This window comes from Rhamphochromis longiceps, linkage group LG7 (genome assembly GCF_057381845.1).
Source record: "Rhamphochromis longiceps isolate RC_006_pf linkage group LG7, R_longiceps_female_GT1.1, whole genome shotgun sequence".
Taxonomy (NCBI): Eukaryota; Metazoa; Chordata; class Actinopteri; order Cichliformes; family Cichlidae; genus Rhamphochromis; species Rhamphochromis longiceps.
The window spans coordinates 29,887,102-30,031,280 of record NC_140563.1 but is presented as its reverse complement, the minus strand read 5'-3'; the positions used below and the strand labels follow the sequence as shown (position 1 = coordinate 30,031,280).

The following is a 144,179-nucleotide window of genomic DNA, read 5'->3' as shown; positions in this document are numbered from 1 at the left end:
GATAGAAAATGTTGTAGAACCAAAACATTGCAATTGTGTTTATTATTGTTTTTTATACTGGAATAACTCTGCAATGCAAAAACTATTACATATGTTATTGCTACCTGTACTTTTTTTATTCCAGCTGGTGAGGGATCCACTGCCTTTAGCAGCCTCACACAGCTGCTAAACATGTCCTCTAAGGACAAGTCTGGACACATTGTCCTTACAGTACATATGTGGACAATGTTATATCATGAGTAATAATAAAAACAACAAATCTATATACATAAAACAAAAGTAATACATAAAAGTATTTATGATGATTCAATTTGTTTGACTATCCACTCTGTGCAGACAGAAAGCTTATTAAATGTTTAAATTGTAGCGATACAGTATTGTTGCTGCTGTAAAATAAGCATATTGTCCTATTTGAAATATAAATCTAATATAATCTATTTCTTAATGTATTTTCTTTAAAATACAGTGTTTAAATAATAAATAAATCCATAATTATGTGGATATGCATATTAAATATTTTTAATGAAATATAAGCCCTCCAGAAAAGCAAGGAAATGCCCTGTAAGTTACTTTAAAACTAAATATCTTCCCTAAAACAGTGGACAGCGCTACAGACCCATGACACCCTTACCCAGTTAGCTAGCAGCTATGACCAGCACTACTTGTGCAGTTACTTAAAGGACAGGTAATATTTGTCGCGCTGTTACACACACAGCACGCTCATTTGTTTCAGTTCATCATTTGCCACAAGCCAGCTTACCACTCTTGTGTGCTATAGACTACAGTGTATGCTGTACACCCTACTTACTGGTTTTTGTTGCATCAGTCTGCGTCTCCCAACTAACTGTTTCTCCGACAGCTCTGCACCGCCCAGACGGCAAAAAATGTGCGTACTCTTTGAGAGCTCTTTCCTGGTACGTAACCAGTGCGCTCTGGCGTCAAGGGCGATCATTAGTTAATGGCAGTCATGTGACTGATGGACGCCAGATCCTTTTATTTAGCAAAATGTGATTAATAGTTAAATATTATTGTTGAGGGGCACAGGCAGGACTCCACACGCACACACACTTTAAAAAAATAAAATAAAATAAATAAATAAACATTTACCTCAAGAAAAGGGCACTTGGGGCACCCATCAGGAAAGGGGCAGGTGATCAACCCCCTTCCACTCCCCCCTCTGCATGTGCCTGGATATACTGCATTATCATAAGCAGCCCATTAAATGTGTGAACAGCATCCATCTGTGACTGCCATCGAACACACTGCACCTACCAGTGGCCCCCAAATAGACAGAGGGGACAATATTCTCTCTCTAGGAGAGAGAAGACAAAATTCAAGGATGTTCAGTGGTGGCATGTAAACACATCAGGATGGAAAAGAAGGGAATGGAGGGGAAGTGGTGAATGCATCATGAGAAGCCTGAACCTATACAAGCATAACTACGTTTTGGTTCAGCTTTACATAATTCAGCTCTAAGTATACGTTTTATCAAAAAAGAAAGTTTTAAGCCTAATCTCAAAAGTAGAGATAGTGTGGTGGACCACTGGAGGGCTCCACTCACACCCAGTTCTCAGGAAGTGTTATTGCTGTGTTTTGGAGGGAAAGTGTTCAGTTCTGTGGTGATGAGTAATAAACGAGCAGTGTTTATCGAGAGCTCTCGTGTCGTCTGTGTTTACCTCCACATTGGTGACCCCTGACTCGAACATGCTGCAGTCCAATGGTGGCGCTGACTCCGCTCTGGATGCATCAGCAGCCGCCAGCTCTCTGCCTCCGGCTGCAGCTACGTTTGCTGTGGCGCTCAAGCTGCCGGACTTTTGGCTTCACGATCCCCTGTCGTGGTTCGTGCACGTGGAGGCTCAGTTCGCCCTTTGTAGCATCTCGGCTGACGACACGAAATATCACCATGTGGTGGCTTCTCTCGACCCGCTAGCCACCCGTCATGCGTTGACTCTCCTCCGGGACCCACCCACCCGAGGGAAGTACGCCGCCCTTAAGGAGCTGCTTCTTCGGCGCTATGCCCTCACCGACGCAGAGCGAGCCGAGAAGCTCCTCTCCCTCTCAGGCCTGGATGGCGGTACGGCTCTCGAACTGATGGAGCACATGCTATCCTTTCTCGGACCGGACGACGGGGGATTCCTCTTCGCCCACATCTTCCTCCGACAGCTGCCGGTGGCCGTGAGAGCCGGCCTCGCCAACTCTCCGCTTCTGGGCACGAAGGATTATCACTCCCTGGCTGAGGACGCGGATCGTATTCTCCTGGCTACCCGCACTTTCCACGATCACGACCTAGTTCCAGCCTCGCCGGCGGCGCCTTCCACTTCCCCAGTGACCTGCCACGACGTACCCGATCCTTCGCTGACGGCAAAGGTCGCGGCACAGCGACACCAAGGACGGGACCTCTGTTTCTACCATCAGCGTTTTGGCGCCGGAGAGCGCCGCTGCCTGCCGCCTTGCGCTTTTCCGACCCTGGGACATGGACCCCGCCAGCGCGCCGTAGCGGCCGCGACTGCTGGCGACTGCTGGTGACAAAGAAAAACTGCTCTTCATAGAAGACTCGCGCTCTGGGAGACGTTTCCTGGTCGACTCCGGCTCCCAGAAGAGCCTCCTTCCCCCGTCCGGAGCCGACAGTTTAGCAGCGGGCTGCGGACCGCAGCTTATTGCGGCTAATGGCTCTCCCATCGCAACGTTCGGGGAAAGGTTCGTGACTGTTTGTTTTCATGGCTGGGATTTCCAATGGACCTTTGTTGTTGCCGCTAGCTCTGTACCTATTTTGGGCGCTGATTTTCTTTGTGCCCACGGCCTGCTGGTCGATGTCGCTAACAGACGCTTAATCGATGCACTGTCTTTTTCTTCAATGCCCTGTTTCACTCGCGCCATCGAGCCCCTGAATCGGGCTAATTTAGTGACTTCAGGGAATGTTTTTCAGCGTTTGCTCTTGGAGTTCCCTTCACTGACTGTTCCTAATTTCTCGAACACGGCAACGAAGCACAGGGTTGAACATTATATTCCGACGGTCGGTCCCCCGGTGTTCGCACGCGCGCGCCGCCTCAACCCCGCGAAACTCTCCGTCGCTCGGGAAGAGTTTGCCGCAATGGAGCGCCTCGGCATAGTGCAGCGCTCGAATAGTGCCTGGGCTTCTCCGCTACACATGGTGCCCAAGTCAGACGGTCAGTGGCGGCCGTGTGGGGATTTTCGCCGTTTGAATAATGTCACGGAGAATGACCGTTACCCCATTCCCCACATCCAGGATTTTTCCGCCCACCTCGCCGGCACCTCGATTTTTTCTAAAATTGACTTGGTGCGGGGGTATCACCAGGTTGCCGTGCGCGCCGAAGACGTCCCCAAAACTGCCGTTATTACCCCTTTCGGCCTGTTTGAATTTTTGCGCATGCCGTTCGGCCTGAAAGGCGCCGCCCAGACTTTTCAGCGGTTGATGGACTCTGTTTTGCGCGGGCTGCCTTTCGTCTTCGTGTACCTTGACGATATATTGGTGGCCAGCTGCTCTGAGAGTCAGCACGCGTCCCATCTGCATCAGGTTTTCCAGCGCTTGGCGGCACACGGCCTGATCGTCAACCTGGAGGGGTGCCAGTTCGGCTTGCCGGTTCTGGATTTCTTGGGCCACCGCATTTCCGCTGACGGTGTGGTTCCGTTGCCAGACAAGGTCCAGGCCGTTTCGGCTTTTCCGCGTCCTGCGTCCATTAAAGCACTGCAGGAGTTCTTGGGGATGGTCAATTTCTACAACCGCTTTCTCCCAAGAGCTGCGCACCTGCTGCAGCCTCTCTATGCTGCCTTGAAGGGTAAAACAGCTAAGGACCCGATTGATTGGCTCCCTGAACGCATCCAGGCATTTTCTGGGGCCAAGACCGCGCTGGCAAACGCCGCCCTGCTGGCCCTGCTGGCCCACCCGTTTCCGTCGGCGGAGATTGCGTTGACCTCCGACGTGTCGGACGTGGCAGTGGGCGCAGTGTTAGAACAGCGGGTCTCCGGTGTCTGGCAACCGCTCGCTTTTTTTAGTCGCACGCTTAGAGACAGTGAGCGCAAATATAGCGTTTTTGACAGGGAGTTGCTGGCCCTACACCTCGCCACACGGCATTTTAGTTTTTTTCTCGAGGGTCGGAGCTTCACCGCGTACGTTGATCATAAACCTTTGACATTCGCGATGTCCAAGGTCTCTGATCCGTGGAGCGGGCGTCAGCAGCGCCAGTTGGCAGCCATTTCCGAGTTCACAACTGACATTCAGCACGTGGCTGGTAAGTCCTGACTGTCTATCCCGCGTGCTGGTTTCTCCTGTTTATGTTGGCATAGACTTTGAGGCTATGGCCGCTGACCAACAGGCCGACCCGGACGTCCTTGCCCTTCGGTCTGCGCAAACGGGCCTTGTACTGGAGGACAGACCCGTGTGGAACGGCGGGCCTAGCCTGCTTTGCGATGTTTCCACCAGCCGTCCACGCCCTGTAGTTCCCCTTTCGTGGCGTCGTCGCGTTTTCGACTCCGTACACGCCCTCTCTCATCCAGGCGTCCGGGCCTCGGTCAAGCTGGTCAGCTCTAGGTTCATTTGGCCGGGCCTTCGTAAATCGGTGAAAGACTGGGCAGCCGCGTGCACACACAGGCGCCCCTCGAATCCTTCCGCGTTCCAGGGAGGCGTTTTGATCATGTGCATGTGGATCTGGTTGGTCCTCTGCCGCAGTCACAAGGTTTCACGCACCTTTTGACTGTAGTGGACCGCACAACCCGCTGGCCTGAGGCAGTGCCTCTGGCGTCCACTACAGCAGCAGCAGTGGCCAGGGCATTTTTGTCAACGTGGGTTTCGCTTTTCGGTCCCCCCGCCGACATTACCTCAGACAGGGGCCCCCAGTTCGTTTCCGAGCTTTGGTCTGCCATGGCTGACGGCCTGGGGGTCAAGGTCCACCGCACCACTGCGTACCACCCGCAGGCCAACGGGATGTGCGAATGTTTCCACCGGTCGCTTAAGGCTGCGTTCCGTGCTTCTCTCACAGATGGCAACTGGGTTGACCGCCTTCCATGGGTTTTACTGGGGTTGCGCTGCGCGGTTAAAGAAGACCTTGGGGTTTCCCCGGCTGAACTTGTCCTTGGTCAGCCCCTCCAGGTCCCCGGGGAATTCTTGCCTGAGAGCCCACCCCCGTGCTTCGCTCCCTCTGTGCTGTCTCTCCGTCCCCCAAGAGACTCGTTTTCTCTTCCTGGCCCAGTGCACCATTGTGTGCCTGACACCTTTGTTCCGAGGTCGTTGGACTCTTCGCAGTTTGTTTTTGTCAGGCATGACGCTTATAGGCCTCCGCTGCGTCCACTGTATGACGGCCCCTTTCGGGTTATTCAACCGGGCCGGAAGCATTTCCTTTTGGATTTTGGGGGTCGGCTGTTTCTATTGACAGACTTAAACCAGCACATGTGCTTCTGGATGACCAGGCGGTGCCGGCTCAGGCCCCCCGCCGTGGCCGCTCGCCTTCCACTGGACTGGACAACCCTGCTTCTTCCTCTGGGAGCGCCCCCCACCTGGCGGGGCCCGAGCTATCTTCAGTTTTTCCTGACCGCCTGTGCCAGCCTGGCCCTCAGGCTCATTTCCCCTCCGCCAGCTCTCCACCTCCCCGGTTCAGCCGTTCTGGACGTTTAATTAAAGCAAGGGTTCTGGACTAGGGGATGACCCTACTGGGTGTTCGGGGGGGGCATGTGTGGTGGACCACTGGAGGGCTCCACTCACACCCAGTTCTCAGGAAGTGTTGTTGCTGTGTTTTGGAGGGAAAGTGTTCAGTTCTGTGGTGATGAGTAATAAATGAGCAATGTTTATCGAGAGCTCTCGTGCCATCTGTGTTTACCTCCACAATAGTGTCTTTCTCTTGAATCCAAACTGGGAGTTGGTTCCACAGAAGAGGGGCCTGAAAACTGAAGACTCTACCTCCCATTCTACATTTAAATACTCTAGAAACAACAAGTAAGCCTGCAGTCTGAGAGTGAAGTGTTCTGTTAGGATAATAAAGTACAGTAAAATCTTTAAGATAAGATGGGGCCTGAGTGTTTAAGACACACTGTGCAGGAAGAATTTTAAAAACGTCCTGGTCAGAAATGACTTCAAGATTCCTCAGTGTTACTGGAGGCCAAGTTAATGCCACCCAGAGAAAGCATCTAATTAGTCACCATATTCCTGAGAGTCCTAAGGCCAATTTAGTTTATTCAGGCCTTGATGTCTTTAAGACAGGGGTGTTGCTAGGATCTTGAAAATTTGTGTGCTTAGTCCAGTCATGAAATCTTTTGGAGTTTCATTCAAATAACATTTTTTTAAAGTTACTTAATATATCTAGCTTTGTTGGATTTAAACATGTAGCAAATAAACTCTCACATGATGTGAGAATATAATTAAACTGATTATCAAAGGGAAATTTTGAGTTTTAGGCTATTTGAGCTATATATGTTAGCTAGCATAATTATGGGTTATAAACAGCTGTTATTATTTAGCTGGCATGTTGTCAGCTGTCCAGAAACGAGAGGGTTGCATGTCTAATCTGCTGGCAATAAGTACCTACGACAGTATTGGGAATAAATCAGCATTTTTATGCCCAGTTCAGGAGATGAGGCTTAAGGTGAGGAGGATATCCAGATGCTAATCACATCTTTTTGAGATGGACATTGCTGTTCTGTACTCATGTTTTATGTTTGTGGCTAGAGACTGACAACATACACTATATTGCCAAAAGTATTCACTCGTCCATCTTCAGATGTATATAACTTGAAAGGTATCCCATTCTTAATCCATAAAATCCAATATGATGCCGTCTCACCCTTTGCAGCTATAACTCTTCTGGGAAGGTTTTCCAGAAGGTTTAGGTGTGTTTATGGGAATTTTTGAAGCACATTAATGAGGACAGACACTAATGTTGAATGAGAAGCCCTGGCTCACAGTCTCCTCTCTAATTCATCCCAAAGGTGTTCTGTTGGAATGAGGTCAGGACTCTGTGCAGACCAGTCAAGTTCTTCCACACCAAACTCAGTCCTGTCCAGTGGTGGTGAGCTTTACACCGATGCATTTGACAAGTTGCATATTAAACTTGGATGTGGCTGCTCGACCATGGAAAGCCTTGCCTCAAGCCTCCTGCACTGAAGTCAGGGCTCTAACACAAAAATTGCATAAAAATACTTATTTATTCCTGATATTGTCACAGTTAGTTATTGTGAGTAGCTGTCTGTGGTTATAGGCTGACATTATGTCACCTGTCACATCGTATGACAGTTTATTCACAAAGTGTCCGAGTCCAACAATAACATTTCATAGACAGTTTCACTAACACTAGCTAACTGGAGTGCTTACCGACAGAAAAGTTCAGCCAACTCTGAACAACTCAGCATCATTGTTATAGAAATACTTATGACAAAGGATCCAGCGGATCCAGTCTGAAACATTTACCACAAAATATTTAGTAGATTGTATCAATTTTGTCCTTATTTATTCCTAAATGTTTTTGTTTATTTATTTGTTTGTGTGTTTTTGCGACAAACAGTATTAGGACCATGCTTTAATTGGTAGGGGTAAAAAAGCAGAACTCAAATTTACTGTAATCTGCAATCGATAGACATCTAGTGGTAGAAATAGTGCTCACTGTAACTCACTCATTTTGTTTTTGTCACATTTATTTCTTGCACTTTCTGTTGTAAATTTCTTAATTGTTATTTTATTAGAATTTTTATAATATTTTTGTGTGTTAAAAGGTGACTGGCAACATTTCTGAATTTCACTGTACAGTGTAACCTGCTGTATATATTTTGACTTTAACTCTGTCCAAGGGGAGCGATATGCTTTTTATAGGCATGATAAAGGTTCTAATTTAATAGCTTATTTACAAACACATGGTTTCTTCCAGTTTTCAAGTATTTATTGTTTTTGGTTTTTTTTTTAATAAAACAGCAGTTTAGGATACATGCAGAAAACTGCAGGTTTAAAAGTGATCCTACATATGAGTGAAACTGGGTTGTTTTTTTTGTTTTTTTAAAATAATCTTTGTTCAGGAGGAAACAATGACCAGTAAAGAGCTGCTTTTGAGGACACTGGAAGAGTTGGGAGATGAAGAATTCAGTGACTTCAAGTGGTATTTGGAGCAGCCACACAACCTGGATGGCCTCCCATTTATCCCAAAGAGTCATCTGGAGAATGTAAAGAGGACAGAAACAGTAGATAAGATAGTACAGACCTACAATCAGCAGTCTTTGGAGGTGGTGAAGAAAACTTTAACAAAGATCAGCAGAAATGATCTGACAGAGCGATTATCAACCATCAGCACAACAGCACAAGGTAAACTGCTGGAGAACCACACATGTCGTCTGGTTATCACTCAGGATCAGACTGGTCTTTACGGCTGATTTTGCAGGTGACAGGCAGATAACTTCAATCTGAAAATGCAAAGAGTGGATTTATGTGTATATGTTAACTTTTTAATCGCCTTAAGAGACTGTAGACCCTCAGTTTTTTAAAATGTTTTTTTTATCTTTTGGTAGACACATTGATTTACACATAATGAAATATGCTATGTTACTGAAACTGGCAGTGACAGATTTATTTAAATAAAACACAACGATTTTTACTTATTAAGTCTGCGTGGAATGGAAGTTTAAAACTTTGTTCTTTACATGTTCATGTCATACAGATGTGAAGTCTCCACGGCCCATAACACGTTACAAAGAACAACTTCAGTCAAATCTTCAGGTCAGGTTTATGTGCAAACAAGAAGGATGGACATCAAAGAAAGATGAAAAGAACCTGGATGACATCTACACTGATCTGTACATCACAGCTGGAGGAGAAACACACACCACCAGTCACTTCAGGCAGATTGAAATGGCCTCTGGAAGGCCTGCAGGAACTGAAATTAGCAACATCTTCATACATCCTTCTGGCATTAAAAAGAATATAAGAACTGTGCTGACTGCTGGGGAAGCAGGAAGTGGTAAAACCTTCCTGGTGCACAAGTTTGTTTTGGATTGGGCTGAAAAAAGAACCAATCAGGATGTAGATCTGTTATTTCCCTTCATGTTTAATGAGTTGAATTTGCAAAAGGACAAAGAGTACAGCTTTGCCAAACTCATCCACATGTGTATCCCTGAAAGTGTGCACATCAAAGAGGAGGAGCTTAACAGCATCTTCACAACACTGCAGACATCAGGAAACTCAGACTTTGAAAAGAGTGAATACAAACTTCTGTTTGTGTTGGATGGACTGAATGAGAGTTGCCTTCAGCTGAACTTCACTGCCACAGAAAAACTACCTGTCGATGTGACCAAGTCCACCTCAGTGGATGTGCTGCTGACAAACCTCATCACAGGTTGCCTGCTTCCCTCCGCTCGTATCTGGATGACCACATGGCCTGGAGAAGCAATCTCTGTTGATTTTATTGATATGGTAACTGAGGTCCGAGGGTTTATGGAGCTACAGAGGGAGGAGTACTTCAGGAAGAGATTCAGAGATGAGGAGAAGGCCAGCAGAATCATCTCTCACATCAAGTCATCACCAAGCCTCCACTTCATGTGCCACATCCCGGTCTACTGCTGGAGCACTGCTACAGTTTTGCAGGAGGTATTGAAGAGCAAAGAGAGAGGAGATCTGCCGGAGACCCTGACTGAGGTTTACACAGAGTTCCTGAATGTTCAGATCAGAAATTTGAAGCAAAAATATGGCCCAGAAAAAAGCCTTGAGTGCATTAAAATGATTGGAAAACTGGCTTTTAACCAGCTGGAGAAAAGCTGCCTGATCTTCAGTGAAGAACTAACAGAGGATGAAAGCACTTTCACAGAACCCTTAAAGCTTTCAAATGCATTTTTCTGGTTCTTTAAAGAGGATCATCAGCTGAAGAAGGGCAGGAAAAAAGTGTTCAGCTTTGTCCATCAGAGTGTAGTGGAGTTTTTGGCTGCTCTGTTTGTGGTCTCAGATATTATCACTGAAGACAATTTGGCTCAATCACAGACTTGTTTGAAGAGACCTGGAAATGTTTTCAGCCAAACACATATACCAGAAATCTACAGTAAAACTGTTGACAAAGCCATAAAGAGTCTGGATGGACATCTGGACTTGTTCCTTCGCTTCCTCCTGGGCCTTTCACAGCAGACCAACAAACCTCTATTACAAGACCTGCTGCAAACAAGAAGTAGCTCACAGACCATTAAGCTAATAGTAGAACTTGTGAAAAAGAATGTCAGAGAAAATCCATCTCCTGAGAGAAGAATCAGCCTATTCCTCTGTCTGAATGAGCTGAAGGATGGTTCTCCAGTGGAGGAGATCCAGCAATTCCTGAGATCGGGTACAGTCTTAGATGACCTTTCTCCAGCTCAGTGGTCAGCTCTGGTCTTCATCATATTGTCATCCCAAAAAGATCTGACTGTGTTTGACCTGAAGGAATACTGTGGTTCAGAAAAGGCTTTTCTAGGTCTGCTGCCAGTGGTTGAAGCATCTAACAAAGCTCTGTAAGTGCAAGGAAATGTATTGAATTGTTGTGCCCCTTTATCCAAAGAAAACAATATCACTTTTACAGTTTTTCTTTTTTCACTTCAGGTTCAGTTGCTGTAACCTCTCAGAGAGGAGCTATGAAGCTTTGTGTTCACTTCTCAGCTCCCAGTTCTGCAGTGTGAGTGAGCTGGACCTTAGTAACAACAAACGGCACGATTCAGGAGTGAAGCTGATTTCTGCAGTACTCAATAATCCACACTGTAAACTGCAAACTGTCAGGTTTGTCAGACCAAGTTATATGGTACTAATGCTCTCTTAACTAAGAGAAGCAGCAAGCGTGAGATGAATAATTTTCTTAGCAGCACATTTACTCTTGGCACACTTCAATAGAACAACTTCCAAACCAATCAGGAATCAGAAAGTCCTGGCAAATGTCAGAAAAACAACAAGGCATATTCAACACATTATTACTTGTATGCAAATACATGCAAATTCCAAAACATATAGGCACTAAATGGGAATGGAAATATATAAAAATCATCAACACAGTAGCTCCTATACAGAGGGGTTTTGAACTAACTGGTTCATTTATCTTATTACTGCCTCTTGACATATGCGTTTGCCAGGTAAACCATAAGCAGAGTAAGCACAATTACTATAATGTTACATATATAGCTATGATATCATAATATCATAACATAGCTATGATATTAGCTATTTTTGACAACTAATGAAAGAAATGTAAACACATACTTGCATAAATCATCAACAGTCTATTGTAGTCTGTTCATTTCAGTCTACCTTGCATCAGCAAAATCAACATTAGCAGCTGACCAAAGTCACTCTTTAAATTATAGGGTACTACCACCACATGGTGATACTCATGCACTGAGAGTGGTATGTAGGTTGAAAGCATGATCCTGTGAGGCTGAGCTCAGGGTTAAATAATTTTTATTGCTCTACACATCTCCAGATCACAGCACTTTCAAATCTGACTATAGTTTTTTTTTTTTTTTTTTTAACATACTGACAAATCTGATTAATCATACATTCCAAATACACTTTGAAGGATTCAGGAGGAGGCCAACAGTTACTGACAGAAGGTTCAGCAAAGAAATTTTAAATGTTTAAGTACACATGCTTCATAACTGGAACACAATACCCGACTTCAAAAAATAATAACATGTCCTGGATCCAATATTTGATATGTTGTCTTATTATTTTTTAATTTAATTTAATCAGTAAATGATTTGGAAAATATTGCTTTCTGCTTTTACTCATATTACATTTACATTCCATCTGTATCAAGAGTATCATTAACATCTGTGTGAAATTTTTGTTTAGTTCCTCAGTTGGCTACATGAGTGAGTGTGTGTGCGATGAGTTTTTTTTTTTTTTTTTTTTACATTCCTTCTGTTTCTGTTTTAAAGGCTGAATTGCTGTAATCTGTCAGAGAGAAGCTGTGAACCTCTATGTTCCCTTCTCAGCTCCAAGTCCTGCAATCTAAGAGAGTTGGACCTGAGTAACAATAAGCTCCAGGATTCAGGCATGAAGCTTCTCTCAGCTGGATTGAAGAATCCACACTGTAAACTGGAAACTCTGAGGTCAGGATTCAGCTGTTTAATCAGAAGTTTAACACTGCTACATTAGATTATTAGCATTAGAACATATGGCACTATGGCAACATGTACGGCAAGTAAATGTTACTGATTGTTTACCACAAATATTTCATAAATGGATTGTAATGTGTTGTTATATCTGCTGCTCTGTTTAAGGCTGAGTAACTGTAACCTATCAGAGAGAAGCTGTAATGATCTGTTCTCAGTTCTCCGCTCCCAGTCATGTAGTCTGAAAGAGCTGGACCTGAGTAACAACAAGCTGTGGCTGTCAGGAAAAAACCTGCATGAAAGCTCTACAAAGACCATTGTCTGGTGAGATTACACATCTGTTGAATGTTTCTGCATTCTCAATTAACCCTATGGGTTCCAGGGTAGAATTGGCCGTTTTTGACTACTTTTGATTTTACATCTATATTTCACCTTTAAAAGATGTTTATCTTGCCTTGTTTGGTATCATTATTTTCAGCACAACCTCAAATATCTGAAATACGAGTTATTTTTTCATTTTGACATACTATATTAGCACAATTGATCTAAATTCAGACAAAAAATTAAAAATCAGAGTAGAAAAAAGGTATATTTTTTACTGTAAAACCCACAAACATGTTTAACGAATCATTTTCATAACTTGAAATGCAAATAGAAATTGTACATTTCTAAAAATTATGCACAAGTTTTGCAAACAACAAAGTTATATGGTACTATTTACCTAAAAATTCAGCCAAAGCTTCAGGCGTTTTTTTATATGACCATTTAAAACTATTTACAGAACAATCAGGTGTTCTGCATCAAATAAGAAGGCACACAAATTATTTGTGCCAGTCCAAAAAAAATAGTTTGTGTTCAGTAACAGCGCTTACACTGGAATCTGCCTTTTATGGTTTTTTTGGAGAAAATGTGAAATTCAGCAGTATAACTGACACACAATACAAAACAATAACTACACAACACACTAACTATAGCCTCCAAACACGCTAAACGTCACTAATGTGTCACATATGAAAACTCGCTCTCTCTCTTTCTTTCGCTCGCCCACTTTCAGTCGCGGGTGTCACTCCTAAAACTTCCCCTTCTCCCTAGACAACCAAGTGCCACATGTTGCCATTTCATTTTTTTGATTGGCTGACATGGTAAACTGTAACACTAATAGGGAAGGGGTGTTTTTTCTTTCTCCTTTTTCACTCGCAATCAGAGAGTGTTTGCTAGCGCTGTCCATAGAAAACGCCGTTCTTCCCACTGTAAACACCACTGTTTTGTTCAGGAAAAAACGGTGCGTGTATTTTTTATCATAACTCTGGTGTTACGTGGCCCATCGACACAATTCAAAAACTGGTATATAGCTTTCGACCCAAGTTCAAATGGAGACTCTGAGTCACTTCATCTTGTAGCTGTGTCGTCTTAAATTGGTCATGTGATTTTGATGCGCCGGCGCATCCGTCGACCCCAGAGGGTTGATACACCTAGGGAGTTTCAGTCACAGTGCCAGCAGAGACTTCTAAACACCCTCAGGCACTGTTTCTTGCTCTGATAAAAAAGACCTTCCACATTTCTGTGTGAAATTTGTCATGTGACCACCTTACATGAAGTAAGATTTAGTTTATCAAGTTTGCACTTATTTAGCTTTTAGAGTTTAATTTCCAGTGTTTTATAAAGTCAGTGTACACTTATCAAAAGTTAACATCGTGGCCACTGACAGGTGAAATTAATAACATTATCACTTTATCATCGCACCTGTTAGTTAGTGATGTGTCGGTCACGAACGAAACAGCTCTTAGAGCTGGCTCTTTGAAATGAACGACGTGAGCAATGGCGTGTCCAGCGGGGTGGCCTGGGGGGGCACAGGCCACCCCCCAAACCAGACTGGCCACCCCAGGTGCCACCCCAAAGGCAAAACAATAAAATTCAATCAAATATCAAATGTCCGATTATGTTTTCACGGTGACGCTCAGATATCCGAGTGTAAGTGAATGCAGCATCGCTTCTGCGCTATGCGCATCACGTTAGCAAAGGTAGGAGAGCCAAGCGCGAAAGATGGCACTGCAGGAAACAATTTTTCGGTGAAAGAAAATGAGGACAGAATAAATGTCCCGGTAAGTAATATCAAGTTTGTTGAGTTTAGTAAACTTCGGTGAAATTAGAATACCAAGGAAAAAAATAACACTTAAAGAATTATTGCAGCTGTGGAATATTTCAGACAGTATGCTACTGTCTGAAATATTCCACAGCTGCAGCTAACATAAGAGTTATGAGTTATAAGATATAATCTAAGTCGTAACATTGCTGTATGGAGCTGCAGATTTGGTTGCAGGTTAAATTAGCTGGACTGGCCATCGGGCATACCGGGCATATCCCCAGTGACTTATTTTTTATTTTTTTTGTAACGGCATGAACAATGAGAGGTGGTGGATTGGCCAGATGCAGGTCGATGTGTAGAAATAACTCCGTTGTTTGGTGGTGGCTATGGCGGGGCTTCCACAGAGGCAACAGGTGGACGAGGGAAGGGGAGGCAGGAGGAGAGACCCGAAGCAGCCGCCAGTCCGAGTGTCAGGTGAACTGAACTTCAGGTAAGAAGTTATGACCTGCAGTCTATCTGGGTCAGATATAAACCAAGTTTAGGTGGAGTTTATTTTCATGTTGCTGACTTTTTACTGTCAGTTGCAATAACTCAAACTGCGTTCTAGCCAGCTTGGAGTTTTTATACAGCTGGGTGGGTGCTATGATGTTACTGATAGTGAACTTTATTTTATTCATAAGGTTAGTTAGTAGAGTTGCCAACGGCTCCTTAAAAAAATGGAATGGTCCCTCATTCAGAGAAAATATTACGAGTTTCGTATTGAGCTGAGAAGAGACGCAGTTTGTCCCGGACTTTAGCTAGAATGGAAAAAAGACACAAAGCTGGATTTATTCTGTCTTTATGCTGCACAGCTGCCTCTTCTTCTCTCATTCTCTCCCCCTCCCTCTCCTGTTGCTACTTCAATCATGAAACTGATCAATGATCAGCTGATCGGCTTTTCTCTCTTGTTTGTTTATCGCCCACTTTGCGCCAGAAAGAGGAAACCAGCGGATATTGCGCTAAACAACAGCAGCACGTTTAAGCTTGATCAGCTGTTGTTAGAATGTATTTAATATTAATTTCTAGTATCAGCTGATGTTTGCTGGAGCCACAGCTGTAAAGCTGCTGGTCATGATGTCTGTTTAGATATGTGGTGAGAGGGAAACATGAAGATGAAACCAGGAGATGTCCTTACTGAATCATCAGAGCTGAACAGGTGATGGAGAAACAGGTTTACCTTTTAGGTGACATGAATGAGTTGAAGTTATCAACTGTTTCTGAGAGATAAATAGCACCAGGATCCTTTTTTATGTAGCTGACAGCTGGTAACTGTGCAGGGGCGGGTCTAGCAAAGTTTTGCCAGGGGGCCAGGTAGGGCATTAACCCTCCTGCCATCCTTTAAAAAACTCACACCCATCACCCTAGGGACCATTCTCAGCCACGCCATAAAAAGACCATATATCCATATCTTATTCCACTTTAAATTAGCCAACCTTGTAAAACTACTTCTCCCTGAAATATTCATGTAAAGTTTTAACTATATTTTCGTTTTTTTAACCCTTCAAATCCCAGTGTTATTACATGAGCGCCCTGTGTTATAAGCCCCAAAAACCAAAAAACGAAACTAAATATTTCCACAAAAAACCAGTTGAAGTAATATGTGATTGTCATTATAAGTAGGCCTTTAGATGGACCAAAGATTGGCACCAACATACATTTTGACCTGCCATTATTTTTTTGCATTTTTTTTGCAATTTAAAAATTAAAACTTCAAGGCCCTGAGTCTTCATTGACATCCAAGAAAAGAAGAAAAAATAAAATCATATGATGATAATTTGGGGTTGAAAAATAGCATTTATAATGGAAGTCAATGGGCAGAAAATGGTCCCCAGGGTGATGGGTGTGGGGATTTCTGCTGCTCAGCCATTTTAGGCTGATTTAAGGAATTCACACTGGAATATTAACATTGACAGGTAAAAACTATCCTGTGGCAAGTTTGGTTATATTCCACTGAACACAGTGGAAATGGCAGCCATTTAACACATAGCAGTGGCACAAAAAGGTCCCAAGAAGGCAGGAAGGTTAACAGGGAAAGGGGGGCACAAAGAAATACTTTTCTTTCTTATTCTCATTTAAAATACCTAGTTTTTATTAAATAATTATCTAAATCTTACAACCAAAGTTTTTATCTGACGTAAAATGTATAGAAATCATACATATACCAACAAGACTGTACATCACTGTCACAACAGCATTTGTTTTCATTCAAAGTCTTTATGGCTTTACTACCTGGTGGGCCGGTCTGTAGTCAAAATGCCCGATTTTCTGTCCCAGTCCAGCCCTGCAGGTTAATACTGGCAGTGTCACTATGCCAGCTGACTGTATTTCATCATCAGCCAGTGTTGTTCTTTATCAATATTACCAAAGTTTACCATAAGGCAGCATAGAAAGTATTTACTTGCTTTCAGGTTTTATTCAAATGTTAGTCTTTTCATTTGTTTCCCCACTTTTTTCCTGTTTCAAAATCAAACACCAGTTTGTGAGAAGATTATCTTCTTTTTTTAACAGGCAGATAAAGTTTTGCATTGGCATTGGCTAATTTGTCAATTGTTTGTTACAAATGTTCGTATTTTAATATTCAAAAATGTTTTTGCCCAAAACATATGTGCACTATATGTCAGTAAAAATACTATGCAAATATTGCTGTCCTTGAATGCTGAGTAAGCACTGACAAAGCACTGATTGTATCTCTTGTACTTTATCAACGCAGTATCTAAAAACTTTGCACCGTAGTGGTTAAAATCTCATTCTAATAAGAGTTAAAAGTGCATTTGGTTATTAGGTTTATAGGATTATTGAATTATGGTTAATGGTTGGTAGAATTTTTTTTTTAAACATTATCTGCCAATTAAATCTGCCACCCTTCTCCAAATCTGTGCCCCTACCTGGCCCCCCCAACAAAAATTTTCTAGACACGCCACTGGACGTGAGCTGGCTCCTTATTGGGAGCCGTGGGTTTTTTTTCCCCCTTCTTTCTCTCACCCTCTCTCTCGCACTTTTTTTCTGCTTCACTCGCACGTGAGCCTTGTGCTTTACGCTGGGAAGAGGGGGGGGGGGCAGTAGTTACACTGGCAGTAGCACAGAAACAGAGCGGGAGGGAAAGAGAGAGAAAGAAAGCCAGGGACAACAACGTCACATTAGAGAGGTATAGTAATCATCCACAACTATTTTCAGTTGTGGATGATAAAGGATTCAGAAAGTTTATTCATGCAGGCCCTTATGACAGAGAATATGCATCTTCTTTTCTTTTTCATATTTTAATTTATATTTAATTGTGTTGTGGTTTGCAGTGTTTTGTGTTGTTTCACTTTAAATTTGTTTAAAAGGAAAAAGATGAAAATGTAAATAGTTAAAAGTTGAAATGTGAATAGTTGGTTTTTGTATTATATGATTTATTTATTACATTTTATGTGGAGTGATTAAATAAAGTACATTTACAGTGGCCCCTACAGACAAAGGACGTACAAACTCCAAAACACGTACAAACCCCAAAGCACGTACAAACCCCAAAGCACGTACAAACCCCAAAGCACGTAAAAACCCCAAAGCACGTAAAAACCCCAAAGCACGTAAAAACTCCAAAACACGTAAAAACTCCGAAGCACATACAAGCCCCGAAGGACGTACAAACTCCAAAACACGTACAAAAGATAACAGAAGTGCTCCAGGATGCTAGGGGCAGTGTTGAGCTTTTGTTACCTATGGGCTACACAAGCCAGAAAGTACCAACGACCAGGTTTGGTGTGTGGTAGGAACAGGTAAATGAACGTCCATCCATCCATCTTCATCCGCTTTTTCCGGGGCCGGGTCGCGGGGGCAGCAGCCTAAGCAGAGAAGCCCAGACCTCCCTCTCCCCAGCCATCTCCTCCAGCTTATCCGGGGGAACACCAAGGCGTTCTCAGGCCAGCCGAGAGATATAATCTCTCCGGTGTGTCCTGGGTCTGCCCCGAGGCCTCCTCCCGGTGGAACATGCCCGGAACACCTCACCCAGGAGGCGCCCAGGAGGCATCCTTGTCAGATGCCCGAACCACCTGGCTCCTTTCGATGTGGAGGAGCAGCGGCTCTACTCTGAGCCCCTCCCGGATGGCTGAACTTCTCACCCTATCTCTAAGGGAGAGGCCAGTCACCCTTTGGAGGAAGCTCATTTCCGCCGCTTGTATCCGCGATCTTGTTCTTTCGGTCACTACCAACAGAACCACATCATCTGCGAAAAGCAGAGATGAGATTCTGAGGCAACTGAAGTGAAAGCCCTCCGCCACTTGGCTGCACCTAGAAATCCTGTCCATAAAAATTATGAACAGAATCGGTGACAAAGGGCAGCCCTGGCGGAGCCCATCACCCACTGGGAACGAGTCCGACTTATTGCTGGCAATGCGAACCAAGCTCTTGCAATGGTTGTATAGGGATTGAATGGCCCGTAGTGATGGGCCAGACACCCCATACTCCCGCAGCACCTCCCACAGGACACCCTGAGGGACATGGTCGAATGCCTTCTCCAAGTCCACAAAACACATGTAGACTGGTTGGGCAAACTCCCATGCACCCTCAAGTATCCTTGAGAGGATAAAGAGCTGGTCCAGTGTTCCGCGACCAGGACGAAAACCGCATTGTTCCTCCTGTATCCGAGGTTCGACTAGCAGACGAACTCTCCTTTCCAGCACCCTGGCATAGACTTTCCCAGGGAGGCTGAGGAGTGTGATCCCCCTGTAGTTGGAACACACCCTCCGGTCCCCCTTCTTGGGGACCACCACCCCAGTCTGCCAGTCCAGGGGTACTGCCCCTGATCTCCACGCAACATTGTAGAGGCATGTCAACCAGGACAGCCCTACAACGTCCAGAGCCTTCAGGAACTCGGGGCGGACCGCATCAACACCAGGGGCTCTGCCACCAAGGAGTTGTTTAACTGCCTCAGTGACCTCGCCTCCGGAAATTGGCAGGTCATTCCCCTCATCCCCAGACTCTGCTTCGTCCTCGGAAGACGTGTCAGTGGGATTAAGGAGGTCCTCGAAGTATTCCTTCCACCGCATGACAATTTTCTCAGTCAAAGTCAGCAGCGCTCCGCCAGCACTATACACAGTGAAGGTAGAGCACCGCTTTCCCCTCCTGAGACGCCTGACGGTTTGCCAGAATCTCTTCGAGGCAGTCCAAAAGTCTTTTTCCATGGCCTCCCACACCCGAGTATTTGCTTCAGCCACTGCCCGAGCCGCATTCCGCTTGGCCTGTCGATACCTTGTCAGCTGCCTCCGTAGTTCCACAGGCTAACCAAGCCCGATAGGACTCCTTCTAAATGAACATTTTTCTTTTAATTATTTGAATATATATGAGTGCTTGTGTATAAATACACAAACAATACACATATGCTTTCAATTGTGTAATTTAAGTGATCTAGGTAGCTCTGTTTTGGAAGTTCAGTTAACGCTAGAAATGTGTTTTGGAGTTTGAACGTGCTTTGTCTCTAGGGGGCACCGCCTATATTTATATATAAACATATATAAATAAAACCACTTTTTTATTTCCATTAGTAATTCCTTTTGTGCATAATTTTATATTATTGTTAATAATAAATTAATTAAAGCAACAAAACAACCTGAAGAGCCGGCTCTTTTTAGTGAGCTGAGCCGAAAGAGCCGGTTCTCTTAAAAGAGCCGGAAATCCCATCACTACTGTTAGTAGAGCAAGTGAAAATTTCCTTTTCAAATCTGATGTTAGAAGCAGGAAAAATGAGCAAGTGTTAGGGTTTGAGCGGGTTTAACAAAAAGGCAAGTTGTGATGGCTAGATGACTGCATTACCGCAGTCACTAAAGGAGTCTGAAAAATATAGCGACAAAGTCGCTAAGTTGGCAACACTGTTACCATACCTTTCTAATGTGACGATTTGTCCCTTGTTGTTGTCCCTGGCTCTTTTTCTCTCTCTTTCCCTGCCGCTCTGTTCCTGTGCTACTGCGAGTTTAACTACCGCCCCTCCCCCCTCTGCTCAGCGCAAGCACAAGGCTCGCGTGCGGAGTGAAGTGAAAAAGCGCGAGAGAGAGGGTGAGAGAAAGAAAGAAAAAAAAAAAAACACGGCTCCCAATAAGGAGCCGGCTCACGTCGTTCACTTCAAAGAGCTGACTCTAAGAGCTGTTTCGTTCGCGACCGACACATCACTAACAGCAGCTGTAATTTGACACAGTACTGAAATACAGGTGCCTTAAAATCCTGCAAGTAATACAGATAATAGAGGCACAGACATGACTACTCAAAAACAATGTACTTCGATTGTAACTTCTGATTGAAACTCTGCTTTTTATGCAGGACAAGTAACATCTCAAAGTACAAGGACATCATCTCCAACAGTGATCTGACCCGTTCAGGACCTCCTGCTGTTTACCAGCTGAGAACAAAAAAACAGAAGTTTGGAACTCTGACAAGAATAACTGTTGGTGAAAAAAATCCAAACAAGCCAAATAAAACCATCTTACTTGTAGGTGAAACAGAAGCAGGAAAATCTACTCTGATCAACTCTCTGTTTAACTACAGCATGGGAGTGAAGTGGGAGGATGAAGTCTGGTTTCAGATCGTAGAGGAGGAGAAGAAAAGTCAGGCAGAAAGTCAGACATTAGATGTGATCGTGTACGAGATCTTTGGTTTTGAAGATAAAACTCTTCCCTACTCTCTGACCATCATCGATACTCCTGGATATGGAGACACCAGAGGGATTAAACATGACATCATCAGTCAGCAATTATTGGACTTGTTTGGATCAGAGAATGGAGTTCATGAAGTTCATGCACTGGGATTGGTGATGAAAATGTCAGATTATCGACTGAGTGACCGAGCGATAAATGTCTTTGATTCAGTGATGTCTCTGTTTGGAGAAAACATGGAGAAAAATGTTGTAGCTCTGATCACACACTCAGATGGAAGACGTCCTAAAAATGCTTTTCGAGCTCTTGAAGCAGCAAACATTAAATGTGCCAAAAATGAGAAGAATCAGCCTGTTCACTTCCTGTTTAATAGCTGCCAGCATGAAGAGCGAACAGAGGAAAACGAAATTAGTTTGGAATTTGCATGGACAGTAACAGAGAGAGGAATGAGAGAGTTCACAGCCTTTCTGGAAAAAGGTACAGCTCAAAGACTGATGATATCTGTGGAAGTTCTGAATGAACGAATCAGACTGACGACCTGCATCCAAAATCTGAAAGATAGATGTGGCCTGACTGAACTGAAACAGTTTCCAGAAGGTCTGAAGAAAAATAAAAATTATAGGAAAAGAATAGAGAATCTTTTGGGAAACCCTGAAAAGGAAATTATCCAACAGACAGCAGATGAGTCACAGTTATTAAATGAGTCCTACAAACTTGTTGTCAAACTGGATGAGCAAGCTCTGAAAGCTGATTCAGCATCTTCCATTGTCCACTTGGACTTCCTGATTGAGAAGATGAAGGAGAAAGGAAACACAGAGAAGGTCCAGAAACTGGAGGAGATGAGAAGCAGAGTGGATGAAGGAACCAGAGCAGCTCTGCGGTTCAAACAGCAGCTGGGAAAATATTTAAAAATGGACCGAAGAAGGTTCACATTCATTTGTTTTTTAACAGTGTGATATTTTTTAATACCTTAACACAGAGGTTCCCAAAGTGTGAGGCCCGCCCCCTAGGGGTGAGTGCAGAGCCATTGCAGGGGCGGGTGGGGCGGTATGAAAAAAAAAAAAAAAAAAGAACGCTTGGACAATGATAGCGTAATTGACAGGTTTTTGACAGGGCTCACACACAAACGCAAAGCAAGAGATGAAGCATTGCCAAGTATGTTTCCAAACCAACTTTCTTCCAAGCCAAAGGCTAGAAAATACGGTGAAGCATCTTCCCTTTGGCTTCACCTGCACAAGTGCCAAGGTAGGTCTCCCCTGCAGAATTGGTTTCCCCTGCGTTGGGAGCACGATCTGAGCTGATCCTGCCGCAATTTGTTCCCCCTGTCCGAATCAAAACGTCAAAAAGTATCCCAAATTTAAATGATACAGCAGCTATAATTTTACACGAATATATGAAGCCCACAGTGTGTTTCTGTGACTGTGCTTTAACTGAAGTGAGGTCGCCACCTGCTGTTTAATGATCAGTACAACAGTGTGTGAGAACAGCTCCCTCCCTGATATCACAAATTAAACACAAAGTCACTCTGTGTTCTTCACAAATACATGTGTTTCTGTCACGTTGTTCTAATGTTGTTCTAAAGTTGTCAGTGTGAGCTTGTTTCTGCTGCTCCTCTCATGGTGACTCAGTGTTAGTAAAGTGGTTGTGGGAAAGTAACATGTCACTGACATGATCCAGAAACAGTCCAACATGTTGTTGTCTTTCTAATCAGTGAGTAAAGGGGATGTTAGAGACACTGAACTCAGACACAGTGTAGAAATGTTCAATCCAACTTTGACTCTTCAGTGTTTGTGAAGAGTCCAGTCCTGAAATCTGATCTTCTTTCATCTGATTTAAGCTTTTTATTTATTTGAAATATTGCTGTTTCTTAACATGTGTTACTGCATTATCTAAATGTAAAATTAAATAAAACAGCAAGCCATCAATATAAAAATGCTGCATAAACCAAAATAACACACGCTGCACCGCTTTAAAACAACCTGCCTCTGCAAAAACATCAGTCTGTCCACACTCTCTGTTGAGAGATAAGATGTACTTGTAGTATCAATGTCATCCTCTCACTTGGTGCAGATGTACCTGGAACAAATGGTCTTGTTCTGCTAGCGTAGCTTCAATCTTCTTATGCTTGAAGTTTTTCCACCATGCGAATGGATCTGTGTCCAGAGGAAGGACTCTGTTGGACAAAGGCTTAGATGGGGTGTCAAACTCATTTTACATGGCGGGCCACATACAGTTTGCAGAAGTTCCATATTTAACTGTTCTTCTAAATGATAAAGAAAAAGTTGCTGTGATAAAGGACAAAAAAAAAAATCTGTCAGCACGACTCTGTGGGCTTAAAGCAGGGGTGGGCAATCTCAGTCTACGAGGGCCGGTGTCCCTGCAGGTTTTAGATCTCACCTTGGGTCAACACACCTGAATCACATGATTAGTTCGTTACCAGGCCTCTGGAGAACTTCAGGACATGTTGAGGAGCTAATTTAGCCATTTAAATCAGCTGTGTTGGTTTGAGGACACATCTAAAGCCTGCAGGGACACCGGCCCGCATGGACTGAGATTGCCCACCCCTGGCTTAAAGTGTAAGAAATAAATGTGCTTCAGCACCCCCAAAATGAATCAAAGCACCCCCAAAGATTTCTTACTTTTTTGGACAATATTTGCTGTTTGTGTGACACACTACTAAAAACATAAAAAGCATACAGTACTTGGTTGAGACGTAACATTTTAAGAACAAAAGTATAGATCCCCCCCCCCAAAAAAAATGGTTTGTTCCAGCTCTCCCTTGCTCTGGCTCTAGCGCCGTTGCTGCCAGAGCGATGGTGGCTGAGACGCAGCGGAGCAGAGGTGTAAGTGCCTGGCTTAAAACAGGACATATTAGCTGCATTTAACCTTCAGTTACTCTTTATATAGTTGGTAGGAGTCAGACCATGTTTCTTTTTACTGAAAAACATTACACCAGGTAACCAGCAGTGTTGAAAACTTTTCGGTTTCTCCAAGCATGACATCCCAGTGTATTTCAGACCCAGCAACACGCTCAGACAGAAACTGGTTCACCCGAAAGACAAAACGCCAAAACACAAACTTAACAATGTGGTGTATGCTGTACAGTGCAGCGAGGAATGCTCAGACCTCTACATTGGAGAGACCAAACAGCCACTTCACAAGCGCATGGCACAACACAGAAGAGCCACCTCCACAGGACAAGACTCAGCAGTCCATCTGCATCTTAAGGATAAAGGACACTCTTTCGAGGATGCCAATGTTCACATTTTGGACAGAGAGGACAGATGGTTTGAAAGAGGAGTGAAAGAAGCCATCTATGTCCACTGTGAGCGACCATCTTTGAACAGAGGCGGGGGTTTACGACACCAACTCTCTGCCATCTATAATCCAGTTTTGAGATCCCTTCCCAGACGCCTTAACGCCCACTCACATCCTGGGCCATCTGATCTCAGGAATTCGCATGATAAGGTGGGGCCAGGTTTCACAATGAACACACCTGAAACTCTGGCTGATTGGGACCCACACCCAGTTTCACACCTTGGCTCAGGCGATTAGAGGATCATCAGGGGGTCCTTTTGTCCCTCTGTGGGGGGGTCACTCCCACTAGGTTTATATCTGGGACTCTCCACCATTTGACCTTAGAACTGAAGAAGCTTCTCGGATGAGAGGTGAAACGTCTTCAAGCAACTTAAAGAAGTCCAGACGCTTTTCTTTGCAAGCTCCTTTGACTTTTCGGTTGATGTTTGCTACTCTACAATCCGTCCTGCTCTGTAGTAAAATCAGCGACATTTGACCGTCCTGTTGCTCTCATTAAAAGTTATACAACCTATTTAAAATCTAAAACTTAAAATTGTCTGTAGCCTGCTGTTGTTACCACTGTCCTGTTTGAAATGGATACTAACTAGCTAACTGACTGAATGCCCATTAACCTTATAACTGCTGTTGTGTGTGTGTGTGTGCGCGTGTGTTTGTGTACAGAGAGACAGCCAGGTTCATAATGGATATAAGGAGGTTTTATTTTTTTTTAAAAAGAAGCCACATTCAGGTAAAAGTATAAAATCAAATGATCCGTCAATCAAGAATAATGTTGGATCAGTGTTTCAATGTTTATATCTTTTAATAGATGTTCATGTGGTTATTTGCCTTTTGGTTGAAAGTACACTGAGAGAGGACTTTTTGTTAGTGATCTTAATAGTATTCTTTTCATATTAATGTAATTTTTCATCTAATTGAATACAATTAGAGCGAGGAAAGAGGGGAACGTGAGGAGAAAGTACAAGGTCAGGAAGAACCAGGTAAGAAAACAGACAGGAAAAGTGACAGGCAAAAAGAGAAAAAACCTGATTTTACTCAAACAATCTGGAAGTTGTGTTCTCCCTATATTAAAGCTGCTGTACAGAATCTGCAAAACAAACTGGGTTGAAACATTTTTGACCCTCTTTAAAAACATTCCAACATAACATTATCATTGATTGGGGAGATTAAAATTAATGATATATTTTTATGTGGTTCAGCCACAACTCTAATAAAACCTCAGCCAGTAATAGGTAGGCCAACTTTTGGACCGTCCAGTTGTCTGTATGACTGCTGCAGTACGTACATCACATTTGCACACTATCAGAAAGTGCCAAACAGAGTCCTGGTGGAGTGAGGAGCTGTAAAGAGAAGCAGAGTGCTCTGTTTATATTCTAAAAATGTTTTAAGCTTGTTTCAAAGATTCTGTACAGCAGCTTTAAATGTTTTCCAAAAGCACACATACACTTATCAGTTTTTCTCAAACTTCTCACAGTGTCAAGCTCTCCTAAGTACCACTATGAAAGAATGAAACCCATAAATCTTACAACACAAAGTTAGTATTATTAAATTAGTAAAATTAGTGTCTGCAGTAAAGATTTATTTGTAATAATTTATTCTGTTTTGGGAGTGTTTTTTATGTATCTGTATTATATTATACATACACATTAAAAGTAAATCTCTGTCCAAACAATGCACTCAGTTTACTTTTTACTCACTATGAGCATCACTCATTATTTTCCCCCAGTAATTAAGGTTAGGATATGTTTTCTTTTTTATTCCAATCCATTCTTCAGTTGCAGCATTTAAATAACCTTGATCAGATTTGATGGTTTTGTTACAGACTTTTCAAAAAAGTGTTTTGCTTTTCTTTCACAAATATGGGGATTAAATTGTGTTAAAATGTATAAAACAGTGATGTCATGTTTTGAGACGAGGACCCAGGCACAGAGAGACTTGATGAATTTAAGAATCTTATGATTTATCTTGCCTGGCTGGGCAGCTCTCTGGGTGCTCAGCACCTCCAAAGCTCTAATCCTAGAATCGCCCCTGGTTTGTTGGATGACATTGTGCTTTCCCCTCTAGTTTTAAATGAAGCAATACATCAGTGAAGTGAGTACACAAGTTTATATTCAATAGAAAACTGTTGTGTTAACTATTATGATAGTCATTTTTCAGAAATTCAATTGGATTTGAGATGAGCTTCTTTGAAGTCCTCCTCTCCTCCCTGGCGACTTTCATCTTCAGCTGATCCTCCTTCTCCGTGATCACTGTAGTTGTAGTAAACCACGTCAGTGTCCTTTCTGCTCAGCGTCTGCTCCCTGCTGGCCTGCAGAGACATCACAGATCAGACTGACTGCATTGATCCTCTTGTCAGTTCATTCTCAGCAACAAAGATGTTTCAGTACCTTCCAGCAGAAATAAAGGGCAGTAATCACAATCAGGAGAATCAGCAGCAGGATGACTCCTGTGATGGTATGAACTGTTGGAGCTGCTGGAGCTGTTGGATGGAACAAAGTTTAATGAGTTCAGTAGTTTAAATTATTACACTGAACCTGAATAAAATATTTGATTGATCTCTGAGAAGAAACAGTCTTTTTACAGCTGTTCAGATATAAGAATAGTAATCTAAGAATATGTGAAATGAAATATGTTAATCAGACTAAAAATAGTGATACTGTCATGGTCCTGCGACCATGACTCAGTGACTTTATGTTTATGTTCTTTATTGTTATTACTTTCATTATTATTCATGGCTGTTTTGGGATGGTTTGTGTTTGGGATTTTAGACACTGGGTTCTGGGTTTGTGCTCCCTCTGTTGGTCCCTGGTGTTAGTGTTCCCCTGTCTCGTCAGGTTAATCAGGTCCAGCTGTTTCCCCCACCTGTGTGTGATTTCCCAGTGTCTCTTTGTGTACTTATAGTGTGTGATTTCCTCTGCTCCTCGTCGCGTCGTCTGTGTTCATACCTGGTGTAATCCCCTGCGTGCTCTCCCTGCTGTTCTCCCTTCATGCTCAGGTTTGCTATTTCTTTGTGTAGTTTCTCCCAGTTAGTTCATCCTTAGTTCTGTTTTACCATCCCCACTTTATATTTGATATTATCAATAAATCACCCTCACACCTGAATAAGTGCTGCGTTTTGAGTCCTCCTTCCACTCTCCACACGGCCGCTGCCCCGGACCGTGACAGATACATCTCTAATTATTTGTTGAAAGTGCAAATATATCTTCATTGAAATATTACAAATATAATTTGAGACACTGTACTGTAGTATAGAAAAAGTATTTGGACAGTTTTGTTTCAGTACACCATCACAGGGGATGTTTAAATGAAATCATCAAGTTTAGCTAAACAGTAAACTAAAGTATTAACCAAGTATTCAATTACAAACACTTTAATCCATATTTTCAGAATGCTCACGAATTGGTCAAATATACGGATTGTTTTTTTTATACTCATAATAATCCTTTGCAGTCACTGGCTGCCTGAAGTTGAGGACCTATGAACATCACTCACTAAATCCTGGATCCCCTCCCTGAGATGCTCTGCTTGTGGGTTATTCTGAAAAGTTCCTCTGTTGTGCTGACATTAGGTGGCTGTTTTGGTTGTTAAAGAATCACCCATCTTTTTTCCTTTAGAAACTCTTGGGCTACTTTTTCAGTTTGCTTCGGCTCATTATCCATTTTCACCGTGAAGCACTTTTTGGTTTGTAGGGATTAAGTAAACCTAAACATCAGTCCTGAGACCACTGCGGTTTTGACAAATGAAAACTGGAACGCAACATCAGGTGTGGGTCTTCATGCACGCCAGGATGGCCCTATGTATCATAGTAACAAAGTGAGCTATTAGCAGATTAACCCTGGTTCTGGGTCCTGAATAAAGTATTTGAGTCTTAGCTAGGTGTAGGAAGTACACCTGAAAATGGCTGAGGGGTGCATGATAGATGAGATGAAGCTTGTATCTTTCTCGGAGTTGACCGCACTCAGAACCAGACTTATCCAGGTGATGAAACATGATCTTTGCTCTAATTATAAGGCTCATACACAAAAATGAGATGCTATAATTTTTCCCGTATGTGAACTTTCCATATAACCTACACACATACTGAGCACGTTAAGTTTTTACAAAAAAAAAAAGTATCCTCAGAAAGCCCACTGTGTGGAAAAAATGGAGAGAACATCAAGCGACGATGAGCTAGTCCTGATCCTGGGTGCATGCCATTCTCAGGAGAAAGCGGCAGCAGGGAGAATTTTCTGGTCTGATCCAGCAGTTGAAGCTTTCATCCATATTTCAGGATTTCAGTGGGGTAGCAGATTTGGGACAACACATGAGAAGGAAGAGATGATTTCAAAGACCTGATTGTGAGCTATTCTGTGACACAACAAACAAGTGTTCCGCCATGTTGAACACTTTGACTGTTTCACTCTCTTCAGTGCCGTGATTGGTCAAATGTGTTTATATGCATCCAAAAAAATCAGAAAACTTCAGCTTACGTGAAACAGCAACAGACAGCTGGCGGCTCTCGGAGGAGAAGTTATGAGAGAAAACATAGATGTGATAAACACAGCTGTAGTTTCCTTGGTGGGCGGGCACTGCAGCAGGAAACAGGAAGTGGGCAGAGTGATTGACAGCTGGCTGGGTGTAGCTGTATGCCGTGTTGGAGGAGGTGAAGGTGAGCTGGAAGGAACCTCCTGGGTACTGTGGCTGGATAGAGCAGCTGATGGTGAAGTTGGAGCGGCTGGACACCTGAAGCCCCTGCTGCTGGGCCTCAAAGACCCCATCCATGGAGGATGCATGGATGTTTGGCTGAACCAGCAGGTCTGTAAACACACAGATTCTACAAGGTCACCTTACATCAACCTTTCATTCAAACAATGAGCACCAAACACAGAGCATAATGCTTCCTGCAAGTGTGTCCTGGAGGGTCTGAAGCTTTCTCAATCTTTACAATCAAGACCACTAAGCAAACATTATATTCATGACAGAAAGCATGTGACAGGTATAACTGTCATGGATGATGTCAGTGGTGAGCCTACCTGAGCAGGTGAAATTCATAATCATTAAAGAGTATTCTGATGTTACACACTCCCTCAGAGCACATCCAGATTGAACGCAGTCAGGTTTGACTCTCCAAACAGATCTGAGCAAGGACTCATTTCTAGCCTCCACATAATCAAGGGAACCACAGTGCAAATGTTCACAGATAACAGCTGCTTTGCCCAGGATCCACTCAGAAGCTTCCACTGGGCCCTGTTTCAGGAAGCCGGTTTGGAAAACTCAGAGTGAAAAACGACACTCACGGTTGAGTAACCCCGAACTGTCCAACTCGGAATATTCCGTTTCAGAAAGGCTGATAACAATTAGTTCAGTCAACGCGGAGTTGCTTTAACCCCAAGTGAAGCGCGCGGACGAGGATACATAAAGCCCTGATAAGCGGAGCACAGATTAAGCGAGTCACCATGGAGACGGAGGGAAAGAAGGCGCGGTCAATGTATTTCACAGCGCTTGAGGCCGAAATTCTGATGGCAGCATATGCCGATAACATGCAAATTCCGCGGAAAAAAGTAACACAGCCACAGCTGCAAAAGAAAGGGAGCATGCATGGCAAAACATAGCCGACAGAGTCAATGCATGAGTGTTAATATAAACATTGATCGAGGGATTTCCACCCATTTAACACGTTATTTTATCATATGTTATTTTATTTGTTATTTTATACATTTTATTTTGTGATGTGATGTGAGCGCAGGTGCAACCCAACAGGCCCCAAACGTGCCTGGCAGCAAGTAAAAATGAAATATAAAAATATAGTCCAAACAGGTAAGGTGTAATTGTATTATGAGCCATAGTGCTTGGTCTGTTTGTCCCATGTAAATCAATTGCAGTTAGAGGCTACATTAATTTTCTTTCTGTAAGCACTTATTGAAATTATCTGAGCACATTACAAGTACATATTTGCTTACTCTGTATGCTCAAATGTGGCCCGTTATAGCCAACAGAAAAAAAGCGGAGGCCCGAAAAACAGGTGGGGGTCCTCCACCACCACCACTCACAGAGGCTGAGCAGTTGGCCCTCAGCCAAAACAGTGGGCGCCCTGTGGCCGAAGGCATCTCTGCGGGGACATCCTCTGAGTCAATAACCCCGCAAGACACAAGTGCCTACATAAGGGGTAAATTCAAAATAATACATGATGTGCATACATCCTTTCTTCACAGTCACCTTTGCAGTGCTACTCATTCATTTGATAAACTCTTTACCATAATGGATTATTTTGTAGTGAAGTTATTTTCCGACTGATTTTGCCTTCCCTCAGTCTTGGTTGTCTTTGAGAGCATAATGACAATGAAGTGTAAGGTGCTTGGTATGTTTGTTAATTGCCATTTGGTCCCTTGTAAGTTATAAGTGACCTGTATAAACCTCATATTCTATCAGTTGATGGTGGTGGTGTACTGCATCTGGTGCAGCCTCCTGTTGAGCCAGACCAACATGCAGTTGTGAGTAATACTCCACAGATTATATGAGTTTACAGTAGAACAGCAATGTTGTCTATTTCTTTACTACAGGAAAATAATGAAGAAACATTGACAGCTGTTACAGAGGAGGAAGCAACAGAGACACTTTATGAGGTTTACATCTTTTAATACTTTGTGTACAGGAAATACAGGCGACCAATAAAGCCAGTTGAACAAAAAATCTGTTTATTCTTCTTTCAACATGTTGAGGTGATGGGTCAAAGGAAATGATTGTGACATATGGTGTCTCTGACTGCTCTTCCATCTTGTATGTCCGTGGGAGGGTCAGGATGTTCATGGTTTGGATCACTGCTGATGTTTGGTTCAGAAGGACAGTGTTCTCCTCTAATTGTGGCAATGTTGTGAAGAATCACACATGCCACAATAATGTCACATGCCCTTTCTGGGGTGACCCTGAGTCTTTGCAGGCACTGGAACCGGGCCTTAAGCATTCCGATAGTCATTTCAATTCTGGCTCTTGTCCTGCAATTAGCCAGATTATATCGCTGCTGTGGGCCCGGTTCAGGGTCAGGGTAAGGGGTAAGCAAATAGGGTAAACATGGATACCCCCTATCACCAAGCAAGTAGCCAGTGAACTCTCCTAAGACAGAAGGATACACTTCAGTTCAAATGTCCCTGAAGCAATTGGTCTTTATATATTTTAAAGTATTCTCAACTCACCATGTCCAAATTTTGTGCTCAGTGTACATTCACGGAATATTTGTGAGTCATGGACAGAGCCTGGCCACTTGGCTTCCACATTTGTGATAATGTTGGCAGCATCACATATGATCTTCACAGTGCAGAGAACACAAATTAGCATCCATTACTATAATGAAATAATTTGTTAGTTTGACATGCTACAGGGAACTATGTACCTGTACATTAATGCTGTGGAAAGACTTCCTGTTCACATAGTCTCCTTCATTTACTGAAGGAGCAATGATTGGAATGTGAGTGCCATCTGTACAGCCAATCACGCCTGGGAACCCTGAAAATAAATGTGCAATTTAAGTAGTAGTCCAAGTATCACCACATCATACATTAAGTTTTGGTCATCCTGATACCTGCAATTTTGTGGCATCCCTCTTTGATAAATCTTGTGGGTCTGTGACCGGGGAACACCACAGACGAGTACAGGAGACGTTTCAGTGCAACTGTAACATTCCTGACTGCCCGACAGACGGTAGCCTTGGAAACGTGCTCAGCGTCACCAATATTATACAGAAAGCTCCCGTTTGCAAGAAACCGAAGTGCAATACAAATAATATGCAATGAACTGAGAGAATGTCCGCGATGTGTCACATGCGTAATATATGGCCTGAGGATGTTATCCAAATAACTTATAGATTGTGCTGAGAAACGGTAACGTTCACACAGAAAATCATCAGGAAATGATAAAATGTCCAAACGCGCTCTGATCACTCTCTCCCGGCGGAGAGCTCTGCGGAGAATTTGGGCTTCACGATCTACTGGCTCTTCAAGGAAGTGGCACGCCATGTCCGACACTTCCTACTGTCAGGTTTCCGACAAAGGGGCGGAGACAGTCAGGGTTAGTTGTAGTAAACCTGCTAGGGGGCAGGTTAGCTTCACGGAGTGTGTCGTCATAGTGACTCACTCAGGCTGCAGCTGAACTCGCTTTGTGAAACCGAAAACCCAGAGTTTTCGTTAACTCAGGGTATACTTACTCAGTTTTTCCACTAAACCGGCTTCCTGAAACAGGGCCCTGGTCTCCAATCTCCCAGTTTTAGCTCCAGTGATCCTGCACAACGACTGGCTCCTCCCACCAACCTGAGATCATGAGGCTCTAACAGAAAGTAGAGAGTCATCAGTAAAAGAATAAACGAGTTTGACCACATCACAGCTGCAGCTCCTCTTCTACCTGAGCAGGTGAGTCCAACAGCTTTGCCAGGTGAGCAGCTGTTTCTAGCTGAGCCTGAGCTTCTACAGTCCAGGAGAGCAGACTCATGGCCTCCACACTGCAACTCTTTGCTCCACACTGGAGCCTCCACTTCTCCATAGAGCGCCCCCTGGAGGACCGAAGGAGGCCCACAGCCGAGCTCCCTACAGACCACCTCTGCATCCTGCTGGTCAAAGTCAGCTTCACACACTGAGGACCAGCTCTGGTTAGACTTCACCTCCAATCTGCCTGAACACAGACTGGAACCATTCAGCAGCCTGACAGAGTCTGGAGACATCAGAGAAGATCAAACAGAGAGATCAGAGACAGCAGACACACAAGAAAAATATTTTTTTCTGAGACTAACTTGGAGGTTTTGTGACTGTGGGAGGAAGGCAGAGTAGCCACAGAGATACAGAGAGAAGGAACAGACAACCTCTGCATGGAAGTAGATCAACCTGGATTTGACTGGTGGTACTTTCACAGTTATATGGTGTGAAAGCACCAATAGAAAAAGGAGAACACTTAAAAAGATACTTCTTATGGGGGAATAACCTCAGCTAAGATGTAGGGCTGGGCGATATGACCCAAAATTCATATCTCGATATTTTTTAGCTGGATGGCGATATAAGATATATATCTCGATATATTTTTTAAGCCATAAAGTAAGAACAAAAAGAGAGTTCTTAGTCAAAGCTGTGTCCCAGATGTCACACAGGCACTTTTATTAACATACAGCACAGATGTACATGAAAAATTACTCAAAATTAAATTATGAGCATTCATTAAATAAAAATGCTCCATAAATAAAAGAAAACAAGGTTGTTTTTGTGCTAAACAAAGAGCTCACAATTGTGCAGTCAAAATGTAAACTAAAAGATGCTGAGCGTAATAACAAAGACAGACAGATTTCACAGCTGCTCTGTTCCCAAGTTTTACTGTGTGACTGATAGCCTGGAGTTTGAAATCCGCTTCATAACCACGTCTCTTACAGGTGCCATTTATGGTCCTTATACACACACAATAGGTAATATTACGTTGAAGCACAGTACGGATCACTCCGCGAAGCTCCTCGGTAGCCGTAATGCGCCGACAATCCATCAAGTGCTGCAGCTTCGTAGTTTACCAAAGTCGTACTAAAACATTTTTTGACAGATTGCTGAGCGCCGTGTACCACATAAAATCGGTTCGCGGCCATCAAGCACAACCAGAATTCATACATAAGGCGCGCTATCAACTTTTGAGAGAATGAAAGGATTTTAGGGTTAGCGCGGTTAGCTCGTTAGCGCGGTTAGCTCGTTAACACGTTGACGCCGTCCAGCCCCACGCATGGGGCGATGCGCAGTAACTCGTTAACGGAGATTTGCCGTGTCCATCTTGTCGCTGCCTGCACGTGAAGCGATGGGGGAGGAGGGGGAGTTGTCTTCAGTGAAGGCGAGGCGGAGTAACGTTGCGTAGAGACAAAAGTGGACGAAAGAGAGGCAAACTTGCGGCTCCACAACTATAATTATAACGTAACATAGACTATATCGATATAAAGGATATTGTCACATCTTATATCTCGTATAAAAATATATCGATATGTTTTAAAAACTCGATATATCGCCCAGCTCTACTAAGATGAACACTTCTGCTACCATTAGCCAAGTCTGATATCAATGTCACTAATCAACTTTTTATGGTAAATAAAAAGTTAACTATTGACCACTCCTACTGCAGCGCTCAATATGTACAATGCTTGAATATTTGCAATGATCTATTTACAAACTATTTACAAAAAAAAATAGTGATATGAAGTTTAGGCACCCTTGATAATTTTCATGATTTTTCTTCATAAACCATTGGTTGTTTGGATCAGCAATTTCATTTAAGTATATCTTATAGCAGATGAACACAATGATATTTGAGAAGTGAAATGAATATAGGATTTACAGAAAGTGTGCCATAGTTACTTAAATGAAATTAGGCAGGTGTATTGGCACCCCAACAGAAAAATGAGATCAATATTTAGTAGATCCTCCTTTTGAAAAAATTACAGCCTCTAAATGTTTCCTACAGCTTCCAATGAGAGTTTGGATTCTGATTGAAGGTATTTTGGACCACTCTTCCTTACAAAACATAACCAGTTCAGTCAGGTTTGATGGTTTCCGAGCAAGGAAAACCAGGGGGTTGGGAAGCGCATCTGTAACCAGAAGGTCGCCGGTTTGATTCCCGGGCTCTCTGTCCTGGTTGTTGTGTCCTTGGGCAAGACACTTTACCCTACCGCCTGCTGGTGTTGGCCAGAGGGGCTGATGGTGCGATATGGCAGCCTCGCTTCTGTCAGTCTGCCCCAGGGCAGCTGTGGCTACAACCGTAGCTTGCCTCCACCAGTGTGTCAATGTGAATGAATAGTGGTATTGTAAAGCGCTTTGGGTGCCTTGAAAAGTGCTATATAAATCCAATCCATTATTATTATTATTACTTTAAGTCACGCCATAGATTTTCAATGCTATTCAGGTCTGGGGACTGAGATCCCAGAACGTTGTACTTGTTTCACTGCATGAATGCCTTAGTGGATTTTGAGCAGTATATGGGGGCCGTTGTCTTGTTGAAATATGCAGCCCTGGTGCATCTTCAACTTTGTGATTGATTCTTGAACATTGTTCTCAAGAATCTGCTGTTATTGACTGGAATCCATGCAACCCTCAACTTTAACAAGATTCCCAGTACCTGCACTGGCCACACAGCCCCACAGCATGATGGAAGCACCACCAAATTTTTTTCTTGGGATGCTGTGTTGTTTCCACCATGCATAGCACCTCTTGTTATGTCCTTTTTTTTTTTTTTTAATAGGACAGGGAGAAAGAATGAAAGAAAGAGGGGGAGAGGAAGAAAGAAAACCAAAGGGGAGAAGAGACGGTGAGAAGGGGGGGAAGAGAGAAAAAAAAAACAAAACAAAACAAAAAAAAAAAAAACTCCTGGGTCACCTGTATGGAGAGAAAGAAAAACAAAAAAAACAGGGGAGACAGCAAACAACAAAGAGCAACATAATAATAATAAAAAAAAAAAAGCACCATCACAATAAACTAGCTAGTCATAGATATCAATAGTTACTAAATAATAAACGATATTGTGCAGCACGCAAGATAGACAGCGCACAGTGTGCTTTGAGGCAGCAGCCAAGAAAGCTGTAGTCCGCATCTGTGAATACCCATGTGTACACCTGTGTGCATACCTGTGTGGATCAGCATGCTTGCATTCCAAAGGTTTCTCCATGTAATGATCTGCTAGAGAGTGTGGGGAGCCACAGCCCTGTCCTCTATGGTATCAAGCAGGTATGGAGGAGATCAAAACTCCAGACATCCAGAGGCCCCCAGAACACAAGAGACCAAGGAAGACCCACAGAGGGGCAGCCGCGCCACTGTCCCAGTAAGAGCTAAGGAGAGTCCCAGATGAGAGCTCATTCAGCAGCCGCGGAGCAGAAGCCAGGGGGAGTTGCAGTGACGCGCCCGTGAGCTCCGCCGGCAGCCAGCTGTGCCTGAGTGACCGAGCCCCAGGCCGAGAGGCCGGGGGCACCCCACCTCCAAAGTGGCCCGAGCGAGCCCCAATAAGCGGCCGCCAAGGAGTGAGCCGGTGTGTACCCGGACGCCCACCCCCAGATACAAAGAACCACCAACGCACCGATACCTGAGGGAGTCCGCCACCGGCAGGGGAAGTGGTGGTGGGTGGAGATAGGCCTCCAAACCTTGGAGGGCCCGAGATGTCCCCAGAGAGGTGGCGTCTGATACCCAACCTGACATATAGACACAGACATACAGGCACACACAGACACAAACATCCATTCCCACCCTCATGCTCTCATATGTACTTCACACTCAACCGACGTGGAGACAGACATAAAGGGACGCTGTATACACGATCACACTCCCCAAGCGTACTCTACTAACCGGGTCTAGGTACCTCTTGTTATGTCCAAATAACTAAATTTTAGTTTCATCAGTCCACAGCACCTTATTCCAAAATGAAGCTGGCTTGTCCAAATGTGCTTTAGCATACCTCAAGAGACACAGTTTGTGACATGTGCGCAGAAAGGGCTTCTTCTGCATCACTCTCCCATACAGCATCTCCTTGTGCAAAGTGCGCTAAATATTAGAACGATGCACAGTGACTCCATCTGCAGCAAGATGATGTTGTAGGTCTTTGGAGCTGGTCTGTAGGTTGACTGTGACTATTCTCACCATCCTCCACCTCTGCTTATCTAAGATTTTCCTTGACCTGCCTCTTTGGGCCTTAAACAGAACTGTACCTGTGGTCTTCCGTTTCCTCACTATGTTCCTTATAGTGGAAACTGACTGCTGAAATCTCTGAGATAGCTTTTTGTATCCTTCCCCTAAACCATGATGTTAAAGAATGTTGGTTTTTAGGTCATTTGAGAGTTGTTTTGAGGCTCCCATGTAGTCACTCTTCAGAGAAGATGTAGAGGAGAAAAACCTGCAATTGGCTACCTTAAATACCCTTTCTCATGATTGGATTCACCTGTGTATGTAGGTCAAGGGTTAGTGAGCTTACCAAACAAATTTTGTCTTCCAATAATTAGTGCTAAAGATATTTAAGTCAATAAAATGACAAGGGTACCCAAATTTATGCACCTGCCTAATTTAGTTTAAGTAACTATTGCACACTTTCTGTAAACCCTATAAACTTAATTTCACTTCTCAAATATCATTGTGTTCATCTGCTACATGATATATTTAAATGAAATTGCTGATCCAAACAACCAATGATTTATGAAGAAAAATCATGAAAATTATCAAGGGTGCCTAAACTTTTGCATACCACTGTATATCTTACATTGAGAAGGCTATTTGTTTTGGTTTTTTTTGGCAATTCAGATCAGCCAGATGACCAGACAGACAGTTGATGCAGAGTAACTTATAAATATTTGTATTTTTATTACGTTTATGGATATTCCCTTTGAGGTCTGGAATAATATCGTCTGTTGTGAAAATTCTCAGCCTTAAACATGCACAACGGGAACCATAGAGAGAACATTATGGGGATGGAATGTATGTGCAAATGTGTCTGCATAATGAGAACATATACCGTTTATTTTTCCTTGTAAAAAGTCTCATTAACATTAAAGGTCTCTTAAATGGAGACCTGGCTATGCAGGAAAAGTCATGGTCAACTTTATTTATATAGCACATTCCAAACGCCCCATGCTGCACAAAGTGCTTTTCAAACTGAAATGTAACTAAAATAAGTAAATTGAACAACAATGATGCAATAAAATATAAAACAGAAGGAATAATACAATAGGACAATAAAATAAACTAAAACAACAATAACTAGGACTGTTAAAAGAAAACATGTTTCAGTCAACCTGCGCTAAAAGCCAGACCATAAAAATGTGTCTTCAGTAAAGATGTAAAATGTTCCAGCATTTATACAAATCTAACAGTTAGAGGCAGACTATTCCAGAGTCTGGGACCTGCCACAGAGAAGGCTCCATCACCACAAGATCTAAGTTTAGACTGTGGAATGAATAGCATTGGATTTTAACCGTACCTCCTGGTTCTTTTTGGAGCAAAAATAAATAGACACTCAGAAAGGTAAATGGCCTGCATTTGTATAGCGCTTTTCTAGTCCCTAAGGACCCCAAAGCGCTTTACACTACATTCAGTCATCCACCCATTCACACACTGGCAATAGCAAGCTACATTGTAGCCACAGCTGCCCTGGGACGCACTGACAGAGGCGAGGCTGCCGGACACTGGCGCCACCGGGCCCTCTGACCACCACCAGTAGGCAAACACGGGGTTAGTATCTTGCCCAAGGATATTTGGTATGCAGCCAGGATGCAGCCTGGGATCGAACCACCGACCTTCTGATTAGTGGCTGACCTGCTCTGCCACCTGAGCTACAGCCACCCAAGGTAAGAGAGGGCTCAGCCATTTAGTGATTTAAAAACAAAGAGTAATATTTCAAATTGGATCCTGTAAGAAACAGGAAGCCAGTGTAGAGAAGCCAACACTGGGGTTATATGTGCCTTTCATTTTGTACCAGTCAGCAGAGGAGCAGCTGCACTTTGGATCAACTGCAGATGATAAATAGAAGCCTGGTCTAAACCAAAGTACAGAGGATTAAAGTTGTCTAGTCTGCAAGTAATTAACAGATGACTAACACGTTCAAAGACACAAGCTGGCAGGTATGGCTTTACTTGGCTAGCGGTCTCAGATGAAAAAAGCTAGATTCGACTACTGCGCTCACCTGTCTACACAGTCTAAAGGAACCCTCAAGGCACACACCGAGGTTTTTAACATTTGTCTAGAAACTAGCATTAGCATTCAAATACATTGACAAGTTCAAATGAGGAGTATTTGGAGGTGCTCTGGAAAACAAAGGCTGTGTCGGGGTGAAGGTAATAATGAACCCTGGCTAAGCTGAGCTGTTAACACTTGTGGCCAGTCCGTCACTCGGGGATGTGACAGTGGCAACCAAAGAAGCTGCTGCTGGTTGTTCCACTGGACTCCTGAAGCTCTGCTTTGCCAGGCTGCTCAAGATTGTCTGCCAGTCTAGGTGATTTATACGTCTACCTGACACATTACTATCAGTGTAATGTGATCATATTGATAGGCTTACCTGAGCACGTGAGATACAGAGAGAAGGAAGACAACCAAAGTTGTAAGCATTCTTTTATAGCTGATCCAGACTCAATGCAGCCGTCTTGGATCTTCCACACAGATTTCTCTGTGGAATCCTCTCGCCATTCTACTGAAATAGCAGAGCCACAATCCAGATGTTCACAGATAACAGATGCTGCCTTTATGGTCCAGTCAGAGCTATCCATTGGTCTCCACACACCCAAATGTTTCAATTCCAGCGTTCCTGCACAGCGACTGGGTCCTCCTACCAAGCTGACAAACTCTGAGCAGAAAGCAGAGTGTCATAAGGAAAGAAGTAAAAGATTTTTGAAAAGATTTTAATACTTGACTGCTGATGGCACTTCTGTAAATCATCACTCCTCTCTGAATACTTCTTGTAGCTGTAGTACTGAAGTATAGTTTAAGATTTTGAATAAAGCTCAGCTGAGGACTGAACTCTCTCTCTCTGCTTGGTTAGTAAGAAATTTTTATTTCAGCCTTGAAACATCTCAGTAACCTGACTCTGGCCTTTTTTTAATTTGTTTTTTAGTGGTCAGTGAGATGCATATGAGAAACACAAGTCCGCAGACTGCATATACAGAGTTAGTGGAACGGGAAGCAGGACAACCAGTAAACTTAAGGACAACCAAGTTAATTACTAATGCATGTGATACAACAATGTTTTCTATTGACATTTATACACTTTCTATAATCTTAGTCACATGGGATGTTTCCAGATCATTTTCAGTAAGTTTAGATTGATATTTTTTCCAGACTGATATTTCATCATCTCTCAGCTTACCTGAGACAGTGACAGGCAGCAGGTGGCTCTCAGCAGTGAAATTATGAGAGAAAACGTAGATGTGATAAACACAGCTGTAGTTTCCTTGGTGGGCGGGCACTGCAGCAGGAAACAGGAAGTGGGCAGAGTGATTGACAGCTGGCTGGGTGTAGCTGTACGCTGTGTTGGTGGAGTTGAAGGTGAGCTGGAAGGAGCCTCCTGGGTATTGTGGCTGGATGGAGCAGCTGATGGTGAAGTTGGAGTGCCTGGATACTGTAAGCCCCTGCTCCTGGGCCTCAGAAACCCCATCCATGGAGGATGCCTGGATGATGGGCTGAACCAGCAAGTCTGTAAAGACAGTTGATTATTTAAGGTGAAGTTACAGTCACACTCAGTTGGAGCAGGTGATTTCTGTCATTTCTTCGGAGAACTTAAAACTTAAAGAGGGAGGATTACCCTGAAATTCTGGCTGTCATATATGATGTCACACATGGTCTTACCTGAGCAAATGAGATCCAGGGTGTAGTTGGAGGCTTTTGGTGCTGCACACTCGCTTCGAGTAGTTCCAGACTGAAAACAGTCAGAGCTGATCCCCAGCACATCTGCAGGTGAGGACTTCGGTCTGATTACAGCAGAAACAGCAGATCCACAGTCCAGATGTTTACAGAGAACAGCTGCTTTCCTGAGGTCATAGTCAATTGCTGGTCTCCATTCTCCTTGATGTTTCAGCTCCACTGTTCCTACACAGCGACTGGCTCCCCCCAACCTGACAGACTCTGAAGAGAAACAGATCTGACACATTTGAACTGATATTTTCCTCTTTATATAACAAGGTTACTGTGAGAAAAAAAAGATTACCATCAGACTTAGAAGAGAGAACTAATTTGTAATAACCATCATTAACCCCAAAAAGTTCACTCTGTTCATCTGGACTTAGCATTTTCAGTGGGAGAAACATTTCAACACTCATCCAATTGGCTTCTTTAGTCTCAGCTGATTACAGGTTCCTCCAATCTTATAAACATTACATTTGCACAATGACAGAAACTAGCCAACTAAATGAACAATGGGCTGTTAGTTTACGATCATTATCCTCCTAAGACCCGAACTGTTTCATGGCATGCATTTTTCATTTTTCTTTGCTTTTTGGGTTGATTGGGACCTGATCAATGTAAAAATAAAGAATTACCAGATTTTTTTTTCCTAATTTTTGTTTCTGAGAAAAATAAGATCCACATATGAGGACATTTGTTTTAAATTTTGATTGAACAGTGGCAGTATAATGTCCTCATCAGGTGATATCAGGCCCTGGTAGAGAAAAATTAAGTATTTTGGTCTAGACATCCCAAAATGTGATGTCCAGAAATGTGGACGCCAGGTCCTAGGAGGTTAATATGCAAATTGTCCTGACCATTGATCAACAACCACTGATCAAAGACCATTGATCAATGACAATTGCTTAATGATAAGGAGTATCATTCACAGAGAGTTGGGGAATTGCTGCAAAGTGTTGAAAAGGCTGCCGACTGTGAGTGAGAGCGCCCTTGTGGTGAGAGAGCACAGTTGCGCTATTAGGCACATGGTAGAGCACGGAGGTTAAGCTAACATGTAGGAAGAGACAACTTGCAAACTGATTCGACAGTGGATTGCTATGCAGATTGTGGTTTGTTTGCGTGGCTAAAGAACTGTGAGTCGACACTGATTCCTGGCCTCTTTGACTCCCAGCTCATCATCATTGAGTGCTCATCATTGAAAGAGTGTCTACTGGTATGTAGGTAGGCGTAAATAGACTGTGCAGCAAGAATCAAGACAACAATTAAGGGCATACAACAATTAAGGGCATAAAATGTAAGAACATAGAACATAAAATCAGTCTCTATGCAGATGATGTGTTGCTTTTTCTGCAAAACACACAAACCAACCTCTCTGAGGTAATTACTCTAATAAACTGGTTTTCAAGAGTTTCAGATTATTCAATTAACTGGCCAAAATCTACAGTTCTCCCCATTAACTGCTCCTTCCATAATTCTTCCTCTGCCCCACTGCAATCCGGAAATATTAAATATTTAGGTATTAATGTTTCTCCTAAGCTTTCAGACTTAACTAAATTAAACCACATCCCACTTCTAAAGAAAGTAGAAGGCGATCTGACTAGATGGAAATCTTTACCCATATCACTCATGGGAAGGGTCGCCACTATAAAAATGATGATCTTGCCAAAAATAAATTACTTATTTTTGATGATCCCTAACAAACCATCACAAGATTGGTTCAGATCTCTGGATTCATATATTTCCAAATTCCTTTGGAAAGATAAACCCCCGCGTATCAGCTTAAAAACACTACAAAGAACCAAGGATAGAGGAGGATTAGATCTGCCTAATTTTCACCAATACTTCTTAGCCAACAGGCTTCAGTTCATCTCAGAATGGTCAAAACATACCTTCTTAGATGAGCCCTGGCTAGATGTTGAACAGGCACTATGCAAGGATCTAGAGATTTCAGACCTACCATTTATTAGCTCAAACATCAAAAGACATGAATGCTTTAAAAGTATCAACATCAGCTTCTCTCTGACAGCATGGTGGGAGTTTCTAAAAATAACGGAGTCTTCATTAATCCCATGCAAACATACACCTATCTGGAATAACCCTGACATATTACAAAACAATAATATGATTAATTTCCCAGAATGGAGTTGTAAAGGAATTAAATACTTAGAACATATATTAGAGGGAACAGAATTTATTTCATTTGACAGACTAGTTGCACAATATGGGATCAACAAGAAAAGATTTTTAGAATATCAACAAATTAAATCCATAGTAAAAAGAAATTTAACCTCAGTCAAGTTGAATTACAAACACCACCAAGTGCGGCACATTTCCTTACTCTTAAATCCCCCAAATTATTATCTAAAATATACAGAACACTTTCTAAATTAGATGAATCAATATCCCTTCCTATTGCAAAGTGGGAAGCAGATTTATCAGTCAGCTTAGACCAAAACTTCTGGTCTCAGGTATGCTTAAAAACCTTTAAATTGATTAAAAATCCCAGTCTGCAATTAATACAATACAAAATACTACATAGAGTGCACTATACAGGTCATCGGATGTTCAAGATGGGCTTTACATCTTCCAACAACTGCTCACACTGTCAAGGCAATACACCAGACAATTACATTCACGCTCTTTGGTTCTGTCCACCAGTGCAGAAGTTTTGGCGCGAGATATGTGAAGACTTATCAAAGTGTCTGAAATGTATCATTCCAACCTCCCCCTTAGTGTGTTTACTGGGCAGCTTAGATAATGTCACTTCAGAAAAGAATATAGCCCATATGGTTTTCACTGCCCTATGCATAGCCAAGAAAACTGTCCTCATGAACTGGAAAAATAAAAACAATCTTAATTCTAACCAATATAGAAATTATCTATTAGATTACATTAGTCTTGATACAGCCTCTGCCACCACATCAGATCAATTGCTCTGGGCTCCTTTGATCAGCTCCATCACCTAGTGGGGGTGGGGGGTCATAGTTTGGTCCCGCCTTCACTGTTGTGATTGGTGTGGGGGTAGGGACAGGCTTAGGGCGTCGGGGGGTTCCCCGGAGGCATCTTCCTTGGGGGGCTCAACCCGGGGTAGCGGTCATGTCCGGTTGGGGGCTCTTTTGGCTCTCGGGTGACTGTTTCCTCGTGGCTGCGTGCAGCGGGGCTAGGGGAGGGTCTGTGCTGACGGACGTGGGTTACTGACCTGGTAGCCTGTCTGCCCCTGGGTGGGTCCGGGATGGGCGTGAGGTTCTGGGGGCGCTCCGTCTCTGGGCTGGGGCCCTGTCCGGGCCTCGGGGCCTTGGGTCCTGGTTTGTGTGTTGCCGGGGTTGTGGGCGGGTGGGTGCATGGGGGCCCATCCCTGGCGCGGGGTGCCGCCGGTGTGTCGAGCCACCTGGGGGGCTCTTCAACTGGTGGGGGAGATTGTCACACCTTGCAGGAGCTTTCCTCTCCTCAGGAACTCTCTGCAGGAGGGGGAGATACAGGAGAGGTGGAGGAAGATCTCAGCCTGGGCGTCTATTGTCTCATGTAGTCTGGAAGATGAGTGGATGGTGTGGTGGGTGCAGTTTTCTCTGTGGTGGGGTTGGGTGGACTGTCCCGGGCTCTGTGGGGCCGGGGGGCGCTGCTGCGCTGGTCCCCGGTCTGGATGGGCCTGGGCCCCCTTTCCCTGGCGGGTCGCGGAGTATGGGAGTGCCTACTGGGGTCAGCGGGGGAGCTGGCCCCAGGGAGGGGTCACCTGCCCCTCCCTTCCTTCCCTCCCCATCTCCAGCTGCCTCCCTCTTCCCGCTCCACCACAACCACCCACACATGCAGGGCCTTGGAGTAGGGGTATGTCACCAGGGTGCAGAGGAGGCTACCCCCCCTCTGTCCCCTCTGTCCCCTTCTGGGCGGTCTGCCTCTCCCCACCGCAGGGAAAAGGGTAACACCACCTTGGTCTGGGTGCAGTTCCCCCCTCCAGGGGCAAGGGTACCTAGACCCGGTTCGTAGAGTACGCTTGGGGAGTGTGATCGTGTGTACAGCGTCTCTTTATGTCTGTCTCCACGTTGGTTGAGTGTGGAGTAAGTGCATATGAGAGCATGAGGGTGGGAATGGATGTTTGTATCTGTGTGTGCCTGTATGTCTGTGTCTATATGTCAGGCTGGGTATCAGACGCCACCTCTCTGGGGACATCTCAGGCCCTCCAAGGTTTGGAGGCCTATCTCCACCCACCACCACTTCCCCTGCCAGTGGCGGACTCCCCCAGGTGTCGGTGCGTTGGTGGTTCTTTGTGTCTGGGGGTGGGCGTCCGGGTACACACCGGCTCACTCCTTGGCGGCCGCTTATCGGGGCCTGGAGCCTGGGGCTCGCTCGGGCCACTTCGGAGGTGGGGTGCCCCCGGCCTCTCGGCCTGGGGCTCGGTCACTCAGGCACAGCTGGCTGCCGGCGGAGCTCACGGGCGCGTCACTGCAACTCCCCCTGGCTTCTGCTCCGCGGCTGCTGAGTGAACCCTCATCTGGGACTCTCCTCAGCTCTTACTGGGACAGTGGCGCGGCTGCCCCTCTGTTGGTCTTCCTTGGTCTCTTGTGTTCTGCGGGCCTCTGGATGTCTGGAGTTTTGATCTCCTCCATACCTGCTTCATACCCTGGAGGACGGGGTTGTGGCTCCCCACACTCCCTAGCAGATCGTTACATGGAGAAACCTTTGGAATGCAAGCATGCTGATCCACACAGGTATGCACACAGGTGTACACACGGGTATTCACAGACGCAGACTACAGCTTTCTTGGCTGCTGCCTCAAAGCACATTGTGCGCTGTCTATCTTGCGTGCTGCACAATATCGTTTATTATTTAGTATCTACTGATATCTACTGCTAGCTAGTTTATTGTGATGGTGCCGTTTTTTTTTTTATTATGTTGCTCTCTGTTGTTTGCTTTCTCTTCTGTTTTTTTTCTCCATACAGGTGATCCAGGTGTTTTTTTCTCCCCCCCCCTTCTCACCGTCTCTTCTCCCCTTTGGTTTTCTTTCTCTCCCTCTTTTTCTTTCATTCTTTCTCCCTGTCCTATCCCCCAGTCATGTCTGTCCCATTTTTAGCAACTGAAAATAAAATAAATTAATAATTACAATAAAGGTCAATCAAATGGACCAATATGGCAAGGCCATGATGATCCACTTGGTAAAATAAATCCGTTTGGCATCTTTCTTGGCCTTAAGACAACAATTCTGATGGCTAAAGATCCAAACGGGACACAAAAAAAAAAGAAAAAAAGAGTTTATATATTAACTCTCAAAGAGTATTTTAGTTTAATTACGTAAGAGTTATCTTCTAATTAATTCTTAAAAGCGGGAAATATCCTGTTCTGAACTTCTAGAAATTTCTTTTGGAAATAAACATTTACTAAAAAGACGCAATGGTTTTTGAAAAACATTTATTCTGAACTGTGCACCACAATTTCAAAACATTTTCTGAAAGATGTAACAGTATACATGTTCTCACTTTCATTAGAATTTTGTTTATCAAAAGGTCTGACAGAGGTGAGCTGGTAAATGCAAATAACAGCATTCTCATCACTTATTTCTTCAATACAATATGCATGTCCTTCATTCATCACTTTGTGGAACTTCAACGCACTTCTGCTCTCCCCCCTATTCCATCTTCACAAGCATATCCTGTGCGGAGATTGAATAAAAATTAGTTGACACTAATTAATGGCACAAATAAACCGGTAATCAATTGCTGCACAGTAAAAAAAAAAAAAGGAATCCTCTTTGAGCCTATTGGGATTCTCCTTTTTGGATGTGTAGTACTGTCCTTATTTCGCTTGTGGAATTCAGTAAAATGAGTGCAGCTGACTCCACTATGCAGTCAGCTCTGGTACCTGGCTGAGGGACAGGACATGGCCACAGAGAAAACAACTGACACATTACATTTAGTGCTTCTTTCTTTCTCAGTGGTGATAACATCAGCTTGGCTGTCTCTTTAAGTGTCTGTTATTTTCTTATTCCCAATTCTGCCTCCTGTCTTTTTTTTTTTCACTTGGACACTTTTATGTTTGTTTTTTACGTTTTAATTTTGTTGTACCTGTGACAATGACAAGAAAGATTCTGGTTCTGAGTCTGATTTTTATTTCCCCCGTCCTCAAGACCTTTGGATGATCTTCAACATATTTGGAAACTAAGAGCGAGGTCCACGGCATATTCAACTTTCTTGAGAGATCTGCACAGAGGCCACAGTGCAGGGAATCTAAATGCCAACTGTCATGAAGCAGTACAACTCAGACTAAGCACGGTGTGAGTTTGATGATGCTGAAAATCCAGGATCAACTGATCTGTTCAAATTTGTGGCCAGTAAATGGTAAATGGACTGGTTCTTATATAGCACTTTTCTGCTCTGTCTGAGCACTCAAAGACATTTACACAACCTGTTCATTCACCCAAGCACTTTCTTCTAAGAGCTTCCTATGTAACATTCACATATGCATTCATACTCCGATGGATGCATCGGAGAGCAACATGAGGTTAGTATCTTGCCCAACTACGATCGAACCATTAACCTTCCGTTTTCTAAGTGCTCTACTACCTGAGCTACAGCCACCACATAAGTCATTAGTTTCTGTCATGATGACAACCAAAGAATCTTCTATTGAATCGAGGAGCTCAGAAACTTGATTGAGCTGAAGAAGAATTTAGAGCAGGTTGGTGACTGGTCCCGAGGAATCCTGAAACTCTGCTCTGTCACAATTGTAGCTGGTGTGTTTCTGAATCTGCAGTTTTACAGTTTTGTGATATATAGTGAGAGGCTCACCTGAACAGGTGAGATCCATGATAGCAGAAGAGAAATCTGATGTTACGCATTTCATCAGATCAGATTCATCCACATAGATCTTAATGGGGACTCATATCTCCAATCTACAGAAACAGTAGGGCCACAGTCCAGATGTTAACAGATAACAGCTGCTTCTTTCAGGGTCCAGTGATGCCCTTTCACTGGTCTCCACTCTCCCAGATGTTTCATCTCCAGAGTTCCTGCACAGCGACTGGTTACTCCCACGAACCTGACATCATCAGACTCTAAACAGAAAGCAGAGTCATCAGTAAAGAAGTGAACATCTGAAAAAAATAACTTCAAAGTTTACTGCTGGTCTGTATTTACCTTTTTCCGCTTGATTTCTTTTTACCTGGAGAACTGTGTTTTCCTTCAGTTTGAAGTCCTGAGGAGAAACAAATCAGCAAAAATGTGATTTCTAGGAGGTGGAGCATCGACTGATCAGGTCAGGTTTTTTGACCCACAGCTCCTCCAGTCCATGTGTAACTGAGTAAAATACTGAACCCCAGATTATTCTGATGCATCCATCAGTGTGTGCGTGTGTAAGATAAATCAAGCTCTGTAATAATGTGTGTGTCCCTGGGCGATTCTGGCTTGCAGGGTAAAAGTGCTCATGAAAAATCTCGACATAAACACAAAACACAGTTTCTGTCCTGTGCACTTATAAATTTGTGAATGTCTTACATCATTTGCAGTGTGTATGGTTTCTGTGCACTGAACCTTGCAGGGCTTCATAGTGTTCAGTTTGTGTTAATTGACTAATGCAGTAACTTTAACAGGTTAGGGGGGTTAACTTTAACAGAAATAAATGGTAAAATGGCCTGCATTTGTATAGCGCTTTACTCAGTCCCTAAGGACCCCAAAGCGCTTTACACTACATTCAGTCATTCACCCATTCACACTGTAACAGGGCGGCCCTTAGCGGCTGGAAACACAGTGAGATGGACCAAGGCAAGTGTAGTGGAACAAAGTATTTATTTGCTATACAGCTCTCCTTAAAACAACTAATTTGTCGAGCTTCTTCACAGCACAAAAATCCATCTCTAATGACAACTGGCAGCCTTAAATATGTTCAGCTGTAACAGACTATACCATTATTCCACTCTCAGGTAAATTCTTAAATCCCAACCTTCCACCACAGTATACAATATATCAATAAGAATAAATACATAAATAAATACATTTTCACATTTACATATTAATAAATATTTCACACTTTAATGTTATCAATCAATCAATCAATCTTTATTTATAAAGCACTTTTCATACAAAAAATGTAGCACAAAGTGCTTTACATAGTTAAAAGCAGCCCACCCCACCCTCCAACTCACTCCCCACGCTCTCATTAACATAAATGATGTGAATACACACATCTTCCACCCCCCCAGCCCCCACCCACACACACACGCGCGCGCACACTTAAAGACTAAAAATTGGGCTGGGTTCACATGAGCCAAGTGAGGAAACACTATAACAGAGAGCCGTCTGCACCGGGAGCTGGTCTCAGACCGCAGCCTCCAGGCTGGGCACACAGCAGGAGGGAGGCAAAGGAGCCCCCCAGCCAGGCTGAGAGGACCCCCAGAGACCCAGCAGCCACGGTCGATCACAGCCCCGGTGCAGAGAGCCCCCTCCGAGGAAACACTGGAGATATGACACAATAGGTTATATACAGGGTAAAATGATAAAATAAATAAGAACGGGATACAATATAAATATAAATATAAATAGAGTAAGAAGATTAAAAAAATGGATAAGACTAAAATCAATAAATATTAGGTAAAGCCTAAATTAATAATAAAATAACAGGATAGAATAAATAAGCATAAAATAAATAAACGCTAAGTAAAAGCTAAATTAAAAAGGTGGGTCTTGAGCCTGTTCTTAAAAACATGTACGTTCTCTGCGGCCCTGAGCTCCTCCGGCAGGCTGTTCCACAGACGAGGACCATACCACTGAAAAGCTGCCTCTCCGTGAGTATGTGTCCTGACTTTAGGGACAATCAAAAGGCCAGTACCAGAGGACCTCAGGGTCCGCGAGGGTTCGTATGGTAAAAGCAGATCTGAGAGATAAGAAGGCCCAAGACCATTAAGACATTTAAAAACCAATAAAAGAACTTTAAAATCGATCCTGAAACACACGGGGAGCCAGTGCAGCGATTCTAAAACCGGTGTAATGTGGGCCCGCCCTCTGGTCTTCGTCAGCACACGAGCTGCCGAGTTTTGCAAAAGTTGTAAAGTTGAAATATTCTTCTTAGGAAGACCAGAGAGCAGGGCATTACAGTAATCAATGCGACTGGTAATAAAAGCATGCATCAGCATCTCCGTGTTGGCCCGAGAGAGAATTGGGCGGACTCTGACTATATTTTTTAGATGATAAAATCCAATTTTGGTTACATGTTTAACATGTGGGATAAAACCAAGCTCAGAGTCAAAAATAACACCCAGGTTTTTCACTTGTAGCGAAGGACATAGTGAAAATGCCTCTAATTTAGACAAGAGTTTCTCTCTCTGAGCCTCAGGACCGACGATTAAAACTTCAGTTTTGTCCTGGTTAAGCTGTAAAAAGTTTTCTGCCATCCAAGATTTTATATCTAAAATACAGTTAAAAAGGGCATCCATTGGTCTGGTGTCATCAGGAGACACAGAGATGTACAGCTGCGTGTCATCAGCGTAACTGTGGAAGTTCACTCCATGCCTCCTGATGACACCACCGAGAGGGAGCATATACAAATTAAAAAAGTACAGGGCCTAGAACCGACTCTTGAGGCACACCACAAGTTATTTTATGGATTTTAGAGGAGCATGTATCCATACTCACCATAAAAGTTCTGTCAGAGAGATGAGAAGTGAACCAGTTGTGTACAGCACCAGAGAGGCCCACCATGTGTTTTAGTCTGTTTAAAAGAATAGCGTGGTCTACTGTATCAAAGGCTGCGCTTAGATCCAGTAGCACCAGGACTGAGAGCTTTTGGGCGTCCCAGTTATATCTAAGATCATTTAAAACCTTTAGGAGAGCCGCCTCTGTGCTGTGGTTCACCCTAAATCCAGACTGGAATATCTCCGGGATCTGTCTATCATTTAGAAAATCATTAATCTGAGTAAAAACAAGTTTTTCTAAGACTTTACTTAAAAATGGAAAGTTGGATACAGGTCTGTAGTTATTAAAATCATTACAATCCAAATTGCTCTTCTTCAGAAGGGGCCTCACCACCGCCGTTTTAAAGGCAGCAGGGAAGACACCCAACTGAAGAGAGCAATTCATCATGTATAAAAGCTCAGCCTCAAAAAATCCATAAAGTGTTTTAAAGAGTGAAGAAGGGATTGGATCTAAAAGACATGTGGTGGGTCTCACTGTGGAGAAAACCTTCTGAAAGTTCTCAGCATTAACCAGGACAAAGCTGTCCAGTGTCTCCTCAGGTACAATCGAGGCCTCAGATGTGTTTACAAACATATCGCGATTAGATAAAATATCAGATCTGATGGCGCTGATTTTTCCCCTGAAGTGGTCTGCAAACTGCTCACAGAGTGAGTCTGTGGGGGTTCTTTGGGAGCTGTTAAAATCAGGGTTAAATAAATGATCTATGGTGGAAAAGAGGACCTTGGGAATATTTTTGTTAATACTGATTATTTTGGCGAAGTATGAATTTCTTGAGTTCCTTAATGTATTATTGTACATTTTAAGTTGCTCGCAAAATATTTGATGGTTGATAGTATTTTTATTTTCCTCCACCTCCTTTCTGCTGCCCTGCAATTTCTTTTGAGTTTTTTGACTTCTTCGTTTCTCCAGGGTGATACGTGTTTTACGTTAATCTTTTTGGTGGTGAGTGGAGCAACGGAGTCAAGGCTTTTCTTCAGTTTGCTGTTAAAATAACTAAAGATCAAATCGCAGGGTGCAGGTAAAATCACAGGGGGGCATTTGACTAAAACCCTGGTAAAATTTGCAGCCACTTCAGAGGTTAGATAGCGCCTCCTCATAGTTCGCACCGAGGTCTCCCGCTGAATAAAACCGGTGATGTTAAAAAACACACCTGCTTCACGCCCTGGAGGACGGGGCTGTGGCCCCCCCACACCCTCTAGCAGATTATTACATGAAGGAACCTTTTAAAAAAACAAAAAACAAGCGCGTCCATGCTCACAGGTGTACACACGGGTGATCACACCCACAAACTACACCCTTTTTGGCTCCTACCTCAAAGCACACTGTGTTCTGTTGATCTTATGTGCTGCACAATAATGTTTAACATTTAGTATTTACTGTCATATTCCCATATATCATTGTGATGTTGTTTATTCTATTACTCTTGTTCTCTTCTGCTTGCTTTCTTTTTTCTTTCTCAGCAGGTGATCCAGGTGATGCATTTTTTTTTCTCTGCCCGTTCTGTTGGTTTTTGTCTTTTGCCCTTCTCCCCCGTCCCTCTTCTCAGCTGTTTCTCTTTCCCTCTTTCTTTCTCCCCTTCTTTCCCCCAGTCAAGTCTGTCCCGTATTCAGTAAGTGAAAATAAAATAAACAATAAAAGGTGAATCAAATGGACCATTACGGCAAGGCTGGGATGGTCAGTTTGGTAAAGTAAATCCGTTGGGCATCTTTCTTTGCCTTTAGACAATAATTCTGATGGCAAAAGAGCCAAACGGGACAGGCCAAAAAAAAAAAAAAAAACCACACAGTAGTGGTCAGAGACAGCCAAGTCAACAACAGAGGACACGCTGGTGGACAGCCCATGGGTGATGACCAGGTCCAGAGTGTGTCCTCTGTTGTGAGTCGGCTGTGTGACGTGCTGGGTAAAATCCAAACAGTGAAGAATGTTTAAGAATTCTTTTGTTGCAGGGTCAGAAGGATTATCTATGTGCAGGTTAAAATCACCGGTTAAAATTATCATATTATATTTTGAATGTATGTTTGTTAAAAATTCTGAGAATTCCTTGATAAAAGCAACGCTGTCTTTGGGTGGTCTATAAATTGTGACAGATAAAACTGGAGGGCTGCTGAAAACAATAGCGTGGAATTCAAAAGTGGTAAAATTATCAAATAAAATTTGTTTGGTGGTGAGTGTGTTGTTGGCTAAAGATGCAGTCCCACCACCTCTCTTACCACTTCTAATAGAAAAAGAGAAATTAAAATTTGGTGGGGAGGCCTCAGTGAGAACAACTGGTGCATCCGAGCCCAGCCATGTTTCAGTTAAAAATAAACAGTCAAGTTTATTATCTAAAATTAAATCATTAATAATAAAAGACTTGTTCGACAGAGAGCGTACATTTAAAAGTGCCATACTGATTGAGACTGGTGGATTTTTGACAATAGAGTTGAATGGATGTTGATATTTTTGAAGAGGCCGGAGGTTATTAATGTTTTTGGAGTTACTGGATTTATGATAATTCTGTTGCTCTCTGTTTGTGATTATGACGGGTATTGTGTTGACTGTGGGAAAGAGAGGTCCGAGTCCAGAGTTTTGTGTATTACTGTTAAAAGTGGAACAAATATAGGAGCTGGGACCAGGGGAACATCAGTCAGTGGCAGACAGTGGCGATGTGCGGGAGTGCTGTACGCCAAATGCCAAATTGGCGGACAGCAAACGGCGTCCCCAGGCGTTGAGGTGGAGCCCGTCTGCCCCAAAAAGATGCCTCCTCTCCCAGAAGGCATCAAAGTTGTTAATAAAACCCACGCCGTGGGCGATACAGGCAGAGGAAAGCCAGGTGTTAAGGCTGAGCAGCCGGCTGAAACGGCCTATCCCTCTGCCACAGGTGGGGGTGGGCCCAGAGATAAAAGCACTCACCTGCAACTGACCAAGGAGGCTGAAGAGTTCGAGGAAGTCCAACTTCAGCAGCTCAGATTGCTGTTTGGGGATGTCATTGGTGCCGATGTGGATGATGAGCCGGTATACACCTGCGCAGCGCTAACAATTACATTTCTTTTCTACAACAGAGGGTTAATCATGTGTTTGATCATGTGATTTACAGTATGACACACAATTTAATGTTTTTCTACCACAGGATTACTGAGTTTTTGTGTGAAGAAATGGTATCACTCTTGGCTGGAAGCAGTGCTTAAACAATGGAAAAAACACAAACTTTGTCCAAAAACCTCTCATGTTCAGCTGTTTCCCACTTTTTCTTTGGTCATTTTAGCCTGGGCCCACCTACTATCCTTGGAAACATAAAATGATTGGCTAGAATCTCAAGTGTATCACATCTCAGGGGGGGAAAAAAAGCACCGAAATAAAGCTGAGAAATCATAAATCAGTCTGGTTACTACCGTTTATGCCATAATGGCACCGGATACCGGTACCCATCCCTACTCTCCGGATGCTCCTAATTTTATTCTTCGTGATTTTAACAATTGTAATCTTAAGAAATCACTGAACAATTTCTTTCAATATGTCACTTGTCCTACAAGGCATAACAAAACGCTGGATTTGTGTTATGGACCAATTAAGGGGGCATATAAGTCTGTGGCCAGACCTGCACCAGGTTCTTCGGATCACAATGTTATTCACCTCCTCCCTGCTTACAGATCTGTGATTAGGAGGGAGATGGCCTGTGTCAAGTGGACTAATGTCTGGACAAAAGACAGTTGTGTTGCCCTTCAGGGGTGTATTGATCGCATTGACTGGTCCTTGTTCCAAGACAGCATTTCTGATTTGGATGAACTCACTGATGTGGTTCCTGAGCACCTTGGAGGGCAGTCGGAAGTCTCTCAAGTGTCTGAGGTGGTAGAGACGCTGACGGGCCTTTTTCACCACGGTGTTGATGTGACCTGTCCAAGGCTTCAGCCATGAGGAAAACTGACTAACAACGCAGTGACGTGGGATCAATCCTGGTTTTAGGACCAACGCTAGGGAGGAAATACATGAACATACAACACAAGCACACACAGTTATTAAGTGTCAAACATGCAACACAAATGGTTTAAAAAAAACAAAACAAAACTGAATAAAATAAAAACCAATAAAAAGTGAATGTAAAATCCAAATCTCCAAAAGGGTAAAAAATACAAACTGGTGAACTTGAATCATCAAACTTGCAAAAAGTAACCAAAAAGCAGTTCATGAGGACACACAGAAACAGACGGTGATAAAGGCAAATCGACATTGTCTTTATTGACAGAAGGAAAATGAAAGTCTCCCTGGTACTTATTAGGCTGTCAGTGTGAAATGTTCCTTTCTTGAGCAGTGCTGTTGAAATCATGTTTTAGTTATGTAACACCTGCTTAGTATAGTAGGGTTAAACTTATAAACTAGATTTGAGAGGAGTAAAATAAATTTGAGAGAATTGAGTGTTGAACAGCCGGCAGCTTTATTACAATGTTACAATGGTGCAATAACCCAATGTATACAGCACAGAAAATTAACAGAAGATCAACAGAAAAGAGCACTCTTTCGAAAATAACAACAAAATAAAATAAAATGAGTAGTCTCTTTAGACCTGACTCCTGATGAGCAGGATATTGGGACTTCAACAGTTTCCCAGAGAAACAATCTGTATCAAGTAAGCAGTTTTTGCTCTTGCTTATTTGAAATCCTGCGATTCGAAGTAATTCAGACTGTAGCTCTACTCCTGCATCCAGAACAGCTGGCCACACTGCTTTTGGATTCGCCAAGAGTTTTCACAGGTTCTGGCTCGCCATCCATATCCAGAACCACTTCAGATCCAGGATCACAAAAAACCAGTCTGCACATACAGTACAGAGCAATAAACAAAACAGTTCTTAACAGTTTTTCTAAATAAAACGAGATCTCATAGAGTTTTCAAAATCAAGTACACTGTTGTTTTAACATTGTTCTGTCTCTATGAATTCCATTTGTATTGCTTTACAGCATTACAATCAATTGTATTTATATACCCCTTTTTAAGGCATATGTAATCACATCATGAAATGTTTGTAACGTAAGTAGTTTTACATAACGTATTTACATGAATCAACCCATAACTGAAATGACAAAGTGCAGAAAAAAACACTGGACAACATTTACGGCTAAAAGAGAAGTGCATCCTGCATTAGTTTTGCGCATTTGTGAAGATGCCCAATCAAATAGACAATAAAATAAAATACGACACTCCATTTCACACACAATTCAAGTACTCCGGCTGGCTTTAGCTTTGTTTGTTTTTTTAGACAATAGAGAATTTTCACTGTTGCAGTTGTTACCACATGTAAAATTAGCATAGATTTTCCTGCTAACTTATCATTTTTAGTAACTCACCGGAGTTCCCAAGAAACAAACACACGCTCTGCCTGGTTTTGGTCGAGAGTAAAACACATAAAGGCCTCTGAAAAGTACATAACTTTAAGTTAGAGACTGTAAAAAATACTTTATAACACTTATTTTATACCGAAAGACTCACTGTGTAGCTTGTTAATTGCTCTTGGGTGTCTTGCTCCATTTTGCCTAGCTTAATGCAGCAACGTGCTTTTGTTGCATTCACTGAACTACGGAAAATCAAAGTGTGTTCAAGGGGTGTCGGAAATAATAATACAAGGTAAAAAAACAAGAAAATACTAGTAACCATGTCTATAGGGATTACAGTTACATTAATCTTTTTTTCTTTACCATCTTTGGGAGAGACTCAGCTGATGTTACTCTGCACTCTGTTCTAGGATGCCCTCTGGACCCAGTGGAGGTGGTGAGTGACAGGAGAACGGCGGCTAAGCTGTCATCCCTGTTGGACAACATCTCCCATCCCATGCAGCAGACTGTGACAGCACTGAGCAGCTCCTTCAGTGGGAGACTGCGGCACCCACGGTGTGGGACGGAGAGATTTCGCAGGTCTTTCCTCCCCACTGCTGTCAGACTCCATAATAAAGACTTTAACTGATCAAGCACACACATCCATACATATGCAATAATACTAAGTGCAATAATCCTTTCTGTCATCGTTGTATTTTTACTCAGTTGTATATAGTATTTGTATTCTATTTTTATCTTATTGTATATTTATTTTATTTTATTCTACTGTATATAGTATTTTATTTTATTCTATTCTGTACAGTTGTGTACTGTATTTATTCTTATTGTATTCTAATTTTTGCCTCATAACTTTTGCACTGTCCACTCCTGCTGTGACAAAACAAATTTCCCACATGTGGGACTAATAAAGGTTATCTTATCTTATCTTATCTTATCTTTAAAAGTTTTTGCATTATCAGACAAAACAAGAGCTGCTTTGAAATAATCAGATCACTTTTACACACTTCCTGTCATTCACAAATTCTCTCTTCACTTTAAACTCTGAACTTTTCACCACTAATAACAGAGCACTTCTCCTTCTGCCCTTCTCATTAATCTGATGACCTTTGCCCGGCTTTATCATAGAGAATGCATGGCTGCAACGCTCTCACAAGAAAGAAAATGATCTTTTCTACATAATTTACTCAATACCAGTGGCTCATTGTTACAGGGCTGTTATTAACTGACTGATTCAAGCTAAAATAGGCACATTTGCTGGATTCAGTGTGTTGTGTTACAAGGTTCTATAATAAGGGAAGAAAATTAGTACATGCTGTTACCCTGTCAGACCAGGGGTGTCGCTAATGAGGCTGGGTAAGAGAAAGAGGAGAAGAAGAAAGTAGAGAGCGAGAACAAGATGGAGCTCCGCTGTAAAGCCTAAAATAAAGTGTTGAACCCAGACGTCGCCTCCGCTGCCTGATTACACACCCAACAAATTGGCGACGAAGATGAGCGCTTCAGTGCCGAGCCCACCGCCCTTTTTGCAACATGCGGGTGAGCCGCCAATACCGTTTATGACGTGGCGCAAATTCTTTGAGAACTACATGCTAGTGATAAATGCTACGGGAGATGCATGGCCGGAGGCGAGACGACGAGCCATCTTATTACATTGCTTGGGACCAGAGGGACAACGACTGTTCTACACACTGCCGAATCAAGGTACAACGTTTGCTGAAGCCATGACTGCGCTTGAAAACCACTTTGTCCCTAAAGTGAATGTAGTGGCATGCAGGCACACATTCAGACAGCGAGTTCAGCGGGCTGATGAAACGGTGACCCAGTATGTTGCCGCCCTCAGAGCGTTAGCTGTGCCATGTGGTTTTGGAATAATGGAGGGTGAAATGATTCGGGATCAACTTGTTGCTAATGCTAATCTCAGTGTTGTTAAAGAAAAATTGCTGCTGGAGGAGGACCTTACATTGGACAAGGCAGTTACTATTGCATGTCAGGTGGAGGCTGCGGTCAAGAATGCTACACTCCTCTCTGCTGCACCCACGGCCCAGACTGCGGCAGTACAAGCTGTGGAGGTGAAGGACGCACGTCTTCGGGGAAAAAGAGGAGCGCGACCGGCTCAAGCTCGGGGACCTACATCTAAAGAATGGCACAAAAAGGCAAGTGATAAAGAGCAACAGCGTCATTGTTTCAGATGTGGATCCGAGAAACACCTGGCTAATGATAAAAACTGTCCAGCAGCAACAGTAAAATGTGATAAATGCAACAAAAAAGGGCACTTCGCCAGAGTTTGTAAATCAGCTGTAGCAGTGGTCAGGGAAGTAGTTGTTCCTGAGTTCACAGTTTTATGTGTCGATGATCACAAACTGATGACTGCAGCATGTGATAAGATTACATGCAAAATGAACATTGAAACACCACAGGGAAACTCTCAGGTTCTGGAGTTAATTGTGGATACAGGAGCTTCAGTATCTATCCTCCCAGAAGCCATCTACAAAGAACATTTTGCACCCTGCGCTTTGACTGAACCGAAAGTTAAGCTTGTCACTTATGCAAAAGGTGACTTGCCTGTCATTGGCTGCCTACAGGCTTCAGTGAGGGTTGCAAACAATGACAGAAAAGTGCCAGGATCATTCTTCATAGTTAAAGATGGATCACCGTTGCTGGGGTTGGACTTAATTAAAGCACTTAACATTGATATCATTGCTGGAAAAGTCATCAACAAAGGAGAGGATCCTGCAAGAGGAGCACCAGCCAGTAAACAAACATGCATGGTGAATAACATTGATTCCTCTTCTTCCCATCATCTCGGAGCTGTTAAAGGGTTTATCCACAAAGTTCAAGTGAACAAGACAGTACAGCCAGTTCGTCAAAAACTGCGGCGTCTACCACTCAGCATACGTGAGGAGGTGTCAGCTGAATTGAAACGTCTACTCCAAGCAGGCATCATCGAACCAGTGGATGCAGCTGAATGGGTGAGTCCTCTGGTGGTTGGAAGAAAAAGTAAGGGAGACTTAAGACTTTGTGTGGATCTGCGTGAACCTAACAAGAGTGTGATCATGGACTGTTACCCTCTTCCTCACATGGAGGATTTGTTCGCACAGCTGGCTGGGGCTACACATTTTAGCCAGATTGATTTAAGTTCAGCTTATCACCAACTGCCTCTTCACCCTGATAGCCGAAGCCTCACAGCATTCATAACCCATGAAGGACTCTTCCGGTTTACCCGAGTTCCATTTGGACTTGCTTCAGCCCCTTCTGCCTTCCAAAAGATGACGCAAACAGTCCTAAAAGACCAGACAGGAGTACAGAACTACTTGGATGACATAATAGTGTATGGACATTCCAGAGAAGAGCATGATGAACGGTTACAGGCTGTCCTCCAACGCCTGAAGGATGTCGGTCTGCAGATCAACTTCAACAAAAGTTCATTTGGACAGACATCTATTCTGTTCTTGGGACACGTCATTTCCAAGGATGGCCTGAGCCCCAGCCCAGACCACCTGACTGCCATTGCCAAAGCCCCTGCACCACAGGACATGGCTGCTCTTCGTTCCTTCTTAGGCTTGACTTCGTGGTTCAGCAAATTCCTAGCAAACTATGCAACTGTGGTTGAACCACTCCGTGAGTTACTTCGGACAAGTCAGACAGCTGAACTTCAATGGACTGATACAGCAAATGAAAGCTTCAACAAACTGAAGGAAATGCTACTAAAAAGCCCAGCACTGGCAATCTTCAACCCAAATCTCCCAACGTTCATCACCACTGATGCGTCAGATTATGGTCTTGGAGCTGTTCTGACCCAGATCAACTCAAACAATGAGGAACGTGCTGTTGCTTTTGGCTCCCGCACCCTGTCCCCAGCCGAGAGGAAATATTCAACAATTGAAAAAGAAGCCCTCGCCTGCGTATGGGCCGTTGAAAGATGTAGGACGTACATATGGGGACGGAGATTTACTCTGAGAACTGATCACCAGGCCCTCACCACCCTGTTAAGTACTAAGGGGATGAACAGAGCTGGCATGAGGATAGCACGTTGGTCAGCCAGACTGATGTGTTTCCAGTATGACTTAGAGTACCGTCCAGGAAGCCAAAATGTTATAGCTGACTGTATGTCCCGTGTTCCCCTGCATACCACAAACACAAGTGAAGACTCTGAACAGGACTTAATCACAGAGATTGCTGAAATTTGAAATTCAAATTCAAATTCAAATTTTATTTGTCACGTACACAGTCATACACAGTACGATATGTAGTGAAATGCTTGGACAACTGCTCGTGACCTAAAGAAAACAAAAAAGGAATGGCTATGAATAAGATAGGAAATAAATATGAAAAATTAAAAAGGGTAAATTTAACTAGGAAGGAATAAAATATAAATTAAGGTTAAAAATGAAATAACTGTACAACACAAATTAGAATGAAGGGTAAATTTAACTGGGAAGAATAAGATAAAATATATAAATTAAAGTTGAAAATAAAATAACTGTACAACAAAATACACAATACACAATATAGAACTATATAAGAATGTATGAAGAAATATAAATATAAATAAATATATACACAATAACAGCAGCTGTACAAGTATTAACCGGAAATGAAGAATATAGTGACCGGTGTTGTGCAAAAACAAAGTCCAGAAAGTCCAGTGTGTGTGTAAGAACCATATGTGTGGGTCAGTACTGTGAGGTGGTGTGATTGAGAGACCGTATCGCCTGCGGGAAGAAGCTCCTCCTCAGTCTCTCTGTGTTGGTCTTCAGGGAGCGGAATCGCTTTCCTGACCTCAACAGAGAGAACAGTCTGTTGTTGGGATGGCTGAGGTCCTTCACGATCTTCCTGGCCTTGGTCCAGCACTGCCTGCTGTAGATTGAGTGCAGGTCAGGGAGCTCGGAGCGGATGGTGCGCTCAGCTGACCGCACAACCCTCTGTAGAGCTCGTCTGTCCTGCATGGTGCTGTTCCCAAACCAGGTTAAGATGTTTCCCGCCAGGATGCTCTCTATGGTGCACGAGTAAAAGTTCCTGAGCACCTTGGAGGGCAGTTGGAAGTCTCTCAAGCGTCTGAGGTGGTAGAGACGCTGTCGGGCCTTTTTCACCACGGTGTTGATGTGACAGGACCATGACAGGTCCTGCGTGATGTGAACTCCGAGGTATTTGAAGCTGTCCACTCTCTCCACTGGGCACTCGTTGATGACGGGGGTCTGGTAGTTCCTCTCCTGCTTAGTGCTGAAGTCCACTATCAGCTCCTTTGTCTTACTGACGTTTAGAAGGAGGTTGTTCCTCTGGCACCAGTTCTCCAGATTCCTAATCTCCTTCAGGTAGGCCGTCTCGTTGTTATCAGAGATCAGGCCCACCACGACGGTGTCGTCAGCAAACTTGATGATGGTGATGGAGCTGGTAGTGGCCACACAGTCATATGTGTACAAAGAGTACAGCAGGGGGCTCAGAACACACCCCTGGGGGGCTCCAGTGCTGAGAGTGGTGGAGGCTGAGACATGTCCGCCCATCCTTACTGCCTGTGGTCTGCCAGTTAGGAAGTTGGAGATCCACTGACACATAGATGAGCTGAGTCCCAGATGCTCCAGCTTGGTGGTGAGTGTGGAGGGAATTATGGTGTTAAATGCAGAGCTGTAGTCTATGAAGAGCATTTTAACATAATTCCCCCTTCTAGTGTCCAAGTGAGTGAGTGATGTGTGGAGGAGATGAGAGATGGCATCGTCTGTGGAACGATTTGGACGGTAAGCGAACTGTAGTGGGTCCAGTGTGTCTGGTAGTGAAGAAATGATGAAGTCTCTGACCAGGCGTTCAAAGCACTTCATCACTACTGAGGTGAGGGCTACAGGGCGATAGTCATTGAGAGAAGCAGGGTGGGGTTTCTTCGGGACAGGAACAATGATGGACTCTTTGAAGCATGTGGGGATCACCGACTGAGATAAAGAGATGTTGAATATCTCAGTGAACACAGGAGCTAGCTGGTATGCGCAGTCTCTTAGGATACGACCTGGGATGCCGTCTGGTCCTGCTGCTTTCCTGGTGTTCACTCTCTTGAAGGCTCTCCTTACTTCATGCTCGGAGATGACGAGCACGTTTCCGGTGCTGGCAGTATCTTCCTGTCTGCAGCCATTAGCGCCGCTAACACTAGCATTGTTGGAGACCTTAGCTGCAGCCTCGAAGCGAGCATAGAAAGTGTTCAGCTTGTCTGCCAGAGTCACGGCCGCGTTCGTTATTGTCCTTAGTCCCCGCCACAGGCTCCTAGAGTCACTCTGTTGGAGTTGTGACTCTAGTTTCCTCCCGTAGCGCTGCTTCGCCTCTTTCACCGCCCTCCGCACGTTATATGACGCGGCTTTGTACGGGTCCATGTCCCCCGTCATGAGTCCCGTGTTGTAGGCAGCGGTGCGGGATCTCAGAGCGTCGCGGATGGTTTTATCCACCCACGGCTTCTGGTTGGGAAACGTTGTGATAGTCTTTGTCTCCACGGTATCATCCGCTAGTTTCCCGATGAATCCCACAACCGCTTCCGTAAACACGTTGACGTCATCGTCGGAGCTGTTTCTGAACATGCCCCAGTCTGCGTCATCGAGTGCGTCCTGTAACGCGGCCACCGATTGATCCGTCCAGCGCGCGACCTTCCTCTGAACCGGAACTTCCTGTTTCAGCCTTTGTTTGTATTTTGGCATGAGGAAGATGGCGGCGTGATCAGATTTGCCAAACGGGGGGCGGGATTGTGCCTTGTAGCCGTCCTTGACCGTAGTGTAGCAGTGGTCCAGTGTCCTTTCACCCCTGGTGGGGCAGGTGATGTGTTGATAAAAGTTCGGCGCTGCGCGTTTGAGGTTGGCGCTATTAAAGTCCCCCGTCACAATAAGCGCAGCGTCCCGGTGTTGTGTCTGGTGCTGTGTGAGTGCCTCATGCAGCTCGCATAAGGCGGTGACCGTGTCCGCTTGTGGTGGAATATAAACGGCACTTACAATGACCGATGTAAATTCCCGAGGTAGATAAAAAGGACGACACATGATGGACAGTAGTTCCAGATTTGGTGTGCAGGAGCGTGTGAGAGGAACAACGTTCGCACTGTTGCACCAGTTGTTGTTCACCATTAAACACACGCCGCCTCCCCTTGACTTCCCCGAGTCCCGTGTCCTGTCCATGCGGTGAACCGAGAAGAACTCGGCCGGCTGGATGGCGTGGTCCGGCACCGCTGGGTTCAGCCATGTCTCGGTGAAGCAGAGGAGATTGCAGTCCCGAATGTCTCTCTGGAACTTTATCCTGGCCCTGAGGTTGTCAAGCTTGTTCTCCAGTGACTGGACGTTGGCGAGCAGGATGCTAGGCAGAGGTGTGCGGTGTGCACGAGCTCTCAGCCTGTTCCTGACGCCGGCTCGCTTCCCTCTAGGCCGCCGCCGCTTCCCTTTGTTCTCCCTCGAGATCTCACTCGGCCAGCTCGGATCCGGAGTTAAAAACTTCGAATTGTGAGTACATTGTATACCAATAGAAACAAGAGTGTCACTGTCATACCTAATGTACCCAATGGTGATGATTTTGCCGATTTAGAAACGCTGAAAACTAACTTAAAAAACAAAGACAAAGAAAAAGTGGTCGGAGCAGTCGTGACGGCAGCCGACCTCACCGGCGCCATCTTATTCATCCTCATCTTATTTCTCCTCAGCTAACAGCGCTTCCACTGGCTGACTTCAGAGCAGAATGTGAAGACTGTCCTGAATTAACAAAACTAAGACAGATCGTTCTTTCGGGCTGGCCGAAAGTAAGAAAATCCTTACCAGATGATGTCAAACCCTACTTCCTGGTCCGACATGAACTGGCAGCAGAGTCACCGCTGATATTTAGAGGAACACGGCTGATTGTTCCCAAATCTCTGCGAGGAAAAGTAGTGCACCTAGCCCATGAAGGACATCAAGGCATGGTCCGAACCAAACAACGCCTGAGAGATCTATATTGGTGGCCAAACATGGATGAACTGGTCCACGAAATATTGTCCACATGCACAACCTGCCAATCGTGTGACAAGACTGCAGCTGTTTCACCTGCACCGTTACAACCCATCAAATTCCCAGAGGGTCCGTTTCAACATGTTGCTGTCGACATTGTTGGTCCGTTTGAACAAGGAACCTATGACTGCAGGTTTGCCATCACACTAGTTGACTATTTCAGTAAGTGGCCTGAAGTCGCATTCACACCAAACGCCTCAACTGCGACAGTGATTGCATTCCTGACTTCCATTTTCGCCCGTGAAGGAAACCCTCATGAAATTACAACTGATAATGGTCCGCAGTTCACCTCAGCTGCCTTTGCTGAGTTTCTCGCTGAAAGGGGCATAAAACACATCAGGACAAGCGTTTATCATCCTCAAGCAAATGGATGTGTGGAGCGCTTTAATAGAGTACTGAAGGACTCCATACAGACAGCACAAGCTACTCAGCGACCATGGAAAACTGTGGTTACAGAACTGCTTCAAAGTTATCGAGCGACTCCCCACGCTACAACCGGTGAGTCCCCTTTCCAGCTCCTCAGAGGAAGAGCCATGCGGACTAAACTCAACATTCTGCCACCACCAAAGGATGCTGGACAATATGACCACATCAGATCCAAAGTGACATTGACACAGAAAAGAAGTGCACTTTATACAGACAGAAAGAGAGGTGCTAAACCTACTAAAGTGACTGTGGGTGCGTCAGTGAGAGTACGAAAGCCATTCCATGTGGGAAAAGGAGAGCCACAATACACCAAGCCGCTGGAGGTACAGCAGCAGACGGGTGAGAGTTCTTTCATCCTCAGCGATGGGAGAAGATGGAATGCAGCACGTCTCTCACTTGTCCCAGAGAACTCAAAACACACACAAAGAGCTGATACAGAGACAGAAAACATCAGCTCAGCACAGACTGCTACACGTCCCACACTGCAGAGGGACAGACAACCACCAAGATGGACAAAAGACTTTGTTATGAAATAGTTCAGAGGTAAAAAGAAAGGAGAAATATGCAGATGTGAGAAATGACTGTGAAGGGAAAGTGCATTTGAGTTTCATTAGTTATCTTTAATTCCAGCTGTGACTTCTGATAAGCTGAGAAGAGGGCACATGGTTGTTACTGTTGATTCAGGGTTGATCCGGGGCACGTTTACTTTGCCATTACAGTTCTTTTATCAGGATATATATAATACTGTTCTGAAGTTACTAATTCCCTCAAAAGTAAAGGCTGTCGAATGGTTCATGTTGTGCTACAAGGGAAAGAGTATTATTTGAGAAAAGGGGGAGATGTTGTGTTACAAGGTTCTATAATAAGGGAAGAAAATTAGTACATGCTGTTACCCTGTCAGACCAGGGGTGTCGCTAATGAGGCTGGGTAAGAGAAAGAGGAGAAGAAGAAAGTAGAGAGCGAGAACAAGATGGAGCTCCGCTGTAAAGCCTAAAATAAAGTGTTGAACCCAGACGTCGCCTCCGCTGCCTGATTACACACCCAACACAGTGCAAAGTATTTCTGAGTGATTACCTTTCATAAACATTTCTGCCCTGATGACTGAGATCTCTTCTTCCACAGGACACGAGTGTTTGATGAGGAAGAAAAAAGATCATACGCTCTACATTTCTTAGGGGGCCCGGAGGCCAGTACATAGATGTAGACCCAAATGCAGGTACAGGTACAGGGAGCAATGGTAAGGTTTTTTCAAGACTCTTTGTTTAGCTAACACAAGAGAAAGAAAACATAGGAAGGAGCTTGCTAGAACAACTCTCAGGTGCACTGTGAACAAAGGGAGAGGTTGATTAGTAATGGGCTGGGAAGGTGGAGAGTAAATGGAGAGACAGATGGTATAATGGCTTACATAGCAGGTGGAACACTAAGGTTTGAGGGGAGGTGCAGAGGACCGGGTGAGTGTCCAGTAACAGGTGTAAGCGGAGAGTGTCCAACCTGGTAAATCCAGTGATCCAGAACAGTGGTAGGCAGGAGGGTAGGAATTTGAGGAATTGTTAGCCTGTGGACTTGAAGAAGTTCCAGAGTGGTGACTAGCATCCAGGTAGGTATGCAACTTTAGTTAGTGCGTAGGGAGAATATGTGAGCACAAGAAAAACAAGGTAAGTCAAGCAATGACTTCTCGCAAAAAAAAAATCATGGTTTTAGTAACGCAGTAACGCAGTGTGCTTACGGGAAAGTAAAGTGATCTAATTACCTTTTTTGCAATAGTAATCCCTTACTTTACTCGTTACTCGAAAAAGATAATCGGATTACAGTAACGTGTTACTGCCCATCTCTGCACCCAGGAGAGGAAACAGGAACGTCATGGAAAAATAATGACTCACTCAGAACATTACCACCTTCATATTTTGTCATTAGTCTGTATATCCATATACAAAATACAATAAAGTTAAGTGTTGGATTCATTTTGTTTTTGTTTTTGGAACTAAAAAGACAAACTGGAGCTGTACCTTTAACCCCGACCTGCTGTCACAGTTTTATATTCTTTTCTTTCATTTTATTGAATTCTTATTTTCTTCTCTTTGACTTGTTCAATCAGTCAGTCACAGGGAGATTTTTGAGATTTCTGGTGTAAATATCTCATAAAAGCCATGCAGGGTCACTCTAATCAAAACCTCAGACTCAAACATCTCTACATCCTCTACAGTGAAACATCACGTTCACTCCACAAGACACGACATCCACAGCTGCAGGTTAGACCAAGTATAGTTGTAACACCTCAAATAACTCATGTGCAGATCCAGATCTCTCATTTTTGTTTTGCACATGTATACTAGCATCCTCTTTGACTGTGGAAAAGTCTATGGCACAGGTGTCAAACTCCAGGCCTTGAGGGCCGGTTTCCTGCAGGTTTTAGATGTGTCCTTGATCCAACACAGCTGATTTAAATGGCTAAATCACCTCCTCAACATATCTTGATGTTCTCCAGAGGCCTGGTAATAAACTAATCATTTGATTCAGGTGTGTTGACCCAGAGTGATATCTAAAACCTGCAGGACACTGGCCCTCGAGTTTGACACCCATGGTCTATGGGTTTGTCCGATCTGAACGAATAAAGTTACGTTGAAACCAAGCACACCATTGTTTTTCTTGTGACATTACCAATACGTTTGATGTGTCACATGGCCCTCTTCCTATTGAAAAACCAAAAGTTGTATCCAGGATGGCCGACTTCTAAATGGTCACCATGGTCACCACCAATCTTGAGGAGTTTGCCCCCTCACATATACTAATGTGCCACAAACAGGACTTTAATATCACCAACCATTCCCATGTTATTACGGTGTATCCATATAAATGGCCCACCCTGTAGAAGACCTCAAAATCTATTGAGGAGGGAAGGTCCGAGTAGTTGAGCATTCCTGTTGATATCTGTGCCCAATACATGAAAAAGAAAAGAGAGCTTATTGAGCAGTGTTCTGCTTTCTGCTGTTTTGGGTTAAGCGGAAACTGAAACTCTTCACATAAGCCATTTCTCTGCAGATGATCTGTTAGCTGTTTGACAACTACTCTTTGAAGAATTTTTTAGACAAAAGGAATTTAAAAATGTGTTTATGCATTATCAAAAAAAGTTTTTCATGCATTTGTGGAAAAAGTCAGAGGTCAGCATTCCTGGTTTAAAATTATTCATATTAATTAATTAAATTAATAAAACTGAAAATAACAATGTATAGAAATCTATCTGACTTGAGCCCTTTTTTATTTAATACTATAATTTTAAATGACAAAAAAATAACTGCATTTAATATTTAATATTTTGTTTGATTTTTTTGTACGTCACACCATAGAACACATTTGGGTTATAACCAGTGTTGGTCAAGTTACTTGAAAAAAGTAATCAGTAACTACTTACTGATTACTTCCCCCAAAAAGTAATCCCATTACTTTACTGATTACTTATTTTCAAAAGTAATTAATTACTTAGTTACTTAGTTACTTTTTAAAAACACAATTTACAACCTGAATAGGTGATAAAGCGATAGATCTTTCATCCCAATTCTACTTTTTCTGCATAATCCATCATAAAAAATGTAATCAAATGGAAAAGTCTCTTTTTTAAAACTTGTTTTATTAGTTTTAATCTTTTAACTTTATGGATCAAGCAAAAATTTAATTATATGCACCATTCTCTGACTGGAAGAAATTTGTTTAACATTTAAACCTATTTTCTGCACATTCCAGCACATAAATTATTTTTTTTGTGTGTGTGTGTGTTTACACTCAGTCTTTCAAATAGATGCAAGTAAAACACAGCAGAAAATAAATAAAGTCAAAGACTCAGCGGTCCTTTTGCTCAATTTTCACCTGTAAAGCAGGCTGCACGCTCATACTCTCTCCCGCACTCGATATATGATCCACTGTTGATCTGCACACAGCTCTTGTCACGAACGTCGCACTCGCTTATGTAACATATGTGTTAAACACTTGTGAATTTCACCCAAAATACTTTCCTTTTTGGAATAAATATGTCATTTTTTTGCATCTCACTCTCCTATCTGTGTGTTCGGTCTGTGTGCGTTCATGTGCGTGTGTGCGCTGCGTGGTGACGTAGGCGCGTGCATGTGTGCCCCGGTCACAGCTCCTTTCAGCATGGCCGGAGGTAAGTCACTGCCACGTTGCTCTCAGTTAATCAAAGTTTGTTCGGATCCCAAGCTTCAGTGTGAATACGACCGTACCGCCGCGTTTTTGTTTATCGTTAAGAGACTCATTTGGGATAAGTTTTGTGGAGGACGAGTTCATTAATACACAATTATAATGAGTTATAGCCGAGAACTCGGCTAATATGCTAGCATGCTAAGCTAGTCCGTATCGCTAGCGGCTTGAGAGTTTACTCGCGTCAGTCTCTCCTTTTGTGTAACAGCATGCACCTTTTCTTTCTTCGTCAGGAGAGGGTTACGGGCAGTCGCGTGACACGCACGGATCGAACATGTATCTCTGTGTTGCAGGTATGGAGATGTTTTTATGTTTTGGAGATGCAGTCTTTCATTTATTGTTCTTATAAGTTGTTTTGATGTTTTTTAGTGACATATTGTTTATTTTGTGCTTTTTGTTTTTTGAGAGTTTAAGTCAATGTTTTGAAATAATTTGTTGTATTTGGTTCGTTACATTAATGTACATTAAGGGCACAGCTCCTTTCAGCATGGCCGGAGGAGAGGGTTACGGGCAGTCGCGTGACACGCACGGATCGAACATGTATCTCTGTGTTGCAGATGTGCAGTAAAGAGCCAAAGATTCGACACTGTCTCCTGCCTCAACACCAAAACACAACGCAGAACAGCAGGCGTAACAATTACACGGGTTACATTGGTGCCGTGACCCTTTGGATTCATCAAGCATCGGCGTCGTCTCGATCACCGTGGGGAGCTCTTCGCGATTGCCCTCGTTCCAAGTTGGTTGCTTTTCCTAACTTGTGCGGGACTTTTTGAATGAGCTTGGACATTTAATCTGCTCAATTCTCATCCTGAATAACATTAAGTGCTAGTTAAGAATACTGTGTTTGCTTTTGTTCAGTTGCACTATTTGGAATTTTGTTTCTTGTGATTGTGCTTTATTCATCATTATGGAGCCAGCATCTGGTTCGGAGGCAACTGGTGTTCCTGATGAGGAGGTTTCCTCTAATGTTGGTTTGGGGCGAGGGTGGTTTCTTGGGGATGGGGCTCAGACACCTAAAGTTGGTGTGTCATTTGCTCCCAAGTTTTGTTCCACTCGTCTCCAGGTTCCCCCCTGTGACATTCAGATCCCGCAGACAGCTGGCAGCGCTGAGTTGAGTACACTCATCTCAGACTTGGCCAATCAGATTGGTCAGTCCATCGTAGCCCAGCTGCAAGGTGATAAGGGGAGCAGTATGCCTACTGAAAGCTCTAAGGCTGAGCAGGGACCCCCTGAGCTAAATTTGTCTGGGGTGAAACTGGTCTTGCAATCAGACGTCAAGGAGCCACCAGTTTTCAGGGGTGATGGCAGTGATAAATTTTCCATTCATGAATGGGTCGAGATGATGGAAATGTACTTTGTAAAACGCAACACACCAACAGACCAGCGATCACGTGACATATTGGCTAGGTTGATGGGGAAGGCTAAGGATGTAGTGAGGGTCACCCTACGTCACAACCCCTCACTTGACCATGTCCAGGTTCCTGAATTGATATTTGACATTCTGAAACAGCACTTTAGCGTATTGACTTACTCCTCTATGCCTATGGCTGACTTCTATAACACCAAACCATTACAACATGAGGGAGTGATGGAATATTGGATAAGGCTAAACAATGCTATTGACGCTGCTGACGAGTGCTTGCGTAGGCAGGGGCGTAATGTTGAGGACCCAGGGCGTGAGGTCTCGATGATGTTCATCAAGTATTGCCCCGACCCCATCCTCTCGAACAGGCTCAGCATCAAAGCAGCTGAGGAGTGGACAACCACTGAGGTTCAAGAACGCATTGATAGCTTCCAGCGTGAACTCAGGGCACGCAGTCAGGGCAGTTCCCACACCTCACAGAGGAGAGAGGTTAGCCACAACTGCTCTGTTGTGCCTCAAGAAGCGATGGCGCCACAGCCTGGTCAGGCCAGTGTCGCCTTGCAGTCTCAGCCTACAGCAGCAGCCTCAAACCTCGCTTGTCAGCTTTCGCCCACAGCAACTTGCTTCACTCCTGTTCTAGCTGATGTTTCGACGACCTATCCTTCTGGGACATCAGTGTCTTCTTGTCCGGTGCCTACGCCTACTCCTCAGTTCCAACAGTCACCAACATACACTGTGACCACTCAACCTAGTCAGCAGTCAGTTGGTTGCGAGCTTGGTTCGACTGACACCCAAGCTTTTGATGTGACTGGCATGCGCGCTCTGATCAGCCTCTTGGATCGCGTGATTGCATGTCAGAATGTGCAGACTGCAGCCCCTGCATCTACACCTTCGCAGCGTCTTACCCGCGGGCCCTTTCTTAAGAAGAATTGTCAGGTCTGTGGCAACACTGGTCATTCCACTCACATGCACTGCAGGAGAGAGAATCTCTGTCTTGCATGTTTTGCTCCTGGTCATTGGAAAAAGGACTGTCACAGTCGTCGTGAGGGACGGGAGGCCGGGGCTGTCGCGAGGCAGGGTTGGCCTTCGGAAAACTGAATCACCCACATTTGGAGAGGGGCAGTGTGGGGGAAGAACCTAATACCCTCAATCATGATGAATCGGATCTCGAAATTCTTTATGTCAACACCTGTTCAACAATGCCAGAGGGGTACCGTGTCGTGGTTCTGGGACCAGCAGTAGTGCCCACATTTAGTGAATTGTTCTACACCCAAGTTGCAGTGAATGACAAGGTTAACTTGAGGGGCATGATGGATTCCGGGTCTATGGCTTGCACTATGAGTGAAGAGGCCGAGAAGTCACTTAGAGAGGCTGGGGCTCTTGTGAGTGGACCGCAGTCGGCCGAACGGATTGTGCTGGTTGGCTGTGGTGGGAAGCAGACCCACCCAAAGTGCGTTTATGACTTGACACTTACTGTCCACGGTGTGAAATGCATTGTACCAGTTTTGGTAGTGTCGGGCCAGCGTGATGAGCTCATCATTGGCTCCAACGTTCTCAAGTACCTGATGCGAGTTATGAAACATTCTGATGACTATTGGAAGCTTGTGTCTGTGGGAAGCAAGCACTCGCTTCTTGACTATGAGCACTTCTTGGACATGATGTCGTGCACCACCAGATGGAGGGGTGAGGAGGTTCCCGACAAAATTGGCACTGTGAAACTGCCTCGTGCTGTGACACTACTCCCACGGTGTGAACATCTGGTATGGGGCAGGCTACCCAGCAATGTGCCAGTCTCTCCAGGCAGCACGATCATCGTGGAACCGTGCACCTCTGGGTCTGGGCCGAGAGACGTTCTTGTTGGCCGGGTGATCACATCCATGTGGGGTGATCGGTGGGTGCCATTGAAGATGACCAATCTCTCCTCAAAACCACTGACCTTGAAACGCAACTCGAGGGTTGCTGTTGTTTCATCTTGCCTTGCGGTGGAGGACCTTGATTTCCAGCAGGACTCCTGCAAGATGGCGAGTATGGCCCAGGTACCAGCCAGTGGGCCAGCTGCTACTGAGGCCGACTTGAATGACAGGTTGTGCTCCCTAGGTTTGGGTGATCTTGACATTGACTCATGCCATGCCAGCTTACAATCAAAGAGAGAGCTCGTTGAGCTAATTGAGCAGTATGAGGACATCTTCTCTAGACACCCGCTTGACTGTGGCGAAGCTAGACGCTTTGTACATCGGATCCACCTGACTGATGAACGCCCATTCCGTATGCCTTACAGAAGAGTACCCCCTGCTCATTACCAACAACTAAGGCAGGTACTCACTGACATGGAGGAGAAAGGGATTATTCGCAAATCCATCAGCGAGTATGCATCCCCCCTCGTCATGGTCTGGAAAAAGGATGGCGGATTGCGGATTTGTACGGACTTCAGGTGGTTGAATGCGCGGACTCTTAAGGATGCGCATCCACTCCCTCACCAAGCGGATTGCCTTGCCGCGCTTGGGGGCAATGCCTTCTTCAGCACGATGGACTTAACCTCTGGGTTTTACAACATCCCAATGTGTGAGGAGGATAAGAAGTACACCGCTTTCACGACGCCTGTTGGCCTCTACGAATACAACCGGATGCCACAAGGGCTTTGCAATAGCCCAGCTTCATTCATGCGCATGATGCTGAACATCTTTGGTGACCTCAACTTCACCAGTCTGCTCTGCTACTTGGATGACCTCCTGGTCTTTGCTCCCACTGAAGAGGAAGCCCTGTGCCGGCTCCGAGCTGTTTTTCAAAGGTTGAGAGACAACAATCTCAAGTTGGGTCCAAAGAAGTGTCATCTGCTGCGGAAGTCAGTCAGGTTTCTGGGCCATGTCATCGACCAGACCGGAGTGGCTGTGGACCCAGCTAAGGTGGAAGTGGTTTCCAAGATGCCAAGGGAGGCTCTAATGGAGAAGGATGGTTGCACTCCTTCTGTGAAGAGGATTAAGTCCTTTCTAGGAATGGTCTTTTTCTATCAGTGCTTCATCCCTGGTTGCTCAGCCATTGCCAAGCCTCTGTTTGCTCTGACGGCTGGTCAGAAGAGGAAGGGACGGACTAGTCACGCTGGGAGGGGTGCTGGCATGTTCAGAAAGTTGACTGCTGCAGATTGGAGCCCTGCATGTGACAAGGCCTTTCATAAACTGAAGGACGACCTCCTTAACTGTGCCGTGTTGGCTCATCCTGACTTTTCACGACCGTTCATTTTGTCTGTGGATGCTTCTCTGGATGGACTGGGAGCGGTTCTGTCACAATTGCCTATCGACGGGGATAAGGCACGCCCTATTGCTTTCGCGAGCAAGGCGCTAAGCAGGTCACAGCAGAGATACCCAGCCCATCGCCTTGAGTTCATGGCCCTAAAGTGGAGCATCTCTGAAAAGTTCAGCCACTGGTTGATGGGGCACAAGTTCACAGTGTGGACTGACAACAACCCGCTCGTTCATGTATTGACCAAACCCAAGCTGGACGCTTATGAACAAAGGTGGGTGGCCAAGCTGTCATCCTACAACTTTGATTTGAGGTACATCCCAGGTCGAAAGAATGTTGTAGCAGATGCACTTAGTCGTGACCCCTTCACCTATCAACCTATCGGTGGGCGCTTGCTTCAAGAGCCCTACGAGCACTTGGTGCGGAATGCAGAAGGTGCGGCGGCTCATGAGGTGCAGGACGCTTTCAGGTTTGGTGTCCAAAATATTCGGGTTGTCCAACAACCTGTTCCAGCTCTGGCCTCAGAAGATTTCTACAGTTCGTCGGAAGTCACGGCTACCTTGGCTCACCATGATTACTGGGAAACCGCTGCGGAGAATAGAGCTGCCTCCATTCTCCACCTTGTTCAGCAGTTGCAGCCAGTTGGCAATGATGTACTGCCATCACTTACCTTATATGAGCTGGAGGACCACCAACTTCAGGATCCCATCATCTCCGCTGTCCTGCCGCTTGTAGCCCGCAGGAGGCGCCCTTCCAGGCGTGAGAGACATGATATGGATTCCAGGGCACTGGCCCTATTGAAGCACTGGGAGAGGCTCAAGGTTCGAGATGGCATTCTCTACAGGGAGACGAGAGACCCTGTGAGCAAAACAAAGAGACTCCAGTTGGTGTTGCCAGTGAATTTACGGGTGCAGGCCTTGAAAGGTGTCCATGATTTGGCAGGGCACCAGGGTCAAGTTCGCACCCTCCACCTAGCAAGGCAGCGTTTTTTCTGGCCCAATATGGAGAGGGATGTGAAGGAGCATGTTCGGTGCTGTGGAAGGTGCATACTTGCCAAGACTCCAGAGCCTGCAGCACGAGCCCCATTAGAGAGCATTAAGACCTCTGTTCCCATGGAGCTCATCTGCATTGACTTTTGGTCAGCAGAGGACAAAAAGAAGCGCTCTGTGGATGTGCTTGTGGCAACTGACCACTTCACGAAAATGGCCTTTGCTTTCCCGTGCAGGAATCAGACTGCCAAGCAGGTTGCCAGAAAGTTGTGGGACTGTGTTTTTTGTGTATATGGTTTCCCTGAGCGTATTCACTCAGACCAAGGTCCCAGCTTTGAGAGTGAACTATTTTCTGAGCTTCTGCAGATTTCGGGCGTTGCCAAGTCTCACACTACAGCTTATCACCCTATGGGGAATGGGGGCACGGAGCGGTTCAACCGCACACTTGGCAACATGCTGCGAGCTCTCCCTCTCAGAGCCAAACAGGAATGGCCGCAGCAGATTCAGACATTGACCTTTGCTTATAATGCAACTGTTCACGAGACTACTGGATATGCCCCATTCTATTTGATGTTCGGCCGTGTCCCACGACTACCGGTCGACGTTATGTTCAAGTCTGTTTTGCATGATCCCATTGTGGTGGACTTTAACGGCTACTCCAAGCTTCTTCTGTCGTACTTGTCTGAGGCTGCCAGGATCGCCCAGGAGCACACCAGCAATGAGCAGGAGCATCAGGCTCGTCAATACAATAAGAAAATCAAAGGTGTGTCTCTGAACGTTGGGGATCGCGTCCTGCTTGCCAATAAAGGCGAGCGGGGCAGGAAGAAACTTGCAGACAAGTGGGAGCCTCAGGTTTACACTGTTGTGGAGAGGCACCCCAGGACCCACATTTACAGGATCAGTGACTCTTCAGGCCAGAGTAAGGTTGTACACAGAAACCTTCTGTTGGACGTGAGTTTCCTTCCTGTCCAGGATTCGTTGGGAAGTCAGTCCTTAGACGTTTTCTCCAGTGAGGGGGATCTCAGTGCTGATGGGGATCTGGAGGACCCTGGCAGTCTAGGGACAGAGTCTACCGCAGCGAGGACTTCTTTGTGGGTCCTTTCGGATTTGAGCCATGGAGTGGATGTGGATTCCGCGGCAGGAGAGCATGCCTCACAGTCCACGGATCGTCAGCATGGTTCATGTGATGGTGCGGATGTGGACAATGCCCCACCTGATTCTCAGACTTGCACAACGGACATTCCAGCAAGCCCTGCTGGTCAGGCCCAGCACTTTGCTCTTCCTACTCCGGTTGACTGTTCCGCTACCTCTGATTCGACACAGTCTGGCACAGATTCTGTTCCAGGTGCCTGTCATGGGGACGCTGTTGTTCCGCAGACTGTTCCTGTTTCTGGTTCAGACATCAATCAGACCTCTGGTCAGCCGTATACTGGGCAGCCATCCAACTTGCCAAGACATGACTCTGACCATGCCAATGTTCGAAGCAGAGTGGTTACCAGAGCAGGTCGGGTGGTAAAGTCAGTCAACAGGCTGATAGAAAACATGGTCCAGAAGCCTATTACATGGGGCCTGTTACCGCCACGGGAGGCTCGGCCTCTGACATAGACTGTTTTTTTTTGGGTCATCCCATTGTGTATTATGAATGTGTTGTACTTGCTTGAGGCATCATGACACCCACCCTGGGCGTTTTTATGGGACCACGTTTGATGAGGTGTAGGCTGCACCTTTGTGTTCTGAAAGGGTTGGAGGCCTGATCAACCTATCCAACTTCTTTTAATCCATTTATGGATAGTTTTTAACTGAACTATGGGATAAGATCCTTGGGTTACCTGTTCCGGAGGTGATGGTAGTTCAGCGTCGTTGTGCCTCTTGGTACTGCAGTACCATTCAGATGTGTGGTGATTTTGGTGAAATTCAGGGGGGGTGAATGTAACATATGTGTTAAACACTTGTGAATTTCACCCAAAATACTTTCCTTTTTGGAATAAATATGTCATTTTTTTGCATCTCACTCTCCTATCTGTGTGTTCGGTCTGTGTGCGTTCATGTGCGTGTGTGCGCTGCGTGGTGACGTAGGCGCGTGCATGTGTGCCCCGGTCACAGCTCCTTTCAGCATGGCCGGAGGTAAGTCACTGCCACGTTGCTCTCAGTTAATCAAAGTTTGTTCGGATCCCAAGCTTCAGTGTGAATACGACCGTACCGCCGCGTTTTTGTTTATCGTTAAGAGACTCATTTGGGATAAGTTTTGTGGAGGACGAGTTCATTAATACACAATTATAATGAGTTATAGCCGAGAACTCGGCTAATATGCTAGCATGCTAAGCTAGTCCGTATCGCTAGCGGCTTGAGAGTTTACTCGCGTCAGTCTCTCCTTTTGTGTAACAGCATGCACCTTTTCTTTCTTCGTCAGGAGAGGGTTACGGGCAGTCGCGTGACACGCACGGATCGAACATGTATCTCTGTGTTGCAGGTATGGAGATGTTTTTATGTTTTGGAGATGCAGTCTTTCATTTATTGTTCTTATAAGTTGTTTTGATGTTTTTTAGTGACATATTGTTTATTTTGTGCTTTTTGTTTTTTGAGAGTTTAAGTCAATGTTTTGAAATAATTTGTTGTATTTGGTTCGTTACATTAATGTACATTAAGGGCACAGCTCCTTTCAGCATGGCCGGAGGAGAGGGTTACGGGCAGTCGCGTGACACGCACGGATCGAACATGTATCTCTGTGTTGCAGATGTGCAGTAAAGAGCCAAAGATTCGACACTGTCTCCTGCCTCAACACCAAAACACAACGCAGAACAGCAGGCGTAACAATTACACGGGTTACACTTACGTCACTGTCATGAGACATTCTTGCAAAAAAAAATCATGGTTTTAGTAACGCAGTAACGCAGCGTTCCTACAGGAAAGTAACGGTAATCTAATTACCGTTTTTGCAATAGTAATCCCTTAGTTTACTCATTAGAAACTGTAAATAAATTGGCAATAAACAGTAATTTTCACAAATATTAGAAAATGTTTTTTATCAGTTCTAAAATTATCTTTTCTAAAAATGATGATTTTACATGTACCAATATAATTAATATAAAGGGCTACTCTGTTACAGCTCATTTGTCAACTACTATAATAACTGAGCAACATTTGAACTATTTCAGGGTTTTCTGTTGAATTGTGAAATTCACTACATCCGCAGAGATGTCAATTACTGCTGAAGGTAGATGAGTTTAAATATCTGGGGGCAACCATCCAAACATAAGAGGGGAAGAAGAGAGGTGGAGGCAGGGTGGAGTGTCAGGGGGGACTTATGACAGAAGGAGAGCAGCAAAAGAAAAAAGGAAGTTACAAAAAGTGAGTCTGAAAAAAGAAGCAAGAGAGCAAAGCTGGGTGCGTTTTCTTTTAAACTATTAAATACTTCAACTAATGCAGATGGTTAATCAAATAACATCATCAAAATAAAACTCTACCTAGAAGCTGGTCTAAACAAAAGAAGTCAGAACAGTTAAATGATCAGCAGCCTCCTCGACACAGAGCACAAGGAAGCAGCTGTACAGTGCCGTACGTGCAGTACAGAGACTGACTGTGTCCCAAAACCTCAGCCGCATCCTTCAGAGAACCCAGCCTTTGCGGTCGAAGTGGGCTGGGTCCTTTGCAGACCAAGAAGGCAAGAAGTGAGAGGCTGTGAAACTGGACGGTCTAGCCCTCAGATTTGCATCACCAGCTGACTCAGTTTAGTTTAACAAACTCAGCCGTCTGCTCCTTGCTATCTAAAATATAACAGGATACTGGAGTAAATTCTCGACCATCTCACACTTCTGTTTAATCAGTTTTCTGTTTGACATTTATTCAGCTGTGTGAATTAATAAAGTTTTATTTAATCTAAACTAACTTTAATCTCAGCCAAACAGATTTACTCAGGGACAAATAAAACACTGAGAAAAAGCCAAACGATAACCTTTTTAAGTTATCTAGATGACTTGTATATCATGTTTAACCTAATTAGCGAAAGACGGGGGGGGGGGGGGGGGGGGGGGGGGGGTTGACAACAAAGTGCCTGTTCTCACCGGCTCTAGTCATATTTGAAGTTTACACACCTACATCATCTCCTAAAAATTTTTTTAAAGTTTATTTTGTGAACCAGAAAGAGTAATAAGAGTAATATTAAAAGTAAGTTGCTGCCACCATTGTTGGAAACTGGAATTGGCTGGGCTGTGCTATGAATTCTGGGATAGGTTGGGCCATGAAGGATACACCCGACTCTTCCTTCAAATTCAGGGAAATGAAGGACGCATTTGTCGGCCACATTTGGAGCAGCCTTCACATTGGGACAACCTTTGTTGCATTACTGCAACGTAATTGGTCTACAAACGCAGGCTCCGAAGGATACAGCCTAATTCAGGGTCTGCATCCCTCAAAGTCACATCTGAAGCTTATCAAACTTTTGATTTCCATGTGTGACAACTGCAAGTGTCCAGAGTGAGGACAGACTGAGGGACCCACTGCTGCACATCATCTGTGAGGCTTTGTACCCCTGATGATCCACCAGGACAAACTCAGCAGTGTGTGAGGAAGAGGAGGAGGAAGAGCCAGCAGCAGCTGACAGATGGAGAGAATAGATAGACTGTTCCCTGTTTGTGAAGGACTGCTAGGAAAGTTTAAATAACTAACAGTCTGTCCTGAATCAGTCTTATTAGGTAATGTTCAAATAATTTTATCATTCCAGTGTTTTCAGTGTGGGAGAAAGTACTCAGGGCCTTCAAGTTACACACTATGAAAGGCAGCAACAAGTGTAATATTCAGAAACCTAAAGTATGTATCAGCAGCACAATGGAGCTAAAAATAAATGTTTGTTTCAGTTCTATGAAGCTTTGAGTATTTTGGATTAGTAGCACTGCTGTGTTTGTTGCATCATATTGCTGTAATTGTTTATATGCTTTATATATTCTGAGGTAAGTTGATCTATAGTGTTACATCATATTCTATAAGGATGTTATGTGTTTGTATACTTTCTGCCCAGTTTGACCCATTTAGCAGAAGTCAGCCTGTTTAAGGCTCTGATATCTATTCTGTATGACTTAAAGCAGTTATGACATGGTCTGATTTTCTCACCCAATAAAGGAATGTTTAATATATCAGTCTACTCTTCATTCTATCAGGAATAGTTTTCACAGCTCGTACATTTTCATATATGTAAGCACTGAGCCAAATTTAGTAATGCAAAGATATTAAAAGAACAATATTTGTGTCCTGTTTATTATACATCTATATATACACTGTAAAAGATACTTGTCTTTGAGTGAAGATTTAAATAACTGCAACTTAAATCTTTACTTAAGCTCATTATTTGAAACCGAGTTCAAATTCAAATTGATATTTCACCCCAAATATAAAATTTTACATGCATATTATATAGAGATTGAAAATGTGACGTCATTCAGGGGTAAAACCGCAAAGGATTCTGGAAACTCGTGGCAAGAGGTACTAGCGCACGCAGGCTTTCAATTGAAATCAGTCACACAGCGATAAAAAGAAACACAAAAATGGCAAGAAGCTGTTGTATTATTAACTGCAATAGCCGGTCGCATGACAGCCACGGGAAGCCGACGGGTAAAGAGATCGGTTGTTATCGGATTACGACGTTTAAGAGAAATTGTTCGAGCCATGTTTCCGAAGTAACAAAGAGGCGACGGATGGCCTGGATTGCTGCCATTCAAAGACCAAATATAACGTCCCAGAACACTCCAGCTCACAGGTTAGTCTGCTCCAAGCATTTCCACAAAGGTCAGTCTTCTGTTGTAGTTAATGCGTAATTTTCATAACATAATTGGTGATATAGGTTACAAGCAAGTCTGGCGCTGAACAGAAATTGTCGCGCTATGCTCCTTTATTTATTGTGCATAAATAGTGAATTGTCCTGACAGAATATTGTGTTTCGCTTCTGTTATTACCATGGTACATTGACAAAAACATATACTTTTATTCACAGGATAAAACAGGTTTTTGTATCACTAATTGCCCAGTGCGATTACAGCATACAGTATTATTGTCACTGCTACATTTCTGTGATGGGTACCAGAAATTATTTCCACTACTGATTAATTACCGTTGAGCTCAAAGGTCCTATTAATAAACGGTTAACGAATGTGTATTTATGACGACGATTTGTGAGACTGGTAAACTTATGATACGTACGATGGTCTTTCGTTCTACACGGTGCGTTTCAAGGTCCTGCACCCATCCGTCGGTAAACTGTACCTGGGCTTGTTGCAGTGACCTGAAGTTACTAAACTTCATGAGTGTATGCACTCACTCCAAGAACCGTATGATTATAAATATGCATATAAATATGCTAAGATGAGATAGCTGACTTCATCTAACTAGCAAATGTTGTCCAGGCTACGTTGGTGATACAGTTTTTTTTAATGTGTATGATATTTTTGTCATGCGATTTTAAAGCCGGTCCTACAACCGCATCCAAGAATAACATGCAGCTTATCTCAGAACTGTCGGTGAAAATTATTCTTGGAGCTAGGTTTAATTGAGCTGCATTTTAAAGAGGTGCAATTTCACAATTTGTGTATATTTTCTAAGTTCACTATTTTGTCATGTGTTGAGAAAAACACAGATTTTAAAATTACATGGTCTAATATTTACATTTAGCATAACTGCAACATGCTTTTTTTCGGGTTTTTTTAAAGACTCGAAAGGACTTGAAATTCAAAGTTTAAGACTTGTGACTTGACTCGGACTTTTACACCAGTGACTTGAGACTCGACTCGGACTTGCCTGACATTACTTGAGACTTACTTGAGACTTGCAAAACAATGACTTGGTCCCACCTCTGCTAATATTTACATTTAGCATAACTGCAACATGCTTTTTTCCAGTGTGTGAATGTGTGTGTGAATGGGTGGATGACTGGATATGTAAAGCGCTTTGGGGTCCTTAGGGACTAGTAAAGCGCTATACAAATACAGACCATTTACCTTTTTTTTTTTTTTTTTTTAAAGACTCGAAAGGACTTGAAATTCAAAATTTCAGACTTGTGACTTGACTCGGACTTTTACACCAGTGACTTGAGACTCGACTCTGACTTGCCTGACATTACTTGAGACTTGACTTGAGACTTGAGGATAAAGACTTGAGACTTACTTGAGACTTGCAAAACAATGACTTGGTCCCACCTCTGGTTCCTGTGCTACTGCGAGTGTAAATACTGCTCCTCCCCCCTCTGCTCAGCACAAGCACAAGGCTCACGTGCAGAGTGAAGCGACAAAAAGTGCAAGAGAGAGTGTGAGAGGGAAAAGAAACAAAAACAAAAAAACACAGCTCCCAATAAGGAGATTTCACTTCAATGCGTCGGCTCTAAGACGCATTGGTTCGCTACCGACACATAACTAATACAAACTCTGAAGCACGTAAAACTCCAAAACACGTGAAACCTCCAAAACAGATACAAATTCCAAAACACAATGGAGGTGTTCCAGGATGCTAGGGGTAGTGTTGAGCTTTGGTTACCTAGTGGCTACACAAGCCAGGACGTATAGGAATATATATGAGTGTTTGTGTATAAATACACACACAATAGACATATGCTTCCAATTGTGTAATTTAAGTGATCTAGGTAGCTCTGTTTTGGAAGTTCAGTTAACGCTAGCAACGTGTTTTGGAGTTTATACGTGCTTTGTCTCTAGGGGCCACCATATATATTTATATAAACATATATAAATAAAACCACATTTGTTTACATTAGTAATTCCTTTGGTGCACAATTTTATATTGTTGTCGATAATAAATTAATTAAAACAACAAAACAACCCAAAGAGCCAGTTGGGAGCTGAAAGAGCCGGCTCTTTTTAGTGAGCCGACCCGAAAGAGCCGGTTCTCTAGAAAGAGCCGGAATTCCCATCACTATCTGACACTGGAGCTCTTCTCTCTCTGGCATGTTTGCTAAGTAGAAACAGCTGCTCAGAGAGGTGGTACCAAAGGCTGGACAGAGGGCAGGACCCACCCACACAGCCAAACACCACAGCAGGCTCTGCTAGAGCCATAACAGACAGTAGTGAGAGCTGCTGTGATGTGTGGCTTGGAGACAGTTGCACTGACAAAAAGACGGAAGGGCGAGCTGAAGATTTAGATATGAGTTCATCAGAGGGACAGCTCAGAGTCAGAGAGGCTGAAAGGGTCTGGACATGTGCAGAGCAGGGAGGGAGGAAATACTGGAAAAAGGATGATGAAGATGGACGTGCCAGGCAGCAGGAAGAAAGACAGCTGAGAGTCTGAAACAAGAGAAAGTTGCTACTGGCTGAGGCTGAATGTGTTCTTTCTTCTCAGCTTGGATGCTCTGTTTCATTCCTGCTGATGAAACCTTCATAGGATCAGCCTTTGTTTTCTCTCAGAGCTCCAACCAGCACCATCAGCAGCTGTTTGACATCAGAGGCAAAAATAAAACCATGAAGCTATTCCTTCAGAGAACCTCAATACCTTAAGAAAGGGGTGCAAAATGCACAGCCATCCATTCAAACGTTCTGCTGAGGCTCAGATGACACACTATATACGTCTCACATAGTTTCAGTGGGTGGTGCTTTTATATTTCTGCTGCAGTGTGAACAGACAGGTCCACAGCACAGCGGTCTGAGGAAGGACGTGAGCAGTGCAGACAGAGACAGAACAGACAAAATACAAGACTGATCTGTGAAGCAGCTCTGTCCTCTACAAAGCTCTGCTCTGAATATCTGAGTCTGTTTGCTGACCTCTTTTCCTTGAATCCTTCCACGGGTGAGTCCTTAAACTGTTTGGTTGTTTTTCAGGTTTAATTGTGTTTCTGTGTTCCCATATGGTTCCCACAGTTAATCCATCACTCCTCTGGGACTGAAGCAACAGATTACAGTTACTGAAACAGTGTTGATGTTTTTGTAGACTATTTTTTACAAACTGGCATTTAATTACTTTACTTTGTAATATTTAAACTGATGCTTATTAAACTTCTGTGCGGCTTAAATTGCAGCAGTCAGAGAAAAAAAAGGCAAAGGAACACCAAAGCAAACATTAAGTAAGAGGAAATTCATGGCAGTAGGTCAGATTCTTATAAATGTTAAACTATAAAAGGTCTAAATCCATCACTTATAACCATCAATTCTCTAAGTTTGTACTTGATTAAACTTTAGTACATTTTTTACTGTTAACTCCACCAAAATCAAACATGTGGATCTGCTTGTCGACCGTGCAGCTGAAAGAAGCTGAATTCCAAAACAAAATCTTTGCACAGAACAAACCTTCTCAAGAGACCTCAGAGTATTTTCATGTGTAGGTCATTAATTTCCTTTCATGTCAGTAACAGCTGCACAGCTGTGAGGCCAGAACACACAAGCGTGGGCTCAGGGACACTCAGGAAATCTTTAAAACACAATAAATACCTTTATCCTGAAAAATTCCGGTAAGTATTCTCACGTTCATTAAAAACAGTCAGTTAATAACAATCTTAATAAGAGTGATGCTACTAAGTAATGAAAAAAATATTTCTGTTTTTTGCTTTTGGATTCTTGTATTTCTGGTGTTTGGAGTTCTGAGTTTTGTATGACAGCAGTTGTTTCCTGTTGTTTAGTCTCTGTCTCTGCATCATGTTGCTTATCCTGACATTTGCTGTTCTTCCCTGTTTTCTGGACTTTGGATCTTCATTAACGACAATGAAAGTGGATTTTTTTATCAATTCAGTCTGTCACAGACTCTGAATTTGTGACCTCATGAAAGTTTTTGATAAAAAATGTGTGAGTAGAGGCAGAAAGTAAAGTGATGTCATATGTTTTTAAAGTCTATTTTAAATTCCATAATACACTGGAGGGTTTTTTTAGAGCAATTTATCACACCCTGCCATTGTGAAACATTGCAGTAAAACATGGTTGTGAAAGTAAAGTACAATTGTTGTCCTTTAAAGCTTCTCTGGTTTTTAAAACAGTTTGCACATGCATAGCCATATTTTCTTCATCCATTTCATATTTTTGCATTATGCGGCCTTTGTTAAACCCCTCTGTAGCCACTAACTTCCTAAATGTGTTCGGCTGGTGCCAATTGACCATACCTAGTCAGGTTTGGATAAAAGCATACTTGTTTAACACACAGAAGAAACCCCAGTGACAAGCTTGGAGCTTCCTGTTCAGGCTGTAATCACAAGAACATTACGTTACAGCTGTTGACCAATTGCTTTGACAAACCTGTGAGGCAGTAAAAAAATAGGGAAGCAGGCATGAAGCAGGTGTGGAGGAGATCAAAACTCCAGACATCCAGAGGCCCCCAGAACACAAGAGACCAAGGAAGACCAACAGAGGGGCAGCTGCGCCACTGTCCCGGAAAGAGCTGAGGAGAGTCCCAGATGAGGGCTCACTCAGCAGCCGCGGAGCAGAAGCCAGGGGGAGTTGCAGTGACGCGCCCGTGAGCTCCGCCGGCAGCCAGCTGCACCTGAGTGACCGAGCCCCAGGCCGAGAGGCCGGGGGCACCCCACCTCCGAAGTGGCCCGAGCGAGCCCCAGGCTCCAGGCCCCGATAAGCGGCCGCCAAGGAGTGAGCCGGTGTGTACCTGGACGCCCATCCCCGGACACAAAGAACCACCAACGCACCGATGTCTGAGGGGGTCCACCACTGGCAGGGGAAGTGGTGGTAGGGGGAGATAGGCCTCCAAACCTTGGAGGGCCTGAGATGTCCCCAGAGAGGTGGCGCCTGACACCCAACCTGACATATAGACACAGACATACAGGCATACACAGATACAAACATCCATTCCCACCCTCATGCTCTCATATGCACTTACTCCACACTCAACCAACGTGGAGACAGACATAAAGAGACGTTGTACACACGATCACAATCCCCAAGCGTACTCTACAAACCGGGTCTAGGTGCCCCCGCCCCTGGAGGGGGGAACTGCACCCAGACCCAGGTGGTGTTTCCCTTTTCCCTGCGGTGGGGGGAGGCAGACCGCCCCGACTCCGCAGCAGCAGGAAGGCTCCACACTCCAGACCGCAGTCGGACGGCCAACTCCTCCTCCTAGCCCCCCCGCTCCAGCAGGTCGCAGAGAATGGGGGTGAGAGAAGACTCCAAACCTCCCTCCACCCGCTCATTGTAGTGTTGATGCATGTGTGTTCTAAGGTGCATTTAAAACCCAGGAGGGCATGGAGCTACCTGCCAGAGAGCAGCAGGTAAGCGCATGGTCCCTCCTGCTAGCCCTCAATGTCTATGTGTATTTAAAATTGAGAGGTGGGCAACGATGCCAGGGGTGGGGTGTACACCCTGATGGTACTTTGGACTCCGTGTATCGTGCCCACCCCCAAGATCCTATATGTATGTGTAATGAGAGTGTGAGTAATGTGAATGTCTAAGTTGTGGGATAAAATTGAGGCAGAGGCAGCCAGAAGGGGACAGAGGGGGGGGGGGGGGGTAGCCTCCTCTGCACCCTGGTGACATACCCCTACTCCAAGGCCCTGCATGTGTGGGTGGTTGTGGTGGAGCGGGAAGAGGGAGGCAGCTGGAGATGGGGAGGGAAGGAAGGGAGGGGCAAGTGACCCCTCCCTGGGGCCAGCTCCCCCGCTGACCCCAGTAGGCACCCCCACACTCCGCGACCCGCCAGGGAAAGGGGGCCCAGGCCCATCCAGACCAGGGCCCAGTGCAGCAGCGCCGCCCGGCCCCACAGAGCCCGGGACAGTCCACCCAACCCCACCACAGAGAAAACTGCACCCACCCCACCATCCACTCATCTTCCAGACTACATAAGACAATAAACACCCAGGCTGAGATCTTCCTCCACCTCTCCTGTATCTCCCTCTCCTGCAGAGGGAGCTCCTGAGGAGAGGAAAGCTCCTGCAAGGTGTGACAATCTCCCCCACCAGTTGAAGAGCCCCCCAGGTGGCTCGATGCACCGGCGGCACCCTGCTCCAGGGCTGGGCCCCCATGCACCCACCCGCCCACAACTCCGGCAACACACCAAAAAAAAAAAAAAAAAAAAAAAAAAAAAAAAATAGGGAAGGAGAGCTGCCTGACTGTTGAATGTGGTGTAGCTTGTTGCTCACAAGGGGCTAACTGATTACTGGGCTTCTCTCTCTAATGCTATAGGGTCTTTATCTTACGATATAAAACACCTTGAGCTCACTGTTGTTGTGATCTCATGCTGAAGGCACTCCAATCATGTAGTCAGGAAAACAATATCATCAACAAAGGTATAGAGTATAGATCCACAGTTTTGGTAAACCAGACAGACTATCATGAAAACATTTTGTCACTGCTTAGCGACAAAATACTTATAAGCACCTGAAACAACATCCAAGTTGTAGATACAGGAAGAGGGCGATAGATTGAAGCAGTTAGAACAGGACAACACTATTGACTAGAGATGGACCGATCCGATATTACGTATCGGTATCGGTCCGATACTGACGTAAATTACTGGATCGGATATCGGAGAGAAATAAAAAATGTAATCCGATCCATTAAATATCAAAAAAGCACCTCACAAAATAAACAGGGAAAAGGGGGCACAAAGACATACTTTTCTTTCTTATTCTCATTTAAAATATCTAGCTTTTAATAAATAATTATCTGAATCTTACACCCAGAGTTTTAATCTGATGTAAAATGTATAGAAGTCCATTACTGTATATAGTAACTATTAAGTCTAATATACCCCAGTAAGCTATAGTACTTTTTCCTTTGGGAAGATACTATCTGTGCAGTCTGCAATTCTCTTGAAGAAAGATGTTAAATCTATTTAATTATTCTTGAAAAATAATTTATTTCTGGGCATTTTTTTCCACACTGCATCAAATTAAAGTTGATTACGTCGATTAAGCATCATGAGGTGGAGGGTGGTTCCCTATTTTTTATTTTTTTATTTTTTGCTGGGAGTTTGCAACTCTATTAGTTAGGTTGCTTACTCTTTAAAATACCAGAATAGGGAGGATGGAGTGAGCTCTCTCCACTGAGAGATCACATCACAGCTCTCCTTCATCCTGGGGCAGAACTAGTTTCCTATACCTGAGAGACTCTCCTGGTGTGAATGCTTTCCCCACTTCCTGAGTTACAATCTGTTTAACTGCTTGAATAGGGTGGTGTGAAGCAGTCACCCATGTGGGCTTTATATGGTAAAATAATGTGACCAGTATCAGATTAAGAAACAAGTTCACACTGTGCATCCTCACTTGGCTATTCCCTCACCCTCTTTTGTTCGTGTCCAATCATCTTTGCTTACTGAGAAGAATGAGGATCTAATGCACAGTAAAGAAATTGCCTAAATGTTATAAAAAATGTGCACAAGTAATTTGTCAGTCAGTTTTAATCAGGGTCCGGGCTCCTTGTGTCTGTGGTGTTTAAAGAGTCATAATTCCATCGCCGATCTCTCCTCCGTTCCAACACTGCTGTAGGTTGAAAGGGGCAGACCACGTCATACACCCCTGTTGTCTTCATCGCAGAATCTCTTCCACCTTTTTTGGATTTTACTGTTTTTCAAAAATCTCCTCATGAGTGAGATTTACCAAAGATCTACCAAAGAGATTCTCTGTTCTGCATAGGCCTGAACCCCCTCAGTGAGATCATTAACAAGACTGGCTACAGATACCAACTACGGAATGGAGCAGTTCTCAGCCACCTCCTGTACATGTATGACATCAAGCTGTATGCCAAGAGTGAACGAGACATTGATTCACTGATCCACACCATGCACCAGGATATACAGCAATAACATTTGAATGCCGTTCAGACTGCAGAAATTAAGTCGGATGATAACAAAAAGAGGGAAGGTAGTCAGAACTGAGGGGATCGAACTACCAGAAGGCAACAATACAGACATAGAGGACAGCTACAAGTACCTCTGGATCCCACAGGCAAATGGGAACCATGAAGAGGTTGCTAGAAAAGCTGCAACCACCAAGTACCTGCAGAGGGTCAGGCAAGTCCTGAGAAGTTAGCTGAACGGTAACACCTACCCGTGATCAGATACCCTGCCGAGATAATACGCTGGCCAAAGGAGGAGATAGAAGCCACGGACATCAAGACAAGGAAACTCCTGACCATGCTTGGGGGGTTTCACCCCAAGTCCAGCACCCTGAGGCTGTACGCTAAGCAGAAGGAAGAAGGCTGGGGACTGGTGAGTGTCAGCACCACGGTCCAGGAGAGACAACAAACATCCACAAATACATCAGTAAGATGGCCCCAACTGACCCCGTGCTCAGTGAACACCTCAGGCAGCAGAAACCCAAGAAAGAGGAGAAAGATGAGGAACCATTGTGGAAGGACAGGCCCCTACATGGTATGTACCACCGGCAGACAGCAGAAGTGACTGATATCCAAAAGTCCTACCAGTGGCTGGACAAAGCTGGACTGAAAGACAGCACAGAGGCACTAATCATGGCAGCACAGGAACAAGCTTTGTGCACAAGATCCATAGAGGCTGGGGTCTATCACACAGAGTAAGACCCCAGGTGCAGGTTGTGGAAAGGGTGCAGGGCGTAAGATGCTAGCAGGCAGGGCATACATGGAACGCCGTAATCAAGTGGCCAGCATAGTGTACAGAAACATCCGTGCCGAATACGGCCTGGAAGTCCCAAGGTCAAAATGGGAGACGCCCCTTAGGGTGGTGGAGAATGACCGAGCTAAGATCCTGTGGGACTTCCAGATACAGACGGACAAAATGGTGGTGGCTAATCAACCAGACATAGTGGTGGTAGGCGAAAAGAACCAGACGGCCATAGTGATCCATGTAGCGGTCCTGAATGACAGCAACATCAGGAAGAAGGAACACGAGAAGCTTGAGAAATACCAAGGGCTCAGAGAAGATCTCGAGAAAATACTACTAAAACGGTTTGAGTCCGAGGGAGTAGATTGGTTAAATATTCCTCTCTAAATTCTACTTTGTTGTGAGTTTGTGTTTTAAGAAAAATTAATTGGAGTATTGGCTGCAGTGACTCCCAAACTAGGCGGGTGGCTCCAGCAGATCCCAGAAACAACTTTGGAGCTCTCTGTCTTTGGAGCAGAGTTAGGATTTTACATGAACATTGATCTTCAGATGTGAACTTACAAAGCAACATTTCTCTTTTTTGATGCATAGTACTGTTTTCAATAGTTAGGCAGGCTCATTTAACAATAATCAACACATCATTGTATTCCCTCGTGACCATGTCATGGATCAACAGTAACACCTCTTTTTTCCTGTGGTTTTCCTCACAGATTGATGATGTGTCTCAGAGTTCAGCAGCTCAGCTTTACTGAAATGTTATGAAACTTAAAGAGAAAGTAAATCGAGGCAGAAGCTGATCATCGATCAGAGCTAACTGTCTGTGATTCTGCACTCAGTTCAAGTGGAGACAACAAGCTGAGTAAAAGTGCAACAGGTAAACACTGAGGATGGCACAGGTGACGATCAGAACAAAGAGCAGACAGGGAGACTTCTACCTGGACATGGATCACCTGCTGATGCTGATGCTGCAGCTGCTGCTGCTGCTGCGGAGCTCAGGTAGGACTCTGACACACACATGAAAAGTAAAAAGGTTCAGATCCTTCAGAAAATTTAGGACAGATTTTATTCTTTTCACAGTTATGTATCCTGATATTCCTGCAGTGTCACATGGGTTCAAATTCAGTGATGATAATTCAGACTCACTTTGCTTTTACTCATGACAAATGTAGGAGTGACGCAGGCTGTAATCCAGTTTTAAAGGAAACTGTTAAATACCCCCAATTATTTCATCTTTGGGCTGAAGGAAGAACAACACTCTGTGTTTAACGCTCAATCAACAATCACTTTAATCAATAAAATTCTCTTTATTCCATACAACACTTTGAGCATTACAAACGTCCGGACGGGAGATGTGCACAGGAAAATCTCAAAATGTCTGAGTTACCCACACTCTTATAGCTTCTCCCCCCTTCATACTAAGCATTCACATTTTTTCTCTCTCAGTGAGCCTAAGTTATGATCTTGGCTTCCTGTGCAGTATGTTTCAGACAAATAAGACCATGATTCTCTGAAAACAAAATTTCTTATAAATCAGCAGTATAATGCATCATAAAACAGTGTAATATCCCATTCCTGTTTTTTGTCAGAATAAACAATCAATTACAATCAAACAATCAATCAATTTGCTGGTCCCTCTCTAGTCTAAACAACGTTTCAGTAACTTTCCACCAGAAGATGGTCCCCTGTTATCTACTTTCTCCCAGGCAAGCATGAGCAAGAGTCTACAGCTCTCTACCCACCAAGGACACATAGTCTAACGCCTTTATTTTCAGGGCCGTGTCCACTTAATACTACATTACATGGTTATATGGCATTTTAGTTAATATAAAGCATAGAATTGAGGCACTTCAAATAATTCCATTCTGACAAAACTAATCTCATCTCTCTCTAAAGCCCACACTGAACAACCAGCTGAACACACCTAAAGGCTGTTTCCACCAGCTGGAATGAACTTTAGCCCACTGCAAAAAAAACTTATAGACTGCTCTGTAATGACTGCATCAGCTGCTTGTGAACAGAACAAAATCAAACAGAACAAACATTTGCTGTTATACTATTAGGAACATGTTCCTGAAAATGCTTGTCTTCTGAACTCTTTCATTTCACAGACTTTTAGTTTTTCTGACCAATCAAATTATTTTTAGACAATCTTGTCCTGGTTTGGTATCAAATATGTTCCTTCACACAAATGAAGAGAATAAAAGTTGGTTTTGAAACAGGTTTTAGAAATGTTTAATTTTGGGGAGGTCATGACAGTTTAGGAGCAGCAACAGCAAAGGCCTGATTTCCTTTGTGGATCCTGGGACAGCTAGGAGCATTTGGTCCACAGACCTCGATGATCTTGAAAGAGTGTACAAAATCAACTGGTCAGAAAGGTACAACACACAAACTTCAAAGGAGGAGCAGTTTACAATGTTTTGTCTTGAAGCCACAAAAGAGACTGGTTTAACCCTCCTGCATACTGTGATTGTGACATGGATGGAACATTTCTAGTCTAACTTTATTCCTCACCATCTGCCTTACTCCCAGAAGTGACAGAAACCACTGATCTGTCCATATGTGTGGATGGTTATATAAAATCTCAGGATATGAAAATCAAAGAACAGAAACATCTTTGACCTCATGTACTGAGACTGTCTGCATTACAGTTCATATATTAGTTGTAGCAAATCATCATTAAAACGAACCATGAATTCTAAGTTGTCATTTCAAATTTTGAGTTAGATTTATATATAGACATATATATAGATTTGTATCAGTTAGATATAACTGAATGAATTTTAGTATATCTATTAACTTTTTTCAACATCTGTAGTCCCAGAAATTTACTAAAATGTAACTCTCTACTGTCCTCATCTCACCTCCAATCAAATTCCATCTTCACACTTACAGTTTTTACTCTTTTTTTCTCTTCAGGAGTCCAGGTTGGGGCAAAACACAGTTCTACAGGTAAAAGGAGAAATCAGAGAGAAATTAAGGATCACACAACCAGAATCAGCACTAACATTAAATATTTCCAGAAGTAAATTCATTTTTTACTGACGACTCTCTCCTTTCTGTTAGAGCCTGGTGATGTCAGGCTGGTGGGAGGAGCCAGTCACTGTGCAGGAACACTGGAGGCAAAACATCTGGGAGAGTGGAGACCATTGTGTGCCTCTCATGATTCCTGGACACTGAAAGAAGCAGCTGTTTTCTGTGAATACCTGGACTGTGGCTCTGCTGTTCATGTAGAAGAAAGACATTCCTCATATAAATCTGCGTGGTCTATCAGTTCTGATTGTGTTCTGTCCAGATCTCCTCTGAGGGAATGTACAACATCAGATTACACTGACCAAATCCTGAAACTGACCTGTGCAGGTACAGTGGAGGCAAAGAGCCCCCCACTGTTGGGTGGTTGTGGCCGGCCAGGGCCTCTGGGGTCTTTTCCTGTCAGCCTCTGGCTCTTGGGTTCATTGTTGCAATGTCTCACCCTAATTTTGTAGTATGCTTCATGACAGAAACTCATATACAGCCACATTTCTCTTTCTCACTTTCTCTCTCTGTCACTCACTTGTACAGACAAACAAATAGCAACATTTTATCTTTATTTAGGTACTTTCCTTTGTCTTGTCTTTCAGCTGTTGTATATGGTTTTCCAGTGTTTTGTTACAGATGAAGACCCAACATGTTTTTTTTCCTGACTACTTAATGGAGTCAGCAGCACTCAGTTTACAGATTCCACAAGACAGGGGCAATACTACATATCAACAAAAGAGAATCCCAGTAGGCTACGGCTTTAATAACCGCTGAGGAGATGAAATATAAACATGATGCTAACATATCTCCTGTTATAAAGATGTGTTCTGTTGTTAATGATGAAGTCATGTTGAGTTGTGCTGAGGTTGAATCAGTGAATAGTTGTTTGCTGCCATCTTTTTCTTGTGTGTCTGCTGTCTCTGATCTCTCTGTTTGATCTTCTCTGATGTCTCCAGACTCTGTCAGGCTGCTGAATGGTTCCAGTCTGTGTTCAGGCAGACTGGAGGTGAAGTCTAACCAGAGCTGGTCCTCAGTGTGTGAAGCTGACTTTGACCAGCAGGATGCAGAGGTGGTCTGTAGGGAGCTCGGCTGTGGGCCTCCTTCAGTCCTCCAGGGGGCGCTGTATGGAGAAGTGGAGGCTCCAGTGTGGAGCAAAGTGCTCCACTGTGGAGGCCATGAGTCTGCTCTCCTGGACTGTAGAAGCTCAGGCTCAGCTAGAAACAGCTGCTCACCTGGCAAAGCTGTTGGACTCACCTGCTCAGGTAGAAGAGGAGCTGCAGCTTTTTGTGGTTCAAACTCACTTTATTATTTTACTGATGACTCTCTGCTTTCTGTTCAGAGAGTGATTTCAGGTTGGTGGGAGGAGCCAGTCGCTGTACAGGTATACTGGAAGCGCCAAATCTGAGAGAGTGGAGACCTGTGTATAGCTCTGACTGGAGCTTGAAAGAAACAGCTGTTGTGTGCATACATCTGGACTGTGGCTCAGCTTTTTCTGTTAAAAAGAGCCACAATTTCTCATGGAGATCTAGATGGAAGATTAGTTCTGATTGTCTTCAGCCAGGATCTCCTCTGAGGGATTGTGCAACATCGGCATACACTGATCAAATCCTGAATCTCACCTGCTCAGGTAATCATACTGATTAAGTTATCCATGACTTCATATATGACAGAGATGTACCAAACTGTGACAGATGGCAGCAACAATAGCAGCAGACCGTCTCCATCAATCACAACATGGCTGAGATGCGGAAACCCTCTAAACCAACCTCCAACCAGCCTGAAAGGACTCCTTCAGCCTAACAGCTTTCCAAGTTGCTGCTTTCAGCAGGTGTTTATAGAGAAGTACAAACACAAAGGCTGGAGGAAGTGAAATTAGTTAACAGGGCGCCAGGGGGAGTGTTTGCCCAGGGTGCCAAACAGGCTAGGACCGCCACTGCTTGCATATGCTCATTTGTGTCGTGTCTCGTTTCTGAGGCTATGTCACTAGAGTGGCATGTTTACATTTGCTAGCATATATCCAAATCCCACACTAATTTCATTACCAGATCATCTGTCGGTCTGAATATCTTCATCATCCCACTACATGTCTCTGTCCTCTCTTTTCCATCCTTTACCTTCAGAAAGGTTTACAGCAGTCTTCTGAACAAACCACCAACCTTTCTAAAAGGGCTCGTTATTCAGTATCCTTCTGCTGTGTTCCAAAAGCAGCTTCTTTACTTGGCATCATGATAGAAACTAACAAACTTGTTACACACAAAAAGATTCTAGGTCTGACCAACCATCTCAGCCGTGGGCAAAAAGATGACAATCAATGAAATTCTAAAATAAATTTTTAACACAATGATCAAAAAGAAGATACAGCCCAGTGTACCATTTGCATATAAAGTAAAAACACAGTCCAAGGCAAGAGCCAGCTATGCCACAAAGCTCTCCACACCTTGTTAACTTCAACAGGGTTAGCATTTGTCTTCTGAGACCCACCACCCTGTAAGTAGATAGCCAGTGATCACTCCGGCCTCTGCAACACAGCTGCCTTAAGGCTGTGGCATATAGTAGGACCTGGCCTGCACAGAGAGAGAAAATAACACGGTTCACTATATAATTCACAGCACACAACCCATCCATCCCAAACATATCGTGTCATCAGAGGTGTTTGTAGTTTGGGCTATAAGTAGACTACCATATCAGTGCAATCAATTATACCTGCCTCCAATTAGTCCAACCCCATTACAGCCATTGGCTCACCGCAAATGTGACGCACACAACCACTCCCAACCCAGTGCAACTTAACGCAATAATATGGAGATGAATTAAAACAGGAACATTAGTCTACCCAGTTATAAACTACTGTCCACATATTTGAATAGATCACTTAAACCAGGGCTTATCAGTATGATCAAAGTCACAAAGTAAAATCTCAATCTTTGGTTGTTAGATTCCCTGCCCTGTGGCCTTTCTGCAGCTCTCCCAGGAAAGCAAATACACCTAAACTCGGTCCTCTCTTTGGCCACTGAAAAAACACTGAAGACCATTAAAAGGTCCTGTGGATGTGGGATATAACAATAAAACTGTCTAAGAGAACAAGAAAACAGGAGAGACATTTGGAAATAAAAACCATCAAAAGAACACACTGATAGACTACACACTATTTCACACTACATAAACACTATATCATCACCAAGAGCAAATTAAAAAGAATAAAAAGTAATATGTTGACTAATTTTTCTTCCTGGCCATGTCCAGTCCCTGTGCCAGGTACCAAAGCTGACTTTTGAGTTGAATCAGCTGCACTCATTTTACTGGTTTCACTAAAGAAAGGGACAATAATACACACCCACAAAGAAGTTATTGCAGCTAGGGCTGCAATAACAGCTGTCAGATTATGAAATGTAAATGTGATGGTAACAAGTCTCCAGTGTGTACCAATGTAAAGATGTGTTCTGTTGTTAATGATGAAGTCATGTTGGAGTTGTGCTGAGTTTGAATCAGTGAATAGTTGTTTGCTGCCATCTTTTTCTTGTGTGTCTGCTGTCTCTGATCTCTCTGTTTGATCTTCTCTGATGTCTCCAGACTCTGTCAGGCTGCTGAATGGTTCCAGTCTGTGTTCAGGCAGACTGGAGGTGAAGTCTAACCAGAGCTGGTCCTCAGTGTGTGAAGCTGACTTTGACCAGCAGGATGCAGAGGTGGTCTGTAGGGAGCTCGGCTGTGGGCCTCCTTCGGTCCTCCAGGGGGCGCTCTATGGAGAAGTGGAGGCTCCAGTGTGGAGCAAAGAGTTCCAGTGTGGAGGCCATGAGTCTGCTCTCCTGGACTGTAGAAGCTCAGGCTCAGCTAGAAACAGCTGCTCACCTGGCAAAGCTGTTGGACTCACCTGCTCAGGTAGAAGAGGAGCTGCTGCTTTGATGTGGCTCAAACTCACTTTATTTGTTTATTGATGACTCTCTGCTTTCTGTTCAGAGTCTGATGATGTCAGGCTGGTAGGAGGACCCAGTCGCTGTGCAGGAACTCTTGAGGCAAAAAATCTGGGAGAGTGGAGACCAGGCTTTCTCTCGACCCTGAAAGAAGCAGCTCTTGTTTGCCAATATCTGGACTGTGGCTCAGCTGTTTCTATACAAACAGCACACTCCTCATTTAAATTTGTGTGGTCGATTCTTTCTGACTGTTTTCCGCTGAGGGATTGTACAACATCAGATTACATGAATAAAATCCTGAATCTCACCTGCTCAGGTAATCATATTGATGAAGTTATCAATGACTTCATATATGACAGAGATGTACCAAGCTGTGACAGATAGCAGCAAGAATAGCAGCAGACTCTCCATCAGTCACAACATGGGTTTCAGGAATCCTCTAAACCATCCTCCAACCAGCTTGAAAGGACTCCTTCAGCCTAACAGCCTTCCAAGGTGTTTATAAAGAAGTACAAAAATAAAGGCTGGAGGAATAAAAATAATCCTAGGTTTCTCTTCAACACTGTAGCCACACTAACAAAAAGTCAGAGCTCTGTTGAACCAACCATTTTTTAAACCTTAACTAGTAATGAATTCGCTCTCGCATTTGTTTGTTATCCTGCACTGTAAATAAACGCTCACTGATATCATCAGCCTTTGCTCGCATGGGGCAATCGTGGCTCAAGAGTTGGCAGTCTCGGTCGTTGTGTCCTTGGGCAAGACACTTCACAAGTTGCCTACTGGTGGTGGTCAGAGGGCCCGGTGGTGCCAGTGTCCGGCAGCCTCGCCTCTGTCAGTGCACCCCAGGGCAGCTGTGGCTACAATGTAGCTTGCCATCACCTGTGTGTGAATGTGTGTGTGAATGACTGTATGTAGTGTAAAGTGCTTTGGGGTGCATAGGAACTAAGTAAAGCGCTATACAAATACAGGCCATTTACCATTTTGGCTCCTCCTTCACTAACACCTCACGACCTGCTCCGTAAACCATGACAAATCATTTATGTACCACAGGCCTTCAAGCTGGCAGTTGTTAAACCGTTACTTTAAAAGTATGGCATTATTTTTGTGCCACTATTCTGAGCGCACATAAAATAAATTTGCAGGTGCACGTGTTACATTTTGAGGAGAAATTTATTTTGAGTGAAGAAAAGCTAAATTTGAGTGAAAAAAAAATCATTGCTACATGCAAAACATGTATTTTAGTGTTTGCTATTATCCATACACACTAGAGTTGGATGTCTTGAGACCAGTCTTGGTCTCGAGAACACTTTTACGTGGTCTTGGTCTCGTCTTGGTCTCGATGGACGTTGGTCTCGGTCTTGTCTTGGTCTCGCTCTCTCGGTCTTGCGTTCTCAAATCGACGTAGTGTTCGGGAGATTTGGAGTCAACAACCATGGTTGTTTCTTATGTTTCTTGCATTTGCACATTTTGCTTGTACCAAGGATAAAATAGAATGAGTCAGCTTTCTGTGGTTGATAAAAGTTGGAAGTTAGATTTCCTGCCCCGAGGCCTTTCTGCAGCTCCCCCGGGAACGCAAATACACCTCCACTCGGTCCTCTCTTTGGCCACTGAAAACACACTGAAGACCATTAAAAGATCCTGTGGATGTGGAATATAACAATAAAAAGGTCAAAGTGAACAAGAAGACAGAAGGGACATTTGAAAATAAAACCATCAAAAGAACACATAAAAGTCAATACACTATGATCACCAAGGACAAATGAAAAAGCTTAAATATAAAAAGCTTAAAATATAAAATATTTTCTCTCTGGCCATGTCCTGGTACCAGAGCTGACTGTTTAGTGAAGTCAGTTGCACTCATTTTACTGGTTCCACAAGAAAAGGGAAAAATAATCATCAATAATCACCCACAAAGGAAAATCCCAGTAGGCTAGGGCTGCAATAACAGATGTTGGATTACAAAGTGTAAATGTGATGCTAAAAGTCATATTGGAGTTGAGCTGAGGTTGAATCAGTGAATAGTTGTTTGCTGCCATCTTTTTCTTGTGTGTCTGCTGTCTCTGATCTCTCTGTTTGATCTTCTCTGATGTCTCCAGACTCTGTCAGGCTGCTGAATGGTTCCAGTCTGTGTTCAGGCAGACTGGAGGTGAAGTCTAACCAGAGCTGGTCCTCAGTGTGTGAAGCGGACTTTGACCAGCAGGATGCAGAGGTGGTCTGTAGGGAGCTTCGCTGTGGGCCTCCTTCAGTCCTCCAGGGGGCGCTGTATGGAGAAGTGGAGGCTCCAGTGTGGAGCAAAGAGTTCCAGTGTGGAGGCCATGAGTCTGCTCTCCTGGACTGTAGAAGCTCAGGCTCAGCTAGAAACAGCTGCTCACCTGGCAAAGCTGTTGGACTCACCTGCTCAGGTAGAAGAGGAGCTGCAGCTTTGATCTGGTTCAAACTCACTTTATTTTTTTAATGATGACTCTCTGCTTTCTGTTCAGAGCCTGATTTCAGGTTGGTGGGAGGAGCCAGTCGCTGTACAGGTACACTGGAGTTTAAACATCTGGGGGAGTGGAGACCAGTGTATGGCTTTTTCTGGACCCTGAAAGAAGCAGCTGTTTCCTGTGAACAACTGGACTGTGGCTCAGCTGTTTATATAGAAATGGTAGACTCCTCACGCACAACTGGGTGGTTGATCAGTTCTGATTGTGTTCTGTCCAGATCTCCTCTGAGGGACTGTGCAACATCGCATTACACTGACCAAATCCTGAAACTCACCTGCTCAGGTAATCATACTGAGTCATCCGTGACTTCATATTTGACAAAGATGTACCAAGCTGTGACAGATGGCAGCAAGAATAGCAGCCAACCAACCAGCCAGAAAGGACTCCTTCAGCCTAACAGCTTAATAATAATAATAATAATCATAAATTTTATTTATGAGCGCCTTTCAAGTCACCCAAGGACACTTTACAATAGGATAAAACACTTAGTAAAACAATGGCAGAATAAGAACAATAAAACAAAAGCAGTGGATTCATAGTGAATATGCAGATTTGAACAGATGAGTTTTGAGTTGGGATTTAAACTTTCCAAGTTGCTGCTTTCAGCAGGTGTTTATGGAGAAGTACAAACAAAAAGGCTGGAGGAAGTGAAACTGGTTATTGTTATTGTTATTGTAAAACAGAGAGCAAGACGGGAAGTGGGAAATGTTCCAGGAGAGGAGCTGGGCTGAGAGCAGGAACTAGAACAGAAGTCAGCACGGATCTATATGTTAATGAAGCACAATGAGCACACCTGTGCAGGTACATATCAGATATACATGCTCATTTAAGTTGTGTATAGTTTCTTAGGGTATATTCACTATAGTGGCATGTTTACATATGATAGCACCATCACGTTCTCATCCCAAAATGTAACATATGTGACAAATTGCTGGTATGTTACGCTTTTGGCCACCCAACCCATCTGTATGTGAGTTGTGTTTAGTTTCTGAGGTTATATCACTATAGTGGCATGTTTATGATTGCACATAATCAAATCTATACTAGTTTCATTAACAGATCATCTGTCTTTGCATTATAAATAGCATTTTGCTTCAAAAGTGTTGCATATGCGTATGATATGATCACACAAATGTAAACAAAGATTTACAAATGTGTACAATCATTTGTGTTGAACTTTTGAGGACTCACAAGTGCATGCTTTAATCCACACACAAATACAAAGCAAGCAGAGGTAGATTGGTCTTAAATAGAAGCCCCCGGTGCACCGTGTGACTAACTAACTAACTTTTCCCCACTCTGCGACACACCCACTGCGTCAAACCATGGGAACTGGTGATTCTTTCTGAGACATGTGAAGCTAAAGACACCAGAAACCACAGTCAATTGTCTCCCAGGGGCCAGAGCAGGCAACATTGAGCGAAATTAAAACTGCTGGCTATGGGTAAATGTAAATTCAGTAAAGTTCTTATTCACGTCGGCAGTAATGACACCCAGTTACGTCAATCAAACATCACTAAAATTGCCTTAAATTGCTGGCTGGCTGAGTGTCCAAAAACCAATGTGGGCTTTGTAAATAATTGGAAAACTTGCTGGAGAAAACCTGGTCTTCTTAGGAGAGCTGTCATCCATCCCACCTTGGGTGGAGCGGCTCTCATTTCTAGAAATCTGGCCAAATTTATTAAACCCCAAAAAACGTGACTATCCAGAGTTGGGACCAGGAAGCAGAGTTGCAGTCTTATACGCCTCTCTGCAGCTTCTCTCCTCCTGTTATCTCCAATCCCCTTAGAGACTGTGTCAGCTCCTAAACAAACAAAAAAAAAACCAAGCTAAAAATCAGCAAAAAAAAAACAAACCCAAAAAAACAACTTAAACAGAAAAAAATCCCAAAGACAGAAAAAAATAAAAGTCTCTGTTAGTACATGAAGTAACAATTGATCAACAAAATAGGTTTACTCTTCCTTACAGAAACCTGGTTGCAGCAGGATGCAAATGTTAGTTTAAATGAATTAACACCCCCAAGTCATACTAACTATCAGAATACTCGAAGCACAGGCCGAGGGGGCGGTGTGGCAGCAATCTTCCACACCAGCTTATTAATCAACCAAAGACCAAGACAGAGGTTTAATTCATTTGAAAGCCTGATGCTTACGTAAACCGGGGACATGTGTCCCTCTATCTTATATAAAGAGATCTATACTGCTGACCCCAAGTATAACATCTACAATATCTGAATCTAGGGCTTGTATCACAAATCTTAGACCTAGGCTCTTCCAGTTTAGAATTATCTCAGGCTTTCTCAGATTCATGCTCACTGATCTGCTAGGTTTGGGAAGGAGACTGGCAGTAGCAGTCTCTGTAAGAGTAAATAAGACCTCCAACCCACACAACACACAAGACCACAGATTTATGAAACAGAAAATTAGCTTTATGTAAATATTTTGTTAAGTTCCATTTGCCTTTTTATTAAAGCATGAATACCTTCAAGTGTAATAAATAACTCAAATATACCACAAAAATCATTTAAACCAGCGGTCCCCAACCTTCTTTGCGCCAAAGACCGGTTTAATGTCCGACAATATTTTCACGGAAAGGCCATTAAGGTGTCGCAGATAAATACAACAAAATTAAATAATACGACCAAGACAAAAACTATATTTTGTAAATATAATAATAAGTGTGAATTCACTGCGTAATTGTGTAACTTTATTAGCAGCGTCCTCCTGAAATGCGCCAACATCATTGAGAGTAACATCCACCTCTCTGCCCCTTAATGCTCTCTGGTAGCTATGGCAACGCATAAATATTTATTTCAAAACAAAACACAACTACAACACGGGAAAAGACAGAATTAACGATAAAACCCCTGAAAACCATAAATTTCACGTCCAATCCTCAGCTCTCGCGGCCCGGTACCAAACGACTCACGGACCACTATCAGTCCGTGGCCCGGAGGTTGGGGGCCGCTGATTTATACAACCACAATGCATGTAAAATAAGAAAAAAATGAAATATTTCAAAACCCCCAACAAAAACCTTTCTTTGGATACAAATGTCTAAAACTACACATAATGTCTCTTTCACTTACAACATCTTACCTTTGTGTCGACAAAACGTGCAATACACACAGATCAGGTTGTATTCCCAAGTGGGGTTTTGAGACTAATTTAACCATCGCACAGATCCACAAATGTGAGGTGAATTCAAGTTGCAGTATAAACATCTAACCTTCTACATTAAACATGAGAATGTTTATTTTTTCAAGTAAACTGGAAATTAAACTAGGAAACATGATTTACTGTCATGGTCCTATCTTTGTGTGTAGCTTAATTAATATTATTTGATTTATTGTTATATGTGGTTCAGTTTCCTTGTTTTTCCTAGTGTTGTCATTTGTATTTCTAGTTCTCTTAGTTATTTTGTGGTTTATTTATAATTTCTAGTCTTTAGCTTTTGCTACTGTGCCTCCCCTGTGTTCCACCTGTCATGTCTAGTCATCCAGTAAGTTGTGTTCTCATGTCTGTTCTTTCCCAGTCTGTGTCTGTGGCCCTTTCTCGTACTCGCGTTCTTGGTGAGTCCAGACTTGCCGAGAACGCGAGCACGGACTCGCGATTTGTACAGTTGGAGCACCAGCGTACCCGAGGATGTCACAGGTCTGGAGTTTTTACTACTGTCCCCTCTTAAATTAACTTTAATTAATATGTTATGAAGCTTAACTTTAATCTCAGCCAAACTGATTTACTTAGGAACAAATAAAGCACTGAAATAAACCAAATTTGGAAATATATGATATCTTGATAAATCGAGCAGATATTTGAAGTTTACACAGCTACATTCTCGCTTGAAAATAACTTAAAAGTTTATTTTGTGACCCAGAAAGAGTAATATTTAAAAGTTTTTAGCTGCGCTCCTCCATCATTGCTGCATTCTGGGATATTTAGCTGTACCAAGTACACACAAGTCACCACCAATGCATGCTCGATAAAACAGGCGGAAGGGGGAACACATCCGGGAATTTTTCACATTCTCGGCTTGATGCGTACTTTGAATTGGAACAGTACTTGGTCTCCAACTGATGACGTATCACGAGTGCATGAGAACACAAGTACGCATATTGAGTACCTGTGTCTTGGCTACAACTATAGCTTGCCTTCACCAGTGTATGAATGTGAGAGTGAATGAATAGTGGTATTGTAAAGCGCTTTGAGGGGTCCCGAAAAGCGCTATATAAATGCAATCCATTAGATCAGTTCCCGACCTCCCAGCCCATTGTTCCTTCAGTGGGCTGGTTTCAGTCATTATGCAAATGTACTGTTTATAAGATTGGGGAAACCTGCTGTCAGCTGAGACTGAAGAAGTCACTTGGATGAGTGAGAAAACGTTTCTCACTGAAAACGCTACGTCCAGATGAATTGAATCAACTTTTGGAGATTCCTAGTCTGTTCCTAGTTCTAGTTTCCAGGTTTCAGTTTCCAGTTTCGGGTTATGTTTTCTTGCATCTAATGTTTTAATTTTTTTTTGGTCACAACAAGTAAAAGCTGCCTCTTTGAGTTAAACTTTTCCTGAACTGAACCACAAAGCGATACATGAGAGAACAAAACAACCCTAACTAAGAGAACTAGAAATGCAAATGACTACAGTATGAAAAACAGGGAAACTGAACCATGAATAACACTAAACGAAAGAACATTAATTAACCAGTAGCACAAACACTGGGTCAGATGCTGTAGCTGTACAATGATTCTATTATATTCTAAATAGTAGTCTACATACATGACTTTGTATTAATGTGTTGAATAAACACAGAAGAACACAGGAGTGTGTGGAATGAACTGATCTTCTCTGATGTCTCCAGACTCTGTCAGGCTGCTGAATGGTTCCAGTCTGTGTTCAGGCAGACTGGAGGTGAAGTCTAACCAGAGCTGGTCCTCAGTGTGTGAAGCTGACTTTGACCAGCAGGATGCAGAGGTGGTCTGTAGGCAGCTCGGCTGTGGGCCTCCTTCGGTCCTCCAGGGGGCGCTCTATGAAGAAGTGGAGGCTTCAGTGTGGAGCAAAGAGTTCCAGTGTGGAGGCCATGAGTCTGCTCTCCTGGACTGTAGAAGCTCAGGCTCAGCTAGAAACAGCTGCTCACCTGGCAAAGCTGTTGGACTCACCTGCTCAGGTAGAAGAGGAGCTGCAGCTTTGATGTAGTTCAAACTTACTTTATTCTTTGACTGATGGCTCTTTGCTTTCCATTAGAGCCTGTCAGGTTGGTGGGAGGAGCCAGTCACTGTGCAGGAACACTGGAGCTGAAATATCTGGGAGAGTGGAGACCAGTATATGACCTTCTCTGGTCCCTTAAGAAGGCAGTTTTACTCTGTTACCATCTAGACTGTGGCTCAGCTGTTTCTGTCACACAGAAGAAGGAGTCTACATGGAGATCTAAATGGAGTATCAGTCCTTACTGTGTTCAGCCAGGATGTCTTCTGAGAGAATGTGCAATATCGGATTACAATCACTTCATCCTGAATATCACTTGCTCAGGTAATCGTATTGATGAAATCATCCACAACTTCATATTTGATAGAAATGTACCAAGCTGCAAAAGATAGCAGCAGACTGTTTCCATCAGTCACACTCTGGCAGAGCTTCAGAAATCCTCTGCTTTTTTATGTCTGTCCATCTTCATCAGCCACTACATCTCTCTCACAAATCTTTCAGGATCCTTCTACTACATTTCAACAGCAGCTTCTTTAATTGTCATTATGAGGGGAACTAACAAACTAATGTCTACATATTTGAACAGATCACCTGGGCTTGTTTTTTTTAGTATCATCAAAGTCACACAGCAGAGTCTAAGGCTACGTTCACACTGCGGGTCTTGATGCTCAATTCCGATTTTTTGATCAAATCCGATTTTTGTCTGCTTGTTCACACTACAAATAAAATGCGACAGCAAATGCGCTCTAGTGTGAACGCTCAAAGCGGCCCGCATGCACAAAAGAAGAGGTCACAAACAACGCGCTCTGTTTAGACCCAGACCCAACAGTACTGTTTGACTGATGGCCCTTAATATTGTGGCGTGTTGGGGGAACAGCTAGTTCTCTCCCATCATGCCTTGGGACATGTGCTGCTGTTTAGATGTTCTTGTTTTATTGTTTATGGTTACACTACTTTTAACTGTTATCTTGAATGTTGTGTTTGTACTGCGGTTCAAAGTCACTTACACAGCAAATCCAGCATGTCCAAATTAACACTGTCGGATTTGATTTCAACACTATTAAAGTGTCTATATGGGTCCACACCAGAGAGTGTTAATTTAACTATTTTTGGAGAGTTGGTACGTTAACTCTGATTTAGTGTTAAACACCAAATCTGTCTGGAGTTGATAATTTAACACTTGGTGTTAAGAGTTTATATATTAACTCTCAAAGAGTATTTTAGTTTAACTACGTAAGAGTTATCTTCTAATTCATTCTAAAAAGCGGGAATTTTACTGTTCTGAACTTCTAGAAATTTCTTTTGGAAATAAACATTTACTAAAAAGATGCAATGGTTTTTGAAAAACATTTATTCTGAACTGTGCACCACAATTTCAAAACATTTTCTGAAAGATGTAACAGTATACATGTTCTCACTTTCATTAGAATTTTGTTTATCAAAAGATCTGACATGGTAAATGCAAATAACAGCATTCTCATCACTTATTTCTTCAATACAATATGCATGTCCTTCATTCATCCCTTTGTGGAACTTCAACGCACTTCTGCTCTCCCCCATATTCCATCTTCACAAGCATATCCTGTGCGGAGATTGAATAAAAATTAGTTGACACTAATTAACGGCACAAATAATCCAGTAAACAATTGCAGCACAGTAAAAAAAAAAAAAAAAGGAATCCTCTTTGAGCCATTACTTGTGTAAAGTATTTTCCCAAAAGTCAAAGACACAGGCAACAGGTAATACTGAACTAAATGTAAAACCTCAACCTTTTTAATTTTTACCTAAACCGTGTGCACAAAACTCTGGAGGGATCTAAATGCTAACGTAGAACCCAGTCAGGACGTCTGCTACTGCTGTTTGCTCGTTGTTGTTTTTTTATGGGCGATCGTTTTCAGGCTTCAAGTAGCACCATTATACCAACATTTCACATTCTAGACATTGTTTTAGGTGTATTTGACCAAAAGTTTGACTGAAAATTCACATGCAAGCTTTTTTTCAAGGCTGTGGTATTTGCCCGCAAACAATACCTTTCAGCTAGCTAAAACAGAATATTATGCTATCAGCGAGCAACATGGCTAATGCCTTTCACACAGCTTTGTCTCAACTTCAAAGAGCCACAGAAGTAAAAGCTAATAACAATTGAAACAATCTTTGAAAAAATGACTTACCAAGCATGGCAAACAACTCAAATATGTAGAGCAAAATGTTCTGAAACGGCTTCACTTCAGCTTCGATTGGAGCCTATGGTGCTGGGGGCGGAGTCTGTGAATTTACTCTGTTGGTGTCATAGCCCCTCTAGGAGTTCAGAGTTAAGAGGTCAAGAGTTAATGTTTCCATTTTAACACCTCCAGATTTGACAGAGAAACACTCATTTTTAACACTCGATTTTAACTACTATCATTTTACACCTCAGAGTTACATTAAAAGAATGTGACTCTGCTTAGAGTAAAATTAACTCTACTTTTGCAAGGAGACTATTAACACCAAAAAATTTAACACTTTTGAATTTGCTGTGTACAGTTATTGTTTTATAGAATGACTGCAACCATAAGTGAGTTCTGTTATGCTGTTAATGACCCACGAAGCACAGTGTAGCATCAGCAAGTGTTGTAATAAAGAGCTCACCCTACCAGCTTGGGGTTGAATAACAAGCTCAATCTCTCTCTGTGAGCTTCCTTGTAAAGATTCCTCTGCATGCCACAATATAAAGACTTTGGACTTTACGTTTCCCAATTTTTGCTTTAAGTTATTTTGTTATTTACATAATGTACATAACCTAATAATTATCTTTATTGCTGTTTTAGAGGAGCGGTGCTTCAGAGGATAGTTGCAGATTTCTGTCAGAATCTGCAGTTGTCTTCTCAACAGTTTCACTAACATCTACACTTATTGACCAGGAAGTGTTCGCGATGTCTTCTCCGGAGCTGATAATTGGAGTCTGTTTTGTGTCAGTGACGTAAAAGACGATTTAATGCGACATGACTGTTCAAACAGCAGTCGTTTTCTAAAACATCAGATATGTATCAGATTCAGTACCACATTCGAAAGTGACCCAGATCGGATTTGAAAATATCGGATTTGTGCCGTTCACGCTGTCATAACATGATCAGATAGGGTCCAAAAACAAAAAACAAACCTGATTTGATGCACTCTCGCCTGCAGTGTGAATGTAGCCTTAGTGTAAGTTCTGTGGCTTCATAACATTTGGCAGTTGGAATCCCTGTCGCTTTCACTGTGGCTTTTGTGCAGATCTCCCATTTACGTTACTATGCTGCCACTATGTAACGGAGCGAAGGTGATTTTATTTCCACAGTGTTTTTTAAAGGAGGGAAATCTTCCTCCAAACGGACAGAGCAGTGGAGCAGCCAAGGGAAAGCACACAAATAAAAACTGTATAGTTAAAATATAATTTATTATATTTAAATAGTTAAAAATATAAAATGAATTAAAACAACCCTGGCCAGGGGACAACATGGTAAAAATCAATAAAACACAACATTAAAAGTCCAGTGGTGTCCGCCAACTGAGCATTTCAGTTTTGTCTGACACAGGAGTGGAGTCAATAATTAAATAAGGAGGTAGATCGGAGGAATAAGAGCTAGCAGAGAGAGACTGGTTTGCCAAAACCTCCTAGGGCCTTTTAGACTGTCAGTGGTCAAAGTCAGAAAGTAGTCACATTTAGCCTTCCTGATGGAGAAAGTAAACAGATTACACAGCTGACAAAAACATAGCCAATCAGCATCAGATCCAGACTTTCTAGCAGCTGCCCAGGCCTGGTTTCCTTTATATAGGAGACCGGCCAATTCAGAATTGAACCAGGGGCTGTCCCAACCTTTCACACTGACCTAACAAAAATTTGTCTGCAAAGGAGATAAAACTCTCCTGAAAATATTTCCAAGCTAAACTGATATTGTCAATATGACATGAAAAACTGAAAAAACCCTGAAATTTCTCATTGAAAAGCTTTAAATTTCTTTTTGTGATAATGTGATGCTTGAGGAGTGAGATTTTAGCGTTTCTCACAGCACCAACTACGCAGTAATCACTCAGGTCATTGACAAAAACTGCTGATATGGAAAAGTAAAAAGAAAAAAAAACGGTCAATAAGAGAAGATTTATCTGGGGATTTGAGATCAAGTCATGTGGGAATAATTTGCGTTAGATTTAAAAGCAAGCAGTGTGCCTTCATCAGACACAGAAGAAAGCCAGTTCCAATTAAAATCACCTACCAGAATGATTTCTGGTAGGTGACAGACTGAACGGTAAATGTTAAATCCATCAATTGCCATGTCTTAATGCAGTATAGATTTGGATAGCCAGAAACAACAATTATATCAGGACCAGTTAAACAGGCCCAGATTCTAATCATATCCATCTTAGAAACCACACTACGAGCGTTTATATGAAGGATGTGTAACCCAGGCATCATTATTAGACACTTATGTATAGTTTTCTGGTTAACAAACAACTGTAGAGCTAGTATTATAGCTGACACCACACGTAGAATTTAAGTTATCACAGAAAGGATGACATTTTTCTAAAACCAGTAAACAATAAAATCTGAAGAAAAAAAAATCAGATTCAGTCACGCTAATGTTCCAAGGCCTACGAAGAGATCCAATCTCCAGTGCTGATGTCACATAGCCTATAACTACTACCCATGAGTATAAACCAGGGGTCAGCAACCCTGGGCACACGAAGGGTTAACTGATGGCACGACCATAGCTGGACTGGCCATCAGGGATACCAGGCATTTGCTCGGTGGGCCGATGGTGATTTTTCATTTTTATAGGCGGATGGGGTTTTTTTTCTTTTTTTTTGTAACTGTATAAACAATGAAAGGTGGTGGATTGGCCAGATGCTGGCAGATGTGTAAAAATAACTCAGTTGTTTGGTGGTGACTATGGTGGAGCTTCCACAGAGGCCAGCAGGTGGATGAGGAAAAGGGGAGGCAGGAAGAGGAGAGACCCGAGGCGGTCGCCGGTCCGAGTGTCAGGTGAACTGAACTTCAGGTAAGAAGTTATGACCTGCAGTCTATCTGGGTCAGATATAAACCAAGTTTAGGTGGAGTTTATTTTCGTTGTGCTAACTTTTTACAATCAATTACAATAACTTGTACTGCGTACAAGCATGATGGAGTTTCTATACAATAATAATAATGGATTGGATTTATATAGCGCTTTTCAAGGCACCCAAAGTGCTTTACAATGCCACTATTCATTCACTCTCGCATTCACACACTGGTGGAGGCAGCTACGGTTGTAGCCACAGCTGCCCTGGGGCAGACTGACAGAAGCGAGGCTGCCATATCGCGCCATCGGCCCCTCTGGCCAACACCAGTAGGCGATAGGGTAAAGTGTCTTGCCCAAGGACACAACGACCAGGACAGAGAGCCCGGGGATCAAACCGGCGACCTTCCGGTTACAGATACGCTTCCCAACCCCCTGAGCCACGGTCGCCCAGCTAGGTGAGTGCTATGATGTTACTGATAGCGAACTTTATTTTATTCATAAGATTAGTAGAGTTGCCAACCGTCCTGTAAAAACTGAATCGTCCCGCATTCAGAGAAAATATTACGCGTTTTGGATTGAGCTGAGAAGGAACACAGCATGTCCCGTACTTTAGCTAGAATGGAAAAAGACACAAAGCTGGATTTATTCTGCGTCCTTACGCTGTCAGCTGCCTCTTCTTCTCTCATTCAATCATGAAACTGATCAATAATCAGCTGATTGGCTTTTCTCTCTTGTTTGTTTATTGCCCACTTTGCTCCAGAAAGAGGAAACCAGCAGATGTTGCATTAAACAACAGCAACGTGTTTAAGCTTGATCAGCTGTTGTTAGAATTTATTTAATATTAATTTCTAATATCAGCTGATGTTTGCTGGAGCCACAGCTGTAAAAGCTGCTGGTCATGATATCGGTTTGTATATCTGGTGAGAGGGAAACATGAAGATGGAACCAGGAGATGTCCTTACTGAATCATCAGAGCTGAACAGGTGATGGAGAAACAGGTTTACCTTTTAGGTGACATGAATTAGTTGAAGGGAAGTTATGAACTGTTTCTGAGGGACAAATAACACCAGGATCCTTTTTTATGTAGCTGACAGCTGGTAACTGTGCAGGGGCGGGTCTAGCAAAGTTTTGCCAGGGGGCCAGGTAGGGCATTTATAAATGGTAAAATGATAAATGGCCTGTATTTGTATAGCGCTTTAACTCAGTCCCTAAGGACCCCCAAAGCGCTTTACACTACATTCTATGCGCTTACCTGCTGCTCTCTGGCAGGTAGCTCCATGCCCTCCTGGGTTTTAATTGCACCTTAGAACACACATGCATCAACACTACAATGAGCGGGTGGAGGGTGGTTTGGAGTCTTCTCTCACCCCCATTCTCTGCGGCCTGCTGGAGCGGGGGGGCCGGGAGGAGGAGTTGGCTGTCCGACTGCGGTCTGGAGTGTGGGGCCTCCCTGCTGCTGCGGAGTTGGGGCGGTCTGCCTCCCCCCACCGCAGAGAAAAAGGGTAACACCACCTGGGTCTGGGTGGTGTACCTAGACCCGGTTCGTAGAGTACGCTTGGGGAGTGTGATTGTGTGTACAGCGTCTCTTTATGTCTGTCTCCACGTTGGTTGAGTGTGGAGTAAGTGCATATGAGAGCATGAGGGTGGGAATGGATGTTTGTATCTGTGTGTGCCTGTATGTCTGTGTCTATATGTCAGGTTGGGTTTCAGACGCCACCTCTCTGGGGACATCTCAGGCCCTCCAAGGTTTGGAGGCCTATCTCCACCCACCACCACTTCCCCTGCCAGTGGCGGACTCCCTCAGACATCGGTGCGTTGGTGGTTCTTTGTGTCTGGGGATGGGCGCCCAGGTACACACCGGCTCACTCCTTGGCGGCCGCTTATCGGGGCCTGGAGCCTGGGGCTCGCTCGGGCCACTTCGGAGGTGGGGTGCCCCCGGCCTCTCGGCCTGGGGCTCGGTCACTCAGGCACAGCTGGCTGCCGGCGGAGCTCACGGGCACGTCACTGCAACCCCCCCTGGCTTCTGCACGGTGGCTGCTGAGTGAGCCCTCGTCTGGGACTCTCCTCAGCTCTTACTGGGACAGTGGCGCGGCTGCCCCTCTGTTGGTCTTCCTTGGTCTCTTGTGTTCTGGGGGCCTCTGGATGTCTGGAGTTTTGATCTCCTCCATACCTGCTTCATACCCTGGAGGTTGGGGCTGTGGCCCCCCCACACTCTCTAGCAGATCGTTACATGGAGAAACCTTTGGAATACAAGCATGCTGATCCACACAGGTATGCACACAGGTGTACACAGACGCGGACTACAGCTTTCTTGGCTGCTGCCTCAAAGCACATTGTGCGCTGTCTATCTTGCGTGCTTTAATTTAAAATATATCACATGTGAAAGTGTCGAGAAATTCCTTTGTTATGTTATTAAAATACCCTCTGTCCAAGGGTCCTGCTCTACCTGCATTGCTCCGCCCACCCCTGAGGTTCATCCCTTCAGTTATGACCAGTATCCAGCATGGGATACTGCCTGACGGACCATTTCGTGGGCTGCATCGCCCACTCTGCTTATGTGGACCTCAAGCGTCATCCTAAGAAAGAAAGAAAGCACTGGTGAACTCAGCAACGCAAAAAACCTGGATGTCCATGGAAGAGAAACCTGGATGTCCGGGGTTTCTCTTCCATGAGGAAGCGAAACCCCGGACATGCAATCTAATTTCTCAATGGTGCGACAAAAAAAATTCCTAGGTTGCACCGGTGCAACCAGCCATTGAAGTAAAAACATAAACAAAAAGACTTTGCAACTCTGACAGTCTCCGTGTGGTCAACAACAGACACACATTACGCCCATTCTATTTGGGTGGTCAAACCCAATTAGAGATAGTGAGGGCGGGACCTGTAGTCCTACTCGTGTGTACGTTTGAAAGTGGAGGCGGATAGAGAGAGGCGAGTAGCTTGAATAAGGTGATATCGATTTATTAAATCCTGAATCAACTATTAAATATAAAGGTATTTTGCCAGAAATGCTATAATCTCAGGTTAAACCTGACAAATCTATTTCAACAACCACCAAACAGCTAAAACAGCAAATGAGAGCAGGTAAACGTCAACATCAGTGAGATGGCAGCTTTCTCACCCGACGGCATGAACACGGACACGCCGTCGGTGCTGAAAGCTGACAGCTCACAGATTCTGATGTGTCGGGTCCATGCTTCGTGTTTACGTCTTTTTTTTGCTCTAGATTCTGAAACTGCAGCTTTTCTCTCTCTCCAACCAAAATTCACTGAACCAGCAGCAAAAGAAGATCAAAACTACGCTTCACATTTGCTAAACATCGTCATAAGTTCCCTCTTACTTTTCCCGTTTTGCTTTCACCACGATAAAATCCCACTTCATGCACAGCTCTCCCTCTCTCTCTCTCTCTCTCTCTCTCTCTCTCTCAGTGTACTTCAAGACCAGTTTCCCATCTCAAATCTCTGTTTTCTGCATTATTCGTTTGTTTATTACACACATTGACTGTAGAAAAGATGGACAGAGCCAGAGTCTGCGCAGTAGTGACTTGAGGTGGAGCGACTGTGTAACGCTTTCGCCCACACACCCGCTGGACGTGACCAGTGTTGCCAACTTAGCGACTTTGTCGCTATATTTAGCGAGTTTTCAGACCCCTTAAATGCTTAAAAAGACGTGAAAGCGCGTATCGCTTTTACTCTCAACAAGCAGCGGGTGCTGTAACGCAGTCAGTTCTTCTTTTACTTTTATGCTGTTTTGTGGATGGTTTAAAACTACTTATAAACACACACACACAAAGTAACTCCACCAGAGTGCCTATTTCGGGTCACTTTTGCCGGACCAAGCCCGGGTAAAGGAGCAGGGTTGGAATTGTGACATTAAAAAAACAATTGCTAAAAGAAATTTAATTTGTAGTTCTAAATAAACTCTAAATGCATTTAGGACGTTTTTTACTCACTTTATGTCTCTTCCACGATGTTATTTCTCTCTCCAACAACATAGGTTACAATTAGATTAGCATGACCAATTATGCAAATTTGGCGATGATGTCATTTAGCGACTTCTAGCGACTTTTAGGACAGCCAATAGCGATTTTCCTTACTGAGGAGACGGCAACACTGGACGTGACCGCAAACACGCCCCCCTACACTTTTTTTGTAGCCCGGCTGCTCGAGTTTTTTTGCTGGTTTACCGCGACTGACGACTCGTTTAATTAAGGTCAATACAACCATGTCACTGTTATAAAAAAAGACATACAGCTTATCATCTTATAGTTCTAAAATCACTCTGTTGTTAATTTAATGAAACTTTAAAAAAATCAGCAGAACGTTTCAGTAGTGTAGTCTAATTTGTTCTTTTCATTTAATAATAGTCCATATTATATCAACAGCTACATTCACCCTGGAGAGAAACTAGTGAGGGAGACCATTAGGATCAAGCTGGGTTTCCTGGGTCCAGAGGTTTGGAGAAACTTCTTCCCTTTCTTTCATCACAGCTGTCCTGTGCCTGTGCTACAGTACTTTAATCCATAGTTCCTGATTAATGAGGAGTTACTGAAGTACAAGCTTTTAAAAAAGATGTTACTGTCTTTACAGATGTGGCAAGAGACTGAAAACATGCTGTTGTTTGCACATATTTAATATTCAGCTCTGCACAGGAGCTGGAGCAGGGTGCCGCCTGTTGTTTTTAAAGTATAATACTTGTAATAAAAGTAAATCAAATCAAATCACTTTTTTTGTCACATCACATGTGCAGGTACACTGGTACAGTACATGCGAGTGAAATTCTTGTGTGCGAGCTTCACAAGCAACAGACGTGTGCAAAAAAATACAATAACATAAAACAAGCAAAATATAAGAATGGCTAAATCTGAGAGTAATAGATATATGTACAATATAAGAGTGTATGCATTACTGGATGTGTCATGGTTCTGCGTCGGTGACCCAGTGTTTTAGATTTTTGTACTCTTATTTTTGATATTATGAATGACAGTTTGTGTTTTGGTTTCCCAGTCTTTATTCTGTGCTCCCTCTGTTTTCCGTCATCCCTGCCTGTGTATCCCCTGTAGTGTAGTCAGGTCTCTGTGTTAAGCACGCGTCTCTGAGTCTGTATTTGTGTTTCCTGTTTTATTTTGAAAGTCCGTGTCTGATCTCAGTGTGTTCACTTTACACTTCCTTGTCTTGTCAGTTCAGAATCAGAATCAGAATCAGAATGGGGTTTATTGCCAAATGTTGAGCAGGTTTACAACATTAGGAAATTGCTGCGGTGCTTCAGTGCAAACATGCTGTCATAAATAGCACTTAAATAGACATGGAAAAAAATAAAAGTAGGGATAAGAATTAAAAGTGCTACGTGGAAAGATATGTGCATGAGATATACATGAGATATACATGAGATATACATGAGATATATACATGAGAATAAGAATTAAGAGTGCTACGTTGAAAGATATATACATGAGTGATTCTGATTTCCCCCAGTTGTGCTCTCCTTCTGTGTCTCATTCCCCTCGTTACTTCCCAGTGTATTTAAACCCTGTGTTTCTCTGAGTCAGTGTCGCATCGTCCCTCATGCTGTGTGGAGCTCCCTGTGTCTCACTGTGAGCTTAGTTTGCGTTTGTATAACTTTCCCCTGCTAGCAAATAAAACTGAGTTCTTTGTGTATAAACCTCGTACCTGAGTGCCTGCATTTTGGGTCCAACTCCTGCCTGCCGCACAGCGATTCATAACAGAATGACGCGACCACAACATGGACCCAGCAGACTTACCTGGGGAGAGCGATCTGATACGAGTCCAACGCCTAGTCGAGTGGATAACCCACACTTCTAATACAAGGGCAAAGATTGTGGGGATAAATGCTATTGAAGCAATCCTCGAAGGAAATTCCTATCTCCGACAGGTCAGAGGATGTTTGGCCAGTTTGAAAGAAGCCCGGGAGGCGGCACGAGCTCTGGAAATATCGGACTTGGCCCAGCAGCAACAAACAACAGCCACCCTGGAGCAGCTGCGCCAGCCTCACCGGCTGGATGTGGTTTTGCCCGGCTCGTCGGAGCCGTCTGCGGGGAAGAAACGACAATCGCGCCGCCGGCGCGCCACCCCACAGCCGGACATTCAGACTTCTAAATCAGCTCCTGCTGGAAGCTTGGATGAGCCCATCCAGCACTCCGCAGTTCCCACGCCGCCACCTGCCTTGTCCCCTGGGGGTTCTGGAGAGCCCGGCCAGCCCTCCCTCGTGTCTGCTGGGGGTTCTGGAGAGCCCGGCCAGCACTTTTTCATCTCCGCTGGGGGGTCCGAGGGGCCCGTTCAGCCACCCGTCTCCGCTGGAGGGTCCAAGGGGCCCGTTCAGCCATCACCGTCATCCACGCCTGCAGCGGCCTCGTCAGCTGGAGGGCCCGAGGGGCCTGTTCAGCCATCACCGTCATCCACGCCTGCAGCGGCCTCGTCAGCTGGAGGGCCCGAGGGGCCGGTTCAGCCATCACCATCATCAGCTGGGGGTCCAGGAGGACCCAGCCAGCACGTCTTTATGTCTGCTGACAGTTCTGGCGAGACCGTTCAGCCACCACCGGCTCCACCACCGCCTGCAGCAGCTTCATCCACGCCTCCTGCAGCAGCTTCATCCACGCCTTCCGCCTCGCCTGGTCCAGCCTCCTCGCCTTCCTCTGGTTCCGCGGCTGCTATGTTGCCCTCTGGTCCAGCCTCGTCTGGTCCTGCAGTTGACTTGCCACTTCCTCGTCCACACTTTGCACGGCCGGCTCGTCCCCAAGATCTCCTTCGCCTGAGTCGCCGCCGTTGCCATGCGCACGGTCGGCCCCCTGAGCTGTTTCCACGTCGCCGCCATTGTTCTGGTTGGGACGACATCTTCCACGCATTTCCTGATGAATCTACAGACTGAGTCTGTGTACTCATCAATGTCATTAGCAGCCACGTGAAACATTCCCCAGTCCGCGTGATCAAAACAGTCCCGCAGCGTAGACTCCGACCAACTGTGCACCGCCCTCAGGGTTGGAGCTTCCTGTTTCAGCTTCTGCCTGTAGGCGGGCAGGAGCAGGATGGAGCGGTGATCTGATTGCCCGAATGGAGCACGGGGAAGGGCTTTGTACGCATCCCGGAAAGAGGTGTAGCAGTGGTCAAGTAGCCTGTCTCCACGAGTGTTGAAATGGATGTGTTGGTGGAGTTTTGGTGAAACTTTCTTCAGGTTTCCCTTATTAAAGTCCCCGGTCGTGATAAACGTCGCCTCTGGGTGTGCGGTTTCCTCACTGCTGATCGCGCTGTACAGTTCCCTGAGTGCTCGGTCAGTGTCGGCTTGTGGGGGAATGTAAACAGTCATAATAATCACTGTTGTAAATTTACCTGAGGTGGCGTCTCGGGTGAGATGCAAACGGAGGGTCCGTGTTGCAAAACTTGAACTCCGGAAAGTGATGAGAAAGTCCGTCTTTTATGTCCAGTAAAGTTTGACACCTCAGGCTGTCAGGTTAAAACACTCGGTCGTGTTTTCGTAGCGTAAACGCTGGCCCTCCTCTCAGAGCCTACGCTCTATCTGCTATTCCCGAACAGATATACGCAAGTTTCTCCGTGACTGCAGCTGCCAGTCAAAGCTGTTATGATGACGTTTCACCCCAATTTAACATCACCGCGGTAGGAATTATAATCAAACTTATGGGAACGGAGATGCCTTGGACATGATGACCCTTGGACATCATTCAGCATGAGGAGAACTATTGATAACAAAAGAAAGAATCTTTGGAAAAAAATTATCTAAGGAGAATTTATTTATTTTAGTCTGACCCCAGTTCCATCCACTAACATGGAGGAGGCAGGGTTTATGACCTATACTGCAGCCAGACACCAGGGGTCGATAGAGATGTTTTGGCTTCATTTTTGGGGCGCTGTCGCATCGTCCATGTTTTCTACAGTCAATGATTACGCACAAGTCATGGACAGTGCTGTCGGCCGCTGTTTTTTTTTTGTTTTTTGTTTGTTTTTTTTTGCCAAAATTGCAAAACACTTAGCAAAACCTCTAACTTTCCTCTGCTTCACTTCAGTAGCATTGGGTAATGATCATATGTTGATTCAATGTGTTCTTCAGTTTTTGATTCACTGCAGAATATTTTTAAGGCAGTTATATGCTATAAAAAGCCAAAAAATGATAGACTCCAAGCTAAAGCCCAGGGGGGAATTAATTTAAAAGTGTATACAAATTGAAGAAAGTGGCTTGACCAGTTTCCCTGGCTAAGATACAGTAAATCTGACAATAAGATGCACTGCATTTACTGTTGTGAGTGTGGAAAGATCATGGCCGGCAATACTGCATTTGTGACTGCCGCTAATATGTTTCGAACTGAAACACACAATTAAAACACACATTATATGCCGCGATAAAGGTCCCCTGTGCTGTGGCAAAAAGTTAGTCTAAAGCCCTGCCTTCACGATAGCCAACTATGGGAACAACACTCTCCAGGAGTTAGGCGTATGGATATATAAGTCTTCAATAAAGGGAAGATTGCATGAAATTAAATCCAGAGGGTTAACTGCAATGTGCAAGCCACTAATATGCCTCAAGAATAGAAAAACATGGAAAAACATACTTTTAACAGATAAAACCAAGATCAACCTCTATCAGAATGACAGCGAGAAAAAAGAAGGGAGAAGGCATGGAACATGATCCAAAGCATACTACATCATCTGTAAAACACAGCAAAGGCAGTGTGATGGCTCGGGCATCCATAGCTGCCAGTGGCAGTGGAACACTAGTGTTTATTGATGATGTGGCACAGGACAGAAGCTTCATAATGTGACACACATTTTAAATGGGAGACAGGTCTGGACTGCAGTCAGGCCACTCTAGTACCTGCACTCTTTTGCTACAAAGCCACACTGTTGTAACACATGCAGAACGTGGCTTCACATTGTCCTGCTGAAATAAGAAGGCAGGTCCGTGAAAAATATATTGCTTGGATGGCAGCATATGTTGCTCCCAAACCTGTATGTACCTTACAGCAGCGGTCCCCAACCCCCGGGCCTCAGACCGGTACCGGTCCGTGAGTCGTTTGGTACCGGGCCGCGAGAGTGAGGCTCAGGTGTGAAATGTATAGTTTTCAGGGTTTTTATCGGTTTTGAGCGTTGTTTTGTTATCGTTTTTATCGTTTACTCGGTTTTCCTTGATCTTTTCACGTGTGTTATGAATAAATTTTCTTTTTTTCGGTACCGGTACTAGTTTTATTTTGTTGTATTTATCCGCGACACCTTAAAGGCCGGTCCATGAAAATATTGTCGGGCATAAACCGGTCCGTGGTGCAAAAAAGGTTGGGGACTGCTGCCTTACAGCATTAATGGTGCCTTCACAGATGTGCAAGTTACCCATGCCATGGGCACTAACACACCCCCAATACCATCTCAGATGCTGGCTTTTAAACTTGCGTTGATAACAATTCGGGTGACCCATTTACTCTTTGGTTCAGAGGCCACGACATCTATCAGTTCCAAAAACAATTGGAAATGTGGACTTGTCAGACCACAGCACACATTTATATTGCATCAGTCCATCTCGGATGGGTTCAGGCCCAGAGAAGCTGGCAGTGTTTCTGGGTGTTGTTGATATATGGCTTTTGCTTTGCATGGTAGAGTTTTAACTTGCACTTGCACTGTAGATGTAGCGATGAACTAGGTTAACTGACAATGGTTTTCTGAAGTATTCCTTAGCCCATGTGGTAATATCCTTTACAGAGTGATGTCGGTTTTTAATGCGCCTAAGGGATCAAAGGTCACGGGCATCCAGTGTTGGTATTCGGCTTTGCATCTTGCGTGCAGAGATTTCTTCACATTCTCTGGATCTTTTGATTATATTATGGACAGTTGATCATGAAATCCCTAGATTCTTTGCAATTGTTCGTTGAGAAACATTGTTCTTAAACTGCTGAATTTGTCCAATCAGTTGTTCACAAAATGGTGAACCTCACCCCATACTTGCTTGTGAACATCTCAGACTATTGGGGATGCTCCTTTTATACCATGACAATTAAGCTGTTCACCTGTGGAATGTTTAAAACAGGTGTTTTTTGAACATTCCTCAACTTTCTCAGTCTTTTGCTGCCCCTGTCCCAGCTTTTTTGGAACAGGTTGCAGGCATCAAATTCAAAATAACACAAAACAATAATAAAGTTTGTTAGTTTGAAGACAGATATCTTGTCTTTCTAGTGTATTCAATTGAATATACGTTGGAAAGGACCACTGTATTCTGTTTTTATTTACATTTTTTTTTTTTTGCCTGTCCCGTTTGGTTCTTTTGCCATCAGAATTATTGTCTAAAGGCGAGGAAAGATACCCAACAGATTTACTTTACCAAATTGACCATCCCAGCCTTGCCGTAATGGTCTATTTGATTCACCTTTTATTGTTTATTTTATTTATTTATTTTATTTTCAGACAGACTTGAATGAGGAAAAGAAAAGGGAGAAAGGAAGCGGGGGGGGGGAAACAGCGGAGAAAAGGGACAGGGATAAAGGGCAAAAAAACAAAAACCAATTAAGTAAGCAGACACAAAAAAATGCATATATCAATCACCTGGATCACCTGTTGAGAAAGAAAAAAGAAAACAAGCAGAAGGAAACGAGAGCAATACAATAAACAACATCACAATGATATATGGGAATATAATAGTAAATACTAAATATTAAACATTATTGTGCAGCACATAAGATCAACAGAACACAATGTGCTTTGAGGTAGGAGCCAAAAAGGGTGTCGTTTGTGGGTGTGATCACCCGTGTGTACACCTGTGAGCATGGACGCGCTTGTTTTTAAAAGGTTCCTTCATGTAATGATCTGCTAGAGGGTGTGGGGGGGCCACAGCCCCGTCCTCCAGGGCATGAAGCAGGTATGGAGGAGATCAAGACTCCAGACATCCAGAGGCCCCCAGAACACAAGAGACCAAGGAAGACCAACAGAGGGGCAGCCGCGCCACTGTCCCAGAAAGAGCTGAGGAGAGTCCCAGATGAGGGCTCACCCAGCAGCCGCGGAGCAGAAGCCAGGGGGGGTTGCAGTGACGTACCCGTGAGCTCCGCCGGCAGCCAGCTGCGCCAGAATGACCGAGCCCCAGGCCGAGAGGCCAAGGGCACCCCACCCCCAAAGTGGCCCGAGGAAGCCCCAGGCTCCAGGCCCCGATAAGCAGCCACCAAGGAGTGAGCCGGTGTGTACCTGGGCGCCCACCCCCGGACACAAAGAACCACCAACGCACCGATGTCTGAGGGAGTCCGCCACTGGCAGGGGAAGTGGTGGGGGGAGATAGGCCTCCATCCCTTAAAGGGCCTGAGATGTCCCCAGAGAGGTGGCGTCTGATACCCAACCTGACATATAGACACAGACATACAGGCACACACAGACACAAACATCCATTCCCACCCTCATGCTCTCATATGCAATTACTCAACACTCACCCAACGTGGAGACAGACATAAAGAGACGCTGTACACACGATCACACTCCCCAAGCGTACTCTACAAACCGGGTCTAGGTACCTTTGCCCCTGGAGGGGGGAACTGCACCCAGACCCAGGTGGTGTTACCCTTTTTCCCTGCGGTGGGAAGAAGCAGACCGCCCCGACTCCGCAGGCCCCACACTCCAGTCGGACGGCCAACTCCTCCTCCCGGCCCCCCCGCTCCAGCAGGTCACAGAGAACGGGGGTGTGAGAAGACTCCAAAACCTCCCTCCGCCCGCTCATATGTAGTGTTGATGCATTTATTTACATTTTACACAATGTCCCAACTTCATTGGGAATTGGGGTTGCACTTGACTTCCAGGTATAAACCCTCAAATGCAGACCTTAAAGCAGATAACTCATAAGCTGGAGAGGAAATTGTGTATTACAAATTTAGAAGACCATCAATTAGCCTGGAGAAATAGTTTGCTGCTTTATTAAAAAAGAAAAAAAGCTCTGTGTATCTTGCTGCTTTCTATCTGACCGTGTCTTTTGGGGTACTGGTTTCACAGAACAAATGTTGAGGGAAGATGAAAACAGGAAGGAGATTTGTGAATAAAACCATCAAATGAGCGCTTAAATAGATGGATAATACACTATCATCATCAAAAGGAAAATAAAGAAACGTAAAATATAATATGTCAACAAATTTGTCTCTCTGGCCATGTCATGTCCCTCCATCAGCTGCACCGATTTTACTGGTTCCACAAGAAAAAGGGACAATACTACACATCCACAAAGGGAACCAGTAGGCTGGGGCTGCAACTACAGCTTTTTTTTTATTATGAAATCTAACTGTGATGCTAACATGTTTCCAGTGTCATCTTGGAGTTGTGCTGAGGTTGAATCAGTGAATAGTTGTTTGCTGCCATCTTTTTCTTGTGTGTCTGCTGTCTCTGATCTCTCTGTTTGATCTTCTCTGATGTCTCCAGACTCTGTCAGGCTGCTGAATGGTTCCAGTCCGTGTTCAGGCAGACTGGAGGTGAAGTCTAACCAGAGCTGGTCCTCAGTGTGTGAAGCTGACTTTGACCAGAAGGATGCAGAGGTGGTCTGCAGGGAGTTTGGCTGTGGGCCTCCTTTGGTCCTCCAGGGGGCGCTCTATGGAGAAGTGGAGGCTTCAGTGTCGAGCAAAGAGTTCCAGTGTGGAGGCCATGAGTCTGCTCTCCTGGACTGTAGAAGCTCAGGCTCAGCTAGAAACAGCTGCTCACCTGGCAAAGCTGTTGGACTCACCTGCTCAGGTAGAAGAGGAGCTGCAGCTTTGATCTGGCTCAAACTCACTTTATTTGTTTATTGATGACTCTCTGCTTTCTGTTCAGAGTCTGATGATGTCAGGCTGGTAGGAGGACCCAGTCGCTGTGCAGGTACACTGGAGTTAAAACATCTTAGAGAATGGAGACCAATGGGGTACTCTGATGATTCCTGGACCCTGAAGGCAGCAGCTGTTGTGTGTGAACAACTGGACTGTGGCTCAGCTGTTTCTATGGAAGCGGCACAGTCCTCATACAAATTTGTGTGGTTGATCAGGTCTTCCTGTATTGTGTCCAAAACTCCTCTGTCCAATAGGGATTGTGCAATATCAGATCAGCTTGACTACATCCTGAAACTCACCTGCTCAGGTAATTATGTTGAAGATATTATCCATGACTGTGTGCTCTCTTTGTTGTAGACTTTCACTTTCTGTTCCTTTAAAAATGCACATTGGTGTTCTGGTATATCTTATCTGACTATCCAGAGTTGAGAGTTTTTAGGACATCTTGAAGTAATAAATCATCTGCATAGCAGTGAAAATGTACGCTATGCCTTCTGATGATACTGCCTAAGGGAAGCATGTATAATGTAAACAGAATTGGTCCTAGCACTGAACTCCACTGGAACTCCATAATTAAACTTAGTGTATGAAGAGAACTCTCCATCTAATTCAATTCAATTCAATTCAATTTTATTTATATAGCACCAAATCACAACAAAAGTCCCCTCAAAGCGCTTCATAGGTACAGAGAAAAACCCAACAATCATATGACCCCCTATGAGCAAGCACTTTGGCGACAGTGGGAAGGAAAAACTCCCTTTTAACAGGAAGAAACCTCCGGCAGAACCAGGCTCAGGGAGGGGCGGCCATCTGTCGCCACTAGTTAGGGTGAGAGAAGAAAGACAGGATAAAGACATGCTGTGGAAGAGAGACAGAGGTTAAGAACAGATATGATTCAATGCAGAGAGGTCTATTAACACATACTGAGTGAGAAAGGTGACTGGAAAGGAAAAACTCAATGCATCATGGGAATCCCCGGCAGCCTACGTCTATTGCAGCATAACTAAGGGAGGATTCAGGGTCACCTGGTCCAGCCCTAACTATATGCTTTAGCAAAAAGGAAAGTTTTAAGCCTAATCTTGAAAGTAGAGATAGTGTCTGTCTCCCGAATCCAAACTGGAAGCTGGTTCCACAGAAGAGGGGCCTGAAAACTGAAGGCTCTCCCTCCCATTCTACTTTTAAATACTCTAGGAACAACAAGTAAGCCTGCAGTGTGAGAGCAAAGTGCTCTAATAGGGTGGTATGGTACTACAAGGTCATTAACATAAGATGGGGCCTGATTATTTAAGACCTTGTATGTGAGGAGCAGGATTTTGAATTCAATTCTGGATTTAACAGGAAGCCAATGAAGGGAAGCCAAAACAGGAGAAATATGCTTATGCTCTCTCTTTCTAGTCTCTGTCAGGACTCTTGCTGCAGCATTTTGGATTAACTGAAGGCTTTTCAGCGAGTTTTTAGGACATCCTGATAATAAAGAATTACAGTAGTCCAGCCTGGAAGTAATAAATGCATGGTCTAGTTTTTCAGCGTCACTAAGAGACAGGATATTTCTAGAGATGTAGTGGAAATGGAAGAAAGCAGTCTTACATATTTGTTTAATATGTGCATTGAAGGACATATCCTGGTCAAAAATGACTCCTAGGTTCCTCACAGCGTTACTGGAGGCCAAGGTAATGCCATCCAGAGGAAGAATCTGGTTAGATACCATATTTCTATGGCCGAGTACAATAACCTCAGTTTTATCTGAATTAAGAAGCAGAAAGTTAGCAGCCATCCAGGTCTTTATGTCTTTAAGACATTCCTGCAGTTTAACTAATTGGTGTGTTATCTGGCTTCATGGACAGATAGAGCTGGGTGTCATCTGCATAGCAGTGAAAAATTATGCTAAGTCTTCTAATGATGCTGCCTAAGGGAAGCATGTATAATGTAAATAGAATTGGTCCTAGCACCAAACCCTGTGGAACACCATAACTGACCTTAGTGTGTGAAGAGGACTCTGCATTTACATGTACAACTTGGAGTCTATTAGATAGATATGATACAAACCACTGCAGTGCAGTACCTGTAATACCTACAGCATGTTCTAATCGCTCTAATAGGATATTATGATCGACAGTATCGAACACTGCACTGAGGTCTAGCAGGACAAGCACAGAGATGAGTCCCCTGTCAGAGGCCATAAGAAGATCATTTGTAACCTTCACTAAAGCTGTTTCTGTGCTGTGATGAGCTCTGAAACCTGACTGAAACTCTTCAAATAAACCATTCCTCTGCAGATGATCTGTTAGCTGTTTGACAACTACTCTTTCAAGGATTTTTGATATGAAAGGAAGGTTGGAGATTGGCCTATAATTAGCTAAGACTGCTGGGTCTAGAGATGGCTTTTTGAGTAAAGGTTTGACTACAGCTAGCTTGAAGGCCTGTGGTACATAGCCGATCATTAGAGATAGGTTGATCATATTTAAGATTGAAGCATTAATTAATGGCAGGACTTCTTTGAGCAGTTTTGTAGGAATGGGGTCTAAAAGACACGTTGATGGTTTGGAGGAAGTAATTATTGAAGTTAACTTAGAAAGATCAATTGGAGAAAAAGAGTCTAACTTAACATCAATGGTACTAAGAGTAGCTGTAGATAATATTACATCTGTTGGATGATTATTGGTAATTTTTTTCTCTAATGATAAAATTTTTATTTGTGAAGAAGTTCATGAAGTCATTACTAATTAGTGTTAAAGGGATGGTTGGCTCAACAGTGCTCTGACTTTTGGTCAGCCTGGCTACAGTGCTGAAGACAAACCTGGGGTTGTTCTCATTTTCTTCAATCAGTGACAAATAGTAAGATGTTCTGGCTTTGCGGAGGGCTTTCTTATAAAGCAGCAAACTATTTCTCCAGGCTAAATGATGATCCTCTAAATTTGTGACACGCCATTTCCTCTCCAGCTTACGAGTCATCTGCTTTAGGCTACGTGTTTGAGAATTATACCACGGAGTCAGGTACTTCTGATTAGAGACCTTAGTAGGGATGGGTACCGATATCCGGTGCCATTATGGCACCGGTTCTGACATAAACGGTAGTAACCAGACCGAAAAGCAGCGCACATTTTGGTGCTTTTTTTTCCTGAGATGTCACACACTTTGAATTCTAGCCAATCATTTTACCTTTGCGAGCGTAGTAGGCGGGTCCAGGTACGTACGTTCTTTTAGAGCAGAGCTACAGATTAAAAATGCCCAAGGCGAAGCGGTCAAAGTCTGGCTGTACTTCACAGCAAAAGATACAAACTCAGCAGCCTGCAACAAGTGCTTTAAGGTGATACTGTGCAAAGGAGGTAACACCTCGAATCTGATGAAACACCTGGCGACGCATAGCGTTTTTTTAAAAGCCGAGAAATGTGCCGTATTTGATAGCTTGCTGCGAGACCTCACACCGAGCACATCTACTGCGGGTGTGGTGCCTGTTATCGGACCCAGAGTTAGCAACATCCCCCAAGAAACCAAAGAGGAGAGTCCTGGCCCCTAGCCCTGCCAGTGTAGCAGAAATGATGACGGATGATGATGGCAGCAGCAGCCGTTCTTCTCTGCGTGAGTAGCTTAATGTTGTTCGTGTGTAATTTACGTTGAGTAGGCTAACCACGTTATTACATTAATGCACGTAAGGTGAACTAGCAAACATCATCATAGCTACATGCGGCTGTCTTCTTGTTTGATGGCAGATACTCCCTTCACCCTGGCCAAAAAGGCTAAAATGGCCAAAGAAAAAGTGAAAAACAGTTAAACATGAGAGGTTTTTGGACAAAGTTGGTATTTTTCCATTGTTTAAGCACTGCTTCCAGCCAAGAGTGATACCATATATGCCCTATAGCTGCAGAAAAGGCTAACATTGTTATCTTTTTACAAAAAACAGCTAAACATGAGAGGTTTTTGGACAAAGTTTTTGTTCTTGATTCTTTAAGCACCGTTTAAGCACCGGCACCGTTTCAAAAGTACCGGTTTGGTACTGGTATCGGATAAAACCTAAACGATACCCATCCCTAGACCTTAGTTTTCACAGGAGCTACAGTATCCAGAGTCGTACGCAGTGAGGAGGTAAAATTATTAACAAGATAATCGACCTCTGTTGGGGTAGCGTTCAGATAGCTGCTCTGCTCTATGTTGGTACAGGTCATTGAAGATGATAACAGTGGGTGGATTATATTCTTAAACTTAGTTACAGCGCTTTCAGAAAGACATCTACTGTGATGAAGTCTACTCTCCACTGCTGTGTAATCAATTACTGTAAATGTAAATGTTATCAGGAAATGATCAGACAGGAGAGGGTTTTCAGGAAACACTGTTAAATGTTCAGCTTCTATGCCATATGATAGAACAAGATCTAGAGTGTGATTAAAGTGGTGGGTGGGTTCTTTTACATTTTGAGAGAAGCCAATTGAGTCTAATAACAGATTAAATGCCATGTTGAGGCTGTCATTTTTAGCGTCTACATGGATGTTAAAATCACCCACAATAATTATTTTATCTGAGCTGAGAACTAAATCAGATAAAAAGTCTGAGAAATCAGACAGAAACTTCGTGTAAGGCCAAGGTGGACGATATATGATAACAAGTAAGACTGGTTTCTGAGTTTTACAGCTGGGGTGGACAAGGCTAAGCATCAGGCTTTCGTTAATTAATAGGCTGGTGTGAAAAATTGCTGCCACTGTGCTTTGAGATTTCTGATAGTTAGAATGACTCGGGGGTGTTGATTCGTTTAAACTAACATAATCATCCGGCTGCAACCAGGTTTCTGTAAGGCAGAGTAAATCGATTTGATGATCAATTATTAAGTCATGCACTATCTACATTAACAAACTGGAGTCTATTAGATAGACATGATACAAATCACTGGAGTGCAGTGCCTGTAATACCAACAGCATGCTCTAATCACTCTAATAGAATATTATGGTTGAGTGGCGGCGTTGCACCTCCGGCGGCATGCCCCGGATCCGGCGGCAGTGTCACAGGTCCGGTGGCCTACCACGGTTCCAGGGGTAGCGGCGTAGCAGCACGGGCAGCCTGCCCCTGGTCCGGTGGCAGCCTTGCAGCTCTGGCGGCCGCCCACGATGGCAAAACTTCCTTGCTGACACCAGGAACTTGCGCGCCCTACGCAGGTCCCGCTGGCATGCTCATCTCGTGCTCGAGCAGAGTGGGTCCCTCCGGCGCGCTGACCTACTGCTTGGGCAGAGTGGGTCCCCGGGCATGCTGATCTCCTGCTCGGGCGCTGCAGCTGCAGGTGGTAGAGCCGATGGTGATGGTGGTGTGGCGGCTGCAGGTGCTAGATTGGGTGGATTTGCAGCACCAACAGGTAGGTGAAGTGATGTAGGTGAAGTAGGCTTATGAAGCAGCGGCTGGGGCTGTGCAGAGCAGTCAGTCCATTCCAGCCCTGGTAGCGTTCCGCAATCCTCTGCTGGCAGACTAAACTCCCCCGAGTGTTCAGCAGAGGATAGAGACGGCCGAGTTGCCGGCTGAGCTACAGCGAACTGAGCTACAGGCCGGGGCAGCAGCATTAGCTGTCTCACAGTTCAGTGACAAAACCGATGTCCTTTTTACTCACCACAGCTGGCTGTTGGAAAGACTGGGAATCCGGCTGCGTTGAGGAGCCTGTTCTGAGAAACCATCCTACTCTAAACTTTAAACCATAACCTTAACAAGTATTCCGGATGGGTGAGAGAAAAAGAAGTCAATTTGGCGTTGGTTTTGTGCGAATGCGCCACGTCTGCGCAGAAACATTGGCTAGGATGTTTTTTCAGGTAGGATGGATTCCCAGAACACCGGCAGTGCAAGCGTTGCTCCCCCGACTAGCCTGATGAGCTGTAGGGCTGTATCCCAATTCAGGGTCTGCAGCCTTTAAGTACGCAGCCTTAACAGTCCACAAGGGCCGCGTACTCAAACACCGCTAAGGCCAGAAGTGCGAGGGTTGTAGGATTGTGAAATGGGACGGTCTAGCCTCCGTCGCGCTGCCCAGGTTGCCTAGCAACCATGATACTAACAGCTGGAAATTTTTCATACAGCTTTGTTTGATAGAAATGAAGGAGAAAATCTTTTGTTCATTTGTTTGTTTGTTTTTACATGAGCTCTGATAGATTTTTTTGAGTATCTGAGGCTGAGACCACAGGACTGTAAAAACATAATTGTTGGGCTTCATTTCTGTACTGAACAGTCATTTAAGATTAGCTAGTTAATAACAATTAGCTAATGTTGTTCATGAGACTAAAGTCATCTGTCACGGTCTGGCTGGGGCAGACCGTATGTGTTGCAGAGGAGGACTCAAACGCAGACCAAAACATGGTGTGGATTAACAAAACAAGCCATTTATTGAGGCTAGCAACGAGGGTACAAAATAATAGGGCATTGATGAAAACTAAAACAATAACCTAAACTGGGTGAACTAATAACAAAACATGAAAAACCTTAACCACAGTGAACTGACAGAGATACCTGGAGATGAGACATGGATGCGCAGACGACCTGACAAAGAATGACTGAAAGCACACACACTAAATAGACACAGGAGGATAATGAGGAAAGTGGCAACACATGGAGAAACAGCTGACACATGAACATAACGACGTCACGGTGGGAGAGTAAAACTGAACACGATGAACACAGAAACACCAGACCTCTTCACAATAAAACAGGAAACATAATGAGACGTAGACATGACAACCCGAACTTGACAACGTAAGACACAGACATGAAACACATGAAGAGCAGGGGAGACTTAACATAGTTGGAAACACGAGGGGGAAATAATAAGAACTAGAAACACCTAGGCATGATAACAAATGAACTTAGGAAACCTGAAGGGCTTACATAAACTAATACTCAAAACGCTGGGTCAACAGACCCAGGATCATGACATCATCTCACTTTGGTAATGTAAATATAATATGGCCAATTTTAAAGTTATTATATAAATATATAAATTCCCTCTTTCTTTCCCCCAGTCAAGTCTGTCCCGTATTCAGCAAGTGAAAATAAAATAAACAATAAAAGGTGAATCAAATGGACCATTATGGCAAGGCTGGGATGGTCAATTTGGTAAAGTAAATCCGTTGGGCATCTTTCTCCACCTTTAGACAATAATTCTGATGGCAAAGGAGCCAAACGGGACAGGCAAAAAAAAGGAAAAAAAAAGTTATTATATAAATTATTATTAGTTATTACAACAGTGAGCTTGAACTCTGTGTCAAATACTGAGCTTCAGTAAAGATTCAAGTTGCATTTATTTATATTTCCTATCACCTTAAATCTTCACTCAAAGAGAAGTGTCTGTTACAGTGTATATATAGATGTATTATATATCAGAGACAAATATTTTTCTTTTAATATTCCTTTATTGGGTGAGAAAATCAGACCCTGTCATAACTGCTTTAAGTCATACAGAATAGATATCAGAGCCTTAAACAGGCTGACTTCTGCTAAATGGGTCAAACTGGGCAGAAAGTGTCCAAACACATAACATCCTTATAGAATATTATGTAACACTATAGATCAACTTACCTCAGAATATATAAAGCATATAAACAATTACAGCAATATGATGCAACAAACACAGCAGTGCTACTAATCCAAAATACTCAAAGCTTCATAGAACTGAAACAAACATTTATTTTTAGCTCCATTCTGCTGCTGATACATACTTTAGGTTTCTGAACATTAAACTTGTTGCTGCCTTTCATAGTGTGTAACTTGAAGGCCCTGAGTACTTTCTCCCACACTGAAAACACTAGAATGATACAATTATTTGAATATTACCTAATAAGACTGATTCAGGACAGACAATTAGTTATTTTAAACTTTTCTAGCAGTCCTTCACAAACAGGGAACAGTCTGTCTATTCTCTCCATCTGTCAGCTGCTGCTGGCTCTTCCTCCTCCTCTTCCTCACACACTGCTGAGTTTGTCCTGGTGGATCATCAGGGGTGCAAAGCCTCACAGATGTGCAGCAGTGGGTCCCTCAGACTGTCCTCACTCTGGACACTTGCAGTTGTCACACATGGAAATCAAATGTGTGATAAGCTGCAGGATTCAAACACAAGTGTAACTTATAAATACATGTTCATACTTTTATTACACAATCAGAGAGAAAGAAAAAGAGAGTGAGTGCAGGACAGACAGACAGGTGACAGTCTCAGGTGTATACACTGCTACAAACAGGAGGATTTAGTGTTTGTGTTATTACGAGTGCTAAACAAGAAGAGTTCCCAGATGGTACAGTGGACACATGTGTGACTCCTGTGATTAAAGCATCTTTCTTTCAGCTTAACGAGTGAACCGTCAGCTCGTTTAAACACACGTTAAAGTCCGTTTGGCTCGACACCACCGAACAGAGGCAGCAATATAACATAGCTAACATTAACAGTGCAGTGAATCCTGCTTGTGCCGTGATATTCAGGACTGCAAACCGAGCAGCATCACTGACTTTCAGCTTGTTGTGTTTGTGGATATATGACTGACTTTAATTATCCATGAAATCATCACAATCTCTGTAAGATTAAGGCCAACTATTGAACGGCGTATATTTTAAAGGCTTTAAAACCAGGTTAACACAGAAAGTACAAACATCACTAATGTCACATAACTTTGCCGACATGTGGCCAACAGTAATGTTTTAATGTTCTTCGTTATTTAACATTCGCACATAAATAAGTGACACAATATTCGGTACTTAATTTTGAAAGTTTACTCTTCGGCCGCTCCGTTTCAGCTGTCTGCCGTTTTTTCCGCAAAATTATCCACACCCACTGCCGCGCTATGAAGTCCAGGATATGTTGGGCCATGAAGTGGCCTAAATATATCAACAAATACTTTTGAAAAATATATTAAAAGCTTTCAGGCGACGTTGGATGGCTGGTGTTTATCCTTTGATACACAAGATGCAAGGCGTGCCATCATTAACTATTAAAAAGGTTTGGTGATGAAATATCTGGTTTGAAATACAGAATGGGAGGAAAGGAAAGCATTCGTCTCTATAAGCTTGGTCTAGTAATCGAGAATTAATTTTTCAGAGTTGGGGAAAGGCTTAATTAATTAGCTTGATGATATGAAACATCCAGTGATTCCTCATGTCTCTACTTTCATTCTACGTCACATTCATAAGTAATTAGGATACTGTGGGAGCACAAAGAGTGGATGATAAATGATTACAAACCCTTTTGTGTGAGGTAGAAGGTAGAAAACTGTGTACTGTAGCATTGTTGCAGGAATGACAGTGGTGGTCAAAGAACAAGAAAAGTTTTGATGTTCAAGATATTGTCATCGTGGCAGACTCCACTACTCCTTGTGGATCCTGGTTGGTAGTGTGGGTGGGAGTGGCACTTTTTTTGGCACTTAAAAAAATAGAATTGAATAAAAATGGAAGATAGAAGGAGTTGGAACAGTACGAGTCCCATCACCCCCTGGCTCTATTCTAGCTGTGCACTGCCTACTCAGAAGATGAGAGATTCAGACCGTCTCTTTTTGGGTACTGGGTTCATAGAACAATATTCAAGGCAAGACAAAGATAGGAATGAGAATTGGGAATAAAACCATCAAATGAGCATTTACACAGACAATACAACATCACCACCAAAAGGAAAATAAAGAAACATAAAATATAATATGTCAACAAATTTGTCTCTCTGGCCATGTTATGTCCCTGCATCAGCTGCACCAATTTTACTGGTTCCACAAGAAAAAGGGACAATACTACACATCCACAAAGGGAACCAGTAGGCTGGGCCTGCAACTACAGCTGTTTTATTATGAAATCTAACTGTTATGCTAACATGTCTCCAGTGTGTGCTGTTATAAAGATGTGTTCTGTTGTTAATGGGGGTGACCGTGGTTCAGGGGGTTGGGAAGCTTCTCTTGTAACCGGAAGGTTGTCGGTTTGATCCCCAGCTCTGTCTGTACTGGTTGTTGTGTCCTTGGGCAAGACACTTCACCCTACTGCCTACTGGTTTTGGCTGATGGCGCGATATGGCAGCCTCGCTTCTGTCAGTCTGCTCCAGGGCACCTGTGACTACAACTGTAGCTTGCCTTCACCAGTGTGTGAATGTGAGAGTGAATGAATAATGGAATTGTAAAGTGCTTTGAGTGTCTAGAAAAGTGCTATATAAATGCAATCCATTATTATTATTATTATCATTAATGATGAAGTCATGTTGAGTTGTGCTGAGGTTGAGTCAGTGAATAGTTGTTTGCTGCCATCTTTTTCTTGTGTGTCTGCTGTCTCTGATCTCTCTGTTTGATCTTCTCTGATGTCTCCAGACTCTGTCAGGCTGCTGAATGGTTCCAGTCTGTGTTCAGGCAGACTGGAGGTGAAGTCTAACCAGAGCTGGTCCTCAGTGTGTGAAGATGACTTTGACCAGCAGGATGCAGAGGTGGTCTGTAGGCAGCTCGGCTGTGGGCCTCCTTCGGTCCTCCAGGGGGCGCTCTATGAAGAAGTGGAGGCTTCAGTGTGGAGCAAAGAGTTCCAGTGTGGAGGCCATGAGTCTGCTCTCCTGGACTGTAGAAGCTCAGGCTCAGCTAGAAACAGCTGCTCACCTGGCAAAGCTGTTGGACTCACCTGCTCAGGTAGAAGAGGAGCTGCAGCTTTGATCTGGTCAAACTCACTTTATTCTTTTACTGATGACTCTCTGCTCCTCTCTGCTTTCTCTTCAGATAATGATGTCAGGCTGGTAGGAGGACCCAGTCGCTGTGCAGGTACACTGGAGTTAAAACATCTGGCAGGATGGAGACCATTGTGTGGCTCTCATGATTCCTGGACCCTGAAAGAAGCAGCTGTTTTCTGTGAACATCTGGACTGTGGCTCAGCTGTTTCTATAGAAAAGCGACGCTCCTCACGCACATCTGCATGGTTGATTACACCTGAGTGTGTTCTATCCACATCTCCTTTGAGGGGTTGTGCAACGACAGATTCTTCTTACCAAATCCTGAAACTAACCTGTTCAGGTAATCATACTGATGATATCATCCATGACTTCATATATGACAGAGATTTATGAAGCTGTGAAAGATAGCAGCAAGATTAGCAACAGACTGTCTCCAGCAGTCACAACATGGCAGAACTTAAGAAATCCTCTAAACCAATGTCCAACCAGCCTGAAGGACTCCTTCAGCCTAACAGCTTTCAAAGTTCATAGACAAGTACAGACACAAAGGCTGTAGGATAATTAAACTAGTTAACAGGTTGTTTGGGAACAGGGAACAGGACAGGAGGGAGGAGAACCTGAGCTGACAGCAGGAACTAAAACATACCTTGGTCCTGTTGTAGCTCTATGTGATACTGGACCACACTGATCACACCTGTTCTGGTTCGCACCAATTGCACATGCTCACTTGAGTTGTATCTTTTTTGTGTGGGTGCATCACGAGAGTGCCATGCTTTCATATGTTAGCTCAATCAAATGCTAGTCTAGTATAAAGAAAAGATCTTTCTGTTATTGATGTGCAGAACCGGCACTCCAGTACAGCACATCTGGATCAGCTCTTTCTGTTTAAAAAGTCCTAACCTCTGTTTTTAATAAGTAAGTAGTACAGAGCTTTGATGGAGTTATACCATTGTCAGAATCCTTTAGCACAGGCGGGGGGTGTGGTAGCAACCCTCAACTCCAGCTTAGTATTCAATCAAAGACCCAGACAGAGTTTTAATTCATTTGAATGCCTTATGCGTACCAAGAAATGACTTAATACATTTCTTTTCAAGTAAAAATGTAACCATTAGAGAAAATGACCCAGCTGTCTTAGCTAATTATCAATCAATCAATCAATCCATTTATTTATAAGCAAAGTTAGACCTGGTAGTAGCAACCTTATCAACAAAAAACTGTAAAAAGCTTCCACAGGTGGCTGAAGTAACCTTCACACTGGACACAGGGCCTGTAACAATTATTAGAGATGATGTCTGATACTTAATACTTCGTTTTTGTAGTTTTGATCTTTTTGCCATTTTCCTTCCACTTTTCTGGAGGTCCTTCTGAGAGTGATATTGCTTAACCAGGGATTTGTTTTAGGTCTAATGTACTTAGATTTAAAAGGAGGAACAGCATCAAGAACATGCTGAACAAAGTGAGCAGATGATCAGCGCTGAGCTTAAGAGAGTAATTGTCCAAGGGAAGTGCACCAATATTCTGATAAACAGCAGAAAAACATCCAGCAGTAGCAGGAGGGATGATGCAGAATTTGCACGCAGGTAAAAGAGGTTTAACTCGGGGACATGGTGCAGAAATTTGGATTATAACAGGCATCTGACCAGAAAAGTTGAGCTTGCAAATGTCAATATCGCGGAGCTGCAGACCACAGGATAAAACTAAATCCAAAGTATGTCTATGGTCATGGGTGGGATCCCTGACTGATTGAACAACATTACAAGAGTCAATAAGATAAGGGAAATCTTTCACAAGACATTTTTGGTAGCAGCAAACGTGAATATAAAAAACCCCAGGAATTAGAATGCTGTCAAATCTTGGTAAGATCCCAGATAAAAAGACAGAAAGGTCTTGAAATGAAATCCTTGTTAAACTTGGAATGGTGATAAACAAGTGCACCCAGCACAGGAGAATAGAGTTCCATCAGAAATAATTGGAGTTCAAAGCTGCCCCAAATGTCAGAGGTGAGAGACCGGCAATCAAAACAGTTTTTAGAAACAGATGCAAGATCTCTGCAGAAATCTCAGTTAGCTATTAAAAGAAATGCATTCCATTCTCTTATCCTTGTCAGGGCTGCAAGGGGGCTTTAGTCTATCTCAGCTGTCTTTTTGCAATAGGCAGGGTACACCCTGGACAGGTCGCCAGTCTATTGCAGGGCTAACACAAAGAGACAAGCAACCATTCACACTCACACCTATGGGCAATTTAGAGTTACCAATCAAGCTAACCCCACTGACTCCATGTCTTTGGACTGTGAGAGGTAGCCAGAGTACCTGAAGGGAACCCACGCACAAATGGGCAGAGCAGACAGACAGACAAAAAGACCGAGGTCCGATGGCAGAATTTAACTCAGGGACTTCTTGCTGTGAGGCAACAGTGCTAACTACTGTGCCACCATGTTGCTGTCATTTTACCATTCCTTTAAATTTAAGTTTTATTTATACAACAACAAATCACAACAGCAGCCACTTCAAGGTGCGTCGTTTTGGAAGGTAGACCCTACAGTAACACATACAGAAAGAAACCCAACAATCATATGACCCCCTATGAGCAAGCGCTTTGATTACAGTGGGAAGGAAAAACTACCCTTTTAACAGGAAGAAACCTCCAGCAGAGCCAGGCTCAGGGAGGGGCGGCCATCTGTCGCCACTGGTTAGGGTGAGAGAAGAAAGACAGGACAAAAGACATGCTGTGAAAGAGAGCAATAGATTAATAATAAGTAGTATTTTATCAGAAATACAAACAAGGAAACCCAGCCTGTAACAGTTCAAAGACGATTCTCTAAACCATTACTGTGAATTCCTTCTGTCTGTACAAGAACATAAAACTTGTTTATATCAGCCTAACAGTGTAAATTAATTACACTGGTGTACAATTCAACCATCAGAAACTACAGTCGTGTTCAAAATCCACTCATCATGGTGTGAGTGTCAGGATCATTTGGAGCTTTCAATCAGTTATTCGAGCTGTTCTGTTTCCAGGGTGGAGTGTTTGCACAGCATATATCTTTAATGACTTTAAAAATAAGAAGTGGACACACAAATTTGGATTTATTTTGGATTGTAGCATTAACAAGCTTGTGGTATTTCACCATTTTAAATATTGCTAACACCAAAATGCTCCACCATTCCACCTCTCATGAATGAATCAAGCCTCTCTCTTTCACCTCAGATTCAGAAGATTTTCTGTGTTTACAGACTTCCTGGTTCAGCCAGTCATCTCTGTGTCCTCCATGAACGGGGTTTCCAAAGCCCAGCAGCAGGAGCTTCGGGTATCAAGGGGCTCTAACTTCACCATCAGCTGCTCCATCCAGCCACAGTACCCAGGAGGCTTCTTCCAGCTCACCTTCACCTCCTCCAACACAGCATACAACTACACCCAACCAGCTGTCAATCACTCTGCTTATTTCCTGTTTCCTGCTGCAAAGCTCGCCCACCAAGGAAACTACAGCTGTGTTTATCACGTCTATGCTATCGCTCATAACTTCTCCTCTGAGAGCCGCCTGCTGTCTGTCACTGTGTCAGGTAAGCTGAAGCAGAGACTCTCAGATGTTTACAGCTTTGAAAGCTGAATGAGTTGATGACCCAAAGAACCAGGTCACCTGGCTTCCTGAAGGATATGTTACATTCCAGTTGAAGTCGGAAGCTGGAATTTCTGAGTTTGCTGTCAGAGTTTTTGATGATACTGTTTATGACCTGAATCCACATTAGCCAGATAAAATCGATGTTTCAGTGACATCTGTCGGTTTGAATTCTTTTTAAGCCCGTAGAAACTGTGGTTTGTTATATGCTAATTATTTTTCCAACTAAATGTTTTTATTTCAGCAGAATATAATTAAATCCAAGAATGTAATGTGGTAATTTATTACCACATAATAAAGTTATTACCACTCAAGTTATTACCAAGTTATTACTACTCAATTACTAGTGGTAGCTTCTGTTTAATAATGAGGAACCAGAGCTGCAAAATCTAAGGAGCTTGGAAATAAAAGCGTCTGGACTTTTTTAAGTTTCCTGAAGATGTTTTACATCTCGTCTGAGAAGCTTATTGAGTTCTAAGTTTAAATGGTGGAGAGTCACAGATTTAAGCCCCATAGGGCTTAAATCTGTGACACATAATAATCACATATATGTTATTAATAAAAAGAAACAGGCAGTTCAGCATTTTGCAGCTCTGTAATAAGCTCTGCTTATTACACAGAAATTACCAGCCTCTCCAAAAAGTTGATTCTGTTCATCTGGACGTAGTGTTTTGTGGGAGAAACGTTTCGTCAAGTGACTTCTTCAGTCTCAGCTGACTGCAGGTTTCCCCAATCTTATAAACAGTACATTTGCATAATGACTGAAACCAGCCCACTGAAGGAACAATGGGCTGGGAGGTCAGTTCCTTAATCTTAATTATGCAAATTCTCATGACCATTGATCAACAACCACTGACCAAAGACCACTGATCAATGGCCATGAGTACCATTCACAGAGAGTTGGGGAATGGCTGCAATCACAGCATTGTAAGATGGCGAAAGATGTACCCTTGGGCCCCCTCCTTGATTCAGAGATGGTCTTTCCCATTTCACGTGAATGGCCTCCTCGACTCTGCGCTCAAACCAGCGTTCCTCCCTGTCCAGGATGTGTACATCCTCATAATTGAAAGAGTGTCCACTGGCCTGTAGGTGTGAATAGACTGCAGAGTCCTGGCCTGATGAGGTGGCTCTTCTGTGTTGTGCCATCCGCTTCGCCAGAGGTTGTTTGGTTTCCCCGATGTTCATGGCAATCCTCCTGGAACTTAGCAGCGTGCACTATGTTACTCTGTTTGGGGGACCCGATCCTTGGGGTGGACCAGTTTTTGGTGCAGCGTGTTTTGGGGTTTAAAAGCCACAGAGACCCGGTGTTTAGAAAACATGTGTCTCAACTGTTCCGATACTCCTGACACATATGGGATCACTACAGGTTTTCACTTGGGCAGCAGTTGTCCTTCTCTCCTGGATCGGCTGGAGCTTTCTTTAGGTGCCTTTCCAGCTTTGACAAAAGTCCAGCTAGGATAACCACATTTACTAAGGGGCCTTCTTGATGTGCCGTTCTTCTGCCTCCCTGGTCGCTGTGTCAGTGGGGATGGTGTTCGCTCTGTGTTGTAGCGTCCTGATGACACCCAGTTTGTGCTCCAGTGGATGATGAGAGTCAAACCTTAGATACTGATCCGTATGTGTAGGTTTACGGTACACGTCAGCTTTTAGATGTCCCTCATTACTGATGGAAATCTCACAGTCTAAGAAGGCTAACCTGCCACTTTCATATCCTCTATGGTGAATTTGATTTGTCGGTCCACCGAGTTAATGTGATCAGTGAATTGTGGTATGTCCTGAGATTTGATTTACACCCAGGTGTCATCCACATATCTGAACCAATGGCTTGGTGGTGTTCCAGGGTAGGATAGCAAAGCCCTCTTTTCCACTTCTTCCATGTACAAACTGAACTGAAGTAACTAAAGAAGTCACTTGGATGAGTGACGAAACGTTTCTCCCATAAAACGCTACGTCCAGATGAACAGAATCAACTTTTTGGAGATTTACTTTCCTGGATGATTGAGAATGCATCAAGAAGAAACTACCAGCATTAATTGAATGGTAATAACTTAGAAATTACCACAGTATTACGTTCTTGTTTCTCCCTTTTTATCCTACTATTTTCACTTTAATACAAAGATGAATGTGTTTTTATCAGCTCCAACAGATTTCACAGTTCTCATCACAATGCTCATCCTACCGCTGACTCTGCTGCTGGTGATCACTGCCCTTTATTTCTACTGTCAGGTACTGAATACGTGTTTGTATCTGAGAATGAAGCCCTCTGCCTGTGATGCTGTCACTCTGATCTCTCTGTTGTCATCTGTCTCCAGGCCAGCAGGGGGCAGAAATCCAGCAGACAGAAGAACACTGAGCTGCTTGACTCTAATCAGGGTGTTTGTGCAGGTGAAGGAGGGATGGCTGCAAATAAAGGAGTTCAGCAGGACCTCCAAAGAGCCCATCCTACAGCCACATGAATTAATCAGCTGATGTGAGCGACCATCAGCTCAGTTTTCTGCTGAAGACTTAAATCTGTAAACACACCTCACTAACAAATATCTTCATTAATTATTCTGAAATGTGTAGAGATAGATCACCCACCAGGGAAGGCGGTGAGGCAACATTTTAAAAATGCAGTGTAACACTGGAATGTGGATCATTTACACTGCAGTCAAACAGGCCTCAACATCAGCTTATGACTTCTTGGTAACCACTGGTCACTATGGAAGAATGTGGATTCCTTCACTGGCAGTCTTCTGGTGAAATTGGTGCTGCACTGAAAAGCTCCCTCGCTTTGGTGTCTGCAGGCTGACGAGCTCGCTGCAGTTTGCATAGAAAACACAGACTTGTCTGCAAAAGTTTGCCAACTGCTCACAGACTACGTTCAATATCCTTTTACTTCCATTTATGTAAGAAAGACATTTTTAGTATTTAGAAGTAGTTGCTGTGATGTTTCATGCTGTGTTTTCTTTTTAATTACTCCTTTCTTGACTCTTCTGGCTTTTATTATCCACTCTTCCTGTTTGCATCAGCCAGTAAAGGCTCACATTCACTTCATTCTGTAGTGTCATGTGTTTGCATTTGATCCTTGGCCAACAGGATACTGCTCCCTTCATCCAACACTAACATCACAGAAGAACACAAGGTTATTGTCTGCTTCCTTTATCCTTAATAAAATGTTCTGAGTCATTTTCAAAATAAATATGTGCTTTAATTGGAAAAACATTTATTTTTTGTAAAGTGGTATGTTATAAAAGTATGTCACGCATCAAATAAACTAATGGATGTATACTCTGAATATAACACAGAGAAGGAAAAGTTTATAGTTTGTAACACTCTAAACAAATATTTAATTAAGAAGGATAAGTTAAACTTTTGTAGATTTTGCTATTAAATTGTTGGGACCAGAAAGTACATTATACATTATTCAAGAACCATCAGAGGTTGATAATATGCCAGTCACCTCAGGTGACTACATGGAGTCATTTTGGAGATTTACACACTTTTTATATTCACCTGCAGTTTTGGTCATTGCTCATCACTCTGCTTTTTACAGGAATATAAATCCTATCACAGTAGATAGATAGTAACTCTAACTGCTGACAGACACATGTAAAGAGTACAAACCTGACACTTTTTTCTTTTCTTTTTTTTGTGAATTTAAAAAAAAGTGTTTCTTTTTTTTTCTCCGTCAGAGTGCAGACATGTCTGCTGCCAGCAGTCTGCGATCTGAAGATCAGTTTCTGTGCTCCGTCTGTCTGGATGTGTTCACTGATCCAGTCAGTATACCATGTGGACACAACTTCTGCAAAAACTGCATCACTGAGTACTGGGACATAAATAAGAGGTGTCAGTGTCCCATGTGTAATGAAACTTTCAACACTAGACCTCATCTGAGGGTCAACACCTTCATCTCTGAGGTGGTCGCTCAGTTCAAATGTGAAGTTCAGCAGAAGGCCAGCTACAGCAGCTCAGAGCAACAAGCTGCCAAACCAGGAGAAGTTCCCTGACATCTGCACTGGAACCAGACTGAAGGCCCTGAAGTCCTGCCTGGTGTGTCAGGAGTCCTACTGTCAGACTCACCTGGAGCCTCATCTGACAAAGAAAGGTCTGAAAAGACATCAGCTGATTGATGCTGTGGAGAACCTGGAGGGCAGAATGTGTAAGAAGCACGATAAACCTCTGGAGCTGTTCTGTAAGACTGACCAGACATGTGTCTGTGCACGCTGCTCTATTTCAGACCACAAGAACCACGAGTTTGTTCCTCTGAAGGACGAATATGAAGGAAAGAAGGCAGAGCTGGAGAAGACAGAGGCTGAAATTCAGCAGATGATCCAGAAGAGACGACTGAAGATTCAGCAGATCAAAGAGTCAGTGAAGATGAGTAAAGGTGCTGCAGACAGACAGAAAGCAGAAGGTGTTCAGGTCTTCACTGCTCTAAAGAAGTCTGTCGATAGAGGCCTGAAGGAGCTCATAAAGGAGATCGAAGACAAACAGGAAACAAAAGAGAAACACGCTGAAGGTCTGATCAAAGATCTGGAACAGGAAATCTCTGAGCTGAAGAAGAGAAGATCTGAGGTGGAGCAGCTCTCACGCTCTGAAGACCACCTCCACCTACTCCAGCTTCTTGTCCCTGAAAGCTGCTCCACCCACCAAGGACTGGAGAGGAGTGAGCGTCTGTCCACCATCATACGAGGGGACTGTGGTGAGAGCTGTGGCTCAGCTGGAGGAGACGCTCAGGAAACTCATGAAGAAGAAGCTGTTTGAGGCTGAGCTGAAGAGGGTCCAGCAGTATGCAGTGGACGTGACTCTGGATCTGGATACAGCAAATTCTAAACTCATCCTGTCTGATGATGAAAAACAAGTGCACTGTGGTGATGTGAGGAAGAAACTTCCTGACAACCCAGAGAGATTTTCTTACTGTGTTAATGTTTTAGGAAAGCAGAGTTTCTCTTCAGGCAGATTTTACTTTGAGGTTCAGGTTAAAGGAAAGACTGCCTGGACTTTAGGAGTGGCCAGAGAGTCGATCAACAGGAAGGGAAAAATCCCACTGTGTCCTCAGGATGGTTTCTGGACTGTGTGGCTGAGAAATGGAAATGAATACAGAGCTCTTGCTGGTCCTCCAGTCCCCCTCTGTCTTCAGTCTGGTCCTGAGATGATAGGGGTGTTTGTGGATTATGAGGAGGGTCTGGTCTCCTTTTATGATGTAGGTGCTGCAGGTCTTATCCACTCCTTTACTGGCTGCTCCTTCATTCACAAACTCCACCCATTCTCTGCACCTCTGATCATCTGTCCTGTCAATCAAACTGAGTCGATCAACGACTGATTTTATTTGATGAACTGATTGATTTTTATTGAAGGGAACAAATGAACATATTCAGAGTAAATACTCTACATTCTCCATGTTTTCTATAGAATCTGATTATCGGGAACTCTCATTCACACTTTGATTTTATTCTCATGGTTTTAAAGGTATAATTGAGACTCGAGCTGCCAGACAGGAGGAAAAGAGGACCCGAAAGGAGGTTCATGGATGTAATGAAGCCGAGCGTTGGTGTGTCAGTTAAAAGTCTGTCAATCTGATTCTAACTGGCTTCTGTTGCGCTTCACTTGCTTTCTCTCCATGTAACACCACTTAAACGTAGATGACCACAGTCGCAGCGTCCACTCAGTTATACGGAGATGGCGCCCTGTAGTGGTCACGGCAGAGTTCATCGGCACAAAATGAGACGTTTGAGTTTTGCTCAGTGTTCATTTTTATCAGGTTTTGAGTTTTTGGAGACTTGAAAGAAAATACTTTAGGTGAACTTGTGTTTTTTATTTGTGCTCTGATGAATAAAAACATTAACATTAATAGACTTTCTTCTATTTGATCTTTTTTTAATGCTGCCATTTAAATTTTCTACGTGCACACCTTTATAAGAGGGAAAAGTAGCAGGCCGCATGAGAAACCACCTGCATGTTCTCTTAACCTAGCGTAAGTTCAGCAAATTAGCATATTACAATAAAGTGCTGCACTCAACAGAAAAACAGTTTAGACTAAAAACATCCAACAATATTATAAAAATATAACCAACTGGGTTTAAACCTTTTTTTAGCACCTTTACTGCATGCAACTGTTCTGTAAACTGGAGCAGAAACAGAAACTCACCTCTGCCCAGCGAGGCCTCGGCTGACTGAGGAGAGTAGGAAGTGACACACATGGGAAGTCAAAGGTCACACAAACAAAAGTTCACAAAAATACAAATACACAAAATAAACATATAAATATTCATGAAAAATAATGATAAAATATTTCTAATGCACCTGTTACACGAGCAAAGAAATCAAGGAAATGAGATGAGGAGAGATGATCCAAAAGCAGAAGGGGACTCTCATCTACATGGATGTAAAAATTACCACCAATAATTATTTAATCTTAGCTGAGCACTAACTCAGATAAAAGTCTGAGATATCTGACAGAATACATGTTTGCACTAAATAATCGTGCAAACAAACATCTTCCTTCTATATGTTAAAGTGAAGTGAGAGTGAACATCTGGCGACAGATGGCCGCCCCTCCCTGAGCACTAGTTCTGCTGAAGGTTCTTCCTGTTAAAACTGAGTTTTTCCTTTCCACTGTGACCAAGTGTTTGTTAACAGGCATCATCTGATTCTTTGGGTTTCTTTGTATTACTGTAGAGTCCTCATCTTACAGTATAAATCAGAATCAGAAAGAGTTTTATTGCCAAATGTTGAGCAGATTTACAACATTAGGAAATTGCTGCTGTACTTTGTGCAAGACATACGATAAGACAAACACTTAAAGATAAAAAGAGCTAAGCAGATTGATATATACATGAGTGCAGGTGATGATCAGTGCAAGAATGGAACAGGTGCATAGACCACAATACAGGGTCATGTGTCTGAATCAGAGTAAGTGGTGGGAGTTTATCCACCGCAGATGTGACAGTAGTTAAGAAGCACTTCTCTGGTGTAAGAATATCCAGAAAAGTGTCCAGAAACACAAATTATGCAAAAAAACAAGACGGAAAATACGCCTGCCAGGGCATCCATTCGCTGCGCCATCTTGGAAAAGGAAGCACATTGAGGAGACTGTTGTGATTTGGCACAATAAAAATTACAGGGCATTGAAACACTTCTTTCACTCCCTGACATGCAAATCAGTTTATACATTTTATGTAATGTGATTTTTCCTTTTTTTTTTTTTAATTTTGGTTGATATTCTGTTGCTCTCCATTAAAATGAAAACTACCATAACAATTAGAGACTGTTTATTTTTTTGTGAAGGAGAACACTAACGATTCAACAGAGAATAAATAATTATTCCCTTAAAAGGGGTAGAGGTTGAACTAATTCCATTCAGAGGGGAAATGTGAAAAAAAAACAGGTCAGTTAATTGGCCTTAAGGTCTCTGATGATGACAGATGCACCAGTCACCCGTGAACAACTGCACTGTAAAATCAAATTAGTTCACAGAACTAAAAAAAAAAACAAAAAACAATGCAAAAAATCTAAGTAAAGCTTACTTAAAAGAACTACGTTAGGACAGCTTATTCATTGCAAGTATACAATACTAAGAATAACTTGATGTTTCTGACTGTGAAATACGAAATGTTTACCCACAGATAAACATTTCAAGTTCTACTAAATTAAAAAACAATTTGTAGCAACTTGCCCAATAATGTTTACCACTCAGTTGATGTCTTTCTGTCCAACAGCTCCATTTCTAGACTTGTACGAGTTTGATGTAACGTGGGGAGTGCTGGTCCCGAGCCTCAAAGACAGTAAGAAACAAGTACAGGGACCAAAAAATTATTTAGAAGCTGTTTTGATCCCTAATGGTTGTGCAGTCATTATAACTTACAAGACAGAAGGTCAATGTAGACCTCATACAACCAAATTAGACTAAAAACACCGTCTATTACTGTGTCTGAATGTGTGGTACCGCCACTGTCAGTTTAGGCCTAAATAAATACGTGTTTAAAAAAGAACACCTAATTTAAATGTAATCATTACATGCTTGTTAAAAGCTAACATCCAATATATAAAGTTTCTAATAAGCACAATGACCTGATAAAACATGTGGCAGTGCTTACCCAAAATGTTTCATATGATTCAAACATGGGATTTAATTTAATTCTTTAGAAGGACAAGCTGAATTACTTTATTTTCAACTATAAAGCCAACCTAGACTTTAACTATTTAACAAGCCGGTAATCTGGTTATGGCTTTGGACTTTCACAACAAAACCTGTCTAAACACGTTTTGTTACAAAAAACCCACTTGAGATCTGTGACATTAATCGATGTCACAGATGTTGAAAAGCAATCACAAAGCATTGAAATAAATACAGGGGTCAAAATATACAGTTCATATGTTATAAAGGTTTGTATGGATTAAAAACAAGCCCCGCCCCCTAACGGCTGCATCTTCTGAATAAGTTTCATCTGGGCTCTTATAGCTGCTCACTTTTCTATTTCAAACAATCAACAAAAAATGTATACGATTTTTATACAAGGTTTTTAAAGCTGCAGGGTTCATTTTTAAGTAACATGAGCTGAGATGCAGCAGCATGCACACTGAGCATCGGTGATATGAAAAGCTAGGCTAAAACTGGCTAGTTAGCAAGTTCATAAACCTGGTGCTAAACTGAGAGAATGCACAAAAACAGTTTGAATACATTTCCAGTTTACTTAGTTTTTCTAATTTATATCAACTCAAATAAACTGAGTTGATCAGCTTTTTGAAAAGTACCGGTAACTTACTTAAACTGAGCTCTAATAACAAGTTGATAAAAATGGAGTTTGGTCTACTTAATTAAACACAATATTAGATTTTATGCCATCAGTGGAAACATCAAAGCCAATGAGATATCCTATTGTTTTGTCAGCTTGCAGTAGTCTGGAAACAGCTTCAGTCCCAACGTGCTTTTATAGGTAGAAAGATTTCAGGCAGAGGACAAATAAAGATCTGTGTGTGTGGATTTCAGTGTTGTAGACAGATGTGGTCTTACATGTGTTGCAGATGTAAGCATGACAGGAGGAGAGAAGCTCCTGAGTGGTGTGTGTAAGACTGCAGGTTATCAAGGTTACTCAGTTTAACAGTATGATTGCAGTATCAAAAACATCTAAAATGCTGTGAATAATAAAAAAGAGAGAAACTAATGAAATTCCAACCAGAATACTGAAATGAGTGAACACACTCTAACACTAAGCTAGAACAGCTCTGTAGGAGACGCCTGGGAATTAAACGTGCTGTTTGGTGTACTTCCACATCATGACCAGCACGTGGAGGCAGAGTCCTTCTTCTGCCGTCGGAGAACTCACATTTACAGTCTTTTCGGGCTCATGTTCAGACTTTATCACTAATATTATCACCTTTATTCTTTTATTTTTTTACTCGCATTTATCCTC

General features: G+C 43.5%; 4 protein-coding genes, 2 long non-coding RNA genes and 1 pseudogene across 8 annotated transcripts; 4 read left to right on the top strand and 3 right to left on the bottom strand.

Annotated features, from left to right (window-relative positions):
- The first annotated feature begins 8,019 nt into the window (after positions 1-8,019).
- Positions 8,020-22,056, top strand: LOC146665557 (NACHT, LRR and PYD domains-containing protein 3-like). Its single transcript, XM_085413317.1, has 6 exons — positions 8,020-8,296; positions 8,649-10,458; positions 10,547-10,720; positions 11,872-12,045; positions 12,217-12,372; positions 20,465-22,056. Exons 1-6 carry the CDS (start codon positions 8,023-8,025, stop codon positions 21,750-21,752), a joined length of 3,876 nt encoding a protein of 1,291 aa, XP_085269443.1. The 5' UTR covers positions 8,020-8,022; the 3' UTR covers positions 21,753-22,056.
- A 4,036-nt stretch (positions 22,057-26,092) lies between these two features.
- On the bottom strand, positions 26,093-47,252 carry LOC146665556 (scavenger receptor cysteine-rich type 1 protein M130-like). Its single transcript, XM_085410945.1, has 10 exons — positions 47,234-47,252; positions 40,404-40,679; positions 39,925-40,251; positions 39,121-39,405; positions 32,482-32,787; positions 32,320-32,406; positions 29,124-29,324; positions 28,581-28,907; positions 26,499-26,590; positions 26,093-26,419 (listed from the first exon to the last, which is right to left on the bottom strand). The coding sequence occupies exons 1-10, from the start codon at positions 47,250-47,252 to the stop codon at positions 26,273-26,275; spliced, it is 2,067 nt and encodes a 688-aa protein (XP_085267071.1). The 3' UTR covers positions 26,093-26,272.
- LOC146665555 (uncharacterized) lies at positions 47,174-53,539 on the bottom strand. Its single transcript, XM_085410943.1, has 4 exons — positions 53,530-53,539; positions 53,024-53,133; positions 47,582-47,639; positions 47,174-47,499 (listed from the first exon to the last, which is right to left on the bottom strand). The coding sequence occupies exons 1-4, from the start codon at positions 53,537-53,539 to the stop codon at positions 47,369-47,371; spliced, it is 309 nt and encodes a 102-aa protein (XP_085267069.1). The 3' UTR covers positions 47,174-47,368.
- Positions 53,540-54,374: 835 nt separating this feature from the next.
- On the bottom strand, positions 54,375-55,665 carry LOC146665554 (uncharacterized). The gene is made up of 3 exons (XR_014912627.1): positions 55,593-55,665; positions 55,451-55,517; positions 54,375-54,917 (listed from the first exon to the last, which is right to left on the bottom strand). It is a non-coding gene; the product is annotated as an uncharacterized LOC146665554 (long non-coding RNA).
- Positions 55,666-67,876: 12,211 nt separating this feature from the next.
- Positions 67,877-76,411, top strand: LOC146665553 (uncharacterized). Its single transcript, XR_014912625.1, has 2 exons — positions 67,877-68,797; positions 76,061-76,411. It is a non-coding gene; the product is annotated as an uncharacterized LOC146665553 (long non-coding RNA).
- A 5,312-nt stretch (positions 76,412-81,723) lies between these two features.
- Positions 81,724-137,474, top strand: LOC146665552 (scavenger receptor cysteine-rich type 1 protein M160-like). 2 transcript variants are annotated; one of them, XM_085413280.1, is made up of 20 exons: positions 81,724-82,425; positions 88,854-89,139; positions 91,060-91,092; positions 91,207-91,500; positions 92,115-92,420; positions 92,498-92,785; positions 94,729-95,034; positions 95,113-95,382; positions 97,163-97,468; positions 97,547-97,831; positions 102,405-102,710; positions 102,788-103,072; positions 120,162-120,467; positions 120,546-120,845; positions 130,825-131,130; positions 131,218-131,508; positions 134,402-134,728; positions 136,922-137,010; positions 137,097-137,254; positions 137,350-137,474. In XM_085413280.1, the coding sequence occupies exons 2-19, from the start codon at positions 89,031-89,033 to the stop codon at positions 137,238-137,240; spliced, it is 4,551 nt and encodes a 1,516-aa protein (XP_085269406.1). In that variant the 5' UTR covers positions 81,724-82,425; positions 88,854-89,030; the 3' UTR covers positions 137,241-137,254; positions 137,350-137,474. The 2 variants fall into 2 exon arrangements, with proteins under 2 accessions (XP_085269406.1, XP_085269407.1); XM_085413281.1 differs by lacking the exons at positions 134,402-134,728; positions 136,922-137,010; positions 137,097-137,254; positions 137,350-137,474 and having other exon boundaries at positions 131,231-131,363.
- Positions 137,475-137,792: 318 nt separating this feature from the next.
- On the top strand, positions 137,793-140,535 carry LOC146665551 (E3 ubiquitin-protein ligase TRIM21-like; annotated as a pseudogene). Its single transcript, XR_014912622.1, has 2 exons — positions 137,793-137,908; positions 138,459-140,535. The product of XR_014912622.1 is annotated as an E3 ubiquitin-protein ligase TRIM21-like (transcript).
- The last annotated feature ends 3,644 nt before the right edge of the window (positions 140,536-144,179 follow it).

Coding starts and splice junctions, on each gene's coding strand:
- LOC146665557 (XM_085413317.1), top strand. CDS start 8,023: ATGACCAGTAAAGAGCTGCTTTTGAGGACACTGGAAGAGTTGGGAGAT. Junction 12,046..12,216: donor TGTAAACTGGAAACTCTGAG/GTCAGGATTCAG, acceptor GCTCTGTTTAAG/GCTGAGTAACTGTAACCTAT. Junction 12,373..20,464: donor TCTACAAAGACCATTGTCTG/GTGAGATTACAC, acceptor CTTTTTATGCAG/GACAAGTAACATCTCAAAGT.
- LOC146665555 (XM_085410943.1), bottom strand. Junction 47,640..53,023: donor GCCTCCTTGGTCAGTTGCAG/GTGAGTGCTTTT, acceptor GTTTCTCCTCAG/GACTTCAAACTGAAGGAAAA. Junction 47,500..47,581: donor AAGAAATCAAGCGGAAAAAG/GTAAATACAGAC, acceptor CTTTCTGTTTAG/AGTCTGATGATGTCAGGTTC.
- LOC146665552 (XM_085413280.1), top strand. CDS start 89,031: ATGGCACAGGTGACGATCAGAACAAAGAGCAGACAGGGAGACTTCTAC. Junction 131,131..131,217: donor TGTTGGACTCACCTGCTCAG/GTAGAAGAGGAG, acceptor CTTTCTCTTCAG/ATAATGATGTCAGGCTGGTA. Junction 134,729..136,921: donor GCTGTCTGTCACTGTGTCAG/GTAAGCTGAAGC, acceptor TGTTTTTATCAG/CTCCAACAGATTTCACAGTT.
- LOC146665556 (XM_085410945.1), bottom strand. Junction 39,406..39,924: donor GCTGCCTGTCACTGTCTCAG/GTAAGCTGAGAG, acceptor CTTTCTGCTCAG/AGTTTGTCAGCTTGGTAGGA. Junction 28,908..29,123: donor TATGAATTTCACCTGCTCAG/GTAGGCTCACCA, acceptor GTGTGTTTACAG/ACCTGCTGGTTCAGCCAAAC.